At 42.0% G+C, this 144,179-nt stretch overlaps 6 protein-coding genes and 1 pseudogene across 10 annotated transcripts; 4 read left to right on the top strand and 3 right to left on the bottom strand.

Annotated features, from left to right (window-relative positions):
- Positions 1–2,476: 2,476 nt before the first annotated feature.
- Positions 2,477–8,431, top strand: LOC147333648 (cytosolic sulfotransferase 3-like). Of its 2 annotated transcripts, none has more exons than XM_086269224.1 (8): positions 2,477–2,564; positions 4,636–4,774; positions 4,878–5,006; positions 5,368–5,468; positions 5,543–5,669; positions 5,761–5,858; positions 7,564–7,738; positions 7,833–8,431. In XM_086269224.1, the coding sequence occupies exons 2-8, from the start codon at positions 4,636–4,638 to the stop codon at positions 7,943–7,945; spliced, it is 882 nt and encodes a 293-aa protein (XP_086125350.1). In that variant the 5' UTR covers positions 2,477–2,564; the 3' UTR covers positions 7,946–8,431. The 2 variants fall into 2 exon arrangements, with proteins under 2 accessions (XP_086125350.1, XP_086125340.1); XM_086269214.1 differs by lacking the exon at positions 2,477–2,564 and adding an exon at positions 2,606–2,750 and having other exon boundaries at positions 7,833–8,430.
- A 1,943-nt stretch (positions 8,432–10,374) lies between these two features.
- Positions 10,375–47,272, bottom strand: LOC147333647 (uncharacterized). Its single transcript, XM_086285818.1, has 12 exons — positions 47,107–47,272; positions 45,881–46,228; positions 40,940–41,272; positions 40,745–40,843; positions 39,736–40,056; positions 32,943–33,260; positions 32,278–32,601; positions 29,186–29,521; positions 21,830–22,174; positions 21,291–21,617; positions 10,511–10,825; positions 10,375–10,436 (listed from the first exon to the last, which is right to left on the bottom strand). The coding sequence occupies exons 1-12, from the start codon at positions 47,141–47,143 to the stop codon at positions 10,375–10,377; spliced, it is 3,165 nt and encodes a 1,054-aa protein (XP_086141944.1). The 5' UTR covers positions 47,144–47,272.
- A 3,074-nt stretch (positions 47,273–50,346) lies between these two features.
- LOC147333646 (uncharacterized) lies at positions 50,347–65,944 on the bottom strand. Its single transcript, XM_086268997.1, has 3 exons — positions 65,697–65,944; positions 63,321–63,426; positions 50,347–53,718 (listed from the first exon to the last, which is right to left on the bottom strand). Exons 2-3 carry the CDS (start codon positions 63,336–63,338, stop codon positions 52,261–52,263), a joined length of 1,476 nt encoding a protein of 491 aa, XP_086125123.1. The 5' UTR covers positions 63,339–63,426; positions 65,697–65,944; the 3' UTR covers positions 50,347–52,260.
- Positions 65,945–82,407: 16,463 nt separating this feature from the next.
- On the top strand, positions 82,408–89,939 carry LOC147333645 (butyrophilin subfamily 1 member A1-like). Its single transcript, XM_086269368.1, has 5 exons — positions 82,408–82,543; positions 83,392–83,729; positions 87,602–87,934; positions 88,031–88,327; positions 88,692–89,939. The coding sequence occupies exons 2-4, from the start codon at positions 83,483–83,485 to the stop codon at positions 88,102–88,104; spliced, it is 654 nt and encodes a 217-aa protein (XP_086125494.1). The 5' UTR covers positions 82,408–82,543; positions 83,392–83,482; the 3' UTR covers positions 88,105–88,327; positions 88,692–89,939.
- A 4,971-nt stretch (positions 89,940–94,910) lies between these two features.
- Positions 94,911–109,844, top strand: LOC147333644 (uncharacterized). Of its 3 annotated transcripts, XM_086269343.1 has the most exons (5): positions 94,927–95,242; positions 102,060–102,211; positions 102,926–103,273; positions 108,209–108,277; positions 108,366–109,844. In XM_086269343.1, the coding sequence occupies exons 2-5, from the start codon at positions 102,100–102,102 to the stop codon at positions 108,500–108,502; spliced, it is 666 nt and encodes a 221-aa protein (XP_086125469.1). In that variant the 5' UTR covers positions 94,927–95,242; positions 102,060–102,099; the 3' UTR covers positions 108,503–109,844. The 3 variants fall into 3 exon arrangements, with proteins under 3 accessions (XP_086125476.1, XP_086125469.1, XP_086125482.1); XM_086269350.1 differs by lacking the exon at positions 108,209–108,277 and having other exon boundaries at positions 94,911–95,242; XM_086269356.1 differs by lacking the exon at positions 102,060–102,211 and having other exon boundaries at positions 94,934–95,242.
- Positions 109,845–109,858: 14 nt separating this feature from the next.
- Positions 109,859–118,525, bottom strand: LOC147333643 (uncharacterized; annotated as a pseudogene). Its single transcript, XR_015125703.1, has 6 exons — positions 118,264–118,525; positions 116,233–116,565; positions 116,049–116,132; positions 114,851–115,204; positions 114,210–114,531; positions 109,859–110,399 (listed from the first exon to the last, which is right to left on the bottom strand). The product of XR_015125703.1 is annotated as an uncharacterized LOC147333643 (transcript).
- Positions 118,526–120,654: 2,129 nt separating this feature from the next.
- On the top strand, positions 120,655–135,037 carry LOC147333642 (uncharacterized). Its single transcript, XM_086286418.1, has 9 exons — positions 120,655–121,078; positions 123,144–123,255; positions 129,542–129,734; positions 130,500–130,596; positions 130,685–130,746; positions 131,012–131,126; positions 131,360–131,421; positions 134,165–134,230; positions 134,546–135,037. The coding sequence occupies exons 3-8, from the start codon at positions 129,615–129,617 to the stop codon at positions 134,189–134,191; spliced, it is 483 nt and encodes a 160-aa protein (XP_086142544.1). The 5' UTR covers positions 120,655–121,078; positions 123,144–123,255; positions 129,542–129,614; the 3' UTR covers positions 134,192–134,230; positions 134,546–135,037.
- Positions 135,038–144,179: the final 9,142 nt, after the last annotated feature.

The following is a 144,179-nucleotide window of genomic DNA, read 5'->3' as shown; positions in this document are numbered from 1 at the left end:
GATATTTTGGTTTTGGAACTAATTTTACCCCATTAAAGAGCACATTTATTCCACATTTTGTAAACTTCCAAGCACTTTGGGTTTTCATTAACTGATAATTATGAAAAATCCTTGTTGGCATAACCATTTAACCATACTGATTGTGACTGCTGGCCATTTCATATTTTATGTTTCTTTTTTTTTTTTTTTTGAATAATTGCAAAATTGTCGCAATTGTCATTTTCTCACCAAGCTTCTGGCTGATGGTCTTTTAGCCCATTGCAGTCTTTTTCAGATCTATGCCCTTAAAGTCCTCGACGTTTGGGAACCACTGGTGTAGAGGATGGACATCAGCCAGGATAAGCAGCAGAGCTCTCAGTAGAAATTACTGGGAGTCATGATTCGCTTAACCACCAACTGAATCCACATAAACCCCTGACTGTGCACATTTTCCTGTTTAGAGGCAAAGTCTCCCTCTACAATGTAGCAACAGAAAATATAGTCTTTTATGTTCCTTCTTTTTCTCTGCTCATGTTCTAATTAACTCAGTCAAGCTGAGCACACTTATTAGAATAATTAAAATAAAGTTTGCATTTCCATCTGTTAATATTATTTATTATCACATTAATGTGGGACAAGGCTCAGGTTGCTTTGCATAACTGCTTGTAGCAAGAAAGTAAAAGGAGCTACTTTTACTTTCTTACTGTCGGTGTTCCTGGGTCATTGACCGAGTGTTCTCCGTTTTGGACTTTGTCACTGTTTAGTTTTCACGTTTTTCTCTTTTAGTATGTAAATGTTAGATTAAATAGTTAAAGTTTAGACCCAACAGTAATCCTCAGTGTGTGTGCATTATTTTCTGTTCCACTTCCTGTGTGTGATGAGTCAGATTCAGTGCAGCTGTGTTCTTACCTGTTTTTAATCATAATCCATTATTCATTATTGTCCATTGAGTATTTAAGAACTCACTTTTCCTCAGTTGCTTGACTTGTCATCGTCAATCCCATGTGTGTGTTTTTAGTTCAGTCAATCAGTCCATCTCATGTTGTATCTGCCTTTATAATAAATATAAAAATATGGCTGTGGACGATGTTTATTAATAATAATAATAAACATCGTCCACATCCTTCACCAACCCGTGAGCCCTGACCTCTCTTCTCTCGCTCCACACAGCGACCGCCTGACACTTACTTTGAGTACATTTCAGAACCTCTATTTTTTTTTTACTTTTACTTGAGTAAAGAAGTTGAATCAGTACTTTTATTAGAGTATTTTTTAAAAGCTAGCATCTGTACTTCTACTTAAGTAAAGAATGTCTGTTTATGCCACCTCTTCTTGCTGGTGTCAAAGGGTATAATGGCAAGGTGAGTTTCTACCAGAGGCATTTTAAAACAGAAACTCAAAAATGAGACGTGTCGTAGCTGTGATTTTTCTGTAAAAAACCCTTAAAGGTTATCTCCATGTTATGAAGGGCTACACAGAAATGAAACTGAATACCAGTGTGCATGTTTCATTAATCCATCCATTTTCTGTTTCTGTTCCATCCAAACCCTGGTTCAGGTTGTGGGTCAGCCTCTGAGCAAAGAGCCCAGACTTCCCTATCCCCATCTCCTCCATCTTATCAGTGCAGCACACTTCACTAATGAGCTGGAATGCAGAAATGTTCCCAGGCTAGCTGAAAGACTTAATCCCTCCAGCATGCCCTGGGTCTTCCCTGGGCCTCAACACGGTGGGACACAAAAATCTCACAAAAGAGGTGTCCAGGAGGCCCTTTGTCAGATGCCCAAACTACCTCAAATGGCTTATTTCAATGCAGAGGAGTAGCAGCTCAATCTGAGCCCATCTTGGATGACTGAACTTCTCACGCTATCTGTAAGGAAGAGCCAGCCACCTTTCTGCTGCTTGTATCTGAGATCACATTCTTTCAGGCACCACCTAGAGTTTACAATGATAGGTGAGGGTAGTGATGTAGTGAACTTCTAAATTGACAGTTTTGCTTTTATATTTTTTATATTCTCTTTACCAGAACAGACAATTGCATCATCTGGATCATTGCAGCCACGGTCCAAATCCATCTGCCCATAATCCTCCAACCGTCACTTGTTAAAAAGACCCTTTGATACTTACAGTCCTCCACTTGGTGAATATCTCCACCAGTGGAAACATAAATGTTAAACTATTAAAACGATACTCTTAAAGTAAAGACAAAAAGGATTGGTGCCCTTTATTTATTCCAGTCACTTAATTAAGTCATTTAATCCATAAGAAGCAAAGAACACAAAGAACCAAACCGCTTATTTTGCCCGTTGGTCATTTTTGCTGGCAATTTTGAATAAAAGTCTTTAACCTGTATTCATGTTTGGCAGTCACAATCAGTATGACTGTAGGAGTGCAATGTAGTCTGTGCAGTCCAGCATATCACAATTACTAAATGGGGGAGGATCCTGTGGAGGACCCAGCAGCAGAGAAGCAGTTTAGAGTGAGAATTTGATCAAGGCGACAAGAGGCAGACCAACCGAGCGGTGGTGTATCAATCTCACAATTGGCAAACACGTGAGAAGACACACCTCCAGCCATTCAGCAGAAAGGTAAGCCATGCTCTCTATCTCTCTCTCACACACACAGGGAAAGGGAGGGAGGGACAGAGAGGCTGGGCACCAAAACTACAACACATATCAGGAAATGATGCAGTATTTTGCAGCGAACGTTAAGTGACAAAGAGACTTGTGGAAGATCCAGATCCAAGCCAAGTACAAGAAATACTACTCAGTACGGTGAGTGTGGAGTTCTTTAAACTATATTTATTAATGCAAATATGCTAAACTGTTAGATGTGGACGTTTAATAATGTGCTTCACTTTTCATTCGTCAACAGGAAGAATTATATTTTTCTGACTTCTGCTTTTAAGTTTAGTTTCACTGATAGACAACAAATGTTCAAGTCATTCAATTGAATAACAGTTCACTTCATATAGAAACATTTCAGAAAAAAGGAAGAGAGGCAGGACAAAAGCCAGAGTTTAGTAATTACTATTATTAAATGCAACAGTGTTGTATGAAATCAAGAATGACGTGTGAATGAAAAAGAAATGCTCGGTGCATCATGGGAAGCTCCTACCAGCCAGGGGAAGGTTTTAAATTAAGTTCTTTAAGATGTGATTTTAGATTTAACAGGGTGTGGCGACACGGCAGTGTGGTTTTTACCACTGGTGACTCACAACAAGAAGGTCATGAGTTTGACTCCACCATCTGGCCGTGTGTTGGGTGAACTGGTGATTCTAAATTGGCCGTAGTTGTAAATGTTTTTCTGCCTCTCTGTGTGAGCTCTGTGACAGACTAGCAGCCTGTCCAGGGCCTAACTGACCTCTTGCCCTATACTAGGATATGCTGCAGCCCAACTCTAACCCTGAATTGGATGAGTAGAGTAGCAGAGTGGATAGATGGGTGCACCAGTGTTGGGACTAACGCGTTATTAAGTAACGCATTACAGTAACTACGTTATTATTGTGGTAACGAGCACGGTAACTAGTTATTATGCCAAAATCAGGAACGCGTTAGTCGTTACTGGGATTTAGATAGGCTCGTTACTCGTTACTTCGTGTGGTGGCTATCGCGGAGCTTCCACAGATTCAGTAACATTAGCAAGTGGTGGAGGCCAGCAGGTGGATGAAGGAAAGGGAGGCAATAGGAGAGACCCGAAGCGGCCGCCGGTCCAAGTGTGAACTGAACTTCAGGTAAGAAGTTATGACCTGCAGTCTCACTGGGTCAGATATAAACCAAGTTTAGGTGGAGTTTATTTTCGTTATGCTGACTTTTTCCGTACTGCGTGCTAGGTAGCATGACGGAGTTTCTATACAGCTGGGTGGTGCTATGAAGTTAATGATGTTGAACTTTATTTTGTTCATAAGTTATTAGAGTTGCCAACCTTCCCGCACAAAGAAATACTTTTCTTTCTTATTCTCATTTAAAATGTCTCGCTTTTAAAAAATAATTATCTGAATCTTACAACAAACGATTGATAGATTGATGCATATATACCATCAGAACAGTGTACATCACTGTCACAACAGGGTTTGTTTTCATTCAAAGGCTTTATGATTTTTCCTATAATGGTGGGCCAGTCTCTAGTCAAAATGCCCGGGACAATTTTCTGTCCCAGTCCAGCCCTGTATGCAGCTCATCTGCAGTCTGGTGTTACCTACATCTTCCTATTCAGAAGGCAGAATTTCCGAGTTCTGAGTACAATCAAAGCACCACGACTGCAGTTTTTGTGTTGGATGTAAAAAGCACACATGACGCTGTGACGTAGGCTAGAATCATGGCAGCAGTCAATGACGGTCCAGGTGTGGGATTTCTCTCGTGGAAATATGCACATTATCTTTTCCTTTCTATTGGTAGGTGGCACAGTGCACTTGTGGCAAGTAAGCAAGCTAGAAGACTGGCAAAGTTATGGAAGAAACACATTAACAAGAGAATTCTGAGTAAAACCAAAGTTACTTTCCCTAGTAACTAGTTACTTTGAAAGTAACGAGTAACTTGAAGTAACTGAGTTACTTTTGAGAGAAGTAACTAGTAATGTAACTAAGTTACTATTTTAAAGTAACTTACCCAACACTGATGTGACTGATACTTGGATTTTACAAACAAGCAATTCTCACAGATGGCAGCACCACCTCGGCCAGAACTGTTCGACTTCCATGGAGTCCCCATGATCAACATTTTCACTGATGACTGGGACAACATTCAGAACTTCAAAGCGAGACCAGATGATATTCTTATTGCTACGTACCCTAAAGCAGGTAATGATGTGTAAGAGCTCTGCAGTATTTTTTCACGAAGAAAAATAGATCGACATATCTTGCTAACCAGTATCTATTGATATGTTTGTTTGTTTTATCTCAGGAACTACATGGGTCTCTTACATCTTAGCTCTTCTGTATTTTAGCGATATGGGTCCAGACCGTCAGACATCCATCCCTATTCATGAAAGAGTTCCCTTCCTGGAGTTCTGTGTACCTCCTATACCTTCAGGTTAAATCCTATTTTATGCTATCATATTACACCAAAACAAAAAGCTCAAAGTCAATTTCATTTTGGCTATATACTTAAACAAAAATATTAAAGGGCAGCCATTATACCAATTCCCAGAAACTGTTGTGAAACAGGTTCAACCTGTTTGATCTATTATTGGATGTTTCTGTTTCACATGCTTAAGAAGCAGCTGCTAAAATACCCCTTTATTCAGTGGCTTTCTAAGAGCCAGCAGTTTGTCAGTGTGTAAACATGTCAGGTTATTTAAAACATCTACATTTTTCAGGCCATTAGTATTATTGACATGTGATCTAAAAGAATCTTTTAATCAGTTGCAAACAAACCCTTTCTTATCATCCAGGCACAGACTTGGCAGAACAACTTCCCACCACTCCTCGTCTCATTAAAACCCACCTTCCTGTCCAGTTTGTACCAAAGTCTTTCTGGGAGCAGGACTGCAGGGTAAAAGTCATGAACTTATGCATATACATTAATGAAACCCACAGATTATAATTTAGTGTGGTGTCTTTCTGTAGATAATCTATGTGGCCCGTAATGCAAAGGACAATGCGGTGTCCTATTTTCACTTTGACCGGATGAACAGCCTTCAGCCAGAACCAGGAGACTGGAGCACCTTTCTACAGGGATTCATGGAGGGAAACAGTGAGTCCAGTGTAGTTTCAGGTTCCAGGAAAAACAATGTCATCTCATTTTGCATGTAAAAATTCCTCTGTGCATTGTTTTGTGGCTACAGGGGCTTTTGGATCGTGGTATGACCATGTGAATGGCTGGTGGGAAAAGAAGCAGACTTATTCAAATCTCCTCTACATGTTCTATGAAGATTTGATTGAGGTACTGTGGCTTGTGCTAATGTCTTTGCCATTGTCAGCTGAGCTCTTTAAAACTGTCTTGATTGTGACTGTAACAAACAAAGATCCACAGGAACATCTCATTTTTATCAGCCTATACATGGCTAAAGCTATAACGGTTAACTAAAAGATTTTCCTTCTTGGATGCAGGAAAAAAGAGAGCAGCTTTCCAGGGCCTGTCTCTGCAGATGATGAAGGAAATAGTGTCACACACAACATTTCTGTAAAGCCATGGCCAAAGGTTTTGCTGCTATTCAACAAAAAAAAACAACATTTGCCTTAAATTACAATTAATTCCGACTAGGTGCCCAGATATACCCAGTTTTAAATGGGTATTTTACTTTTCTTTTTTTTTAAAAAGCAGCGTGCTGTGCAAGTGATAAAGATGTCTTTGAGTATGCTTATACTATACTCTATAATCAGGTTGTTTGCATGGAACAAAAGAACAAGTATCAGTAAATGCCCGAAATATCAAAATTACAGCTTTTCTTTGAGTGGAGACTGAACATGTGCATGGAAACATGGTAAGCGTCAAACTGATAAAAGCTGAAGAAAAGAAAAATCTGTTTGACCGATCACTACATCAGTCTTTGTCATGTGTTGTTCTAAGTAGCTTTCTAGACCTAAATGCAGACTTGTGACACAATTACAGTGCGAAAAGCAAACCTTTATTATCAGGACCATGACCATATTTCTCAAGTAACTTTTTTGAAAAATGCAAGTAAGCTTATTTTCCCCAAGACACTAATGCTGTCGCTTAACTCAGAATACTAGTTTACACAGGGCAGATATCATATACATATACAGATGTCATATGCTGTAAATAGGAATGGGCAGTGGTAAGAGTTTAGTGATTTAATTCCATTATGGACACCACATATCGATTTGATTCGTTATCGACTCTCACTGGCTCCCCTTTAAGAGTCACCACCATTTCTAAGCAGCACAGCAAAGAGATCACATTCATGCAAATTAAATACATGCTGAGTGATCAAATGTTTGAACATGGTTGAGGTATCTCGCCTCTTTGTTGTGATCTTTGTGGTCATTGGTGCCCATATCACACAGAACTCTTTTCTTTAAATGAATGCAGCACCTTACTTATTTCCTCCCAGCACAAAGACATTTGTTATACTACACGTTACTCCTTTTACTTTGTAAAGGCTCCACACACCAACACACTCCCCTATACTAATGAGGACACATGGGATCTTTCTCTTAGTGTTTAGGTATGAACACAAATGAAAGGACAAAACAGGATAAAAAGACTTAAAAGTGCAATAAATGTGTTATAAAAATAAAAGCAATGGCCAAAGCCACGCTGTTGATTATGCCACTATTTTTCTCTTCAGTCAAACAAACTGAAATCAGCTGATTGTAGTGAGAGAACTGATTAACGGGATTAATAGCCAGGCAGACTAACAATTCCAAGTAACCGGACTCCTGAGAGCTCTACATTCCCATCTATAATTATAAATCAGTTACTGTACCAGATTTTATTTCATTTGTACTTTGAGCACCAATGAAATTTAATTCCATTGTAATTGGGAGAAGTTGGACATTTTTAAATATCTCCAAAAGGCCTAACAACACCAGATCAATCTAGACAGATAAGAGAGGATAAATTTGATTTTGGATTGAAATGTTCCTTTAAAGGTGATAATTATTTTCAATATTTATGTGAACAGGACTCGGGACGAGAAATAGAGCGACTGTGTTCCTTCCTTGGTTTGTCTCCTTCTGCTGAGGAGAAGGAAAGAGTCCGAGTCAGTGTGACCTTTGATAATATGAAACAGAACAACATGACCAACTACAGCACAATTCCTCTGTTGAACCAGACCGTGTCTCCGTTCATGAGAAAAGGTAAAGTCAATGCTCAGCATCACTTTTTTTCAGTACCAATATTTTCTCCATATATAATTAGGTTGATTGGTTACTCTGAACATTTTGTCTCCAGGGAAAGTTGGTGACTGGAAGAACCACTTCACTGTGTTGCAGAATGAACAGTTTGATGAGGACTACAAGCGCAAAATGAAGAATCCTGCTCTCAAGTTTCGTTTTGAAATTTAGATGCCCAGCGTGACTCGATGGAGCTGTGAAGTGATGAGAACGTTAACATAACATTTCAAGATTCATCTGCACCTCTTATGTAAAATTACAAAGAAACAAAACTTAGAGTAATGTACTGTCAAAATGATGCGTCTGCTAAGACTGACTTTGAATCTTTGACTTTACCATTTGTTTTTTGATTGATGTTGGTAATATGTCTTTAATGTTATGCCAGTCAATAACTCTATTTAATCTATTGTGCAACAAAATAATATAAACATAGACTATTCACCTTTTTTTCTCATCTTTAGCAGTGATGTTGAATGGATTGACTTAACCTGGCCGTCTCCCTAGTTTAGTTTTTGAATTGAGAGGTACAGTTTCGGGTGATTTTAAAAAGAGCTGTGCTTAAAGTTTTATAAACATGTTTGTTGTCTCATTCTGAGGGACTATTGGTTCTAAAAGAAAGTGTGGAGCATTATTAAAATCACTACACATGATTCCACCACCACCAACCTGAGTAGTCTTAGTGAAGACACTGGCTACCACCAGGAAACCGTACAGATGACATCAGGCCAGGGTTAAGATCACTAACATAATATCTAAACCAAAAACATGAAAAAGTAGTAACAGTTAAACAGTAGCAGATAATAATCAGCATATGACAAACACATGAATCCCCACAGTTCAGCTGCAGGTTAGGATTCCTGAGGAAGATCTCTAAAGAAAACATCCAGACCCCCAAGGTATCAGTTCAACTCAGCTGCAGTGACTCATCTAGGTGACAGTACAATTACTGCGTATCATCAGACATGGTAAAGGTCCGCCACACCTGGTGCACAGCCTTTTGTTACCTGAGCACCTCCCACTAATACACCCACTGTTCTCAGTACTACTGATACTCCTGGGGACATGGGAAGTCCCAGACACTACATATTAATAATAAAACATTTCGTATTTAATAATAATACCCACTGTTAGTCCCACGGTGGTGGTGATCATGATAGTCGATACACACTGACAACAGTGATGTGCGTTACGCTATCAATGCTTTACTACTCAAATGGCCGGGGTTGCACCACCTATCATTCACATATTGTATAAAGCATCACCTTTATTTTTCCCACAGGCATCCATGTCCCTGTCAGCACTCATCATGATAAAAACCAGCAGCTCCTCTGCAGCTATCTAACACGGGATGATGGGCTCTGACAGGATAGTTAATGAACATTTTGCTTTTTGCTTTGTGCACCATTTATTATTTTCATTTATTAAACAGTTCATATTTGCTCCCTTTCACATTTGTGCTTTGCCCAATAACATCATGGCAATCACTCCCCTCTGAGCTGCAAAGACTTAAAACAAATAACGGGAAATGAGATGTACAGAAGGTAAGGTTACAGGGAAATACTCAAAAACATTTGGTGTATTGTGTCTATATTGCTGGTAGGCCTACAGTGTATAGGTGATGCTGTTGCACTCTTTTATACACCAAACATATGTTGCTCGTTTATGAAAACTCATTCTTTAGTCTTAAAACTAACGTTTGCTCTATTTCTATTTTGTTTGCAAAACAACATTTGTGATGAAGAGGGGTGGATCTGACTGAAACTGCTCACTCATTGCATAGAGATGTGTGACTGCAAACTTCTTAGCCAATGAACGAGGGGAAAATATGACAGATAATCCTGCTCCTGAAACGTAGTGTAAGCTTCTACAGACTGGAAGGCTTTGCAGTCACAGCTATCGATATCTGTTGGCCTTACGTTACAATGCAAGTTCATGGCACTTCCATGTTGGCTTATTTTTTTCTAACCAGGAAGATATAAAAACTGAACAATTTATTTCCCACCTCGGCCTTAATTTCTGCACAGCCAGTACGCCCCATCTTCCACTCGCCTACACAATTCTACAAAGTTCTAGATCGGGAGTCAAGTAAAAGTAAAGGCAATTTACTATTAGAAAACGGGGAAAAGCTCTGTTTTAGTACTTTACCCATTTTTAAACACACAGACACACAAGACAATCGAAAGAAACAAAGACAAATCCAAACGATCCATCATCCTGAGTCAAAGTGATCACAGGTCTGCTTTGTTGGAGATGAGCCTTCAAAGTGGAACATGTGGACTGTTCCTTTATTACTACCACTGAAGGCCACGCCCCTTTGGTCATGTGATCATGTGGTTTGTAGGAACGCTCCTCTTCCTCAGAGGATCCACCTGTGCTTCCTCTCCTCTCTCCTCCACCTGTTACAGTGAGGGAACGTCCTCCATGATGGAGGAGCTGCTGGAAAGTGCTGAGAGTTTCCTCCAGAGTGAGACCTCTGTCACAGTTCAGAGGATCTACGGCAGCAGAGACCTTCATGGACACTAAAAGTCTCAAACACACAACAACAACATCACACTGACTCCACTCTGACATCACTGATCAATAATCAAAGAACACACAGATCAAACTGATTGAACAGCCATCAGAGGAGTCCTGATGTCCCCTGTTTGATCCTGGACCTGAACTGTAGAGAAGACACAAGACAGTCAGACACACACACGCGCACACATATACACACACAGAAATAATCAAACAAACCTTTGAGCTGTACTGTTTTATATCGTATCCGTCCGTTCTTTGAGACTTCACAGATGTATCTCCCACTGTCTCCATCTGTGGGCTGTTTCAGGGTCAGACTGAGGTCTCCAGTTTTCAGCAGGTCTTCATTCATCTTTGTTCGGCCTCTGTAATCCTTGTTCTGTTTTGTTGGACGGTCAGAGCCGTTCTGATACACGTGGACCTTATTGTTTGAACTGTCTCTCCACTCCACTTCAGCATCTTCAGGAAGGTTTTCTGTGGTGTTGAAGGGCAGCTGGACAGACTCCGCCCCCTCCTCCACCTCCACCTGACAGACTGAGAGGACAACAAACACAACATGAGCTGTACAGAGTGTGATTGGTGTTCAGAGCAGCATCATGTGACTCTTGTTCTGCACTAAATTCAACCGCTCTTCCCGTGACAAGTCGCTTAAAGGATACCAACAGTATGTTACATGCAGCACACATCAGGGGAAGACTCTGGATAAAAGCTATGGCTCTGTACCAGATGCACTTAAAGCCCTACCCCTCCCTCCTCTCTCTCAGCAGACCACCACACCATCCTGCTGGCCCCTGCTTACACCCCAGTCATCAAGAGGATTAAAAAGGTCATCAACATCTAGCAGTGGACAGAGGAAAGTATCCTCACCCTACAAGGATGTTTCAGAGCCACTGACTGGGACAGCCTTCTTTCTCCCTCTGATGACATCGACGAACAAGTCAACAGTGACATCATACATCTCCTTCTGTGTTGACAACATTATCTCCTCAAAAACAGTCTCCATCTACCCCAACAACAAATCCTGGATCACCAAGGAACTCAAGGAAATCCTTAATAAAAAAAAGAGGATTTTCTTTACCAGCTCTGCACTGGACAAAAAGGAGATCAACAGGGAGGGCAAGAGGGCCATAAAAACTGCTAAACTGGAGTATAAAAACACAGTTGAAAAAAATTCACCACAGGTGATCGCCACTCAGCCTGGCAGGGCCTCAAAACCATGGCCTCTGTGAATACTGTTCACCACCCCCAGAACCATCCAGGTGGAGGGCAGCAACCGCTCCTCCCTCCCTGACGACCTCAACACTTTCTACACCAGGTGTGAGACGGACAACATGGCCCAGCTTGAGGAGTCCAGATCCTCACTCGAACCTGGCAGCTCTGCACTCACCTTCAGGACTGAGGACGTGGTGAGAGCCCTCAGGAGGACCAGGGAGAGGAGCTCACCCGGCCCTGACAACATCAGCAGTCGAGTTCTGAGGCACTGTGCAGGGCAACTAGGAAGTGTGTTCCAGACTCCATTTCAACGCTCAGTTGACAGTCACACCGTCCCCAGCTGTGGAAACACTCCACAGTCACCCCCATCCCCAAAAGAAACAACCCAAAGTCTCTGAATGATCTTCGTCCTGTGGCCCTCAGCTCTCTGGTGATGAAGACCATGGAGAAGATCATAAAACAGCACATCGTAAGAGCAACTGACCCCTGATGGACCCACTCCAGTTAGCTTATCGTGCACGCAGAGGTGTCAATGATGCAAAAATCTTCCTCTTGAACTCCATCTACAAACATCTGGAACTCCCTGACTCCTCTGATTTCTCATCAGCGTTCAACACTCTGCAGCCTCAGATCCTGGCCACTAATCTTTCCTCCCGATTTCACCTGGATGATCAGCTAATCTTGTGGATATTGGACTATTTGACGAACAGGACTCAGAAAGTTCGGGTGAACCATTCTCTTTCCGGTCTCAGTTCCACTTCCACTGTCTCCCCCCAGGGCTGTGTGCTCCCCCCCTGCTCTTCATCCTCTACACCAGTGGTTCCCAAACTTTTTTTGCTAGGCCCCCCTTTGTTTAACAAGAAAAATCTTGCGCCCCCCACATGCGCACAAACACATCCTCCAACTATACACACTCATATTTTGTTTTCAAACTCCATCGCGGTTTATTTCACACCTCAAACATTCAGTAAACAATTAAGCAAATACAAGTAATCTGCAATAAATTACAGGTAGTAATAAAATAAACTACTAACTCTTTTACACTATGTCCACACCTACACGGTATTTTTGAAAACGCAGCTGTTTCTATGCGTTTGGACCTTTCGTCCACACGTAAATGGCGTATCGAATCACCGAAAACTGAAAAGATTTTTTAAAGCTTCTTTTTTGCGTTTACGTGTGGACGAGGAATACAGAGTTCGTCACGCAATGTCAAAGGTATGTGCCTTCTTCACGTCACGCTGTGCGCCACGTTATTGTTTACATGAGATGAATTGCAGAATGGCAGATAGAGGCGAAATACTGTTACTGTTGTATAGGAATTTCTTTTATTTATATATTAATCCCATTATTTTACCGTATAATGCCTTGGTGCCACTGGATTTTAACATGTCTCACACTCATACAGTAAGACAAATGGTGGGGGTCTAGTAAGGAAGTTGGGGGACAGCTCCACATGAAGAGTCTTTTGTCTCTTCGAGGACTCTGGGAGGTAGCAAGGGAGTGTGAAACAGCTGTGTACTACCTTTTGTTCCTGGAGAAGGTATTTAACTGAGAGCCATGCTAGGCTCAGAGAGACTCTGCTGACCGTCTGCAATGCGATCATGCAGGGGCTCCACAAGCTTGGTTTTTCTGTTCTTTGTGTTTTGATTAAAGAATGTTTGCTACCGCTCACCGCTCGTCTGCAGGCTTTATTTAAATGGAAAACTTCCACAACACTGTAAATCTGACTATCTTCAGGTTTTACAGGCTTACATATAGAGATTGACAGACCACGTGACTTTCGCGCATTGCATGCCGGGAACTCGTGGCAAAACAATCCAAGTACCGCATCAAATGCAAGCATTTGCAGCACTGCAAAACGTTCATTCTTCGGTTCCAATAAATTCTTGCTTATTCTTTGCCCCCCAAAAAGGTATGTACAAAACGAAGGAGAACAATGCCGGTCCGTACAAAGACAGACTTGATGAAAAGTCAAAGAAAAGATACGAGGAAAGGGTCAGACCCTTACGAGCACACAGAGTGGACAAAAGACATTAGCGTGCTGCCCAACTTTCACCACGCTCAGATTTATAATTATACGCTTCTTGGAGTGAGTGCATACACTCATGAAGTTTAGTAACTTCAGGTCACTGCAACAAGCCCAGGTACAGTTTACCGACGGATGGGTACAGGACCTTGAAATGCACCGTGTAGAAAGTAAAGACCATCGTACATATCATAAGTTTACCAGTCTCACAAATCGTGGTCATAAATACACATTCGTTAACCGTTTATTAATAGGACCTTTAAGCTCAACGGTAATTAATTAGTAGTGGAAATAATTTCTGGTAGCATTACAGAAATGTAGCAGTGACAATAATATTGTATGCTGTAATCGTACTGGGCAATTGAAGATACAAAAAAACTGTTTTACCCTGTGAATAAAAGTATATGTTTTTGTCAATGTACCATAATAACAGAAGCGAAACGCAATATTGTGTCAGGACAATTCACTATTTATGCACAATAAACAAAGGAGCATAGCGCGACAATTTCAGTGCCAGACTTGCTTGTAACCTATATCACCAATTATGTTAAGAAAAATGACGTATTTGTAATGATAGTTGCTATTGTTGAAGCTACCCTCAGGGGGCGCTCTGTAATCAATAAGATATACAGTATAGAAGAAGAAGTGATTGTTGAAGTAAGAACAATAAACAGCTAGCTGAAGCTAGCACCAGGAACAATTCTTGATGTTTTATTCATAGAGGAATAAGAACATTACATGGTACCAGGAGACGGGTTAAGAATAAGAAGCAACGCGACAAGATGGATGCAATAAAACCGCCAAGTCCGTTGAAACTGACTGGAAACGTGGATGCAAGTTGGAGGACTTTCAAACAGCAGTTCAAACTGTATATTGCAGCTGTCGGAGTGGATCGACGGGCAGATGAAAGGAAAATAGCCATGCTGCTCACCATCGCCAGCACAGAAGCAATAGAGGTCTTCAACACTTTTGTGTTTGCTCAGCCCGAGGACAAAGATAACTTTGATGAAGTCATGAAGAAATTTGACGAGCACTGTCTGTCAAAGAAAAATGAAACATACGAAAGATACGTCTTTCGCTCACGCTTACAGCATCAGGGTGAGTCATTTGATACTTTTCTCACAGACCTCAAGATCAAAGCTCAGTCCTGCAATTTTGGTGATCTCAGAGACTCTATGATACGAGATCAAATAGTGTTTGGAACTAATGAGAAGAAGCTCCGAGAGAAACTGTTGAGAGAAACAGAATTAACGCTGGAAAGTGCTATAAAGATAAGTCAAGCCAGTGAGCTAGCACGACAACATGTACTGACGTTTAGAGAGCCTGTTCAAGGAGCAGCGCAACAAGAAAATGAGGCAGTGAACGCAGTGTCGATTAAAAGAAAGCCATGGAGTAAATTCAAAAACAACGACAACAAAAACAAAACGTGTGACAATGAAATGTTCACTTGCAAGAGATGTGGAGAGAAACACAGACCAAAACAATGTCCCGCATATGGAAAAAAAAATGTGCAAAATGTAAAGGACAAAACCATTATGCAAAAATGTGTCTCTCCAAAAACAAGGGACAAAAAGTACACACTGTGCAGGAAGACACAGATGACAGTGATGATCTAAGTGAAACATTTTTCATTAAGATGGTGTCACATGAAGAAGATGTCAATGCACAGTCTTCAAGACATAACACTGGCCAAAGTGTTAGTTCAGTCACAGATGATAAATGGACTGCTCCACTGTTAGTCAATGGGACATTGGTAACATTTAAAATTGACACAGGGGCCAAAGCTAACTTGATCAACGAGAAGGATTTCAAGGCACTGACTGAGAAGCCTAGAAGATTTACAGAGAAAGTCACGCCGCTGAGGGCCTACAATAACCAGCCAATACAAACAAAAGGAGGATGCAGACTTAAAGTGACAGCAAAAGGCAAACAGCATAACATTTTGTTCACCATCGTGCCTGATGGACATGAGTCACTTTTAGGAGATAAAACATCTGAGGATTTGGGACTAGTAAAGAGGATCTATCAGATTAATACTGACACCATGAAAGAAGCCAAACAAGGCAAAAGACCAAAGGCACCAAGGGCATGAAGGAAGTTCAGACATTATCAGTAAATTTCCTTCAGTCTTCAAAGGACATGGAACATTGCCTTACACCTACAAAATCCAGCTCAAGGTTGATGCCGTGCCTGTGGTGCATGCCCCAAGGAGAGTGCCTGCTCCATTACGGACAAGTTTGAAAAAACAGCTTGAAAGAATGACTCAAATGGGTGTCATTGAACGAGTGGAAGAGCCCACAGACTGGGTGAACTCTATCACTTGTGTCAAGAAAAAGAATACAGGTGCCTTAAGAGTCTGCCTTAATCCCAAAGATCTAAATGAAAACATTAAAAGAGAGCATTATCAGATCCCTAAGAGAGAGGAAATAATGAGTGAAATGGCAGGAGCTAAGTTTTTTAGCAAACTGGATGCATCACATGGATTTTGGCAGCTGAGGCTAGACCCAGAAAGCAGCAGGTACACTACCTTTAACACGCCATTTGGGTGTTACTGTTTCTTGAGGCTCCCATTTGGAATTAAATCAGCACCAGAGATCTTCCACAGGGCAATGGAGTCCCTGATCGAAGGGCTGGAAGGCACCAGAGTCTACATAGATGACCTCGTAGTCTGGGGAAATATAAGGCAACAACATGATGAAAGGCTGGAGAAACTTTTGTGGAGAGTTAACAAGAATGGACTTAAACTGAATAGAGACAAGTGCCTCTTTGGTGTTTCAGAGATGACCTTCCTGGGAGATAAGGTTACAAGTGAAGGCGTGGAACCTGATCAGTCAAAGGTACAAGCCATATTGGATATGCCAGCACCCACTGACAAAAAAGGTGTCTTGCGAGCAATGGGGATGATCAACTTTCTGGGTAAGTTCATTCCTAATCTTACCTCCAAGACAGCATGCCTAAGGGAGCTGCTACAGCACAACACAGTGTTCGAGTGGACGGCCCGGCATGAGAAAGAATGGAAAAAATTGAAGGAAACTGTAACTACAGAGCCGGTCTTGACATTCTTTGATCCATCAAAGCCAACAAAAATTTCAACAGATGCCTCAAAAGATGGCTTGGGAGCAGTTCTGCTCCAAAGGAACAAAGACAAGTGGCAACCTGTAGCATATGCGTCCAGATCTATGACAGAAACTGAACAACGCTATGCTCAAATTGAAAAAGAGACTTTGGGCTTAGTGTTTGGGTGTGGAAAATTACACAGCTATGTATATGGATTACCGACCTTTACAGCAGAGACTGATCACAAACCTCTCATCTCGATCAGAAAAAAGAACCTCAACGACATGTCACCCAGAATTCAGCGCATGATGATGGTGTTGCAGCGCTATGATTTTGAGCTGATCTACACGCCTGGGAAATATATCGTACTCGCGGATGCTTTATCCCGAGCGCCAGCACCAAGTGGTGACAGGTTAGTCAGCACTACAGCCGAGGAGGCTGAAACACATGTAAACATGGTAATTGCCTCACTCCCAGCATCAGATGTCATGTTGCAGCAAATTGTGCAGGAGACGACAAAAGATCCAGTGCTGCAGAAAGTATCCCACCTCATACAGAATGGGTGGTCAAAAGGAGTCTGTCCAGGGTTCTACTCTGTGCGAGCTGATTCATGCATGGCTAATGGGCTGGTGCTGAGACAAAACCAGATTGTCATTCCTCAATCCATGCGGAAGGACATGCTTCAGCATATCCATGAAGGACATCTTGGAGTGGAGAAATGTAAAAGGAGAGCGAGAGAAGCAGTTTACTGGCCAGGCATCAACAGGGATATTGAGGAGATGATACAGAAATGTGAAACATGTCTCAAACATCACTACAAACAAACAAAAGAGCCAATGCTGGCAGCAGATCTACCCACTGCACCATGGCAAAAGGTAGGCACGGATTTATTTCATCTGGATGGCAAGGACTATGTTTTGGTGATTGACTACTATTCTAATTATCCAGAAGTGGCACAGCTTTCCAGTACATCAGCACAGTCAGTCATCACACACATGAAGGGTTTTTTTGCCAGACATGGAATTCCACAGTGTGTCATCAGCGACAATGGTCCACAATATGACTGTAGGGAATTTAGTGACTTTGCAAAACAATATGGATTTCAACATATCACCTCTAGTCCCTTATATCCCCAAGCGAATGGACAGGCAGAAAAAGGAGTCCAAATAGTAAAGAGATTGTTAAAAAAAGCAAGAGACAGTAAGACCGACCCTTACCTGGCTCTGCTAAGCTACAGAGCTTCATCACTGGAGTGTGGGGCATCACCTGCTGAGCTACTCATGCATCGCAAGCTCCGCACCACACTTCCACACATTTCCAAGGAAAATGACAATGCACATGACAACAAGCTGACCGACAAAAGAATGAAACTCAAGCACAGACAGAAAAGGAACTACGACAAAACTGCAAGGCGTCTGGAACCGCTTCAGGAAAGAGATGTTGTGAGGATTGCAGGTCCAGATTTCTGGGACAAAAAAGCAACAGTTCTCAGCGAAGTAGGGCCCAGATCGTTTGCTGTTCAGACAGAGAATGGACAAGTGTTAAGAAGAAACCGGAGAAGTCTGTTAAAGAGTTTTTCCTTCCCACTGTCGCCAAAGTGCTTGCTCATAGGGGGTCATATGATTGTTGGGTTTTTCTTCTGTATCTACTGTACAATATAAAGCGCCTTGAGGCGACTTTTGTTGTGATTTGGCGCTATATAAATAAAATTGAACTGAACTTTTATTCCGTGATTTAAACCGGAGGAACAAATCATGGCAGGATCAGCCTGATATTATTTGTATACCACTGTAACTTAACTGTATAAAGAGCAAACATCTTCAAAATGTCAGGAGTAGTTAGTCATTACAACAAGTGTTTGTGAACTAAAAATCAAGAATGTGGGATCCTGTTTGTCCGTTATTTGGAGAGCCCAGCGTGTGCTCCTGACGCAGGGAAAACCAATCCTGCAGGGAGACCTACCTCGGCACTTGTGCAGGTGAAGCCAAAGGGAAGATATGCTTCATCATATTTTCTAGTGTTTGGCTTGGAAGGAAGTTGGTTTGGAAACACATTCAGCGATGCTTCATCTCCTGCTTTGCGTTTGTGTGGGCACCCCGTCAAAAACCTGTTCATTCATACTGCCGTTTTGACGAGCCATCAGGCAGCCTTCACACCTCCAACGGCCCCAACAATAGAGGCACTTTGGACACTCATTCCCCCACCTCTCCCCCCTCCATAGAGCCATCACCACCTTCAAACACTTCACCTACAACACCCCCTCCTCACCCCACACAAAAGAGGATTCCACACCACCTCCTCCCACCACAACTCTTCATATTCATGAAGCAGATGTGAGGAAGCAGTTTAGGAGTCTGAATGCTCGGAAAGCTCCCGGCCCAGACGGCGTGTCTCCTGCCACCCTCAGACACTGTGCAAACGAGCTGGCCCCAGTGTTTTCTGGCATTTTCAACTCCTCACTGCAGGCATGTCATGTGCCTGCCTGCTTCAAGTCCTCTACCATAATCCCTGTCCCCAAGAAACCTAGGATCACTGGACTAAATGACTACAGACCCGTGGCTCTGACATCTGTGGTCATGAAGTCATTTGAGCGCCTAGTTCTCTCCCATCTCAAGACCCTCACGGCCCCCCTCCTGGACCCCCTGCAGTTTGCATATAGAGCCAACAGGTCTGTAGACGACGCCATCAACATGGCCCTACACTTCATCCTGCAGCATCTGGACTCCCCAGGAACCTACGCCAGGATCCTGTTTGTGGACTTCAGCTCTGCCTTCAACACCATCCTTCCAGACCATCTCCGAGGCAAGCTTTCCCAGATGAATGTGCCTGATCCCATCTGCCGGTGGATCACTGACTTCCTGACGGACAGGAAGCAGCATGTGAGGCTGGGAAAGAATGTCTCGGACTCCCGGACCATCAGCACCGGCTCCCCTCAGGGCTGTGTTCTTTCTCCTCTGCTCTTCTCCCTGTACACCAACTGCTGCACCTCCACCCACCAGTCTGTCAAGCTAATCAAGTTCGCAGATGACACCACCGTTATTGGACTCATCTCGGATGGGGATGAGTCTGCCTACAGGAGGGAGGTTGAACGTCTGGTGTCCTGGTGCAGCCACAACAACCTGGTGCTGAATGCCCAGAAGACAGTGGAGATTATTGTGGACTTCAGGAAGCACACAGCCCCACTCCCCCCCATCATCCTGACTGACACCCCCATCACCTCTGTGGACTCATTCCGCTTCCTGGGTACCACCATCACCCAGGACCTGAAGTGGGAGCCCACCATCACCTCCATCATCAAGAAAGCCCAGCAGAGGATGTACTTCCTGAGGCAGCTGAAGAAATTCAACCTGCCAACACGGACGATGATGCAATTCTACACTGCAATCATCGAGTCCATCCTCACCTCCTCCATCACCGTGTGGTACGCTGGAGCCACTATCAGGGACAAACAGAGACTGCAGCGTGTTGTGCGCTCCGCTGAGAAGGTGATTGGCTGCAGACTCCCATCTCTGCAGGACCTGTACACCTCCAGGACACTGGGGCGTGCAGCTCAGATCTCAGCTGACCCTTCTCACCCTGGACACAGTCTGTTTGACCTGCTCCCCTCAGGCAGGAGGCTCCGGTCCATTCGCACCAGAACCTCTCGCCATAAGAACAGTTTCTTCCCCTCTGCTGTCGGACACATGAACAATAACCACATGACTGTCCCCGCCACTAACACATGACCCTACGCTGTGTCACTGCATCATTCCATGTTTGGCACTGATCACCACCTGCACTCATGCACATATCTTTCTACGTAGCACTTTTAATTCTTATCCCTACTTTTATTTTTTATGTCTATTTAAGTGCTATTTATGACACTATGTTTGCACTGAAGCACCGCAGCAATTTCCTAATGTTGTAAACCTGCTCAACATTTGGCAATGAACACCTTTCTGATTCTGATTCTGATTATGCTAGCAGTGTCCAAGCGTTCTTTTTTTTCCTTTTCACACTGCATCCCCCCCGCAATGGCTCTTCGCCCCCCCTAGGGGGTGGGCCCCACACTTTAGGAAGCTCTGCTCTGCACTGATGACTGCAGATCCACACAGCCCAACTGTCACCTGGGCTAAGTCTTTTCTCCAGCGGCCTCAGCTTCTTCCTCTTTCCCCTGTCTTCTTCTGCAGACGCTCCTCTGTAGCTTCAAGTTGTTTCTCTTTACAAGGAGAGCTACAAACCTTTGCATCCAGCCACAAACACCCCATGGGCTCCTCTGGATCATCACACGCAGCATTTTCACAATAAAAGCCTGATATTTATGGCTGCTCAACCCTGACATGTGACAACATCCAAATGACTGGATCAAAGTGTTTGAATGATCTCAGCAGCTTTAAAACTATTGATATTTATACATTTACACTGATTTGGACTAAACTAACAAAACTATTGATTTGATCCAAACTCAAATCATGCCAGAGGATTTTATTTTGAAGTTAGGATCATTTCAACTACATTTGTAATGGTTTTCTTAGTCTGTTCATTTAAAAACACAGTTGCACCGCCTGGCATTTTTGGATTATTCATTAAAACATCAAAGAATTTATATCCTTTAAATACTTTAAATAAACTAGATTATAGAAAATAGATTCAAACTAAAAGCTTTTAGAGAATAAACTCCTACATGACCTCTGACATTTGACCCGTGTCTACACCACTGACCTCTGACTTTCAGCTTCACTTGTTTCTTCAGCAGGATGTTTCCCTCCCTGCTGTAGACGGTGCAGGTGTAGGTGTGGTTGTCACCATCTGTGGGGTGTTTCAGGGTCAGACTGAGGTCTCCAGTTTTCAGCAGGTCTTCATTCCTCTTTGTTCGGCTTCTGTAAAACGGGTTCTGTTTTGTTGGACGGTCAGAGCCGTATTCATATACGTGGACCTTCTTGTTTGAACTGTCTCTCCACTCCACTTCAGCATCTTCAGGCAGGTTTTTTGTGGTTTTGAAGGGCAGCTGGACAGACTCCGCCCCCTCCTCCACCTCCACCTGACACACTGAGAGGACAACAAACACAACATGAGCTGTACAAAGTGTGATTGGTGTTCAGAGCAGCATCATGTGACTCTTGTTCTGCACTAAATGAAGCGATGGAGTGGCGCCTCCTTCAGGCAGAGAAACAGCTCATGGAGAGAAATAATTATTAGAGCAAAAACAAGAGTGGAGCTGCAAATAACTCTAAACTTTGACCTGTATCTACAGCACTGACCTCCGACTTTCAGCTCCACTTGTCTCTTCCGCAGGATGTTTCCCTCCCTGCTGTAGACGGTGCAGGTGTAGGTCCTGTTGTCTCCATCTGTGGGGTGTTTCAGGGTCAGACTGAGGTCTCCAGTTTTCAGCAGGTCTTCATTCATCTTCGTTCGGTCTCTGTAAACCTGGTGCTGTTCTTCAGGCTGGTCAGAGCCGTTCTCATACACGTGGACCTTCCTGCAGTTGATCTCAACATCTGTGTAATTGTCCATCCACTCCACTTTGGCATCTTCGGGCAGGTGAAGTGTGGTGTGGCAGGGCAGCTGGACAAACTCCACCCCTGACTCCACCTCCACCTGGGGGACTGAGAGGACAACAAAGCACAACATGAGCTTGGATGGAGACATTTGTGTTGACTCTAACAGGCTGAATGCTGCTGCTTCACTGGGAGCTCACTGTTAGATAGAAAGTGGTCAGTGTGAAGAGGAGACGCAGCAGAAAGATGAAGACTGACAGGAAGAAAGCAGTGAACAGACTGTTCATCATCATCATCATCAACTTTATTTATAAAGCACTTTAAAACAACCACAGCTGACACAAAGTGCTGTACATTGGAACTGTAAAATAAAATTACATGAGATATAAATAAAAAACAAATAAAAGAAGAGTGAAATCATTAATTAAATAACTACTTCAATTAAAAGAGAAACTAAGTCTCACTGAGGTTAAAAGCCAAGGAATAAAAGTGGGTTTTAAGACAGAGTGGACAGTGAAGGGGCCTCTCTAACATGCATGGGCAAATTATTCCATAATTTTGGAGCCACAATAGAGAAGGCCCCGCCCCCTCTGAGCTTCCTCCTGGATCTCGGTACCTCCAGGAGCAGCTGGTCAGCTGACCTGAGAGACCGACAGGGTGTATGGGGATGAAGAAGCTCAGAGAGGTAAGGCGGGGCAAGACTGTGAAGGCATTTAAAAACAAACATAAGAATTTTAAAATTAACTCTAAAAGACACAGGCAGCCAGTGCAGAGGCCAGCACGGGGGTTATATGCTCTCTTTTTCGAGTTCCTGTTAGGAGTCGTGCAGCCGCATTTTGAACCAGCTGCAGATGTGAGAGCAACGACTGACTGACCCCCACATAAAGTGAGTTACAGTCCAGGCGGGAAGAAATAAAAGCATGGATCACTGTTTCAAGGTGCTGCCTCGAAAGAAAATATTTTACTCTTGCCAGTCGCCTTAAATGATAAAAACTGGACTTCACCACTGCTCTGATTTGGTTGTCCAATTTAAAATCACTGTCCAACTTAAAACCAAGGTCAGTAACAACCAGTGTTGGGACTAACGCGTTATTAAGTAACGCGTTACAGTAACTATGTTATTATTGTGGTAACGAGCACGGTAATTAGTTATTATGCCAAAATCAGGAACGCGTTAGTCGTTACTGGGATTTAGATAGGCTCGTTACTCGTTACTTCGTGTGGTGGCTATCGCGGAGCTTCCACAGATTCAGTAACATTAGCAAGTGGTGGAGGCCAGCAGGTGGATGAAGGAAAGGGGACGCAAAGGAAAAGAGACCCGAGGCGGCCGCCGGTCCAAGTGTGAACTGAACTTCAGGTAAGAAGTTATGACCTGCAGTCTCTCTGGGTCAGATATAAACCAAGTTTAGGTGGAGTTTATTTTTGTTATGCTGACTTTTTCCGTACTGCGTGCTAGCTAGCATGACGGAGTTTCTATACAGCTGGGTGGGTGCTATGTTACTGATGTTGAACTTTATTTTATTCATAAGTTATTAGAGTTGTCAACCGTCACGTCTGGTATTCAGAGAAAATATTACGCGTTTCTTATTGAGGTGAAAAGGAACAGTTTGTCCCGTAATTCAGCTACAATGAAAAAGGCACAAAGCTGGAGTTATTCTGTGTTTATGCTGCACAGCTGCCTCTTCTTCTTTCATTCTCCCCCTCCCTCTCCTGTTTCTACTTCAATCATGAAACTGATCAGTGATCAGCTGATCGTCTTTTCTCTCTTGTTTGTTTATCGCCCACTTTGCCAGAAAGAGGAAACCAGCGGATGTCGCGCTAAACAACAGCAGCACGTTTAAGCTTGATCAGCTGTTGTTAGAATGTGTTTAATATTAATTTCTAGTATCAGCTTATGTTTGCTGGAGCCACAGCTGTAAAGCTGCTGGTCATGATGTCGGTTTGGATATGTGGTGAGAGGGAAACATGAAGATGAAACCAGGAGATGTCCTTACTGAATCATCAGAGCTGAGCAGGTGATGGAGAAACAGGTTTACCTTTTAGGTGACATGAATGAGTTGAAGTTATGAACTGTTTCTGAGAGACAAATAACACCAGGATCCTTTTCTATGTAGCTGACAGCTGGTAACTGTGCAGGTGCGGATCTAGCAAAGTTTTGCCAGGGGGGCAGGTAGGGCATTAACAGGGAGAGGGGGGCACAAAGAAATACTTTTCTTTCTTATTCTCATTTCAAATGTCTCGCTTTTAAAAAATAATTATCTGAATCTTACAACAAACAATTGATAGATTCATACATATATACCATCAACACAGTGTACATCACTGTCACAACAGCGTTTGTTTTCATTCAAAGGCTTTATGATTCTTCCGGTCTCTAGTCAAAATGCCCGGGTCATTTTTTTCATTCTTTTTTTTTTTCATTTTTTTTCATTACATTCAGCTGAGACTGAAGAAGTCACCTGGATGAGTGACGAAACATTTCTCCAACTGAAAATGTCCAGATGAACAAAATCAACCTTTTGGGATTTACTTACCTGGATGATTAAGCACGCATCAAGACGTTATTTTATTAAAAATTTTGAAATGTTAGCAGGGCTGGTTGACCTCTGATGACCTCTAGAAATTTTTATTAATATCTTTAAAATGATAGTAGCACAAACGAAATTTTTTGCAGCACAAACGTAGCACAAACGTTTGATACCACTTTTGTTGGATTTGAAGAAGGTGGGGGGGCCAACTTCACTCACATAGAGGCAGCTCGTGCATTAGCTAATTATGCTACAATTGAGTCAGAGATGATAATGACACCTGGAAAGGCTCACATAGAGTTCAAGCTGAACACCTCCTGGTATGAAGGGGAGGAGGAGCAGCTGTGGATGAAGCCAGAGTCCTTGAAGTTGCATCAGGAGTTTAACCAGAGCAGAAAACCAATTTTGAGGAGGGCGCTGAGTGAACGCACCAGTTTGTAGCACAGCAGTGATGCTTCTATCAGAAACATGCTGCTTCTCCTTCATCCTCCTCTCATTGATCTGAATCAGCAGTTTTCACAGAGAAACGCTGCACAAATCCTTCACTCCACTATTTCTGTCAGCAGATAACTCGCTATATCATGGCTGCACTCATTTGTGCTTCAATCAAATCTGTTTTTCCATTATCACCAAGAACAGGCTGCTCATCAATCAGCACATAACCTGGAGATCACCTGCACACCTTTCCACTCCCATCCAGAAATCGTGGCTATCGTCACCTCCTGCATTAAGTAACGTGCAAGGAAACAGTCCACCTTAAGAGCTGCTGCTAGATGCTGCTGCTTTCACACGTTAATGAGTGAAAATAACAGGCAGCAGATCAAAGGTCATCACAATGAGGAAGACCTTTACTTCATTCACCTGAGCTGTGTTTTCGCTTCCACTCGCTGACCTTTAACCTCTGACCTCACCTGCTGAAGAGAACTTTTCTTCTTCTGTTTGATAGAAGAATCAAACAGTGGTGTCAAAATAATCCATCAGTCTGTTTTGGCCCTGATCTCTTAAATTTACTGCACTACACTCTTTATGGAAACACATCATTTCCTGTGTGCATTTCAAAATAAAAGCACTCTAACATGTCAGTGGACACAAACACTTGATTTCTAAGGGTCCGCGTGGTCACAGTGATGTAAATGTAATCAGACGGTGAGCGCGAGGGGTTGTGCAGACGCCAGTGTTTTCCTTTTTTGTTACCGGGCAAATTTCAAGCGGACTTCTTTGAAGTCCTCATGTGGATTACTCCAGCCATCCGCTTACCAAAGACCTTTTATCCTGCCTTGGTAGCTTTAGTTTTAAACAACACATAAACTTCCCTGTTCACACCAAGGGCCATACTTTGGACCTAGTCTGCTGCTCCGGCCTTACTCCTTCAAACTGCACAGCCGACGAGCTACCAATCTTTGATTATCTGCTTCTCTCCTTTAATGTCCAAATGACCTTCTCCATAATCAAGAACTCCTGCTCCATTTCTTTCTAGAATATCAAGAAAACAAATCTTGATATCCTTTCTTCTGCTTTTTCTAGTTGTCTATCTCTCAGCAACCTGTCTACTCTAGATGATCTTATAATAATCATAGCCTTAGTAGTATTTTGAACTCTCTCGCTCTACTAAAAACTAGACCTGTATCCTTTTCTAACTCAGCACCTTGGTACACTTCTGAATTCTGACTTTTGAAAGCTAAAGTCAGACGACTAGAGCACCTTCAAAAGGAAACTGGCCTTACTATTCATAAGGAAATGTTTAATAATCATGTTCTGTTTTATAAGGAGTGTATTAGCCAAACTAAATCTGCCTATTACTCCACCATTGTCTGTTCAAGCGAGGATTCTACTAAGACACTGTTCTCACTATTAAACTCTTTTCCCAGGCTACCTGACTTTCTACTCGATCGTCCCTACTCGTCTAACTTCCGTGATTCTCTAATGCTATTCTTCACTGAAAAAATTTAAAATAAAATACACCAAGACCTGGCTCCTGATGTTCCATGTAGCTCCTCCATCTCAACCCCACCCCCATTACGTTGCCTTTCTGCCTTCCAACTTCCCTCTGTCACTGCTATCTCTGATCTCTTCTGGAATTTAAAGTCCTATACCTGTCACCTTGACTCCCTTCCTACAGTCCTGGTCAAGGCCTGTCTACCCTCTCTCCTTCCCCTAATATCTGCCATTATCCATTCTTCACTCACCTCTGGAACTGTTCCTGCCTCTTTCAAAGTTGCTGCAATCACATCAATACTGAAAAAAACAGATGTAGATCCCAACACCTTTAATAACTTTCGTCCCGTCTCCAAGCTACCATTTCTCTCAAAAATTATTGAAAAAATGGTTGCTTCACAAGTTCATCTACACCAACAATAACCTTTACGGACAGTTCCAGTCTGGTTTTCGTCCTTCTCATAGCACCAAAACTGCTCTTATAAAAATAACGAATTACCTTCTTATGACAGCTGTCTCATCTCCATCCTTATTCTCCTCGATTTGAGTGCAGCCTTTGACACCGTCTCTAACTTCCTTCTCAGCTTCTACAGCCTCTATTGGGGTGCTTCAGGGATCTGTCCTTGGGCCCCTCCTTTTCATTATTTACCTCCTCCCACTTGGACACATTTTCAGTAAATATAATATTCAGTTCCAATGTTATGCCGACGACACTCAGCTTTACCTGTCCACCAAACCCAACTCTACTCTCCCTCCACCCTCCCTCACCCTCTGCTTAGCCAAACTTTCTTAAACTTGGACTTCTTCTTCATTCCAATGAGATTTACATTTCAGGGAGTTCCCCTGGAAAAAGAGCCATTTTGAAAGCTGTTTGCTGACTTCATCAATAATCTGCTTCAGTCATCCAGATGAGAATCCTGAGAATGGAGCAGCCCTGATAGCAGCTCATAGGATCACAGTGTTTTTCATTCAGCTGATTGATAATACCTAACCTAACACCTAATAGTAGGTATTATTTAGGTATTGTATATATGTATATGTATACGCCTTTAGGACTTTTGGGTGACCAAACTGTAATGGAATGTCACCTATAGCATCTACATCTATATTGTCAGCATCTATATTAACAGCCTAATGTGTGCAGCTTTTTAGATTCACCTAGGAGAGCCTGGAGGTGTCATGGCTCGGCTGTGTGGCAGGCAGGATGAGGACCCAATCGCAAAACTCACAGACTCAGGGGATGAACTCAAAAAACAGCTTTATTGCTGAAGAGGCAGAACGTAGGAAAATACAAAACTAAACCGGGAAAAGTAAACTAACACTCGGAGAGAGACACAGGGAAATCCACGCAGCATGAGGGAGAACGCGACACAGAACTGAGGGAGACGCAGACATAAATACACCGAGGGTTAACGAGCGGAGTGGGAGCACATGGGGAACACAGGTGACACTGATAATAATCACGAGACATGGCAGGAGTGAACACAACACTGATGGGAGACGGGCAAAGTAAAACAGGAAGTACAGAGGTTCAGACAGGAGGAGAGAGAGAGCACGGGCATAGTAGGCTGGGGAAACATGGAATGAAACACGAGGGGAGACGAGGGCTCACAGATACATAGAGGGGCACACAGGGGATAAAAGTCACAAGGGGAAAACACATAAGGAACAACGTAACAGATCAACCCAGGAAGCATGGCTTAAATAAGGAACAAAATACAAAAATACATGAAAACTAAGAATACTGGGCCAACATGGCCCAGGACCATGACAGGCGGTCAGCGGAGGCTGAGTTGGGGAAATGCAAAAATATCTTCCACATGTGAAGGATTAAGGTACAGACAGAAGGATCGGAGCTAGTAATGATACCCTATAATATTGTTTTTAGGATTTTTTTTAAGTAATTTTGTGCAGGTAGAGTAGAGAGGTCTGTACTTTTTTATATTTATATGTTTTCTAAAGTTTTATTAATAAAAGGATTAGCCAAGACTATACGGTTAATAAAGGTACTGACCGGTAAAACAGATCTTCCATCACATCACAATGTAGCTTGCCATCGCCAGTGTGTGAATGTGTGTGTGAATGGGTGAATGACTGAATGTAGTGTGAAGCTCTTTGGGGTCCTTAGGGACTAGAAAAGCGCTATACAAATGCAGGCCATTTACCATTTTACCATTAGTTTGACTATGAGTTTGATATTTGCTGTGAATACTAACAGCTGCATGAGCTCTAAAAATCACTAATAAACACAAACAAAACAGAAAACACTAAAAAAACTAAAGTTCTGGAGGTGAAATCCTGTCCTTGGAGGTGCTGGAAAGTCTGATTACCTGATAATGGTAGGCAATCTTGTAAGTTAATTTTAATTTTATTTAAATTTAATTTTTATTGATTGTAGGAGTGCTTGGACTGCCCACCTTGTTGTTTGCATTTTATATTAAAAAAACAAGCAAACAAACAAAAACAGGACTCTATGGATAAATTATTATGTGGATAAGACGATCAATACAAACCCAGCATGACCACACAAGGAAACTTCCTAATACCTAATCATAACCTAATTGTAACCCAGACACTAAAACCATAATTTAAGTCTGAAAAATGCCTTCAAACCCCCCCACCACACACACACACACACACACACACACACACAAACCTTTGACTTTGAGCAGCACAATTTTGTGTCTCCAAATTCTGTGTGTGCGGTTGTCATCCCTGTTGCTGACTTCACAGCTGTATTCTCCATTGTCATCATCTGTGGGGTGTTTCAGGGTCAGACTGAGGTCTCCAGTTTTCAGCAGGTCTTCATTCATCTTAGTTCGGTCTCTGTAAACCTCGTCCTGTTCTTCAAGCTTGTCAGAGCCGTTCTCATACACGTGGACCATCATTTCATCAGATTGCCACGCAACTACAACATCTTTGGGCAGGTTTTTTGTAGTTTTAAATGGCAGACAAACAGACTCCATCCCCTCCTCCACCTCCACCTGACAGACTGAAAGGACAAGAAACAGAACGTGAGCTGTACAGACAGCAGCAGGTTTTCATGGTTGTAGAAAAAAGCTGAAAGAAAGATCAGAGGAGAAAGGAACAGGGGACTGAAATCTTTCAATTCAATGCTCAGTCACTCAATCAATGTGATTATTTTAAGTTAATTTGGCCACAGAAACTGGATCAATGTAGTTTTATATCAATTCTATTTAACTTTACTTATAATGCATTATATCACAACAACATTGGCCTCAAGGTGCGTCATACTGCAAGGTAAAGACCCAACAATAATACAAAGAAAGCAGAGAAAACCCAACATCTATATTTTACATTTTTTCAGTCTAACAGGACAATTAAAGTGAAATTTGCCCTCATTTTACTGTTTAACTGTTTGTCTCTAATACAGAACTGTGAGCACTGTTTTCTGCCGTCACCCTGTGACCTCTCTCAGAGCTTCTCTCACTGACCTTTAACTATGTGATTGTCTTCCTTTCAATATGCATGTATGACCTGATACTACTTTGGCCCCATCACACCAGATCAACAAACCACAGCTAGATACTCTTCTCAGCCCCTTTCTACTACACCTAACCTAACTAGAAAATGCTATATGTCTAATACTCAAACACAGAACAGGAGGCTTAATGCAGTAAACCAAAGGAATACAGAAAGTTTAAATGTTTGCAAAGCAGGGAAACCAAAATATAAAAATGTGATGATCAACAGGAAAAGCTGATGTAGAGCACAGAGGACGGAGATGACAAAGGCCAAGAAAAGAGGTGAGGTTATAAACACACACAAGTAATTAGACAGATAGGAAACACCAGGGAACACATCTGGAACTAGTCAGGGAACAAGACTGGAAAAGTACAACTGAACAATAAACACAGCCAAAGGTTACCAAAATAAAACAGAAAACAGTATAACGGAAATACTTAACACAGAAGATGAAGTAGAAGGACGCATGAAGAAGGCAGAAAACTAAACTAAGAGTACAAACAACAACCCCAGCAACACAATGCACACACTCATTTCTCCACAGTGTTCTGTTACTATTCAAAACAAAGAGACACAATTAGCAAAAATAATCTTCACTGTTGGCAACACTATTACAGATCCAGATGGTAAATTTATATTCATGTATTCAAAATTTGGATCTGAGTATTGCTAGTATACATGGACCAAATGCTGATGACCATCCTTTTTTCATACATTCTGTTCTTTGCAGTAACACCACACTTGTAATAAGAGAAGACTTAAATCTGCTATTTAATCCAGAAAATGACAGTATAGCAGTGAGTGAAAGGATCTGGCAGTGTAAAGATGTTTGTTTAACAGTACATGAATGATTTCCGTCTTTGTGATGCTTGCCATTCACAGCACCCCACTCTCAGGGTTTACAACATCTTTACACCTTCTTTAAAGCCCCAGGTCCAGATGGTTTTCCAGCAGTTTTATGAAGAATTTTGACCTACACAAATATCTACTCAGATCCAGCTACTGCCCGATTCCACTCACAAAAAATAGGCCTTAAAATACTCTGCTAAACCCTTGCCAGAAGATTGGTTAAAAAAAAAAAATTCATCCTGACCAAAGATGTATTAGAGTTTAGACCAGGGGTGGGCAATCCCAGTCCACGAGGGCCGGTGTCCTGCAGGTTTTAGATCTCACCTTGGGTCAACACACCTGAATCACATGATTAGTTCGTTACCAGGCCTCTGGAGAACTTCATGACATATTGAGGAGCTAATTTATCCGTTTAAATCAGCTGTGTTGGTTCGAGGACACATCTAAAACCATTCTACAAAAACCGAAACACAATAATGATCTACAACTACCAAATTCTTTTACTACTACTGCTTATCCAATAGATTGTGTTGTGTGTTTCAGACTGTACTGAACTTATCAGACAGCCCATAGGTGGATCTAGAACTTCAGAAAAGTAAAAATCTGTAATTTGCCTTTCAAAAGCTGAAGTAGTAATTATCATAACTGCTTTCAAAGCCTGAACATAAAAACCTCTCAGATGTAAACTGAAACCCATTTGGAACAATCCAATAAATTATCAGAAAGACAAAGTGAGGCAATTGTACTCAACCCTAAAACTGTTAGGAATATGGTATCTAACCAGATACTTAGCCTGAATGACATTACCTTGGCCTCCAGTAACAGTTTGAGGAATTTCAGAGTCATTTACTTACTTCTAGATCATGTTTGTTTAAGAAGAACATCCGCCTTCGCATAATAACAACTGGATGACTTTGCTTCTCTCTGGTCATTAACCGGATCAGCTGACCACCATCAGTGAACTAGATGGTCACTGATGGTGGTCAGCTGCTGTCTTGTCTCCTTGTTTGACTTGCAGGTAGCTGTGGGGGAGTTTCTATGACTGTGGACGTTTGGTGGACGTTTCCTGAGGGCTGGGAACTACATTTGCCATTTTGGGCTACCTATGTGTCTGCCTCAGTTGGCGGTGATAGATGTGTTTTGTTTTGGGGTTTTTTGGGGGGAATAATGACCCCAACTCGCAACAAAGAGGAGATGTACCTCCAAAATACACAAACATAACTGAGTCTATCCCAGCTGTTGTAGGGCTAAAGGCAGCACACAAACTGTATAAGATAGTAGACTACTGTAGGCCACACACACACACACACACACACACACACACACACACACACACACACACACACACACACACACACACACACACACACAGAACACAGTGTGTGAACAAACAGAGTCATTTAAATCTCTGACCATTGACTTTCAGATTAACTGCTTTCTTGAACATGATTTTTCCCTCCTTGCTGTAGACGGTGCAGGTGTAGACTTGTGTGTCCCTCTCTGTGGGGTATTGCAGGGTCAAACTGAGGTCTCCAGTTGTCAGCAGGTCTTCATTCACCTCTGTCCGGCCTCTGTAATCCTGATCTTGTTTTTCTGGTTTATTAGAGCCATCCTCATACACATGGGCCTTTTTGTAAGTGTCTCTCCACTCCACTTTAGCATCATGAGGCAACTCAAGTGTGGTTTCACAGGGCAGTTGGACAGACATCTCCCCTGAATCCACGGCCACCTGGTGGACTGAGAGAAAAAAGAAGCATTTATAAATGGTACAGACAGGAACAGCAGCAGTGATGGTAACAGGACCTCCCCTCCTCTTTTCATGACTCAGATTTGTGATATTTCCATGTGTGTTCACTTTGATGGTTCTGGTAAAAAGCATGGATGACGTTATTCTGACTGGGATGTGAGTGCTAACAACATAGATATATTTGAACTGACTTAGCCTTCACAGTATGCTAGCTAAATGCTAAATAAACATTATGAAAACCTCATGAAAGTCTCATGGATGATGTGGACTCTCACAGTTCATCTTCTGTGAGCTTTTACAGTGACCTTTGACCTGTATCTACAGCACTGACCTCTGACATTGAGCACCACTTGTTTCCTCAGCAGGATGTGTTCCTCCCTGTTATAGAGGGTGCAGGTGTAGATGTTTGTGATTGTGGGGTATCTCAGGGTCAGACTGAGGTCTCCAGTCCTCAGCGCATCTTTATTCATCTCTGTTCGGCCTCTGTACACCTGATCCTGTTTCTCTGGCTTAGTCGAGCCATCCTGATACACATGGACCTTCCTGTAAGCGTCTCTCCACTCCACTTTAGCACCTTCACGTAACTTAAGTGTGGTTCTACAGTCCAACAAGACAGACTCCACCCCTGAATCCACCACCACCTGGGGGACTGAGAAGACAACACAGCATGTGTAAGTGGAACAGACAGCAACAGCAGCATGTTAGGGTTTAAAAATTATTACATTGTTTATAAAACTATTAAATAAAGCTGTTTTTATTATTTTAATATATACACAATGCAAATGTGCTCATAAACATTTTGGCCCTCCGTGTTTGAGGGTTGAGAGCTTCATCCAGCACTACTGTCTGGATTTGAAATATTGAAAGAAGAAGCAGAGTGCTCACATACACATGATAAAGGTTAGAATAGTCTCTGGGTCAGAATGTCCAAACAAGTTGTCATGAACTAGATTTTAGGATCTAGGATAATATTAAATGCCGTATTTTCCGAACCATAAGGTGCATTAAGTGAAACCAAACAGTTAGATATCAAACTTTACTCAACTCATTCTTCTTGCTTCTGCTACTTCTGTACCATTGATTCATTACATTGATTGTATGTTTGTGTGGTGATTACATTATTGATCTTTGTAAAGAGGCAAATGATAAGGCTGCGTCAGATTTTTTTGAGTTATTATTTGGTAAAGGATTTTATCCTTTAATTATAAAGCCGAGTAGAATAACGGATAAATCAGAAACACTAATTGATCATATTTTCATTAATAGTTTGGAGAGTAATATTATGAGTGGCCTCATCATAAATGATATAAGCGATCATCTACCAGTCTTTTTTACTTTTGATTTAAATATGAAAAGAAAGGCTGCGACAGACTGGCAACCTGTCCAGGGTGTACCCCGCCTCTCGCCCTATGACAGCTGGGATAGGCTCCAGCGCCCCCCGCGACCCTGAAAAAGGATAAGCGGAAGCGAATGGATGGATGGATGGATGAAAAGAAAGGAAGAGGTTGGTTTCGTGAGTTATAGAAGGTTAAGAAATAACGAGGCAATTAAAGAGTTTAGACAAGATCTCATGGAAGTGGACTGGAAGGAGGTTTATGTTAATGAGATCAACGTTGCATACGGAGCTTTTTTAAATACTTACTTGGCCTGTATGATAAACATTGTCCATTGGTATCATTTAAGTATAAGAAAAAGAATAAGAATATGAAACCTTGGATAACTAAGGGTCTTGCAAATGCGTGTAAAAAGAAAAATAATTTATATAGAGATTATATAACACAGAGAACTAAGAATGCGGAAATGAAATATAAAGTTTATAAAAATAAGTTGGTATTAATATTGAGGAAAGCCAAGAAAGACTACTATAATAAACTTTTTCAGGAAAACAAGAATAATATTAAGGGAATTTGGAATATTTTTAAGGAGGTATTGGGTAACAAGAACACACCCTTAGATCGCCCTAATTATTTTATTAAGAATAATCAAGTTGTCGAAGACAAGACTGAAGTAGTAAACGAATTCAATTCCTTTTTTGTAAATGTTGGACCCACTTTAGCAAATTTAATTAGGAAAAATGACGATCCAGAAAATGAGGAAGCCTGGACAGGAGATAATAGAATGGTTAATTCCACATTCTTGGCTGATATTACCATAAAAGAAATAGTAGCAATTGTAGAAAACTTTAAAAATAAAAAATATACTGACTGTGATGGTATAGACATGGTTGTAATTAAAAAGACTTTAGATTGTATAAGTATTCCTCTTTGCTATATTTTTAATCTTTCGCTACAATCAGGAGTATTTCCTGATCGAATGAAAGTGGCAAAAGTGATACCCTTATATAAATCAGGAGATAAGCATAGTTTTAACAATTATAGGCCAGTGTCTCTTTTGTCACAGTTTTCAAAAGTGCTCGAAAAACTTTTTGCGCAAAGACTTGATAGTTTTATTGAAAAATATCAACTAATAAATGAAAATCAATTTGGATTTCGTAAAAATAGATCAACGGCATTAGCATTGTTGACTTTCATTGACGATATTTCATCTGCAACCAATAATAATAAATATACAGTTGGGGTATTTGTTGATTTAAAAATAGCTTTTGATACGTTACAACATTCTATTTTGATTTCTGAAGTGTATAATTATGGTGTGAGAGGCGTGGCATTGAATTGGTTAAGGAGTTATTTAGAAAATAGGTTGCAATATGTACATTATCTCGGCAATACCTCTGAAAGATTGAAGATTGTATGTGGCGTTCCTCAAGGTTCTATTTTGGGACCTAAACTTTTTAATTTATATATTAATGATATCTGTGACGTATCAAAAAGGTTAAATTCTATTTTATTTGCAGATGACACAAATTTGTATTGCTCTGGAGAGAATTTGAAAGATTTGGTTGAAATTATGACTTCTGAGATGTTAAGATTGAAAAAATGGTTTGATGTAAATAAATTATCTTTGAATCTGACAAAAACGAAATTCATGATATTTGGCAATCATGCAAAGGAGGATGAAGTCAACGTGTTTACGGAAGCGGTTGTGGGATTCATCGGGAAACTAGCGGATGATACCGTGGAGACAAAGACTATCACAACGTTTCCCAACATGAAGCCGTGGGTGGATAAAACCATCCGCGACGCTCTGAGATCCCGCACCGCTGCCTACAACACGGGACTCACGACGGGGGACATGGACCCGTACAAAGCCGCGTCATATAACGTGCGGAGGGCGGTGAAAGAGGCGAAGCAGCGCTACGGGAGGAAACTAGAGTCACAACTCCAACAGAGTGACTCTAGGAGCCTGTGGCGGGGACTAAGGACAATAACGGACTATAAAGCACCAACAACCGGTATGACGAACGCGGCCGTGACTCTGGCAGACGAGCTGAACACTTTCTATGCTCGCTTCGAGGCTGCAGCTAAGGACTCCAACGATGCTAGTGCTAGCGGCGCTAACGGCTGCAGACAGGAAGATACTGCCAGCACCGGAAACGTGCTCGTCATCTCCGAGCATGAAGTAAGGAGAGCCTTCAAAAGAGTGAACACCAGGAAAGCAGCAGGACCAGACGGCATCCCAGGTCGTATCCTAAGAGACTGCGCATACCAGCTAGCTCCTGTGTTCACTGAGATATTCAACATCTCTTTATCTCAGTCGGTGATCCCCACATGCTTCAAAGAGTCCATCATTGTTCCTGTCCCGAAGAAACCCCACCCTGCTTCTCTCAATGACTATCGCCCTGTAGCCCTCACCTCAGTAGTGATGAAATGCTTTGAACGCCTGGTCAGAGACTTCATCATTTCTTCACTACCAGACACACTGGACCCACTACAGTTCGCTTACCGTCCAAATCGTTCCACAGACGATGCCATCTCTCATCTCCTACACACATCACTCACTCACTTGGACACTAGAAGGGGGAATTATGTTAAAATGCTCTTCATAGACTACAGCTCTGCATTTAACACCATAATTCCCTCCACACTCACCACCAAGCTGGAGCATCTGGGACTCAGCTCATCTATGTGTCAGTGGATCTCCAACTTCCTAACTGGCAGACCACAGGCAGTAAGGATGGGCGGACATGTCTCAGCCTCCACCACTCTCAGCACTGGAGTCCCCCAGGGGTGTGTTCTGAGCCCCCTGCTGTACTCTTTGTACACATATGACTGTGTGGCCACTACCAGCTCCACCACCATCATCAAGTTTGCTGACAACACCGTCGTGGTGGGCCTGATCTCTGATAACAACGAGACGGCCTACCTGAAGGAGATTAGGAATCTGGAGAACTGGTGCCAGAGGAACAACCTCCTTCTAAACGTCAGTAAGACAAAGGAGCTGATAGTGGACTTCAGCACTAAGCAGGAGAGGAACTACCAGACCCCTGTCATCAACGAGTGCCCAGTGGAGAGAGTGGACAGCTTCAAATACCTCGGAGTTCACATCACGCAGGACCTGTCATGGTCCTGTCACATCAACACCGTGGTGAAAAAGGCCCGACAGCGTCTCTACCACCTCAGACGCTTGAGAGACTTCCAACTGCCCTCCAAGGTGCTCAGGAACTTTTACTCGTGCACCATAGAGAGCATCCTGACGGGAAACATCTTAACCTGGTTCGGGAACAGCACCATGCAGGACAGACGAGCTCTACAGAGGGTTGTGCGATCAGCTGAGCGCACCATCCGCTCCGAGCTCCCTGACCTGCACTCAATCTACAGCAGGCGGTGCTGGACCAAGGCCAGGAAGATCGTGAAGGACCTCAGCCATCCCAACAACAGACTGTTCTCTCTGTTGAGGTCAGGAAAGCGATTCCGCTCCCTGAAGACCAACACAGAGAGACTGAGGAGGAGCTTCTTCCCGCAGGCGATACGGTCTCTCAATCACAATCACACCACCACACAGTACTGACCCACACATACAGTTCTTACACACACTGGACATTCTGGACATTGTTTTCACTTCATCACTTAAATCACGCTGCTGTTATTGTGTATATGCTGCTGTTATTGTGTATATATTTATTTATATTTCTTCATACATTCTTATATAGTTCTATATTGTGTATTTTGTTGTACAGTTATTTTATTTTCAACCTTAATTTATATTTTATTCCTTCCTAGTTAAATTTACCCTTTTTAATTTTTCATATTTATTTCCTATCTTATTCATAGCCTTTTCCTTTTTTGTTTTCTTTAGGTCACGAGCAGTTGTCCAAGCATTTCACTACATATCGTACTGTGTATGACTGTGTACGTGACAAATAAAATTTGAATTTGAATTTGAAGTCATTATGTCCATTGATGGAGAATTGATTGAAAGAGTTACTGAATTTCGTTTTTTGGGTGTAATAGTAGATGGAAATTTGGAAATCTCATATTGAGTATATTAGAAAGAAGATGGTTAAAAGCATTTATATTTTGGGAAATGTAAGAGATTTATTAGATTATAAAACAATGCGCATTTTATATTTTTCATTGTTTTTCTCATATTTTAGTTACTGTGTTGAAGTTTGGGGGAATACATATGAGAATACTATAAAACCTCTAAACTTATTACAGAAGAAAGTGATACAAATGATTCATAATGTTAAATATAGAGAACATACAAATAAATTATTTATAAAATCAAAATTATTAAAATTTGGAGATTTAGTGAAATTACGGACACTATTAATTATGTTTAAGGCTAAAAATAATATTTTGCCCTTTAAGTTACAGAGTATTTTTATTGTGTTCAGGGGGAGAAGATAGCAGAAGGAAATTTTATTTTAAGCATCAGTTAGCTAGGACTACACAAAGATTAATGAGTCCAACAGTTAGGGGTATACGACTGGAACTCAATTCATTATAATTTAAAGAATTGTATAAGTTTACATTGTTTTAAAAAGTGTTACATGCTTAAAACGATAACTCAATATGAAGAATGCGAATGAAATTGGAGTTCATTGAAAATGGATCCATTATAATTTTTTGTTTTATTTATTTTATTTTTATTTTCTCCTTGTTATTATGTGGAGTGGTATATTCTGATTGTAAATTTGTTGTTTGGTTTGGGTTAGGACCGGAGATAAATGTTAATGTTAGTTTGTTCCCTGATTTTTGGTGCCCACTTGTAATATAAGTTTGAATGTAGATAGGGGGCAGGGTTTAATAAGAATATTTTCTTCTTCCTGCTCCTTTTCACACATGGTTGTAGTGCTTTATTGATAGAAAGTGTGGTTGGTTTGTTTGATCTGTTGTACCAAGTGTGAAATAAATAAATAAATGAATGAATGAATGTTGAATTCTCTCACAGCTGTTCTATTCCTATGTTGTTGCAGTAAATTAATGACTAACCTCGTATTGTGGATGGATTATTTCAGTTGTTCTCCTGACTGGAGTTTGGTCCGTTTACAGCATCCTGCCATGCGATTGCATTTGTTTCCGAATTCAGAACCCTCACGGTAACTTTTATTATAATGTGTATATATTATAATATTATTACGAGGCGCACTGTGGATTTTTGAGAAAATTAAAGGAGATGTTTTTCTTTTCTGTCTCAAAGGAGCAGACACCAGGCAAGGTCGGACTGAATGAGGAGGATCCACAGCAGACTGCCACATTTGGTGCTCGGAGAAGATAGCCCTAATAATCCTTTGTTATTGTAATTGTTTGTTATTGTAGAGCCCGTTTCAAGGTTATCCTTTCTGTGAAGCAGACCAATGGTTCACACAAAGGTACAGCGCTGTAAACTTGTAATTTCAACTGCTGAAGCAAATTAAATGTTTTTAAATGACAGATATTTTTCCTAAAGTCTTGAAAAATTTTGAACATGACAAGCAGTGATGGTAACAGGTCCTCCCCTCCTTGTTTCATGACCCAGATTTGTGATATTTCCATGTGTGTTTATGAGGAAAGTTGAACGGTTCTGGAAAAAGCATGCATGTAGTTATTTTCACTGAGATGTGAGTGCTAACAAAATAGATATATTTGAACTGACTTTAGCAGTGTGCTAGCTAAATGCTAAACCAACATTATGAGAAACTCATGAAAGTCTCATGGATGATGTGATGATGTGAACCCAGTTCATATTCTCTGAGCTTTTACAGTGACCTCTGACCTCTGACCTGTACCTACAGCACTGACCTATAACAGTGAGCACCACTTGTTTCTTCAGCAGGATCTTTCCCTCCCTGCTGTAGATGGTGCAGGTGTAGCTGTTTGTGTTCGTGGGGTATTTCAGGGTCAGACTGAAGTCTCCAGTTTTCAACAGGCCTTCATTCATCTTCGTTCGATCTGTGTAAAACTCGTCCTGTTGTTCAGGTTCATCAGGGCCATTCACATACACGTGGACCTTCCTGTCATTGTTGTCCATCCACTCCACTTTAGCATCTTTGGGGAGGTGAAGTGTGCCTTTGCAGGGCAGCTGGACAGACTCCACCCCTGAATCCACCACCACCTGGTAAACTGAGAGGACGACAAAGCACAACATGATGACATCAGCAGCAGTTGTGGTGGTCACATGACCTCCCTGTCCCCTCCTTGTCTTCTAGTCTCAGTCAGATTGTGTCTCAGTTTGTTCCTGATGTGTTCCTGACTCGTTCTTTGGTAACTAGTCTGCAGCGTCCTGTAAAGTGCTGCAGACATGTTGGATGAAGAAGAACAGACAGACTGAGCCTCCACAGTCGGCCATGTCTCACACACATCAGCACAGAAACCATGAAGATCTCATGTGTCTGAACATCTGAAGCTCTCCACCACATGACTGAGCACAACTCAAGGAGGAACATTTACTGAAGCTGCTGCAACATTTACTGTCAGCACATGTTTCCATGTCAGCTGCTGTTTACCACCACAGAAGAAGAACAGCTTGTCCACATGCAGCCTCTGTGTCAGATCAATGCAGTGAAGCACACACACTGTTTAGTAAAGTCATGTTGTGGAGCTGTTTCACTGATCAATGACTGAGTCTGAAGGAGGTTTTCTGACTTCTGGAACAAACCTGGAAGTTTCTCTTCAGCTCTCTGTATCAGCTGTTTGTAACTCTCAACTCTTTCAGCTTCTGGAACAAGTTTGTGTGAGCCGCAGTCAAGGAGCCACCAGAGGACACCTGCTGACCATCGGCATTATGGGTAGTGTAGTAGGAGACACTCACCTGACATGAAATAGTGCCGGAAATGAAATAAAAGACCTCCAGAAACCCCAAGAACAACCAGGATAATTGGGAGAGCTATGGCCCAAGATGGGAATGGCTCTGTGTAGAAAACAATAATAGACCATAATATTAAAACATCATCATAATATTATGACAACATCTACAGCACCACTGACCTTTATCTACATCTCTGACCTTTGACCTGCAGCTCTACTTTCTGTCTCAGGATGTCTTTGTCCCTGTAGATGGTGCAGATGTATCCTCCACTGTCTCTCTTTGTGGGGTTTTTCAGGATCAGACTGAGGTCTCCAGTTCTCAGCAGGTCTTCATTCACTGTTGTTCGGTCTCTGTAAAGGCCGTCCTGGTCATTAAGTTGGTCGCCTTCGTTTGCATACATATGGACCATCATGAGTTCTGGGTCAGAGCGAGTCCACTCCACTGTGCTGTCCTCAGGCAGGTAAGGTTTTGTTTTGCAGGGCAGGATGACGGACTCTAAGCCTTCAGTCACCTTCATCTCCACCTGCTGGTCTGAGAGGACAATAAATCACAATATGAAATAGTCATCTGGGATATGAGCATTAGTGTTGCTAATCTATGTCTCTGTGGTAATACATCATCATCTGGCCTCTTTTTTTCCCATTGAAAGCTAAACTGGATCTTTAACGTTAACAATTTAATCATCGTTTGATCATTTCCAGCATTAAAAAAGCCTTGATGCCATGGAAACATTGTTTAATGCACACAAAACCTTTATATTAGACACTTATAAAAGTTTTTATAATTTAAATGTAATGTATTTTAAACTATGTTTTCTTTTTTTGCTGTTTGTTTATTTTTTGACTGATCAGAAATCTCATTTTGAATTTGATGACAGCAGGATATCGCAAAAAAACGTTGGAATAAGGGAACAAAAGCCTGTAAAAGAAAGTTGTACTGAAAAGAAAAAGTCCACAGAGCAAGGCAGATGTACATACAAAGCACTAAATTGATCTAGCCCATGTAGTGGTCTATATGTAAGTACAGTGGAACCTCGACTAAATTCGTTCCAGAGCGTCTTTCGTAAGTCAAAATTTTCGTTAAGTCGGAGCACCTTTTTCCATCGCCTTTTGAGTGAGGCGATGCTGGCTGAAGACAAAGTTCTTGGTGGAGGCAGACCTTGCTCATATTTGTCAATAATTTCTCTCTTTGTTTCCATCGAGAGCACCTTACGCTTCTTCTTTTCACTCGAATCACTTGCAGAAAGTTTTTTCGGCCCCATTATGAATGAACGGTAGGCTAATTGCATATGAGAAGCACACGAAATAGCGCACTGCAACAACGATACGTCTTTCATATGGAACAGCAAAACGCAAGTACAAAAGCCAAGGGGTTATCACATGATTCGGAAGGCATTGTGGGAATTCTGGTCTCTGCCAGCGGATTTCGTTATGCGGGCATTTTGCCGTACCATGGGCAGAAATACTGCCATTAAGAGCCTTCTTAACTTGAATTCTTCGTTAAATGGGGTCTTCGTAAGGCGGGGCTCCACTGGATGAGAATTTTATATCTAATTATAAAATCAACTGTAAAGCAGATAAATAAAAAGCGCTTCACTGTTGCTTGCTACAATGCATTAGGAGCCTGGCTGCAGCATTTTGTATCACTTAGAGATATAAATAAAGCTTTTTTTCTAAGCTTGTAAACTAGACATTACAGTAATCCACCACAATGACACAAATGCATTAATACATTTATGCATTTACGTACAGGAGACTATTAGAATTTAGAAATGTTCTGGACTGGACTCATAACTCAGACGCCCTCTACAGGAAAGGGCAGAGCAGGCTGTACCTGCTGCAGAGACTCAGGTCGTTTGGGGTGGAGGGCCCACTCCTGAAGACCTTCTATGACTCTGTGGTGGCTTCTGCTATCTTTTATGGTGTGGTCTGCTGGGGCGGCAGCATCTCTGCTGGGGACAGGAAGAGACTGAACAGGGTGATCCGAAGGGCCAGCTCTGTTCTAGGATGCCCTCTGGACCCAGTGGAGGTGGTGAGTGACAGGAGAATGGCGGCTAAGCTGTCATCCCTGTTGGACAACGTCTCCCACCCCATGCAGCAGACTGTGACAGCACTGAGCAGCTCCTTCAGTGGGAGACTGCGGCACCCACGGTGTGGGACGGAGAGATTTCGCAGGTCTTTCCTCCCCACTGCTGTCAGACTCCACAACAAAGACTTTAACTGAACAAACACACACATCCACACATGTGCAATAACACTAAGTGCAATAATCTTTTCTGGCATCGTTGTATTTTTACTCAGTTGTATATAGCATTCGTATTCTATTTTTATCTTATTGTATATTTTTATTCTATTTTATTCTACTGTATATAGTATTTTATTTTATTCTATTCTGTACAGCTGTGTACTGTATTTATTCTTATTGTATTCTAATTTTTGCGTCATAACTTTTGCACTGTCCACTTCCTGCTGTGACAAAACAAATTTCCCACGTGTGGGACTAATAAAGGTTATCTTATCTTATCTTATCTTATCTTAAAGGAACGTCAAAGAGATTTTACATATAAGTCAAGAATCAAATACAGAAAGATTACAAACACTGGACAGAAATCCTTTGACTGATTCTTAAAGGCATTTATGGAGAAGCTGTAGTCATAGTCTGAGTCTTGTGTGAATATAAAAAAAAAGTTTATTAGTAGAGAGCAGTTATCAGGGACACAGAGTGGACTGTGGAGGATAGTCTATCCAGCTGTCGAGGCTTAAAAGACAGACACAGTTGGGTGTCATCAGCATAGAATTGATATCATTTAATGACATCAGCTAAATAAAGGATATCAAATTAAAATAATGGACCCAGAATTGAGCCTTGCACTACCCCACAGATTAGAGCAGCAGTGTCAGAGGAGGGTTTGCTTACCCTGAGACAAAAAGTCTTTCTAGACGAGTAGGAGGAACCTTCCTCCTACTGTGCTGAACCAGAGATACCAGCCAGCATCTTAAGCATTAAATAAAATATTATAGTCAACGGAATCAAAGGGACTTCCACCCACCAAGGAAGCTAACATTGCTGATGACAGCAGGACATCCTCAAGCAGACCCAGTGTAACCGTAACCTGCTCTTTGGAAGCATCCCACATTTCAGACAAGTTTTAACAAAAGCTGGTTAAATACAGTGTACCAAAGAACTCAGCACTTGTTAGCTTGTCTTTACTAAATGAATTCTTGAGTTTCACTGGGAGCCAGTATTTACTAGAAAAGGCTTCAGCAAGTGGTGAAAAACCTCAACATTTCTGAAGAGTGTTACACAGTTTTGACAACTAAATACGGTCATCAGAAAATATAAAATATTATGTATTTATGTATCCTCGGGGGGGTGGCTGTGGCTCAGGTGGTAGAGCAGATCAGCTACTGATCGGAAGGTTGGTGGTTTGATCCTTGGCTTCCCCAGTCTGCATCCCAAACATCCTTGGGCAAGATACTAACCCAGAGTTGCCCTCCGATGCATTCATCGGAGTATGAATGTGTGTGAATGTAGTTTAGTTTGCACTTGAGTTTAGAAGTGCTTGTATGAGTGGGTGAATGAGGCATGTTGTATAGAGCGCTTTGAGTACTCCGGGAGAGTAGAAAAGCGTTATATAAAAATCAGTCCATTCTGCTATTGTGGCTAGGGATGGGTGTCGATTTCTATAATCGTTTAGATTCTGATTCATAAGGTCTCGATCAGTTCAATTTTGACTTAGACAGTGAGAAATATTATAATTCTGATCATTTATCAGTACATTTCCATATTTTTATATCTATATATAAAAACAAAGCTGACACTTGTGAGACTTCAGAGGTGTGCGCATCACAGCGGATGCCTTTGTGTCAAAGTGAAAATAAAACACAGAAAAACCTTTTTCTAGCCTAGCTTTTTATATTACCTTAGAATATTTTGCAGTAGATCAAAAATGAAAGAAAACCATGAATCAACATATTAAGTGACTGACAGAGAGCCATCCAGGAAGTGTGATTCTATTGTGGTGGAAGTAAAACGGCAAAAGTAAGAGGGAATTAAAGACGATGTTTATCAAATGTCAAGCTTAGTTTTGATCTACTTTTGCTGCTGGTTCAGTAAATTTTGGTCAGAGAGTGACAAAACCTGCAGCTTCAGAATCAGTGAGATCTCGCCTTTTAGTCCTGATGGCGTGTCTGTGTATGTGCCGTCGAGTGAATGGTCTGTGCTTTGTGTTTAGGTGTTTGTGTGGAATCAATGTACCTGCTGTCATTTGGTGTTTTAGCTGTTTGGTGGTTGTTAAAATAGTTTTGTGAGGTTTAACCTGAGATTCAGGTGTTCCTGGCAAAATACATTTATATTTAAAAATCAATTCAGGATTTAATGAATCAATATCGCTTTATTCAAGCTAAAATCGTACCTTAGTTGTGGCTTCCATGGAGCTTAGATCTAAAATGTTGGTCTTCGTTTATAACAGAATTGCCAAAACACTCTTTGTTAGGCCTGCGCTCACAGGCCTCACTGATTCAGAGACTTATCCCCATGAACGAAGCAAGACAACCAGAGATTGATGGGTTTTAACTTGCAAGGGAAGCCGGTCGGATCAGTTGTCTGGGATCTCACCTGATCCCACACAACGCCAAAGAACCAGCGTCCCCTTGCAGCCTTTATTCAGTCAACACACAACCCCATTGTAAAACCCATATGGTGTGTCATAAAGGTTAAAGGGACTGTGTGTGTGTGTGTGCATGCTCATCCGAGCATCCGAGTCATCTCACCCCTCCTGTATACGGTTTAACCCCTTTAACGGTCTCTCATATACCAGTGCAGGTGAGCCTATAAATGGCAGGAAGTAAACATTCCTTATCAAATAAGGAAACCACAATCTTATATGGAATGTGCCTGCAGTTAAACACTAATAGCTAAACCTCCTCCACCATCGTACATGTATGGTAGAAACAGAAAAATATCTAAACATGCAGTTTAATTAGTCTTAAACTGCATGTCATTGTTGTGTTTAAGACAAATTTAAACACAACAATGGCAACTTTTAACCAAATCAATCTAACCTGTTTAACGTCTGATCTGTCCACAGTACTGACTCCTGAGCTGTATAAAGAGCAGGTGTTGGTGTTTCTTGCTGACCTTTGACCTGTAGCTGTATAACTGTCAGTGTCAGCTCTTCTCTTCCAAAACTGATGGAGCAGGTGTAGCTGCCGCTGTCGGTCAGTTGTGGTTTTCTCAGAGTGAGGCTGAAGTCTAAAGTGTGCAGAGCATCACGCCTCATCGATGTGCGCCTGCTGTAACGCTGGTTTTGCCCTCTAAGGTCATCTCTTCCTTCTCGCTGTAGGTGGACAGAGTTGGGATGAAGATCATTGCGCATCCACATCATTGTGGGGTCCTCGGGTGTAATACCTGAGTATTGACAGGGCAGCAGGACAGATCTTTCCCCCTCATTCACCTCCACCACCACAGCCAGGGCATGCTGGGAAACTGAAGACACATGAACAGACATAGAAATTAACCGCATGCTGTGGGTTTGTCTCAGATACCTCAGGTGACAAATTAATTTAAGAAACTCAAGACATGTGTTTGAATATTGAAACGTTGACTCTTGACAACACAATAGTAAGCTGGTTTGACACAGATGTTGTAGATACATTTATTGTACATACAAGTGTTTCCTTCACCACTTAATGTGCCTGTGAATATGTTGGAGCGCCATCTTGTGACAAGTTTAATAACTGCTGTTCCAGTAAAGCAACATTACAAAAATTATTCTGATGCAGGTCCTTAATGTGACAGCAGTGGAACAGCTGTCAGTTCAGCCTTTATCTTCATCTTTTATACTGTGATGTTTTCCTGTTCCTGTTACACACAACACTGTACCTTCTTGTACATCACAGTCAATATGAATAAACTGCAGGCTGCTCAGCCACTCCGCCTGAGGATAACCACCGTAGTAGAATCAGTTTAAACAAGTCTACACCATGTATACACACACACACACACACACACACACACACACACACACACACACACACAGTGAGTAGTTGGCACTCCTGCAGAGGTATGTCAGAAATGTTCATCCTTGGCTCTCAGTGCCTACAGACTTGTACGGTGACTGCGATGAACGCCTGTTTGTAAGACGAGGACTGAACCACCGTACAGACAAAGGGATTTAGTGTAAAACTATTTTAGGATGTTGTTCAGCGTTTCAATGATGGAAAAGCACAACCTTTGACTACAGTCTTTCATATTTTTACAAACAAAGCTTCTTTCCTCACTATTCGAGTTACTTGTTTGTAATACAGCTCCATAAGTTTTACACACAATCGGCATTTAAACAGTATTTAAAGTGTGTATCTTACTGTTGATGAGGAGCAGCAACACCAGCAGCATCTTCATCCCCCTGTAAACAAAAATCCAACTGGCAGAATTAACCGACACGGATGGATCAGAATCAGTGAGACATTTATCTCCAAATGTTGACACATAAATAAAAGTTTGCTTTTGGTTCCTTCAAGACTCTGTTCCAGAAAACAGGTTCAACAGCATCTGAGTCCAAGTTTTACCTTGAAGTCGGTTATAAAAAAAATGTGCACAGCAATGAGGAAATAAAAATAAAAAGCAGCCTCTCTGAACACAATAACATGCAAATATGAATGTGTGTAGCACTGCATCATTATATGGATATATCTATCTATCTATATCTCTCTCTCTCTCTCTCTCTCTCTCTCCCTCTCTCTCTCTCTCTCTCTCTCTATATATATATATATATATATATATATATATATATATTAGGGGTGCAACGATACACAAAATTCACGGTTCGGTTCGGTTCGATACTTTGGTGTCACGGTTCGATATTTTTTCGATACAAAAAAAATGTTCATGCCTTTTTAATTTGTCATTTATTAAAATTATAAATATATATTTTAACTCAAAAGTACAGTTTTTAAATTTAACCCTAACCCTTGTGCGTGTTTTTTATTTTGACAGCGAATGCGCACCACTTATGTGCACCCCTGGTTATATAGCTCATCATATCGCAGCCACAGAAATTCTTTTGTCCAAAGCTGCACTTTCTTTTGCCTTATAGTCTGATTTGTCATAACTTCTCCGTTTTGTGGTAAGCTTTTCTTTGGCTGTCACTTCTTCACCCTGACCAGTCTTATTTGGCTCAGCAGAACTGAAATATAAATCCTGCTGCTTTTACACACACACTCACATAAGTTCAGCGATTCTCTGCGCGATCAACCTCTCACATGTTTAAGCTGCGGGAGATTTCACTTGTCATGTTTGCATAGTAAGCTAACGATTGATAAGACGATGTCAGAGGAATTGGTGCGCAAATTATCATCACTCACCAATCAGTGCTGTCGCTCTCTATACGCAGTTCGCGTGATTGCAAAGTGAAAGCAAAAAAACAAGCGCAAATTCAAACACGATGTCAATATGTCACATATTGACAGTGGCTCACCGATGACAATGACATAATTACCCAGCTACATTTCTGAAAGAATGCAAAAGCATTGACATATATTTTTCCTTCCTACAATAGCCCGACGGGCAGGGCAGAGATAGATTTTGGTAGCCCGACTGAAAAAATCGCTAGCCCTGGGACGTCGGGCTAGCAATATTGCGAGCCCTGTATCTGATTGAGGAATCGCTCATCTTTGTCCTTGCACTAGGATAATGTCGGCGTAAATGTGCAGTCATATTAGTTGTGTTCCCACTAGTGCTTTCAGGTTAATCTCGTTGAAATGACCTTAACGCCACAACACGGCAAATCTCCGTTAACGAGCTACCGCCGATCACCCCGTGCATGGGGCTAGACGGCCAACACATTAACGAGCTAACTGAGCTAACACACTAGCTCCCACCCATGTAATTGAGCATTGCATGGCACATCCAACATACTGTTTTACTTTAGTCCATGACTCGCTTACCTTCAGGGTCATACAGTGGGGCAAAAAAGTATTTAGTCAGCCGCCGATTGTGCAAGTTCCCCCACTTAAAATGATGACAGAGGTCAGTAATTTGCACCAGAGGTACACTTCAACTGTGAGAGACAGAATGTGAAAAAAAAATCCATGAATCCACATGGTAGGATTTGTAAAGAATTTATTCGTAAATTAGGGTGGAAAATAAGTATTTGGTCACCTCAAACATGGAAAATCTCTGGCTCTCACAGACCTGTGACGTCTTCTGTAAGACGCTTTTCTGTCCCCCACTCGTTACCTGTATGAATGGCACCTGTTTGAACTCATCATCTGTATAAAAGACACCTGTCCACAGCCTCAAACAGTCAGACTCCAAACTCCGCCATGGCCAAGACCAAAGAGCTTTCGAAGGACACCAGGAAAAGTATTGTAGACCTGCACCAGACTGGGAAGAGTGAATCTACAATAGGCAAGCAGCTTGGTGTGAAAAAATCAACTGTGGGAGCAATCATCAGAAAATGGAAGACATACAAGACCACTGATAATCTCCCTCGATCTGGGGCTCCACGCAAGATCTCATCCCGTGGGGTCAAAATGATCATGAGAACGGTGAGCAAAGATCCCAGAACCACACGGGGGGACCTGGTGAATGACCTGCAGAGAGCTGGGACCAAAGTAACAAAGGTCACCATCAGTAACACACTACAATGGCAGGGAATCAAATCCCGCAGTGCCAGACGTGTTCCGCTGCTGAAGCCAGTGCACGTCCAGGCCCGTCTGAAGTTTGCCAGAGAGCACATGGATGATACAGCAGAGGATTGGGAGAATGTCATGTGGTCAGATGAAACCAAAGTAGAACTTTTTGGTATAAACTCAACTCGTCGTGTTTGGAGGAAGAAGAATACTGAGTTGCATCCCAAGAACACCATACCTACTGTGAAGCATGGGGGTGGAAACATCATGCTATGGGGCTGTTTTTCTGCCAAGGGGACAGGACGACTGATCTGTGTTAAGGACAGAATGAATGGGGCCATGTATCGTGAGATTTTGAGCCAAAACCTCCTTCCATCAGTGAGAACTTTGAAGATGAAACGAGGCTGGGTCTTCCAACATGACAATGATCCAAAACACACCGCCCGGGCAACAAAGGAGTGGCTCCGTAAGAAGCATTTGAAAGTCCTGGAGTGGCCTAGCCAGTCTCCAGACCTCAACCCCATAGAAAATCTGTGGCGGGAGTTGGAAGTCCGTGTTGCTCGGCGACAGCCCCAAAACATCACTGCTCTCGAGAAGATCTGCATGGAGGAATGGGCCAAAATACCAGCTACTGTGTGTGCAAACCTGGTAAAGACCTATAGTAAACGTTTGACCTCTGTTATTGCCAACAAAGGTTATGTTACAAAGTATTGAGTTGTATTTTTGTTATTGACCAAATACTTATTTTCCACCCTGATTTACGAATAAATTCTTTACAAATCCTACCATGTGGATTCATGGGTTTTTTTTTTCACATTCTGTCTCTCACAGTTGAAGTGTACCTCTGGTGCAAGTTACTGACCTCTGTCATCATTTTAGGTGGGGGAACTTGCACAATCGGTGGCTGACTAAATACTTTTTTGCCCCACTGTAAACAACAATTATAACTAAACAATTTGAGATAATGTTAGTTTCCATTAACATTAAATTAGGTTACTGAATTGGCAAACACCTTCCTATTAACATTACCCATTTTACCCCAATAACTAAAGAAATTAGCACTTGCAGGTCAAAACCTTTATTCAAGAGATGCAAAAATAACATTGATACAGTGACTGTCAAAAATTACAGCACTGATCATACTGTGACATGTTGGTTCAAAACAGCACACTTAGAAATATTCAACGTTCTTTACTTCAACTGAATGAAACTGAAAACACCATTTCACACGACCCATATGGGATATTTAGACTGTATAACTGTTCACGCTACATCTCTTCACTAGTAAAAGAAAGAAAAAATACAAAGAGAAATTTAAAAATGCTGCCAAAATGCTGCACAGGGCAAAAGGAAAAACAAACAACAACAACAAAAATGGCCCTGTCCTCATGGCTGATGACGTGCAACCCCATGACCCAATCTGGGGCAGTGATGTACCAGCGGAGTTCAAGTTGTGGACCACCGGACAGAAGGTCCTGCACTCACTGTTCCCATGGGTCGGAACTGGAAAAAACACGTTAAGAATTGAGACTCTTGACTACCGATTTGGACTTTTCCTGAACAGCTCAACAAAGATAAATAAGGCTCAGAATGAGGAAATCGACGCGATCAGAATAGTGGTCATGCAACACAGGGTCGCCCTGGACATGATTCTCGCTGAGAGAGGGGGCCTCTGTGTCTTATTCAACACCACTTGTTGCACCTATATCCCGGACAACGTGCACTCCTTGACCATGACCACCGCCCTAGACAAGTTGCGACAACTGAGTAATGCGCAGCAACAAGACTATGTCACGAACAATGAGGACTGGCTGACCTGGCTGCTGAGTGGCAGCTGGAAGACCCTCGTGATAAAAGGACTCGTACTGATAGGAGTTCTGCTTCTATTATTGTGCTTGTTTTCTATATGTATCCTACCATGCATAAGATCCATGATTGACAAAATGGTACAGGCCACAGTAATTACCTATGTTGGACTGCCACTAGAAGATGAACCGGATGTAGAAGATTTAGTATAGAAACACACACACACATACTGAATGATGCTACAATTGAAAATGTTATAAGCAAGTGATTGTTGGCTGATAATAAAGTATGATTAAGTGAAAAATATTAACATCAGGAGGGGATGTTAAAGAAGAAACGCTTTTATGAGATTTATGTTGCATTAAAGTATATGTTCATATTTTACTCTTAATAGGAAAAGAACCAAATGTACTACTCGCTCTGTTTATAGAAAGAGGAAGTTCACCCCATGACATTTATATGAACTTAGACACACACACATATATGCAAAATTAGAGGAAACTGCTATGCTTGTTTCACCCTGCTATAAATAATAAACGACTACTGCAGCTCGGTGTGAGTCCTCTCTGAGCCCTCACCCGTGCAGCACGTTAACCGTCTCCAAGTGTCTCAGTGTTGTTTATTCACCTGTTTGATAACTGTAAATCTCTGACAACAGTTTATTTGTACCATCTTCACGTGAACACATTCAAGAACATAACAGATGAAGAAACATTAAAAACTTCCACACTACATAAAGCAAGAAAAATAGTTTTTCTTTCAGGTGGTTTCAGAAAAACAGAAACATCAAACATATCCAAGACTCTCTTTGAAAGAACTAAAAACCTTTGTTCTCATGGTCCAATCATGAGTGAACTCCCCGATGAAGCCTTGTGTGCTAAAACATGTCAGAGTTTTAAAGGTTAAACATGAGTTTCCAAAATGTTTTGCTGGAGAACAATGAACTATTTGACTGAGTTTCAATCATTTGCAGACGAGCAAAACCAGGACAGAGAAAAAAGGACAAAACTGACTCAGTAAAACAGAAAAGAAGATCCCATGTAGATCTGTATTATGTAGAAGTTCAGCCCAGCAACCAGTTCAGTTCAACACAAGTTTAAATGATTCTATCTGAACTCTGTGGAGCCTGATCTCAAGCTTTTTGAGTCTGACACAGAAACCAGAGGATCTTTCTGTGTCTTCAGATTCACTGTGATCCAGTGATGGGAGTGATTTCAGCCCTGAGTGATCACGCTGATGTTTGCACAGAGCAGACAATGAGGTGAATGTTTGGGCACACTGGTCACAGCTGTAGTTTCCTTCCATGTGTGCACGTTCATGAATGTTACGATGACCTGACTGTGAGAAGCTTCTCTCACAGTAGCTGCACCTGTAGAGTCTCTTTCTGGTGTGGATCTGTTGGTGTCGTCTCAGGTGACGTGGAGATTTAAAAGTCTTCTCACACAGGTCACATTGATAAGGTCTCTCCTCAGTGTGGGTAAACATGTGTCGTTGTAACTGTGTGTCTGTTGTAAAGTATTTGCCACACTGTTCACAGCAGTACACATCATGTCTGGTGTGAATGCGTAGGTGTGTATTTCGGCTCTCTCTCTGGCTGAAAGTTTTTCCACAGATGTCACAGCTGTATGCCTTAATTCCAGAGTGGGTAACTAGATGCCTCTGTAAGCTGCTACTTTGAGTAAAAGCTCTGCCACACTGATCACAGCTGTACGCTTTAACTCCACTGTGGATGAGTTGGTGTGTTTTTAGGGAATGCTCCCAGGAAAAAGACTTTCCACACAAGTCACAGCTGAACGGTCTCTCTCCAGTGTGGATGACCTGATGCTGTTTTAGTTTATCCCTCACAGTAAAACCCTTCCCACACTCGTCACAGCTGTATGCCTTAATTCCAGAGTGGGTAACTAGATGCTTCTGTAAGTGGCTACTGCGAGTAAAAGCTCTGCCACACTGATCACAGCTGTACGCTTTAACTCCACTGTGGATGAGTTGGTGTGTTTTTAGGGAATGCTTCAAGGAAAAAGACTTTCCACACAAGTCACAGCTGAACGGTCTCTCTCCAGTGTGGATGACCTGATGCTGTTTTAGTGAAGCCCTCACAGTAAAACCCTTCCCACACAAGTCACAGCTGAACGGTCTCTCTCCAGTGTGGATGACCTGATGCTGTTTTAGTTGAGCCCTCACAGTAAAACCCTTCCCACACTCGTCACAGCTGTATGGCTTAATTCCAGAGTGGGTAACTAGATGCTTCTGTAAGTGGCTACTGTGAGTAAAAGCTCTGCCACACTGATCACAGCTGTACGCTTTAACTCCACTGTGGATGAGTTGGTGTGTTTTTAGGTAACCCTTCAAGGAAAAAGACTTTCCACACAAGTCACAGCTGAACGGTCTCTCTCCAGTGTGGATGACCTGATGCCGTTTTAGTTTAGCCTTCACAGTAAAACCCTTCCCACACTCGTCACAGGTGTGTTTTTTCTCTCCCTTTCTTCTGTGAGGTTTGTCGGCCTCCTGAGAGCGCTGACTTCTGCCTCCATGTTGGTCCTGCAGTGACAGAGATACAAACAGAGGCAGTGAGTGAAATGCAGTCATGGAACAAACTCAACCTTCAAACTCCATTAACACTAGTTTTAAACCTGAAGGTGGAGCGTGGCACCAAACACCTTAAAGGTCTCTTATCCCCACCTGCTGGTAGTTCTAACACATTACATCCAACCTGCTGTTAAAGATAATTCATGACTGTTCAAACACTAAAATCATGCACACACACACACACACACACACACACACACACACACACACACACACACACACACACAATTTTATAATTTAGATTATTTTGTTGTTTCCTATTACATATTTCTATAATTTGTAGATTTATACAGAATTATTCAGTGATAATAAATCCTATGTTTGTTTATTCTAAAGGAACCCCGTTAGCTTCCACAACAGATGTTGCTCGTCTTCCGTCAAGTACTCACATAAAATATTACACAATAAAGTGGATTCAAGATATCCACATAATTTCACTCTTACATCCACAGTGAGGTTTCACAATTGTTCAAATATAAGCAATCAATAATAATAATAATAATAATAATATCAATAACATTGAGGCACATTACACAAATTTCAAAAACAAATCGTGTCTTACAATATTTACAACAACTAAAAGCTCTGTAAATCGGCTTTTAAGTGTTCATTGAAGTTTTGAATAATTCTCTAATTTTTTAAGGCAACTTATTCCACTTAAAAGTTGCTCTAAATGCAACAGTTTTACAAAACGTTACTTTTAACTCGAGCATTTACTAAATTGCAGTTTGTTGAAAACTGTGTAATATGATGATGTATTTCATCTGGATACTGCAGCTGAGCAGAATAAATGTGGTGTGTTTAACAGAATTGCTTTCTTTAGAACTACAAGTAAGCCATAGAATATTTTAGCCTGTACAGGAAGCCAAGAAAGGTTATTATGCATTTTATCAATATTAGTATAGTATGAACATCTTCACACTAATCTGGACGCCTTATTCTGGACTAACTGAAGTCTGTTAAGATCTGTCTTATTAGCTGCTGACCAAATGATTGAACAATACTCCAGATGAGACATTACTAGTGCATTAATGACATCTTTCATAATGAAGAAGTGATACACAAAGAGCATTTCATAGCCATAGCTATGCCTTGTCGGCAGAGTTATGTGACATTAGTGATGTTTGTGCTTTCAGCGTTAACTTGGTTTTAAAGCCTTTAAAATATACGCCGTTCAATAGTCGACCTTAATCTGACAGAGAATGTGATGATTTTGTGGATAATTAAAGTCAGTCATATATCCACAAACACAACAAGCTGAAAGTCAGTGATGCTGCTCGGTTTGCAGTCCTGAATATCACAGCACAAGCAGGATTCACTGCACTGTTAATGTGAGCTATGTTATATTGCTGCCTCTGTTCGGTGGTGTCGAGCCAAACGGACTTTAACGTGTGTTTGAACGAGCTGACGGTTCACTCGTTAAGCTGAAAGAAAGATGCTTTAATCACAGCAGTCACACATGTGTCCACTGCACCATCTGGAACTCTTCTTGTTTACACTCGTAATAACACAAACACTAAATCCTCCTGTTTGTAGCAGTGTGTACACCTGAGACTGTCACCTGTCTGTCTGTCCTGCACTCTCTCTCTGTTTCTTTCTCTCTGATTGTGGAATAAAAGTATGAACATGTGTTTATAAGTTACACTTGTGTTTGAATCCTGCAGCTTATCACACATTTGATTTCTATGTGTGACAACTGCAAGTGTCCAGAGTGAGGACAGACTGAGGGACCCACTGCTGCACATCATCTGTGAGGCTTTGCATCCCTGATGATCCACCAGGACAAACTCAGCAGTGTGTGAGGAAGAGGAGGAGGAAGAGCCAGCAGCAGCTGACAGATGGAGAGAATAGACAGACTGTTCCCTGTTTGTGAAGCACTGCTAGAATAGGACTGCTAGTTGCAGTTCTATGAAGCTTTGAGTATTTTGGATCAGTAGCTGCTGTGTTTGTTGCATCATATTGCTGTAACTGTTTATATGCTTTATATATTCTGAGCTAAGTTGATCTATAGTGTTACATCATATTCTAGGATGTTATGTGTTTGTAGACTTTCTGCCCAGTTTGACCCATTTAGCAGAAGTCAGCCTGTTTAAGGCTCTGATATCTATTCTGTGTGACTTAAAGCAGTTATGACATGGTCTGATTTTCTCACCCAATAAAGGAATATTTCATATATCAGTCTACTCTTCATTCTATCAGACACAGTTATCACAGCTCCTACATTTGCTTTTTACACATATATGTAAGCATTGAGCCAAATTTAGTACCAACATACTGAAGGAACAATATTTGTCTCTTATATATGATACATCTGTATACACACTGTCACAGATGCTTGTCTGTGAGTGAAGTGATTAATATAATAACTATAATATTGGCCATATTATATTTACATTACCACAGTGAGATGACTTTAGTCTCATGAACAACATCAGCTAATTGTTATTTACTAGCTAATCTTAAACGACTGTTCAGCACAGAAATGAAGCCCAACAATCATGTTTCACAGTCCTGTGGTCTCAGCCTCAGATACTCATCAAATCACACAGAGCTCATGTAGAAACAAATGAACTAAATATGTTCTCCTTCATTTCTGTCAAACAAAGCTGTATGAAACGTTTCCAGCTGTTAGTATCATGGTTGCTAGGCAACCTGGGCAGCGCGACGGAGGCTAGACGTCCCATTTCACGAGCCTACGAGCCTCGCACTTCGGCCTTAGCGGTCTTTGAGTACGCGGCCCTTGAGGACTTTAAAGCTGCAGAACCTGAATCGGGATACAGCCATGATGATCTCCAGCCTCGTGCTCGCCAACATTCTCACCTGAGTTAAGAAGACGATCACTGAAATGGTCTCAGCAGGTCCTTTGATGACAGCAATGAAATGCAGTGGTAAGGCTTTTTGGGGATTAAGTTCGTTTTCATGGCAAAGAAGGACGATGCAGTTCATCTGATCACTCCTCATAACATTCTGGAGTGCAGGCAAAATGCTATTATAAAAACTTAACAGCAACTTCTCCAGGTTCCAATATTTATGCAATTCTCAAACCTTTTGGCCACGACTGTATAACCTCTTCTGAAGTTTAGTGGATATTATACATGGTTATGCTCAGGATGTGTCGGCCAGTTTCCACTGGAAACGCCTTTTGGTTAAACTGTCAGCGAGGAATTTGCATTTGCACGGTTACATTTTTATATAACTTTAATGCACATAAACAACAGCTGCTTGTCTCGTGTCAATTATATCGTCAGCTACATCGTTATGGCAAATGTTCAAATGTATACAGGGAGTGCAGAATTATTAGGCAAATGAGTATTTTGTCCACATCATCCTCTTCATGCATGTTGTCTTACTCCAAGCTGTATAGGCTCGAAAGCCTACTACCAATTAAGCATATTAGGTGATGTGCATCTCTGTAATGAGAAGGGGTGTGGTCTAATGACATCAACACCCTATATCAGGTGTGCAGAATTATTAGGCAACGGGTCAAAAGAAGGACTTGACAGGCTCAGAAAAGTCAAAAATAGTGAGATATCTTGCAGAGGGATGCAGCAGTCTCAAAATTGCAAAGCTTCTGAAGCGTGATCATCGAACAATCAAGCGTTTCATTCAAAATAGTCAACAGGGTCGCAAGAAGCGTGTGGAAAAACCAAGGCGCAAAATAACTACCCATGAACTGAGAAAAGTCAAGCGTGCAGCTGCCAAGATGCCACTTGCCACCAGTTTGGCCATATTTCAGAGCTGCAACATCACTGGAGTGCCCAAAAGCACAAGGTGTGCAATACTCAGAGACATGGCCAAGGTAAGAAAGGCTGAAAGACGACCACCACTGAACAAGACACACAAGATGACGGTGCGTGAACAACACGAGGCTCAGTGTCTCTCCAGAATCTGCTATTTAGCGGTTTTTTTATCTACTTTTAACCAGATTATTCATCCAGAATTGCTGTGCGTTGCTGACCTACAGCAGACAGGAGCTTCTGGACATCTGGACTCACAACTCCAACAGTTTTATCGCCGATCTCCGACTCATCCCAGAGATCTCCAGAACACCGGAGGCTGCCCACTCTCCCCGGCCGGGCAGAAGTGCACGCAGACGGCGCCGAGATCGTAAACAAAGGCGAGGTAGGCGCGGAGGGCTACGGGCTAAGCTAAAGCTAACACCACACCAGCTGCCTTTACCCATTATTTTCCTCGCCAATGTCCGTTCTCTGGCAAACAAAATGGATGAGATACGGCTCTCCATCACTAACAACAGACGGATTATGGACTCAAATGTCATGTTTTTCACCGAAACATGGTTGAACAACAGCTGCCCGGACAATGCTATCGAGTTAGCAGGACGCCACACACACCGAGCCGACAGGCTAGCAGATGACTCCGGCAAGACCAGAGGTGGAGGTTTGTGCATTTATATTAACAATGCTTGGTGCATGAACTCCACTACTACTGAGAGTCACTGCTCACCTAATGCGGAGTTTTTAATGGTCAAATGCAGACCTTATTATCTCCCCAGAGAATTCACTTCGATCATACTCACTGCCGTGTATATACCCCCCGACGCTAATGCTAGGTTGGCCATGAAAGAACTTTCTGCAGCCATTAACAAACACCAGAATAAACACCCCGAGGCTGCTTTTATTGTTGCTGGCGACTTCAACCACACCAACTTAAAGACAGTCCTCCCCAGATTCCACCAACATGTCTCCTGCCACACCAGAGGAGACAAGACTTTAGACCATGTGTATTCCAACCTGGCTGGAGCCTACAAAGCCACACCCCTCCCCCACATTGGACAATCGGACCATCTCTCCCTGTTCCTCACACCTCGGTATTCACCGCTCATCCAACGTGTGAAACCTGCTGTGAGGACAATTAAAGTGTGGCCAGAGGGGACAGACGCAGTGCTCCAGGACAGATTTAAAAACACAGACTGGAATATGTTCACCCACACAGACCTGGACCAGTACGCCTCATCTGTACTGGATTACATCTCCGAAACCACAGACAGTGTCACCACCCAGAAACAGATCACCATGTACCCCAACCAGAAGCCTTGGATGAACCGGGATGTTCGTCTCCTCCTGAAGGCCCGCAACACCGCCTTTAGGTCAGGAGATGCACACGCCCACAGCACAGCCAGGGCTAATCTAAAGAAGGGCATCAAAAAAGCCAAACACCATTACAAAAAGAAGGTAGAAGAACACTTCTCCAACTCCAACCCCCGACGCATGTGGCAAGGACTCCAGACCATTACAGACTACAGGACCACCAAACCCTCCCCCGCATCGGACGCGGACGCCAGACCACCAACCTCTGACTCTCTCCCCCACCGATGTAGGAGCGGTGCTGAACAGGATCAATGTCCACAAGGCTGCGGGTCCTGATGGCATCCCCGGGTGTGTTCTCAGAGCGCAGGGCTCTAGACTAACTTTTTGCCATGGGCATACCGTATGGCACAAAAGTTAGGCGCACACAAATTTTATAATAATTGATATAATCTAATGTGTTTTTCTGGATACACTGTGCTTTTTCAGCATTCAAAGATTGATGACACCGTGTCAGAGCACTGGCTATGAATTTCAGAAGGATCAGGCCTTAACAGAAAAGTTAGCAATAGTTCTTTTCCTATTACAGCTACATCCACGTCTGTCGTGCCGAGGCTGCTCATAGGGCTGGGTATCATCACTGATTTCTATAATCCATTTGATTCCGGTTTTCAAAGTCCCGATTTGATTCAACTTAGCCTCAGACAGTCAGAAATATTATAATTCTGATCATTTATCAGTACTGACTTCATCAGAATTGTGAACATCACAGCAGATGCCTTTGTGTGAAAGTAACTGAGAATAAAACACAGAAAAACATGAAGGAGATTTTCCTGGTCTGGCTTTTTATAGCAGAAAACCTTAAAAATATTCTACAATGTTCTGCATATAAAGTTTAAATTTCTTCAGTTTTGAACAACAGAAAAAACAGGCTTTCTTGTCCGAGGTCATTTAAGTGAAGAAAAGAAAAAGAAAAGAAAAAGACAGCAGCCACAGCGCTGTAAACAACGGTAGACTGGTGGGTAATAAGCGAATGAATAATACAGAAAACAGAGATTGGAGACGGAAACTGTTCTTGAAGTACAGAGAGAGAGAGAGAGAGCTAGCTGTGCATGAAGTGTGATTTTAATAGTCGTGGAAGCAAAACAGCAAAATTCAGCTCGGTGAATTTTGGTTGGAGAGACAAAACCTGCAGCTCAGAATCAGCGCAAAAAGACGTAATCACAGCGCGGACCGGACGCATCAGGATCGCTAAGCTCCGACAGCGTGTCCGTCTGCAGGCCGTCGGGTGAGAAAGCCGAGAAAGACAAAGCTGATTCTGATGCGTCGGCTCTGTGTTTACGTCTTTGTGTGGAGTCCGTGTACCTGCTCTCATCTGCTGTTTGGTGGTTGTTGAAATGGTTTTGTGAGCTTTAATCTGAGAATCTGGCGTTTCTGGCAAAACACAGTTATATTTAAAAGTCGATTCAGGATTTAATGAATTGATATCGCTTTATTCAAGCTACTCACCTCCCACTTCCACCTGCACTTTCAACTGGACCACGGCCAATCAGAGAGGTCCCGCCCCTTACTATCTCTGATTGGTTTAGTCCACGATAGGGGCAAAATGTGTGTCTGTTGTTGACCACAGGGAAGGTTGCAGATTTTTTTTTTCTTGCTACCCGAACAGTTGGTCGCACAGGTGCAACCAAATATTTTTTTTTTTTAGTCGCACCACTGAAAAATTTGGTCGCATTTGCGACCAAATTGGTCGCACTCTAGAGCCCTGGAGCGTGTTCTGGGGAGCTTGCAGGAGTGCTCACAGACATATTCAACCTGTCCTTGGCCCACGCTGTGGTACCGGCCTGCTTCAAATCCACCTCCATCGTCCCGATACCCAAAAACTCCAACCCATCTTGCCTCAATGACTACCGCCCAGTAGCACTCACCCCCATCATCACTAAGTGCTTAGAGCAGCTGGTCCTAGCACACTTCAAATCCTGTCTCCCCCCCCACCCTGGACCCCCACCAATTCGCATACCGCCAGAACAGGAGCACAGAGGATGCAGTCTCCATCGCACTGCACTCTGTCCTCTCACACCTGGACAACAACAACACCTACGCCAGAATGCTGTTTATAGACTTCAGTTCAGCATTCAATACAATCCACCCCTCACAACTCATCAGGAAACTGACAGACCTGGGCATCAGCTCCCTCATCTGCAAATGGTTACTGGACTTCCTGACCAACCGCCCCCAAGCTGCAAAAGAAAGGGAGCATGCATGGCAAAACATAGCCGACAGAGTCAATGCGTGAGTGTTAATTTAAACATTGATCTAGGGATTTCCACCCATTTAACACGTTATTTATTATATTTTATTTTTTATTTTATACATTTTATTTCGTGACGTGATGTGAGCGCAGGTGCAACCCAACAGGCCCCAAACGTTCCTGGCAGCAAGTAAAAATGAAATATAAAAATATAGTCCAAACAGGTGAGGTGTAATTGTATTATGAGCCATAATGCTTGGTCTGTTTGTCCGATGTAAATCAATTGCAGTTAGAGGCTACATTAATTTTCTTTCTGTAAGCACTTATTGAAATTATCTGAGCACATTACAAGTACATATTTGCTTACTCTGTATGCTCAAATGTGGCCCGTTATAGCCAACAGAAAAAAAGCGGAGGGAACTATGTACCTGTACATTAATGCTGTGGAAAGACTTCCTGTTCACATAGTCTCCTTCATTTACTGAAGGAGCAATGATTGGAATGTGAGTGCCATCTGTACAGCCAATCACGCCTGGGAACCGTGAGAATAAATGTAAAATTTAAGTAGTAGTTCAAGTATCACCACATCATACATTAAGTTTCGTTCATCCTGATACCTGCAATTTTGTGGCATCCCTCTTTGATAAATCTTGTGGGTCTATGACCGGGGAACACCACAGACGAGTACAGGAGACGTTTCAGTGCAACTGTAACATTCCTGACTGCCCGACAGACGGTAGCCTTGGAAACGTGCTCAGCATCACCAATATTATACAGAAAGCTCCCGTTTGCAAAAAACCGAAGTGCAATACAAATAATATGTACAGAACTGAGAGAATGTCCGCGATGTGTCACATGAGGATGTTATTCAAATAACTTATAGATTGTGCTGAGACACGGTGACGTTCACACAGGAAATCATCAGGAAATGATAAAATGTCCAAACGCGCTCTGATCACTCTCTCCCGGCGGAGAGCTCTGCGGAGAATTTGGGCTTCAACATCTGCTGGCTCTTCAAGGAAGGGGCACGCCATGTCTGACACTTCCTACTGTCAGGTTTCCGAGAAAGAGGCGGAGACAGTCAGGGTTAGTTGTAGTAAACCTGCTAGGGGGCAGGTTAGCTTCACGGAGTGTGTCGTCATAGTAACTCACTCAGGATGAATCTAAACGCGCTTTGTGAAACCGAAAACCCAGAGTTTTCGTTAACTCAGGGTATACTTACTCAGAGTTTGCACTAAACCGGCTTCCTGAAATAGGGCCCTGGACCCTCAAACACACAAGGTTTTATGGACTGATGAAATGAGAGTGAGTCTTGATGGGCCAGATGGATGGGCCCGTGGCTGGATTGGTAAAGGGCAGAGAGCTCCAGTCCCACTCAGACGCCAGCAAGGTGGAGGTGGAGTACTGGTTTGGGCTGGTATCATCAAAGATGAGCTTGTGGGGCCTTTTCGGGTTGAGGATGGAGTCAAGCTCAACTCCCAGTCCTACTGCCAGTTTCTGGAAGACACCTTCTTCAAGCAGTGGTACAGGAAGAAGTCTGCATCCTTCAAGAAAAACATGATTTTCATGCAGGACAATGCTCCATCACACACGTCCAAGTACTCCACAGCGTGGCTGGCAAGAAAGGGTATAAAAGAAGAAAAACTAATGACATGGCCTCCTTGTTCACCTGATCTGAACCCCATTGAGAACCTGTGGTCCATCATCAAATGTGAGATTTACAAGGAGGGAAAACAGTACACCTCTCTGAACAGTGTCTGGGAGGCTGTGGTTGCTGCTGCACGCAATGTTGATGGTGAAGAGATCAAAACACTGACAGAATCCATGGATGGCAGGCTTTTGAGTGTCCTTGCAAAGAAAGGTGGCTATATTGGTCGCTGATTTGTTTTTGTTTTGTTTTTGAATGTCAGAAATGTATATTTGTGAATGTGGAGATGTTATATTGGTTTCACTGGTAAAAATAAATAATTGAAATGGGTATATATTTGTTTTTTGTTAAGTTGCCTAATAATTCTGCACAGTAATAGTCACCTGCACACACAGATATCCCCCTAAAATAGCTAAAACTAAAAACAAACTAAAAGCTACTTCCAAAAACATTCAGCTTTGATATTAATGAGTTTTTTGGGTTCATTGAGAACATGGTTGTTGTTCAATAATAAAATTATTCCTCAAAAATACAACTTGCCTAATAATTCTGCACTCCCTGTATATGGTGATAAATATCTTTGGTCATATGGTCCTGCTCTGTCTGTCACCTTCTGTGTTGAGCTCATTGTTTCCTCTGTAGTGGCTGAGCTGAGTCCAAGTAGCTGAAAATGTTCCTCTGCTGCTCCGTCAGACTCTCCTCCTCCTGCTGATCAGCTGGGACACAAAACAGATCTTTGTTAGGCTCCACACTGCACTGAAGAGTCAAAGTGTCTCATATGTTCATCTGACAAGTAAAAGAACACATTTTTGTTTCCCGAGGTGGGCAACTTGTTGGAAACAAACACAAAAGGTTTGAGCACTGATACCTGCCATTGCTGGCATTGAAAGATGCAACGCCAGCAATGTGGATTGTCAAGACTCAAACCAATCATCAAGCAAAGACAACAGGGATCATTTGTTTCTGTTTATTTAGCATTCACAGCATTTGTAGTTGCCTTCTGTGCAGGGGAAGTCCACGCACACTGTGTGGTACTGCCATCCGCAGAAGGTGCATTCAACCTCTGTAAGAGAAACGAGGTTGTCTGAGACTGAAATGATATTCACTAAAGAAGTGGTGATTTGTAAACCTTCACATTTTGATCCGGGACGTACTCTGCATGAAAACAAGCGCTCACTCTTCCTGCTCAACAAATGACAAGGGCGGAGCCTTATACCACGTGATACAGAAGCTGTGCCGTGTGATGCTAAAATTAGCAGGGAAAAAACAACGGAGAGCACGTCAGGGATGAGGAGAAAGTGACAGGAGAAAATCCGTCCCGGTCAACCACCCAAACATCAATAACGGGAACCTTATACAGCGCTTCCCTATACCCGTCGAACTCCCGCAGGCACAAAGACATTACGGAGGCTATCACTTATCACCTGACCAAAGATATGGCTCCATCAACACTGTGCAAAACGAGGGATTTAGGAAAACGATCAACACCCTAGACAAACGCTACACAGTGCCGTCCCGCAACTATTTTTCTATTGTTGCACTACCTGCTCTGTACACGCAGCGTCGAGCAACAGTGGAGACGGAATTTCAAGCAGGACAACATTTTGCTGCAACAACAAAACGTGAGACATTTGTTGTTTTATGTTTATTTATTGTTATGAGAGAATCGTGATCTCAATTCTAAGCCAAAAAATCGTGATTCTCATTTTATGCAAAATGGTGCAGCCCTAACATTAACACAAAACTGTTGTTTCACCAGAGAAACACACATGAAGAGAGAGAGAGAGACAATAACAGCTACCAAACAGTCGTCATAATTCGTCACACAATGAGAAAAGGACAAATCAACAAGTAACAATGACTAATTAATATTAAAATCTGTAACATAATGTATTGTTTGGGGTTTAGTCTGATTGGTTCAGGATGAGCTGCCATTATCCAATCACACATCTGCTTACCTGCATCTTTTCTCTTTTTTCTAACCTGAGCACCTGATGGCTTTGAACTTTTGTTGTCCATCTTCCATTGGTTTGAATTTTGCGCTCCAGTACAAACACAAATCCCCCAACCCGAGGATCAGCACAATTAACCTAACAGACCTACACCTTAGTTCACAGATTCACTTTGTCTAAGGTTGATTTCTGGGATTTCACACAACCCAGGATTCAGATGGTGAATCCATGATGGGCTTGGATTTACATCATTATAAATGAAATGTGCTCTACTTGGAAGCAGCCGGCCCCGCCCCTTTTGACGGGTTGTGTGAGACTTTAAATCATCAAACTGTAAATTATAAATTAAATTGTTATTGATCCTTTACCCCGAGTCCTAAAGTGTAGATTTATTTTCTTACTCTTCTTATATTTATTGTTTGTTTACTTGCACCGCTGTAACTGCAGCCTCGTCGTCTCGTCTCTCTATATGCTGGACTGTCTGTAGCGGAGATGACAATAAAGTTTACTTTGACTTCAGCAGCGCGCAGGCGCACCGAGGGCTCTCGCGCTCACTTTATAGAGTTTAGAAAAAACATGGGTGCAGATTATAAGTCTGTATCATAATATCTGTTTGTTGTTTTTATTTTGTTTTGCGAGTTGGTTATTAGATGCCGCTCCAGCCAGCCAGAGACTCCCCGCCGCCCCGCCCTCTCCTCCCTGTGCCGCCAGCAGCAGGCGCACCTCGCAAACGGAGGGCGCCCTTACTCCCAGCAAATGGCTGATAGAAAACCGATCGGTGCCTACGAATTTCCCAATATGCGCTGGCATGACGTCGGGGAAGCATGGGTACGACCGATTATTTTATTTTTTTCTTGCCCGTGATGCCCCCCCCACCACGATGCATTCTATTGGTTTGCACACTTACACACACCCAGCTGTGGTTTCCTGTTTTGCTGGACTCTGGAGAGCCCCGCCTTTAACGCTCTTCTCTCACAGAGAGCAACAGAAAACTTGGAAAAACTCCAGATTGACTGAACTCAGTTCAAAGTTACCTTGACACCTTTAGATGTGAGACGTAGTGATGGTCCGCTTGAAGCTGACGCTCCGGTGCGTGTGTCAGAAAGATCAACGCGCTGCTTCAGAAGCACCGTGTCGAGGCTTGATTCGTTTGGCCAGAGTCACGTGATCAGTGACGTCTGAAGCTTCGTTTAGAACGTACCTTTTTTAAATCGAACTTTATTGAAACACAATGAGTATACAACATACAAACAGATGAAGTTTACAAAAGAACAGAACATGAACATACAGAACCAGGAGTAAAAAATGATGATATGAGTAGGCGAAAAAAATCTACATATAAATATTGTTCTGAGAGGCTTTTTGTTGGTTGAGTCTGAAATTGATTGTATGTACAATTCATATCCTTATAAAAAGGCAGAAATATGGTGTTTTATTAATAAACTTACATTTATGGATATAAAATAGCTAAAAGTATTAACAAATTTTTTATAAAAAAACATTTATCATTCTTCCTGGGGAACTTAAAGAAACAGAATAAAACATTTTCCATCGTAAAGAAAACTCCCTTAAAATATAGACAATAACAAAACTGCTAAATTCTTCCAGAATCTCTGTGTAGAGGAACCAAAAGAGATGTGCCACAGTTTCTGGATGATCCCCACAGAAAGTTCAATTAGTATTTATGTCTCTTTTAAATGTTACCATATAGTGACTGGCTGGGTCACATTTATGAAGAATTTTATATGAGATTTCCTTCACCTTGTTCACAATTAGATATTTATGGGATCATCCAGACTGTCTTCCAGGTGATATCTGGAACATGTCGGTTCCAGTAAGATATTCTATATATGGGAGAGACATGATATCTTCTTGGAATAAACTACGTATTCTCTTATTGCTGTTACCAAGTTCCTGTGAAAAGCAGATTTTTCCCACTGCTGACTCAGCTGGATCAGGGAGAGTGACTGAGGCAGATATTGAGCTGTCAGTGTTTTTATATAACATTAAAGTCCCTGAGGGTATGGCACCAAGCACCATTGAGAATTCCCCAACACTGACGGGAAAATTATATAGTGTAAGGAATTCATTGTAAGTAAGTAGTGCTCCCTCGTTAAATTTTAAAACTTAGTAGCGGCCGCCATTGTTGGCAGCTGAAATTTGGCTGGGCCGCGCTATGAATTCTGGGATATGGTGGGCCACGAAGGACACACCCGACCCATCCTTCAAACTCGGGGAAATGAAGGACGCATTTGAAGGGGTCGAGGAATCGGGACAGCCTTCGTCGCCTGGCTGTGACGTCATCGGCCTTCAAATGCGGCCTCCGGAGGATGCAGCCGACGTTTTGGGACACAGCTTGTGTGTCTTTGTTGGTCATGTGACCTCCCAGGGACTACACATGGAAACGAGCAGTTTAGCTCAAATCTGGCAGGTTTCCATCGTCTGTTTTTGTCCTGATGTCCATGAACATGAACACTGTCCCTGTCAAACACGTCCAGATAATCTGATCCAGTGTTGTTCTTCTTCTGTGGTGTTTGTGATGGAGCAGCAGCTGCTGATCCTGATGTCCTCCACCAAGGGGGCAGCAAATTCAGCTGACTGTCATCATTTATTAAAAAGATGTAACAATGTGACATAATGCAATATAATAGTGTCAGTTACACATTGTGGGTTGCACTGTGGCCAGAATGGACATTACCTCCTGCCTAATGGAAGCTGTCAGCCATCCTGCAACCATGAATTAGATAAGCAGAAGTGAAGGGATTGTTAACAACAATTTAATAATAAAATGTAATGTGATAGTTGCACTTTATTAGCTCCCCACAATCGTATGAATAATAACCATGAATGCACTGCATGCTCATAGCAAGTTCTTTAGGTTTAAAGTGAGATCCTGCTTTAAAGGGCGCTTCATCTGCTGGGAATGACATGTTTCTTCTAGTATGTAAGGCTCAGCCCATCTTACTGGGACTTACTTTTGTAGATCCACATGCTCTAAACCTGCTGCTCCATGATTGGTGCAGAAGCTTTAAGCTCCTATTAACAAATAATGACCATGGACTTAGTTGTTACTACAATAACTTATCATTGAGCAACTTTTAATTTTACTTGTAAAACTATGCAAGTAGAATTGAATGGGGCACAGTGAGCTGAGCACAGGCCCACTCTGTGACACTCAGAGGTTTGTGGATATCATACTGAGAGTATTGGACACAGTGCAGCCAGCTTGCAGCCACTTTCCCACCACTTTAGCACAATGTTTACATGAGACTCAGCCACACTAATGTTCCTGGGCAGACATGTGGTGCAGCATGGCTGATGGCACTGTACCTGCAGCTGTCATGGACAAGAACCACTCAATACCTCACCCAAGCCAAGCCTGTGCTGATGTTGTGATCTGAGACCGAGACACTAACCCAGGATCATGATATGATGTTGTGAGAGTTTCACTAAGAATTAGCTCTGATTACAAGATTTCAATCTATCGTAACTTTAATTTGTATTTACTTCAGTTTGTTCATCTTGGAGCTGTGTGCAGCTGAGGACAGTCTTATTATTACCAGGTGAGGATATGTAACAGCCACAGTCTGTAGAGATGATGTCACCATGGAGTGGTGATGTCACTGGAGCTGCCAATATGTGCTCCAGCCAAAGCTACACCAGAGGGTTGTGCTGTGTAACAGGTTGGTGCAGGTGGTGTTATCTACATTTGAACATTAGGCAACAGTCTCATGAAGACACTTTCTATTGTTCACTAAAGACCAACAATAACAGAGACAAAGGGAGAGCAGCAGAACTAGTGCTAACAATTAGCACTGCTAGCCTGCCCACCAACACCAGCTAATGTTCTAAAAACGATGATCAATGATTTTGCTGTAACGGCTCCAGCTGTCTGTGTCAGGGACACGTTGGAGATGAAGTGAGTGATCCAGTGACAAAGGTTTGGAAAGCTGCAGTCAGCTGAGACTAAAGGAGTCACCTGACCGAGAGACCAAATGTTTCACTGAGAACGTCCAGATGAACAGAATCAACCTTTGGGATAATCTGTTCCACACATCCATGTTTCACTTACTGCATTATATTTCCTCATTGCTGTGCACACAGGCCTGTGGCTTATAACCAACTCCAAGTTCAGACTCAGAGGCTGCTGAAGCTGTTTTCTGGAACAGAGACGTGTTGGATATAAAACCAACTCTTCTTTATGTGTCAGCACTGAGGAAAGGAGCAGCTTCGTTTCTAAGTGTATGAAGGACTGTAGCAGTGTGTGTGTGAGCTTTATTTCACAGACAGAACCATGTCAAAAACACAACTTCAGGTAAAAACAATACAAAATCAAAGAGTCTGATCAGAAGGATTAAACAGAGGAGTGTGGGACTGTTTTTAACAGACAGCAGGTTAAGCCAGGCTGGAGGAGTAAACTGAGCCTCGGTGTGAGCAGCAGTGTGTTTGACAGGAAGCTGAGATAAACAGTCTGGAGCCCATTTAGTGCTTCATATGAAAGTGTGAGGATTTGAAAGCAAATCTAAAATCAAGCAGGAGTCAGTGTGAGAATGATTTGTGCTTTTCCTCAGTCAGATGCTGGGAGTTTCAGTTCATCCATGTTCAGCGTGCTGTGCTTTGTGTAACAGGAGAATATGACAGTATAAATCAAGTCTTCATGTCACTGAAAGCCTCCACAGTCTGCTATGGAGGTGCATCAGTTTGGATTTACAAGAAGAACATTTCTTAAACCTGCCACAAGATGGCGCTCCAACAGAAGGGATGTCCACAGTGTAACACAGACACACACATACTGTGTGAATGTGTGAGTGAATGGGCTTTCAACACAAGGCTTCTGCTGCTACCTTTAATGACATAATTAGCTAACAAGAACAAACTGTTAATTACCACCAAAGAACGGCTCCAGATTTTAGCTGCTGACCATTTTGTGAAACGTTGATTACATCAGCTTATTGTTGATTTTTCAACCTTAATATCAGCTGCTTTAAAGGAGCCTCGTTCTCTCGCAGTAACACTTTTCTTCACTAGATGCAGTGCAGGCACAGTCTGTGTTTCTAAACTACACACTAATGTTCATTGTTGTGCAGCTAAATCCTCCCTCTGGATGGGAAGAATCCCTGTCAGGCTTCAAACACCTGGCTTGGTGTTCTGGAGCTAATGTGTCACCTGTGAGGACTCTGAGATGAACACACAGCAGACACTTCAGTTCTCCGTCTGTGTGTCCTCAGTTTCCCAGCATGCCTTGGCTGTGGTGGTGGAGGTGAATGAGGGGGAACATGCTGCTCTGTCAGCACTCAGGTTTCATACCTGGTGATCTCAGAGGACAAAGCGGCGTTACAGCAGCGCACGTTGATGAGACCTGATGCTCTGAACAGTTCAGACTTCAGCCTCACTCTGAGAAAACAAACAACTGACTGTCAGCAGCGAGTTAGTACTGCAGAGGTCAGAGGTCAGTTTGCTGACAAACCAAACAGTTTAGAGCTAAAATCACAACAGCAGAGGAAAAAAGAGACACTGCAGAGATGATGCAAAATATTGTATTTTTTCTGATGATATTTGAAGTTTTCAGGTATCAAAAACTGTAACACACGTATTCCAGCACAGCCTGCATGTACTTTTAGTTCTCCATACTGCCCATTATACATCCTGTTTGTTAGTTTTTTTATTTCAGTCTCCAAAGCAAACTTCTGTCCCACAGGGGTGGCTGTAGATGACCTGCAGATGCTGCTGCAGGTCATCTACTGATCGCAAGGTTGGTGGTTCGATTCCTGGCTTCCCGTAGTCTACATGTCAAATATCCTTGGGCAAGATACTAACCCCAAATTGCTCTCCGATGCATCCATCAGAGTATGAATGTGTGTGAATGTTAGCTATGAAGCACTTGGAAAGATGTTCATGGGTAAATGCACAAGTTGTGTAAAGCGCTTTGAGTGCTCTGATCAGTAGAAAAGCGCTATAAAAGAACCAGTCCATTTACTACTTGCTTTTCACCAGGTGCTGAACTCAGATGATTTCACCTTGTTTGGAGCCCAACTTTTTACAGGCTCAAAAGAAACCCAAACCTCACTAAACAAGGGTAACAAGCAATGCAAAAACTCATTGTTCAGGTTAATTGATCAAAGATAAGCTCACATGTCACCTTCATGACACAGACACTGACTATAAATATCTATAAAGCCACTTCTATCTGCCATACCTGTCCTTCTGTCATGGTTGCTCTCCTCTCACTCTGTCATTTATCCACAGTCTGCCTCCCTCTGCTCCGTCAGCTGACGTCCTCTGTACACCTACGTGCTGTGTTTTCATCCTGCAAAGCTCAAAACTCAGTACAAACACATTTAAGAAACATTGCACTGAGTAGAAGATGACAGCAATGAGCTAAATGGCTCTCCATCATATTAAAATAAAGCTTCTGTCTTTATTTATGTGAGGACGTCCGTCTTGCACTAACTCTGAGTGAAGAATTAAGATAAAACATTTCCTTCCAGTTTTGTGCTCGTGCTGTTAGTCTGAGATCTACTCATAGATCAAAGCGACCTGCTTGTTTGAAATCAGCCTCAGGATCATAAAGAGTTTAACTTCAAATCGATTTGATGCCTGAGTAACTTACATACTTAAAAAAATCTAACTGTCTTTAGTATATTTTTCCTTTAATGGGAGACCCTGACAGAAAAGAAAACAGCAGCTGGGCAGTAACTGGTATAAAATACATTTAAAGGAGGTGGTGCTGAGTGCTTTGACTGGGGTCCCACCACTGACATCACAGGTGGAGGACATGTTGGAAAACTGCCAGCTGCCTCCTCCTCACCTCACCTCTCCTCACCTAGTTTTGGTACCTCTCATCATAGCCCCGTAGTTATCATAGAAACCTTAGTTTCATAGTCTCGTCACTGACTTTTCAGTTGTTTAGTTTTGCCCAGTTTATGTTTAGCTTACTTTCACCCCACATGCATCTTGCCTTGTATTTTTCCCCTCATGTTTCAGCCCAATAAAGGCTCCCTTTTTGTTCACGTTCAAGCCCTGTTCTCCTGTGTCTGCATTTGGATCCTCCACTCAGGCTCCAAAAGGTCTGCCCGCAGAAATAAAGAGAAGGTTGGTTAAAGCAAAGAGAGGCACTGGCAGCATTTAAGACACTAAACAAGAGACACAGGTCAGAGAACATCAGACTGAATAGGTGGAATAAAGTGAAACAGGAAGTTAGCTGTGTGTATTTCTACAGGACTTCATGCTCTTCTGCTTTAATGCTTCTTTTCATTAACGATATAATGAGTGTTATAAGTTCATTGATTTCTTCTTTATCACAAACGTTTGTTACACTGTGATAACTACTGAGCTGCTGTTATTACATTTGGTGTGGTATATCATTATCATCATGTTTGTTATTTTGATTCTGTGCTCAGGATAAAAACATGTTTATAAGTCAACGAAAAGACATTTTTAGTTTTACAAAGAAGAAGTTGATGATTGGATTGAAGATGAAGTAAAAGTCTTGAACTTGAACGTTACTTCTGTGTTCTGATGTTTATTGACGCTGTCAGCTGTCTGTCAAAGTGGACAAAGGGACGCACAATAAGGACAGAACAGTAAAAAAAGCTCCTTCATGACGAGCAGAGACATTCAAGGAGAGAAATCTTGACTTTAGGGCTTCTCAACATCTCTGCTGCTGCTGACGTTTGGCTCACAGCAGCATCGAGAGATGGGCGACACAGAAATAACACAGCTGTCCGCTCTAGAGACCAGGTGAATGAACTCAACAGCATGTAGCGGATCATCGTGTTTAAGTAGAGGCAGCTCGTGCATTAGCTAATTATGCTACAATCGAGTCAGAGATGATAATGACGCCTGGAAAGGCTCACATAGAGTTCAAACTGAACACCTCCTGGTATGAAGGGGAGGAGGAGCAGCTGTGGATGAAGCCAGAGTCCTTGAAGTTGCATCAGGAGTTTAACCAGAACAGAAAACCAATTTTGAGGAGGGCGCTGAGTGGACGCACCAGTTTGTAGCACAGCAGTGATGCTTCTATCAGAAACATGCTGCTTCTCCTTCATCCTCCTCTCATTGATCTGAATCAGCAGTTTTCACAGAGAAACGCTGCACAAATCCTTCACTCCACTATTTCTGTCAGCAGATAACTCGCTCTATCATGGCTGCACTCATTTGTGCTTCAATCAAATCTGTTTTTCCATTATCACCAAGAACAGGCTGCTCATCAATCAGCACATAACCTGGAGATCACCTGCACACCTTTCCACTCCCATCCAGAAATTGTGGCTATCGTCACCTCCTGCATTAAGTAACGTGCAAGAATTGTCACGGTTCTGGGTCCGTTGGACCAAGTATTTTGAGTTTATTATGTTTTGGTTTAATTTTGCATCCTGGGGCCCGTTCTTCGTACGTCGCTCACTACATCCAAGATCAAATGACACATCCAAGACCAAACCATCGCGCTAACCGTGAGCTCGCTAATCCGGTTCCCCGAACACACCTGCCGTTGACGATTAGTACAGCTGGACGCAGGAATGTGACATCACTGGGTGTCGTAAAAGGGGCTACGCATCGATAGTAGAAACATTGATCGGCAACCCGCTGATTGGTCGGCGAAAATGTCGAAGGAGCGCGCTCGGTATTTTCCGGCAGCAGAGCAAGAACCCTTGAGTGAGGGATTACAGGAGTTTCAGAGTTTAATTAAAACGCAAGGGAACACTGCAAAGGCTGCAGAAGCAAGGAGAGAGGGCTGGCAGGAAGTTGCTGACAAATTAAACTCGTAGGTAATTTAATAATAATAATAATAATAATAATAATAATAATAATAATAATAATAATGGATTGGGTTTATATAGCGCTTTCTAAGGCACCCAAAGCGTTTTACGATACCACTATTCATTCACTCCCACATTCACACACTGGTGGAGGCAGCTACGGTTGTAGCCAGGCTGCCATATCGCGCCATCGGCCCCTCTGGCCAACACCAGTAGGTGGTAGGGTAGATCTATCATATGACACTATATTGTCCAATATTATATGGCATTATATTATATTATAATATGTTATATTATATCCCCTTTCACATTAGAGCCACGACAGGACCCACTAGAACATGGGAACAAGTAAAAGTGAAATATAAGAATATTCTACAGAATGGTAATATTTATCACTTATATTGCTTTTCGTCTCTTGGAAAGAGACCCTGAAATAATCTGTTAGTTTGTTCATAACAGCAACCAAGAAAAGGGCAGAGGAAAAAAAGACAGGTGGTGGTCCTGCACCCCCTCGTCAACAAGTTGGTTAAGTGAATAATACCCTCACGGGAATATCGATATCTCTCTATGAGCACACTGTCGCGCTGAGCTAAAGGATCCTGTCTGTCCCGCAATATACGCTGAATTCTGAGGACTCTCCTTATCAATCTTGCACCTTCCGCAATGGGTGGCTCGCGTATACGGACAGGACATGGCTGCGACAGGCTTCCCAAATCCACCTTCGCTTTTATAGCCGTGGTCTCTCATCTTGATTACATGAGGTAATTTACTATTACTACTCTAAAATATGAATTACATCTGTAATAATCACATACATGTAATAGAATGTTAATAGTACATTTCCCTTTTTTAGGAAATGACCTGTATGTATCTGTGTGACATCAATAAAAGGATCAAGTGCTGCATTATCTTTAGTTACATTGATGTTATTTATTTATGGTGAAACAGTGGTGGAATATCGCTGTTGCTTTCGTATAAATGAAGCGGACATACCTGCGTGGCCGCGATCTAATCCTGTTTACATAAAGTAAACCTGCTCCCGAGCAGGTTTACGCTTACGGATCTGTTGCTATGACAGCAAGTCCCGGATGAGCTTCGGGGAACCGAACGATCCAAGATCACGCGAAATCGTCAACAATCAAATCCAGCTAACTTACTTAGCGAGGTACGAAGAACGGGCCCCTGGATTGTTTTCTTGTTCTCTTGTTGTGGTTGTGATGATTATTATTAGAGTTTCATGTTTCTGTTATCCATGTTTTAGGAATTGTGGTTTCATGTATAGTTCAGTTCCATGTGTCATTTTCTGTCTCTCTGTGTTGAGTCCGTGTCTCTGAGTTGTGATTCATGTTTCCTGTTTTATTGTGAAAGTCTTTGTCTTATGTTAGTGTGTGCAGCTTTGTTCCCCCCTTGCAGACTTTATTACAGTCCATAGCCCAGTCAGTAGCGTAGTTAGTGGAGGAATCATTAGCTTTGTCATCTGCTAAGTCAGCCACTCATCTTCACCCTCAGTCAGGGGTCCCTATTGCCTCTGGCCCTGCATCTGCTCCAGCTGGAGGGCCTGAGGAGCCCGTTCAGCCTCCTGTCACGTCTGCTTGAGAAACTCATGAAAGTCTCATGGATGATGTGATGATGTGAACCCAGTTCATATTCTCTGAGCTTTTACAGTGACCTCTGACCTCTGACCTGTATCTACAGCACTGACCTATAACAGTGAGCACCACTTGTTTCTTCAGCAGGATCTTTTCCTCCCTGCTGTAGATGGTGCAGGTGTAGCTGTTTGTGTTCGTGGGGTATTTCAGGGTCAGGCTGAAGTCTCCAGTTTTCAACAGGCCTTCATTCATCTTCGTTCGATCTGTGTAAAATTCGTCCTGTTGTTCAGGTTCATCAGGGCCATTCACATACACGTGGACCTTCCTGTCATTGTTGTCCATCCACTCCACTTTAGCATCTTTGGGGAGGTGAAGTGTGCCTTTGCAGGGCAGCTGGACAGACTCCACCCCTGAATCCACCACCACCTGGTAAACTGAGAGGACAACAAAGGACAACATGATGACTCAGCAGCAGCTGTGGTGGTCACATGACCTCCCTGTCCCCTCCTTGTCTTCTAGTCTCAGTCAGATTGTGTCTCAGTTTGTTCCTGATGTGTTCCTGACTCGTTCTTTGGTAACTCGTCTGCAGCGTCCTGTAAAGTGCTGCAGACATGTTGGATGAAGAAGAACAGACAGACTGAGCCTCCACAGTCGGCCATGTCTCACACACATCAGCACAAAAACCATGAAGATCTCATGTGTCTGAACATCTGAAGCTCTCCACCACATGACTGAGCACAACTCAAGGAGGAGCATTTACTGAAGCTGCTGCAACATTTACTATCAGCACATGTTTCCATGTCAGCTGCTGTTTACCACCACAGAAGAAGAACAGCTTGTCCACATGCAGCCTCTGTGTCAGATCAATGCAGTGAAGCACACACACTGTTTAGTAAAGTCATGTTGTGGAGCTGTTTCACTGATCAATGACTGAGTCTGAAGGAGGTTTTCTGACTTCTGGAACAAACCTGGAAGTTTCTCTTCAGCTCTCTGTATCAGCTGTTTGTAACTCTCAACTCTTTCAGCTTCTGACCCTGAACTACAAAAACAGTTCAACATGCCCAGAATATCTTTCTGTTACCTGGATACTTCGACATGGCAATAGAGACAGAAGGTCACATGAATCATCAGAGTTTCCCCTGCAAGGGTGCCGCCGGTGCGTCGAGCCACCTGGGGGGCTCTTCAACTGGTGGGGGAGATTGTCACATCTTCCAGGAGCTTTCCTCTCTTCAGGAACTCTCTCTGCAGGAGGGGGAGATACAGGAGAGGTGGAGGAATAGCCTGGGCGTCTATTGTCTTATGTAGTCTGGAAGATGAGTGGATGGTGGGGTGGGTGCAGTTTTCTCTGTGGTGGGGTTGGGTGGACTGTCCCGGGCTGTGTGGGGCCGGGCGGCGCTGCTGCACTGGGCCCCGGTCTGGATGGGCCTGGGCCCCCTTTCCCTGGCGGGTCGCGGAGTATGGGGGTGCCTACTGGGGTCAGCGGGGGAGCTGGCCCCAGAGAGGGGTCACTTGCCCCTCCCTTCCTTCCCTCCCCATCTCCAGCTGCCTCCCTCTTCCCGCTCCACCACAACCACCCACACATGCAGGGCCTTGGAGTAGGGGTATGTCACCAGGGTGCAGAGGAGGCTACCCCGTCCCCCCCCCCCCCCCCCCCCCCCGTCCCCTTCTGGCTGCCTCTGCCTCAATTTTATCCCACAACTTAGACATTCACATTACTCACACTCTCATTACACATACATTTAGGATCTTGGGGGTGGGCACGATACACGGAATCCAAATTACCATCAGGGTGTACACCTCACCCCTGGCGTCGTTGCCCGTAGACATGGAGGGCTAGCAGGAGGGACTATGCACTTACCTGCTGCTCTCTGGCAGGTAGCTCCATGCCCTCCTGGGTTTTAATTGCACCTTAGAACACACATGCATCAACACTACAATGAGCGGGTGGAGGGAGGTTTGGAGTCTTCTCTCACCCCCGTTCTCTGCGGCCTGCTGGAGCGGGGGGGCTAGGAGGAGGAGTTGGCCGTCCGACTGCGGTCTGGAGTGTGGGGCCTCCCGGCTGCTGCGGAGTCGGGGCGGTCTGCCTCTCCCCACCGCAGGGAAAAGGGTAACACCACCTGGGTCTGGGTGCAGTTCCCCCCTCCAGGGGCAAGGGTACCTAGACCCGGTTTGTAGAGTACGCTTGGGGAGTGTGATTGTGTGTACAGCGTCTCTTTATGTCTGTCTCCACGTCGGTTGAGTGTGGAGTAAGTGCATATGAGAGCATGAGGGTGGGAATGGATGTTTGTATCTGTGTGTGCCTGTATGTCTGTGTCTATATGTCAGGTTGGGTATCAGACGCCACCTCTCTGGGGACATCTCAGGCCCTCCAAGGTTTGGAGGCCTATCTCCCCCCACCACTTCCCCTGCCGGTGGCGGACTCCCTCAGACATCGGTGCGTTGGTGGTTCTTTGTGTCTGGGGGTGGGCGTCCAGGTACACACCGGCTCACTCCTTGGCGGCCGCTTGTCGGGGCCTGGAGCCTGGGGCTCGCTCGGGCCACTTCGGAGGTGGGGTGCCCCCGGCCTCTCGGCCTGGGGCTCGGTCACTCAGGCGCAGCTGGCTGCCGGCGAAGCTCACGGGCGCGTCACTGCAACTCCCCCTGGCTTCTGCTCCGCGGCTGCTGAGTGAGCCCTCATCTGGGACTCTCCTCAGCTCTTTCTGGGACAGTGGCGCGGCTGCCCCTCTGTTGGTCTTCCTTGGTCTCTTGTGTTCTGAGGGCCTCTGGATGTCTGGAGTTTTGATCTCCTCCATACCTGCTTCATGCCCTGGAGGACGGGGCTGTGGCCCCCCCACACCCTCTAGCAGATCATTACATGAAGGAACCTTTTAAAAAAATAAGCGCGTCCATGCTCACAGGTGTACACACGGGTGATCACACCCACAAACTACACCCTTTTTCAGCACATCTTATGTGCTGCACAATAATGTTTAATATTTAGTATTTACTGTCATATTCCCATATATCATTGTGATGTTGTTTATTCTATTACTCTTGTTTTCTTCTGCTTGTTTTCCTTTTTCTTTCTCAACAGGTGATCCAGGTGATCGATATATGCATTTTCTTTTTCTTTTTTTTTTTTCCTGCCCGTTCTGTTGGTTTTTGTTTTTTGCCCTTCTCCCCCGTCCCTCTTCTCAGCTCTTTCTCTTTCCCTCTTTCTTTCTCCCCTTCTTTCCCCCAGTCAAGTCTGTCCCGTATTCAGCAAGTGAAAATAAAATAAACAATAAAAGGTGAATCAAATGGACCATTATGGCAAGGCTGGGATGGTCAATTTGGTAAAGTAAATCCGTTGGGCATCTTTCTTTGCCTTTAGACAACAATTCTGATGCAAAAGAGCCAAACGGGACAGGCCAAAAAAAAAAAAGTTTCCTCTGCAAGTTCACATGAAAAGGGCGGGGTTTATACATGTTTATACAAGTCCTCAACTTGTTGCACTGACATTCCTGTAACAATGCAACGCACAGTTTGCATGTCATTTAGGGGGTTTTAGTCAAATGTATTTCCCCAGCAGAGAAGTCACTTGGATGAGTGACGAAACGTTTCTCCCACAAAACACAACGTCCAGATGAACAGAATCAACTTTTGGAGATTCACAGCATATGTTACCATGGCGATTTTCCCTGTTAAAAAATGAACCACCTTCATAGCACAGAAAACCCAGGATTAACCCTGAAGCTACCTACATAACCAAAATCTGGAAGGATACCTGCTAAGCGTCAGTGTTATGGGTAATGTAGGAGGGACTCACCTGACATGAAATAAAATAACAGACCTCCAGAAACAACGAGAACCAGAATAATTGGGAGCGCTATGCCCCAGGATGGAAACCGCTCTATGTAGAAAACAATAAAAGAGCCTAATGTTAAAACATAATAATAATGATATCACAAGTATGGCTTACATATACAGAACCTTTGATACTGTCACATCATGAAGGAGACGTGGAAATCACTTTGTTACACAAATCAAAGTCAAATCAGTTCTTTTGATGGAATATTGTGTGATCAATAGACTGATCAGTTTCTGTGGTGGGGGCAGCGTCATGGGCATCAGCAAAAGGTTGCTCATACTCATGCTGCCCCGACATGATTGGGAATGTCATAGGCACCGATCGGTTTTCTATCGCCTATTTCCTGGGAGTAAGGGCGCCCTCTGTTTGCGAGGCGCGCCTGCTGCTTGCGGCACGGGGAGGAGAAGAGGGCGGGGCAGTGGCTGGCTGGAGCGGCATCTAATAACCAACTCGCAAAATAAAAACAAACCAACAAACACGAAAACACCAGACATCATGATACAGACTTATAATTTGCACTGATGTTTTCGAAATTCTATACGCGAAAGGTGAGCGCGAGAGCCCTCGGTGCGCCTGCTCGCTGCTGAAGTCAAAGTAAACTTTATTGTCATCTCCGCTACAAACAGTCCAGCATATAGAGAGACGAGACGACGAGGCTCCAGTTACAGCAGTGCAAGTAAACAAACAATATATATAAGAAGAGTAAGAAAATAAATCTACACTTTAGGACTCAGGGTAAAGGGATCAATAACAATTTATAATTTACAGTTTGATGATTTAAAGTCTCACAAACAACCCGTCGAAAGGGGAGGAGAGTCCTGCTGCTTCCAAACAGAGCACATTTCATTCATAATGTTGTAAATCCAAGACCATCATGTATTCATGATTTGAATCCTGGGTTGTGTGAAATCAGAGAAATTAGACAAAGTGAATCTGTGAACAAAGGTGTAGGTCTGTTAGGTTTATGTTGTGGTGATCCTTGAGTTGGGGGATTTGTGTTCATACTGGAGTGCAAAATGAAAACCAAGCTGGACAAGAAAAGTTCAAAGCCATCAGGTGCTCAGTTTAGAAAAAATAGAAAAGAAGAGGAGGAGAAACGAGCAAAAGATGCAGGTAAGCAGATGTGTCATTGGATCATGGCAGCTCATCCTGAACCAATCAGAATCAGAATACTTTATTAATCCCTAAGGAAATTATGTGAGTTACAGTTGCTCCAAGAAGAAATGGTAAAAATACTAACAGTAACAGACTAAACTCCAAACAATACATTATGTTACAGATTTTACACATTTAAGAAATATCATTAATATATACAGATCACTCAATTATAAATATCAAGGATTAACAGAGTAGAAAAGAGCGTGTGTAAAAAGGGTGTAACTATTGCAGTGTTTACAGTGTGTTAGATGGATGAGTTGTACAGGGAGATGACCACAGGCAGAAAAGATTTCCTGTGTCGTTCTGTGCTGCTTTTTGGTCTCTCACTGAACGTGCTCCTGTGAATAGCTAGTACATCATGGAGTGGGTGGGAGGTGTTATCCATGATTGTCCTCATCTTGGAAAACATCTGCCTCTCAGACACCACCCTAACGGAGTCCAGCTCCATCCCCACAACATTACTGGCCTTGTGATCAGTTTAGGTCTGTTGCTATATGTGGCCTTCAACCTGCTGCTCCTGCATGCAACAGCATAGAGGATAGCACTGTCCTGGCCATCGGCTGGGTGTCCTGCCATCATGGAAGGCCTCCTGAACCGCATGGCCACTGCAGTTTTCCACATGGCATCTCTCCTCACAGCATCTCTCCTCACCTGTTAGCCTCCTGACAGCTCTGTCTTGGACTATGGGGCTGTTGAGCTCCAGGTCAGCCCCCTGAGTTACTGTTGTGCTGTCAACCATTGAGTCAGCCCTGAATTGCTTGCTTTCCCCTAAACTATGTGTGAACTGCTTCTGGGCTTCAGGGCCTTTGTAGACGCTCTGTGTGGACTCTTGTTCCCTGATTTTGGCTCCTTGGTTTTTGTTTGTTTCTGCGTATTGGGCCCTCCAATCCCTCCTGCCACTCACAGTGCATGACACATAACCTGAGTAAAAAACCCCACAAATATTCAGAACTATTTATCACCCAAATGATTAAAAAAAACAAACAGACAATTTTAACTAAAAAACAAACACATTTTCCCTGATGAGATACTTTGTTTAGCAGTCCTCTGAGAAGGGGTTAAGTGTGGGAAAGCGTTCAAGAGGTACTTTACAACAGGAAAGTGTGTTTTCTCATTAGCAGAAACGCCCCCCAAAAAACAAAAAACAGATGTCCAACATCTGTACAACGGTCAACCATCCACCCAGGTCCTTGATGGTGTGCCAGCTTATACTATAACTCAGATTATGGATGCCAGGTGCTGGGGTAGGGGTTACTAATATTTGGTGGACTTAGAAGGGTAAAGTCCAGAAAAACGTTCTTGGAGGGAGAATTTTGCCATGGATACCCTGAAAATTTGGTAGTTTGCGGAAGGTGTTTACACTGTGAACAGCAAAAAGAGTGAAACGGAGTGAAATTCACTGTTTTTGTCGTGGTCCTGGGTCATGCGACCCAGTGGTTCTGAGTTTCATGTTATTTTGTTATTTCATCTGTATTGCAGTTTCTTTTCAGTTATCTAGTTATTCGGTCATGCCTAGTTTGCAGTTTAGTTCATGGTTTATCAGGTTCCCCTTGTGTCATGTCTACGTCGCCATGTTTCCTGTTTTATTTTGAAAGAGTACAGTATGTTCTTTGTTCATTGTATTTTACTTCCCCTGTCCTGTCATTAGGTTCATGTGTGTCAGCTGTGCTCCCATGTGTGACCCCTTCTCTTATTTGCATTTAGTCAGTGTGTTTCTGTTCAGTGAGTGTTGGGTCGTCTGTTGTCACCTCCCATGTTATGTTAGTGTGTTTAATGATGGTGTGCAGGACATGTTCAAGTTTTGGGTTTATCCCTTCAGTTTCCCTCATGCTCCTGCTCACCATCATGTCCAGATCGGTATCTATGTCATCACAGTTTTGTTAGAGTCCCAGTAAACATAGTTTAGTTTCGCCCAGTTTAGGTTTAGTGTTAGTTCTTGTCATGTGTTGCTTTGTGTTATTGTGTGTCCCAGTGTTGTATCGGCCACAATAAAATGCTCGGTTTTAGTTCTTTAAAGTTCTGGCATCCTCTGTGTCCTGCTTCTGGGTCCAGTTACAAAACAAATCGGCCCAGCCCTGCCGTGACAGTTTTCTCTTGGAAGAGTTCTGCATTTGGGTCTGATTCCTACCTACACCATGACATTAACACCGGTTTCCATGTCCAGATAGATTTCACATACCGTTAAACTTCACATATTTCCTTGAGATATATATATATATATACACATATAATGATGCAGTGCCACACACATTCATATTTGAGTGTTATTGTTTTCAGAGAGACTGCTTCTTATTTCCTCATTGCTGTGCACTAAGGCCTGTTGTTTTATAACAGATTTGAAGGTAAAACTTGGAGTCAGATGCTGTTGAACCTGTTTTCTGGAACAGAGTCTTGAAGAAACCAAAAGCAAACTCGCATTTATGTGCCAGTATTTGGAGATAAATGTCTCACTGATTCTGATCCATCCATGTCAGTTAATTCTGCCAGTTGGATTTTTGTTTACAGGGGGATGAAGATGCTGCTGGTGTTGCTGCTCCTCATCAACAGTAAGATACACACTTTAAATACTGTTTAAATGCCGATTGTGTGTAAAACTTATGGAGCTGTATTACAAACAAGTAACTCGAATAGTAAGGAAAGAAGCTTTGTTTGTAAAAATATGAAAGACTGTAGTCAAAGGTTGTGCTTTTCCATCATTGAAACGCTGAACAACATCCTAAAATAGTTTTACACTAAATCCCTTTGTTTGTACGGTGGTTCAGTCCTCGTCTTACAAACAGGCGTTCATCGCAGTCACCGTACAAGTCTGTAGGCACTGAGAGCCAAGGATGAACATTTCTGACATACCTCTGCAGGAGTGCCAACTACTCACTGTGTGTGTGTGTGTGTGTATACATGGTGTAGACTTGTTTAAACTGATTCTACTACGGTGGTTATCCTCAGGCGGAGTGGCTGAGCAGCCTGCAGTTTATTCATATTGACTGTGATGTACAAGAAGGTACAGTGTTGTGTGTAACAGGAACAGGAAAACATCACAGTATAAAAGATGAAGATAAAGGCTGAACTGACAGCTGTTCCACTGCTGTCACATTAAGGACCTGCATCAGAATAATTTTTGTAATGTTGCTTTACTGGAACAGCAGTTATTAAACTTGTCACAAGATGGCGCTCCAACATATTCACAGGCACATTAAGTGGTGAAGGAAACACTTGTATGTACAATAAATGTATCTACAACATCTGTGTCAAACCAGCTTACTATTGTGTTGTCAAGAGTCAACGTTTCAATATTCAAACACATGTCTTGGGTTTCTTAAATTAATTTCTCACCTGAGGTATCTGAGACAAACCCACAGCATGCGGTTAATTTCTATGTCTGTTTATGTGTCTTCAGTTTCCCAGCATGCCCTGGCTGTGGTGGTGGAGGTGAATGATCTGTCCTGCTGCCCTGTCAGTACTCAGGTATTACACCCGAGGACCCCACAATGATGTGGACTCGCAATGATCTTGATCCCAACTCTGTCCACCTACAGCGAGAAGGAAGAGATGACCTTAGAGGACAAAACCAGCGTTACAGCGGGCGCACATCGATGAGGCGTGATGCTCTGCACACTTTAGACTTCAGCCTCACTCTGAGAAAACCACAACTGACCGACAGCGGCAGCTACACCTGCTCCATCAGTTTTGGAAGAGAAGAGCTGACACTGACAGTTATACAGCTACAGGTCAAAGGTCAGCAAGAAATGCCAACACCTGCTCTTTATACAGCTCAGGAGTCAGTACTGTGGACAGATCAGACGTTAAACAGGTTAGATTGATTTGGTTAAAAGTTGCCATTGTTGTGTTTAAATTTGTCTTAAACACAACAATGACATGCAGTTTTCTTAAACTGCATGTTTAGATATTTTTCTGTTACTACCGTACATGCAAGATGGTGGAGGAGGTTTAGCTATTAGTGTTTAACTGCAGGCACATTCCATATAAGATTCTGGTTTCCTTATTTGATAAGGAATGTTTACTTCCTGCCATTTATAGGCTCACCTGCACTGGTATATGAGAGACCGTTAAAGGGGTTAAACCGTATACAGGAGGGGTGAGATGACTCGGACACACAGTCCCTTTAACCTTTATGACACACCATATGGGTTTTACAATGGGGTTGTGTGTTGACTGAATAAAGGCTGCAAGGGGACGCTGGTTCTTTGGCGTTGTGTGGGATCAGGTGAGATCCCAGACAACTGATCCGACCGGCTTCCCTTGCAAGTTAAAACCCATCAATCTCTGGTTGTCTTGCTTCGTTCATGGGGATAAGTCTCTGAATCAGTGAGGCCTGTGAGCGCAGGCCTAACAAAGAGTGTTTTGGCAATTCTGTTATAAACGAAGACCGACATTTTAGATCTAAGCTCCATGGAAGCCACAACTAAGGTATGATTTTAGCTTGAATAAAGCGATATTGATTCATTAAATCCTGAATTGATTTTTAAATATAAATGTATTTTGCCAGGAACACCTGAATCTCAGCTCACAAAACTATTTTAACAACCACCAAACACAAAACACCAAATGAGAGCAGGTACATTGATTCCACACAAACACCTAAACACAAAGCACAGACCATTTCACTCGACGGCACATACACAGACACGCCATCAGGACTAAAAGGCGAGATCTCACTGATTCTGAAGCTGCAGGTTTTGTCACTCTCTGACCAAAATTTACTGAACCAGCAGCAAAAGTAGATCAAAACTAAGCTTGACATTTGATAAACATTGTCTTTAATTCCCTCTTACTTTTGCCGTTTTACTTCCACCACAATAGAATCACACTTCCTGGATGGCTCTCTGTCAGTCACTTAATATGTTGATTCATGGTTTTCTTTCATTTTTGTTCTACTGCAAAATATTATAAGGTAATATAAAAAGCTAGGCTAGAAAAAGGTTTTTCTGTGTTTTATTTTCACTTACTTTGACAAAAAGGCATCTGCTGTGATGCTCACACCTCTGATGAAGTCTCACAAGTGTCAGCTTTTTTTATATCTATATATCTATATATATAGATATATATAGATATAGATATAAAAATATGGAAATGTACTGATAAATGATCAGAATTATAAGATTTCTCACTGTCTAAGTCAAAATTGAACTGATCGAGACCTTATGAATCAGAATCTAAACGATTATAGAAATCGACATCCCTAGCCACAACAGCAGAATGGACTGATTTTTATATAACGCTTTTCTACTCTCCCGGAGTACTCAAAGCGCTCTATACAACATGCCTCATTCACCCATTCAAACCCACTCATACAAGCACTTCTAAACTCAAGTGCAAACTAAACTACATTCACACACATTCATATTCCGATGAATGCATCGGAGGGCAACTCTGGGTTAGTATCTTGCCCAAGGATGTTTGGGATGCAGACTGGGGAAGCCAAGGATCAAACCACCATCCTTCCGATCAGTAGCTGATCTGCTCTACCACCTGAGCCACAGCCACCCCCCCGAGGATACATAAATACATAATATTTTATATTTTCTGATGACCGTATTTAGTTGTCAAAACTGTGTAACACTCTTCAGAAATGTTGAGGTTTTTACCACTTGCTGAAGCCTTTTCTAGTAAATACTGGCTCCCAGTGAAACTCAAGAATTCATTTAGTAAAGACAAGCTAACAAGCAAAGTAAAGTGCTGAGTTCTTCGGTACACTGTATTTAACCAGCTTTTGTTAAAACTTGTCTGGAATGTGGGATGCTTCCAAACAGCAGGTTACGGTTACACTGGGTCTGCTTGAGGATGTCCTGCTGTCATCAGCAATGTTAGCTTCCTTGGTGGGTGGAAGTCCCTTTGATTCCGTTGACTATAATATTTTATTTGATGCTTAAGATGCTGGCTGGTATCTCTGGTTCAGCACAGTAGGAGGAAGGTTCCTCCTACTCGTCTAGAAAGACTTTTTGTCTCAGGGTAAGCAAACCCTCCTCTGACACTGCTGCTCTAATCTGTGGGGTAGTGCAAGGCTCAATTCTGGGTCCATTATTTTAATTTGATATCCTTTATTTAGCTGATGTCATTAAATGATATCAATTCTATGCTGATGACACCCAACTGTGTCTGTCTTTTAAGCCTCGACAGCTGGATAGACTATCCTCCACAGTCCACTCTGTGTCCCTGATAACTGCTCTCTACTAATAAACTTTTTTTTTATATTCACACAAGACTCAGACTATGACTACAGCTTCTCCATAAATGCTTTTAAGAATCAGTCAAAGGATTTCTGTCCAGTGTTTGTAATCTTTCTGTATTTGATTCTTGACTTATATGTAAAATCTCTTTGACGTTCCTTTAAAAGAACATTTCTAAATTGTTATAGTCTCCTGTACGTAAATGCATAAAAGTATTCATGCATTTGTGTCATTGTGGTGGATTACTGTAATGTCTAGTTTACAAGCTTAGAAAAAAAGCTTTATTTATATGTCTAAGTGATACAAAATGCTGCAGCCAGGCTCCCAATGCATTGTAGTAAGCAACCTTGAAGCGCTTTTTATTTATCTGCTTTACAGTTGATTTTATAATTAGATATAAAATTCTCATCCAGTGGAGCCCCGCCTTACGAAGACCCCATTTAACGAAGAATTCAAGTTACGAAGGCTCTTAATGGCAGTATTTCTGCCCATGGTACGGCAAAATGCCCGCATAACGAAATCCGCTGGCAGAGACCAGAATTCCCACAATGCCTTCCGAATCATGTGATAACCCCTTGGCTTTTGTACTTGCGTTTTGCTGTTCCATATGAAAGACGTATCGTTGTTGCAGTGCGCTATTTCGTGTGCTTCTCATATGCAATTAGCCTACCGTTCATTCATAATGGGGCCGAAAAAACTTTCTGCAAGTGATTCGAGTGAAAAGAAGAAGCGTAAGGTGCTCTCGATGGAAACAAAGAGAGAAATTATTGACAAATATGAGCAAGGTCCTCCTCCACCAAGAACTTTGTCTTCAGCCAGCATCGCCTCACTCAAAAGGCGATGGAAAAAGGTGCTCCGACTTAACGAAAATTTTGACTTACGAAAGACGCTCTGGAACGAATTTATTTCGTAAGTCGAGGTTCCACTGTACTTACATATAGACCACTACATGGGCTAGATCAATTTAGTGCTTTGTATGTACATCCCCTTTGCTCTGTGGACTTTTTCTTTTCAGTAACAATTTCTTTTACAGGCTTTTGTTCCCTTATTCCAACGTTTTTTTGCGATATCCTGCTGTCATCAAATTCAAAATGAGATTTCTGATCAGTCAAAAAATAAACAAACAGCAAAAAAAGAAAACATAGTTTAAAATACATTACATTTAAATTATAAAAACTTTTATAAGTGTCTAATATAAAGATTTTGTGTGCATTAAACAATGTTTCCATGGCATCAAGGCTTTTTTAATGCTGGAAATGATCAAACGATGATTAAATTGTTAACGTTAAAGATCCAGTTTAGCTTTCAATGGGAAAAAAGAGGCCAGATGATGATGTATTACCACAGAGACATAGATTAGCAACACTAATGCTCATATCCCAGATGACTATTTCATATTGTGATTTATTGTCCTCTCAGACCAGCAGGTGGAGATGAAGGTGACTGAAGGCTTAGAGTCCGTCATCCTGCCCTGCAAAACAAAATCTTACCTACCTGAGGACAGCACAGTGGAGTGGACTCGCTCTGACCCAGAACTCATGATGGTTCATGTGTATGCAAACGAAGGCGACCAACTTAATGACCAGGACGGCCTTTACAGAGACCGAACAACAGTGAATGAAGACCTGCTGAGAACTGGAGACCTCAGTCTGACCCTGAAAAAACCCACAAAGAGAGACAGTGGAGGATACATCTGCACCATCTACAGGGACAAAGACATCCTGAGACAGAAAGTAGAGCTGCAGGTCAAAGGTCAGAGATGTAGATAAAGGTCAGTGGTGCTGTAGATGTTGTCATAATATTATTATGATGTTTTAATATTATGGTCTATTATTGTTTTCTACACAGAGCCATTCCCATCTTGGGCCATAGCTCTCCCAATTATCCTGGTTGTTCTTGGGGTTTCTGGAGATCTTTTATGAAATAAAAGACCCCCAGAGTTACAAACAGCTGATACAGAGAGCTGAAGAGAAACTTCCAGGTTTGTTCCAGAAGTCAGAAAACCTCCTTCAGACTCAGTCATTGATCAGTGAAACAGCTCCACAACATGACTTTACTAAACAGTGTGTGTGTACACCTGCACCGTCCACAGCAGGGAGGGAAAGATCCTGATGAAGAAACAAGTGCTGCTCTTTGTCAGTGGAGGTGAGTGCTGTAGATACAGGGCAGAGGTCAGAGGTCACTGTAAAAGCTCAGAGATGAACTGTGAGTGTCCACATCATCCATGAGGCTTTCATGAGTTTCTCATAATGTTTGTTTAGCATGTGGCTAGCATACTGCTAAAGCTCAGTCAGTCCCACATATATGTGTACGCTGTTAGCGCTCACGTCTCAGTCACAATCACTACATGCATGTTTTTTTATGAAAACTTTCTGATATTCCACATAAACACACGTGGAAATATCACAAGTCTGAGTCGATGAAACAAGGAGTGGAATTGGAGGTAATGTTACCATCAGTGTTGATGTTGCTGTCTGTATCACTTACACGTGCTTCACTGTCTTCTCAGTCCCCCAGAAGGAGGTGGATGCAGGAAAGGACTTTGTACAGCTGTCCTGTAAAACCACACTTGATTTACCTCATGATGCTGAAGTGGAGAGACGCTAACAGGAAGGTCCACGTGTATCAGGATGGCTGTGATCAGCCAGATAGACAGGATCAGGATTACAGAGGCCGAACAGAGATGAATAAAGACCTGCTGAAATCTGGAGACCTCAGTCTGACCCTGAAACACCCCACAGAGAGAGACACACAAGTCTACACCTGCACCGTCTACAGCCAAGAGGGAAACATCGTGTTTAAGAAAGCAGTGGGCAATCTGAGAGTCAAAGGTCAGAGAGGATTTTATTGGTTCACACACTGTGTTCTCTCTGTGTTAGACCTACACTATCTTATACAGGCTGCATGCTTTAGCCTAACGACAGCTGGGATAGACTCAACTATGACCCTGCACTGAAGAAGAAAAATACTGGGGCACCACTATCAGTGATGGAAAATAGAAACGGAAAGTGTTATCTCACAGGATGAACCATTAATTGATTTATAATCAAATCATCCATAATGAGAAATCACGCTCCTGTTAGTGATCCTCCATCTGGATGGATGAGAACAACCTTCTGAACAATCTAGCAGGAGATGGCCCATATCTATGGGACTGATTTGTGCTAATAACGCCCATTGTATGGACTGATAACAGCCGAAGCGGGTGAATAAAGTCACCCAGTAGCTAGCTGTGCCATTACCCAGCATACATCACTCCCTCCATAAATGCAATAAACGATACAAAGGTAATAGCCTATAATTAATTTATCTGCTGTATCTGCTGTTTCTCAGGTAGTTGCTTACATTGTATAATTTATTGTGTTCTGTATACGTCACTACAATGTGATTTTGGAAATATATAAATATACGGACAACAGGCTCTTCCGCGGCAATCTCTTGTCGTCAATAAACAACGTTTAGGGAGCTCTATAGTATTCAATGAGAGGACCCTGCACGTCAATTCTCGACGCGAGGGGGGTACCCTGCGTGTCTATAAATGAAGCAGAGGGAGTCTGACCATGCGTCACACGTTTGACGAGTTGGGAGTGAGAACGTGTTGGGTAAGAAAACAGACAAGGAATACTAACAGGCAAAACAAAACAAGTTAAACTGGCAAAGAAAAAGAACAACAACTAATTTGACTCATACAATCTGGAAGTTGTGTTCTCCCTATATTAAAGCTGCTGTACAGAATCTGCAAAACAAACTGGGCTGTCATATGGGCTCAAAATGTGGTCATAAATATTTTGTACTTGTAAAAAAGATTTGTATGTGTAAAAAAGATTTGTGTGTGGACTTAGCCCAAAAAAACCCCTGCAAGATGTATGAATTTTGACCCTATTTTTCTTCCTTTAAGCTGATTGGTCAATGTCATGTCAATCACAAATTAAACAATCCAATCAGAGAACAGATGGGTTTGGCTGTCGGAGGGGCACTTTTTTGAACTGCAGGTCCTTGAAGGGTAATCTCTATATAAATATCCGATAGCAGTTAGGTCCCCTTACTTTCAGCAGCTGTTGAAAGCAGGGGCGGAGCGTGGGGGTGGCTTACTGGGCTTAAGCCCGGGTTGTTTTGTCAGAAGCCCGGGGTCTTTTGGAGTGTAATTTTTCATAGTTAGATGTCTGGCTGACAACTGTATAAAACAAAAAGTACACACAATATTCGAAGCACATAGTGCACACTGTGGGAATTTACGACTGTGCGTGAATCCCCCCTGATATTGGTATGATCCGAGTTCAGGCACTAAGCGACTGAGCGAGGGGGCGGGGCAGCTGCTGCCAGCAGTGAGTGCGCTGTTGGAGAAACGGAGCCAGCCATACTAAGGAGAGCTTAAGTTTGACCAGGTACCAAAGAAAATCATTCATACCGTACAAATAATGTAAATATGACGGTGCATCATGAAAGATTGATATCAAACTGATCACTTGACCAATATTACGTTACTTGCTCTTCAAGTGAATCAACAAATGGCGAACTGAAAAGCCGAACAAATGCTATTTTATTTTAGAGTCTTAGCTTACGTGTGTTTATTTCATATTTTCAGTTCTTACCCTCCCCGACTAAATCGGTTTCAGTTATGTACTGAAATATAAGAATGGACATTAGAGGCTTCTTTCAAAGAAAAAACTCAGGTAAATGTTATTTTATATATCCCACATGCATACTACCCTTTAGGGCCAAGCCCCGGGTGTTTCAAATGTCTGGCTCCGCCTCTGGTTGAAAGGATAAAGTTGTGGTATGTCAGTGGTTAGAAATACCATTATTACTTTAGGATTAGTTTAACACAAAGTCAGGGCTGACCCGGGACCATTGCTGTGAGTCACAGTGCGCAGCATAAAAGTCCTTTCACATCGGACGCAGGATGTGCTGCTAATGCTAACTGCTAACTAAAAGCAAAGCAAAGGATCCAGAATCTGTTGCTGGCTGCTGGGCTCTGTGGGTTTTTGCAGCAGCTCTACCTGTACTAGATGCACCTGCTCCTTGTCTTTTCTATCTCTGACTTTATGTCCTCTACAAGAGTTTGTTTTTTTTTGCTAGTTCTTCAAATGTTCAATAAAAACATGTATGCTAATTCATAACGAAGAAAGCTTTGTAATGAAGACTGTCATTTCGAAAACACTGCCCCCCCCCCTGCGTCCGCAGCGCTGTTGAAAAGGCTGTGGAAGTCCCTGTATTAAACACGTAGACCTGTGACACAAAAATCACCAAACTCGGACGACCACAGACTGTTTTCCTTCGTGGTGATGAAGGAAAACGCTGGGTTGGCATGTAAAAGGGCATTTATTCCCTTCAAAGACCTGCAGTTCAAAAAAAGCACCCCTCCGACAGCCAAACCATCTGTTCTCTGATTGGATTGTTACATTTGTGATTGACATGACATTCACCAATCAGATGAAAGGAAGAAAAATAGGGTCAAAATTCGTAGTTGTAACTTGCAGGGGTTGTTTGGCTAAGTCCACACACAAATCTTTTTTACACACACACAAATTTTTTTTACACATACAAATCTTTTTTACAAGTACCAAAACCGATTTACAAGTACAAAATATTTATGACCACATTTTGAGCCCATACTGTCAGCCCTGGCACTGCATTACCATATTGAGCTTCAGTCAGAGGAAGTCACGGTTGCCAAAAATGTTTTGAAGCTCAAGAGTGAGGCTGGTGTCATCCCAGATATGTTAACATTGTACAATCTTCTGGATAATCAGATCTTCTCCACACTGAAAACTGCTATTCAGGTTGCCCTAATAAACCCAGTTAGCAGCTGTAGCTGTGAGAGGTCTTTTAGTGTCTTGAGTCAGCTCCATACCTGGCTGAGAAGGACCATGGGTCAAAGCAGACTCCAGCACCTGGCTGTGATGTCAGTTGAGAAAGAGATGCTTGAGAGAGTTGACCACCCAAAAGTGATTGACAGATTTACCAACCTCAAGGTGCGGCGACATAGGATAAAAGAAAAGAAAAAATCTGCAGGGCCATAGAAGTATCTGCAGTAAACATCTTTTCATACATTGTATACATTGTACCAGAGGCCAAGGTGTCTCAGTTTTTCTAATTTTTTAATAATATTTTGTACATTTCAAGAACTCTTCTATTTTTGGAGTGTATTTTTATGTATCTGTATTGTATTATACAGATACTTTAAAAGCGAATCTCTGTCCAAAAAATGCACTCAGTTTACTTTTTACTCACTATGAGCATCATTCATTATTCTCCTCCAGTAATTAAGGTTAGGATATGTATTGTTTTATTCCAATCCATTCTTCTTTAGCAGCATTTAAATAACCTTTATCAGATTTGATGGTTTTGTTACAGACTTTAAAAAAAGTGTTTTGCTTTTCTTTCACAAATGTGGGGATTCAATTGTGTTAAAATGTACAAAACATGGATGTCATGTTTTGTGACGAGGACCCAGGCACAGAGAGACTTGATGAATTTAAGAATCTTATGATTTAATAAAGAAATTTGCAGACTTGCACAGAGATGGTAAAATTATTATGACTGAAAATGGAGATGAAGACAACAGACAACGAGGAACAGAGGGAACTCGGGACAACTGGAGACATTTAAGGATGCAGGGATTGACAGAGACAGGGAAGAAGTCTCATTGTGGCGAGTAAAGTTTATCTTGCCTGGATGGGCAGCTCTCTGGGTGCTCAGCACCCCCAAAGCTCTGATCCTAGAATCGCCCCTGGCGTCCAGTGCTACATAGACTGCCGGGATTATTACAGTACTTAGCTCTGTAGGCAACACTAGTGCTGTTGTTACACCAACCTTTGTGCACGTAGATGTAGAGCAGGGGCGGAGCGTGGGGGTGGCTTACTGGGCTTAAGCCCGGGTTGTTTTGTCAGAAGCCCGGGGTCTTTTGGAGTGTAATTTTTTCATAGTTAGATGCCTGGCTGACAACTGTATAAAACAAAAAGTACACACAATATTCGAAGCACATAATGCACACTGTGGGAATTTACGACTGTGCGTGAATCCCCCCCTGATATTGGTATGATCCGAGCTCAGGCACTAAGCAACTGAGCGAGGGGGCGGGGCTGCAGCCAGGTGCTCTTGTGCCTGTGAGTGCGCTGTTGGAGTAACGGAGCCAGCCATACTAAGGAGAGCTTAAGTTTGACCAGGTACCAAAGCAAACCATTCATACCGTACAAATGACGGTGAATCACGAAAGATTGATATCAAACTGATCACTTGACCAATATTACGTTACTTGCTCTTCAAGTGAATCAACAAATGGCGAAATGAAAAGCCGAACAAATGCTTTTTTTTTTTTTTTAATAGAGTCTTATCTTACGTGTGTTTATTTCATATTTTCAGTTCTTACCCTCCCCGACTAAATCGGTTTCAGTTATGCACTGAAATATAAGAATGGACATTAGAGGGTTCTTTCAAAGAAAAAACTCAGGTAAATGTTATTTTATATATTATGCTTTGTATGTTGTTCAGTATATTTCTATGCAAAACAAGAGGGATTTCAGTACACAGCAGGATATTCACATTTGTAACCAGATATTTACACTTTAGGGAGAAAACATAAAACATTTTTTCTGTACAACATCAATTTAGAGTAAACTTTTGTTTTAGATAAATATTGAAATATATTTTGAATTAGTTAAATGTCAGAATAAAGAGAGACAGAGCTTCTATTTTTTATCACTTTCATCAAATTTAAGAGTACATATACACTAAGTTTGTTAATTAATAAGAAAACCAGATGATTCCATTCTGAGCTGAAGAAGCTTCTGATAGGTTAGTAGAGTCCATGTGAGTAAACTGGTGGCACAGCTGTGGATGCATATAAGGCAAAACACAGAGCCTGTTTCTTTGAAATGGGAAAATTAAGAGATATCAACCAAAACACCAGGAACAGAACTGTGGAGCTCCATAAGTGTGGCTCAGTTTGAATACAATTTGGTGCCATTTGCAATTAAGAAATACAGATAGTTTCTCTCTTTACTCTTAAAGTTAACAAATATGTTTTTTATATTTATCAATCTAAAAAAATAAACATTTAGTCTGATTTGATGTTACAATTAAAAAAGTGTTTGTGTTTTTATCTGAAGAGTTTGTAAATATCTGGTTTCAACTGTATATTTGATGATTGTCAGCACAAAGAGGGAGAGAGAGGAGCAGAGATTGAGATGGAGAATGAGGACAGAACAGAGATGAACAAGAGCAGGTGAGACACACATGTTAGTCAAATGGTTGTTTACCAAAAGTATCACCGTATCATAGGTACTCATGTATCTCGTACCTAGTGTTTCTTTTTAGGTTTGCTATTTTTCAAATTCTATATTTATTAAGTTCTGCAGGCTTGTTCGCACAACAAGGCTAAATAATTATATAAACTTTTGTGAATCTACATAGTGTACTTTGGTAGAATTAAAAAATAAATGTACTGCAGGTCTATGATGATTTTTAGTGCTACTATCATCTAGTTCTGATTCTGGTTATGTCTTGGTTAAATCCTAAGTAGTCCTGATTTTGAACTCTTGTAGTCCTGTTTTAATTCCGGATCAGTTCTGGGTCTGGTTGAATTGGGGTTTAGTCCTCGTGTCTTGATGCAGCCCTGACCTTGTTCTGCCTTGCTGCTTAATTAAAAAACTAGTTTAAGGTGTCCTGCATATGTGATATCTTTTTTTCCCTATATGAAGTCATTCTTTTTTGAACAAAACTCAAAACAGAGCCAATTAATCTTTCAGTCATTTCTACACCCCCTCCCCCAAAAAAAGAAAAAAGAAAAAAAAATCCACATGCATACTACCCTTCAGGGCTAAGCCCCGGGTGTTTCAAATGTCTGGCTCCGCCTCTGATGTAGAGTCCCCCTCCTCTGTTCGGTTTCACTTCCCGTAAACAGAAAGTAAACTTTGTGCGTGGGCGTGTTTGGAGCTGCAGGTGTGTCCAGGTGTGGGTTCGTTGGATCAGCAGAGGATTTAACGGGACTTTGTGTCGGTTTGAGTTGTTTTTAAAGGAGGATGAAGACGCTGGTGGTGTTCCTGCTCCTCGTGAACGGTAAGAAAGTCTCTGTTTAACCTGCAGCAGCTCCACAGACAGTCCTCTGTGCTGCACTCAGGTGAAGCTCGCGCCTCTGCCGTGAGTGTTGGAAATACAGATTTAATGATGAGGCTTTAATAGTAAAAGTATGAGGGAAGGTTAGAAACAGACCAGACTAACAGACTGTGGACTTTGTAGCCACAGATTCCCGTATGGCAGAGCTAGTTAGCCATGCTAAAGTAGCCTCGTGTCTGCGCTGCTTCCAGTGTTCTGGAAAAACGTCCTACTTTGTCAAAACATTTTTTTTTTTTTTTGCTATATTGCTCAACCGAGGATGTAACATAATCAGATTAATGACGGTGCCTTGTGTGTTATACTGTTGTTTGTAAATAAAGTTTAAAAAAAAAATATATATATATATATATATATATAAAAAATATATATTAAAAAAAAACTTTGTCAAAACATCCTGCCGTAGCGTAAATCTATCGTCACGTCTATCAATTGACGGAAGATTGGACTCCCCCCCCCGATCTCTTGGTTCTGACCTGGAACGAGAAATCACTCCAAGACGAACGCTTATTCAATTAGACAATTTTATTCACCATGTACATGGGAGATGTGTATAGCATAAAAGCCTCCTGCAGATCCGGCGGGCAGTCCCTGGATCCGTTACACTTATACTTTTTCAGAGTTCGTCACAACCCCCCCCCCCCCCCCCCGATCATTACTGATGAGGGGGGGTTAACATATGGGGGTTATGTCTGTGAAGGTTCTCAGTCATCCAGGTCATCGTAGTCAAAGGAGCTTGCAACGAAAAGCGTCTGGACTTCTTTAAGTTGCTTGAAGACGTTTCACCTCTCATCCGAGAAGCTTCTTCAGTTCTAAGGTCAAATGGTGGAGAGTCCCAGATATAAACCTAGTGGGAGTTTCCCCCCACAGAGGGACAAAAGGACCCCCTGATGATCCTCTAATCGCCTGAGCCAAGGTGTGAAATTGGGTGTGGGTCCCAATCAGCCAGAGTTTCGGGTGAGCTCATTGTGAAACCTGGCCCCACCTTATCATGCGAATTCCTGAGATCAGATGGCCCAGGATGTGAGTGGGCGTTAAGGCGTCTGGGAAGGGAACTCAAAACTGGATTATAGATGGCAGAGAGTAATCCAGTTTTGAGATCCCTTCCCAGACGCCTTGGGCCATCTGGTCTCAGGAATTTGCATGATAAGGTGGGACCAGGTTTCACAATGATATATATATATATATATATATATATATATATATATATATATATATGATGTCATGACAAAAATGATTGACCAACAAAACATTTTTCTCCTTCATTTCTGTCAAACAATGCTGTAACGTGTCTCGCGGTTAGTATCATGGTTGCTAGGCAACCTGAACAGCACAACAAAGCGTATACCGTCCCATTTTACAAGCCTCTCACTTCTGCACTTCTCGTACTTATAGTACGCACCGTACGTAGTACGCGTAGTGCGCGTACTTCAAGCGTGCAGACTCTGAATTGGGACACAGCCACATCCACCCACTGGTGATGGCAGCTACATTGTAGCCACAGCCACCCTGGGGCGCACTGACAGAGGCGAGGCTGCCGGACACTGGCGCCACCGGGCCCTCTGACCACCACCAGTAGGCAACAGGTTAAGTGTCTTGCCCAAGGACACAACGACCGAGACTGTCCAAGCCGGGGCTCAAACTGGCAACCTTCCAATTACAAGGCGAACTCCCAACTCTTGAGCCACGATGGAAGGAAATGATCAGACATGCCCACTCTCTGTAAACCAGACAGCTAAACTGACCAACAGGTCAAGTGAAGACAACACAATAACAGCAAACAAAGTCATGCAACAGTGAATCAAGTTGGAACGCCAAACTGGCAACAAATGACCAACTGGTCAAAAAGAGATGTTCACTATGCCATCTTCATTTTCTATGCTTTGTTTCGGTGAGGGAAGTTCAAGCTTTTCTGGTCCTGGTGCTGAATTTAACTCTTGGTGGGAGGCACAACTTTTGTCAGCCATTTTTGGTGCATAATGAATAATAGAGGGTCAGATATCTTTGCTGGCACTGAGGGTTAACAGTATGACATGGGGGCATCTTCAGGTTTGTGCTGCTGTTCACTGGCTGACTGTGAGTTGGGCATTTGTCACTGTCACTGACATTTACAGGGTTGCTTCTTCTGTACGGCTTAATATGGTCAATGCTGTACTGATTTTTTAAAGTAGCTCCCTCGATGTTTTTTAATCTAACACATTTGCCAGAGATTTTATGAATAGTGTAGGGACCTGAAAAATCTGGATCTAGTCTTTCTATCTTCCTTCCACGTTTCCCCATGTTTGGGAGAAGAAGTTCATCTCCAACATTGTACAGAAGGGTTTTGTACGTCTTCCTTTTGTAATTTTTGTGACTTTGCTATATTTTCCTCTACAGTTTTTTTTTTTTTTTAAACTTTGTCTTGTGCGTCTCTTGTGGAAGATACACTGTAACTTGACTCCTCTGGGAGAATGATGGAGGACAGCTAAAATTTTCAAATTTTAATTAACAATTACAATCACAAAGGCAAATAAAGCATGTGAAACATGAACTGAAAAAACTATCAATAATAACTAATTTTTAAAACAAATTATACTACTATAAAGCTTTGAACTCATGTTGCCACAAAGATAGACTCCTATCATATTTTTTATTATTAACACTTGTTATTATAGTCACTTTTTACTCTTGATACACTTGCACAGGTGAACACATTATACTGAAAGGTGTGCTCGCCATTGATAACTTTGCATAAAGATACAAATATAAAGAAATAATAATTAGTCACTTACCTTATCTGTAAAATGTGTCTTGCATTTAGAAACTAAGCAGAAAAGATGCTGCAGCCAGTATCGATATGCACACTTTCTAATTAAGATTATATTTAATTCATGCACAATCAAGGATATGTTGCTTCTCTCCCATACATTAAACGGAATGGTGTGTATTTGGTTGTGGTGTGGACCTTAGACCTCAAAGAAAACAGTGTAGCATCCAGATAGACATTCCGTTGACTAATTTTTTGAGGGCTCTACATGTAGACAATAAAGCCCCCCCCCCCCCAAAAATATTGACAGTGTTTTAAAAGCTATTGAAATGTTACATGGCATCTTCGAAAACGTTAGAGCACTTTCGCAAATATGTGATGTCTTGCTAATCGAGCAGATATTTAAAGTTTACACAGCACCACTCTCGCATGAAAATATCTTAAAAGTTTATTTTGTGACCCAGAAAGAGTAATATTTCAAACTCCGCCCCTCTGTGTTCCTCCGCCACTGCCTCGTTTGAGTTTTGGACGAAATGCATTCTGGGATATTGCATTTTGTCATTTCGAGCTGATTGGAGACCAAAACCGCCAATCAGATTTTTTTTTTTTGCATCCAAGTCTGTGATTGGTTGGTTTTGTGGCACAAATATAACGGTGTACAGAAAGAGTTGAACGCACACAGGCAGAAATGTTGAGCGTGCAAGCAACACATTGCGTGCGAGCGCAAATGCACAAACTGAGCGAGAGGGGCTGCTATTGTGTGTGTGTGTGTGGATAATAGCAAACACTGAAATACGTTTTTTGTACGTAGCAATGAATTTTGTTCACTCAAATTTAGCTTTTCTTCGCTCAAAATAAATTTCTCCTTAAAATGCAACACTTTGCAACACAAATTTTTTTTTATATGCGCTCAATTTTTTTCTACGTGTGCTCAGAATAGAGGCACAAAAATAACGCATTAGTCCCATGGCTTCTTCTTTTGTTTTTATCACTTTTGTGGGGATCCAGAAATTCTTTTATTGCTGCCATATAACCTGCATTATTATAATTGCATTAATAACATTCTTTACAGTATTATTCCATTTATAATATTTTTACAGTATTAAGAAGAACTACTAAAAAACATAGAATTATAAAATCAGAAAGGCACCTAATGTAGCAGGGTTGAGACGACAAAATAGTTAATTAACACACTTTATTAACAACCGATGATTAAAATGACCAGACTCCCTACCACGATGCTACCCTAAAACAATCATAGCTTGATAAAAAAACAAACCAAAAAAACCCTAAACAAAATAGTGGAGACCGGCCACTTGAGGCGGCAACCTACAGGGAGGAGTACCCAAGGGTGCCACCAATTACTCACCCATGTAATTTACACTAAACTCTAAACTCTAATGCATCAGGGAGGGGACTCCACCTCACATACCCAGCCCCTCAACAAGCGGCCGCACCTCCGTTAAAGCAATAAAACAAAGCATAAAACGTTAAACAAATTAGTAAAAGAGATCTACATAAAACAAATACACCCCAAGTTACTGTTCTCTAGAAAAGCATCACATAACAAATAAAACAGCATAAGACAAGACAGCAGCAGTATAGCACAATCCTGCAACAAAAGAGGGAAACAGTCGTCAAGGTCCACCCTACTACATGCCACATTATGATAAACGCAAGAGTCCCACTTACCACTCTCTAAAGGGCAATACTTATACTGAGTAGCTTCCCTGGAGAGATCTACAGCGCTTAGCTGCCTAATGCTCTCGGCCACCTTGGATGGACAAGACTGTCAAATGCCGCCATCTGGTAGTGAATCGCAGCTTTCTTATAAGCCCAGTAATTGTTAACTGGGAAGGTGTGGATGTTAGTGGTGCGTTCGTGGACATCACGTAAGATCCTACCCCAGAATCTACTTGGACAAACTGCCCGAAATGCATTGAGAGAAACATTTCAGGGATTTTGAGTCATTCTGCACTCCAGATGGGTTAATTGGGTTACAAATTTTAATCAGATTAATCATGATGATGGATTAATCCGTGTTGACGCGTTAATTTAGACAGCACTAATAAAAATAGATCTCTATTTCCTCACTCTAAAAAATGTTTTGTTGGCTCAACTCTTTAAGTTACAAACGTTGCATATTATTAAGTAAATCCAGCAAGTAAATTTTAGGTTTGGCTAACACAACTGCTTTAACAAACCAGCATGATTTACTTTGACCTCCAAACACATAATTAAGTTTAAGCAACCTAACATTAATTTAGATTTTCCTAAAATATCAAGTTGAAAAATTACATTAGTAATTAGTAAAAAATGACATTACTCTAACTCATTTTTTACATATATTTTACTCTATCCTATCCTGCAAATGGTGTCAGGTTTCTAAAGTAACTTTTCTAAAATCACACATAGCTATTTCATTTATTCCAACTGATTAAATAGTTTATTGCAAAAATTTTTCCAAGTAATGCAATTCCGTGTCATACAACATAAATCAAAGAGCAGCCCTTTAACTGTACTTCAGTAGAATCCCTCCACAAACGACCTCAGTAAGAAAGAAAATGTAGAATGTTTATTACCTGGACAAGGTCTGTTTAGTGAATCAGAAGCCAAAACATACCAATTCACTCCATTTTCTTTACTCCACAATGGTGTCTTCAAATTCCGATTGACTGAACACACCAGGCAATCAACATTGTGTAGAGTCTTGATAGCTGGGAAACAAGCAGAGCAATGGGGCCTGATGATCAACTTTGAGAACCACTATAAAGATTTGTAAATGTATATTAAATAAAACAGTCAATAAACTATGAAGTCTTCCAAATCACAATAATTTTAAATCATGCCCTTCTAAAATACCTCAGAAAACAAACATTACAACGTAAGGCAATTGGTTTTGCAAATCTGCTTATTATTAAGCATTAACTTTAACCTATCAACTTGGTAAATATCGCAGAATAAAAAAAAAAAAAAAAGACAAAACGTTTTAATGTTCAACAATGCAACAAAGGTAACGTATATAAGCCCCATCATTAAGGAACACGCTTTGGGCACACCAAGGTCTTCCAGGACAGTTGTTCCTTCAATCACAATTTTAGGGTGGAAGAAATGCTGCTGTATGTCTGGTGACTACATTCTTTACCACTTCTTCTGGGAACTGTTCCTCACTATCCTGCCAAGTAGGTTAAAAGGGCACATGTCGGGTTTTTTTTTTTTTTTTTTGTACCATTTAAAAATAAAACAAAAAAGTGAGACTTACCTACCAGCTGAAGAGATCCTCCTCTTTTTTTTTTTTTTCAGATACACCATCAGGCAACGGATTGCGACCTCTCTCTTTGTTTCCATCGAACTCTGTAGAGTAAAAAAGAAAACAGTTTACTAGGCGAAAAGTCTAAAATTGTAAACTTATGGGACTTGCAGTGTGTCCACTGTGCAGTGTGTGCAGTCTGGTCCAGTTTTTAAGAAGGTTGTTTCCAAGTTAACAGTGGTGATCCTTTAGAATTCATTATTCAGCTGTGAAAAAAGAAGAAGAAGGACACAATTAAATAGTAAAAAATGTTAATATAATACACAATGTCACCTGAGCAATGGCGGTACATTAGCTAATATCCAATACACTGCTGTAATTTTTCGCTTTTTTTTTCTTGAGGTGCCAAGCGGATTACACACTTCAAACTCATCCACATACAAAATGAGGGAAATGGCTGGACTCTCTCCTGATAACAATTTATTGTACCCTGACAAGTGACAAATTTTAATTATAAGTGGAAAAACTGACAATGTACTCTCTTATTTGTGAAGCACGTTTGCTAGCTAAAAGTAATGGCTAGCTAACCTTTTTTTTAAAAACAAAAACAACAACAAAAAACAACAACAACTCTACTCTGCTAAATTATGATTAAAACTATCAAATTTTAGGTCTTTAAAGATGACCTTACCTGAAGCCAAGTGTACAAATATAACTTGTAATTCATCTATTTAGAATTCAGTGCTTTGTTATCTTACCCAACACAGTTTCGGGAAAACACACCTCAACTCCCACAAAGTGAGAAGAATGCTTCTTGTGCCCGTGATGATACAAACATATGCTACGGGGTTGCCCTGTGCTGCATGCATGGTCTCATACAAACCTATGGCTAACCAAAGTAAACACCAGAGTGACAGATGTAAGTAATTACAGAAAAAAATACATTGCCTTTTACTTTTGTAGAGTAACAACTCAAATAACAGGCTAAGTTTCAATGTGCATCATGTAGCTGCCATTGTCAGACTAAGCTTACACAGTAAACTTATATACTGTAGATGCTGACGTACTGCAACTTACAACACGTGCAGTTGTTCAGGTGTTGTGGCAAAAACAAAACCAAAAGAAACCCTTTAACCACTTTTAACCCCTGACTTTGACACGTCTTTTTATGTGATATCTCCTGGTGATTAATAAATTAACAGGATTTACTTTGATGAGTTTCTGTTCAGGCTCAAATCGGTTAAAGGGTCTCAGTGATGAAATACTAATAATAACTCCCCAAAAGTATCGAGTCTGTTTTGAAAATGTAAGGAGTAGAAAGTTCAGATATCTGTTTAAAATTGTAGGGAGTAAAAGTAAAAAGGAGTCACAAAAAAGTACTGAAATCCAGATACCAGAAAATTGTACTTAATTATTTACTGCCCGACTCTGGAGATGAGGAGAGGTTTTTATTAGTCGTTGATGTTAAAGTGTTAGAATTGTCATCAGTTACTATGAATCTATGTAATCAATATACACTAATAATGTAACATTACACAGTATTAACCTGAATGAATTTTGCCTCCTGAGGGTTACAGCTGTGAATGATGTCATCAATGGGCATTTTTTTGTGTTTTTATTTGTGTGTCCTCAGTTTCCCAGCATGCCCTGGGTGTGGTGGTGGAGGTGGATGAGGGGGAAAGATCTGTCCTGCTGCCCTGTCAGTACTTTGGGTTTATACCTGAGAATCCCACAGTGATGTGGACTCGCAGTGATCTCCATCCCAAATCTGTCCATGTGAGACAAGACGAAACAGACGATCTCAGAGGACAAAACCAGCGTTACAGCGGGCGCACATCAATGAGACCTGATGCTCTGGACACTGGAGACTTCAGCCTCACTCTGACAAAACCAACAAAGACTGACCGCAGCATCTACACCTGCTCCATCAGTGATGGGAGAGAAGAACGGAGACTGAGAGATATCCAGCTGCAGGTCAAAGGTCAGTCACAAACACCTTGTGTACAGGTCAAAGATCCTTCACAGATATTGAGCTTTAATCCTAGAAACTGAAGCAAAAATTGATCATTGAGATTTTTCATCCAGTTAGTCCTGATGTAAATATTACGCTCATGTTAGGAACCACTCGAATATGTGTGCGTATCAGTGTGATGTGTAAATCAGAGTGTAGCTAGTAACTGTAGTATCCTTAAGGGTAGGTTTTTTAAATTTAAGATTTAACACATTACATTTATCAAAGATTGTCTACGACAGCTGGTTGCTGACATGAATACCTCAAATATGTTATCCTACACCAGATCAGATGTTAGAAGTTATACACACTACAGAAGAGGACAAATTATTAGCCCGCCTATGAAAGTCAAAGGAGCTTGCAAAGAAAAGTGTCTGGACTTCTTTAAGTTGCTTGAAGACGTTTCACCTCTCATCCGAGAAGCTTCTTCAGTTCTAAGGTCAAATGGTGGAGAGTCCCAGATATAAACCTAGTGGGAGTGACCCCCCCACAGAGGGACAAAAGGACCCCCTGATGATCCTCTAATCGCCTGAGCCAAGGTGTGAAACTGGGCGTGGGCTCCAATCAGCCAGAGTTTCGGGTGTGTTCATTGTGAAACCTGGCCCCACCTTATCATGCGAATTCCTGAGGTCAGATGGCCCAGGATGTGAGTGGGCGAAAGAGTGACCTTTGACCTTTAGATGCAGATGGACTGCTGAGCAGCTCAGCAGTCCATCTGCATCTTAAGGATAAAGGTCACTCTTTCGAGGATGCCAATGTTCACATTTTGGACAGAGAGGACAGATGGTTTGAAAGAGGAGTGAAAGAAGCCATCTATGTCCACTGTGAGCGACCATCTTTGAACAGAGGCGGGGTTTACGACACCAGCTGTCTGCCATCTATAATCCAGTTTTGAGATCCCTTCCCAGACGCCTTAACGCCCACTCACATCCTGGGCCATCTGACCTCAGGAATTCGCATGATAAGGTGGGGCCAGGTTTCACAATTAACACACCCGAAACTCTGGCTGATTGGGACCCACCCCCAGTTTCACACCTTGGCTCAGGCTATTAGAGGATCATCAGGGGTCCTTTTGTCCCTCTGTGGGGGGTTACTCCCACTAGGTTTATATCTGGGACTCTCCACCATTTGACCTTAGAACTGAAGAAGCTTCTCAGATGAGAGGTGAAACATCTTCAAGCAACTTAAAGAAGTCCAGACGCTTTTCTTTGCAAGCTCCTTTGACTACGATGACCTGGATGACTGAGAACCTTCACAGACACCCGCCTATGAAAGTTCATTTTATAAAAACGTATTTACCAGGTGTCGTTAAAGACAGGAAGGCATTTTTAACAAAGCTGTTTCAAACCCTCTAGTTTTGTTTTTCATCATTATATGAGTTTACTTTGCACACAAAAAGTTATTAACCAAAAAATAAAAATTACCACATGAACAGATTTTTTCTCAAGTCCAGACTGATTTATTTTGTCTTTGGCCCGGTGTTTTCTGAGTGAAAACTCAAACCCTTGAGTATCAATACCTGGAGTTTTGATACTTGCCATCTTGATTTTCTCAAGATAGCGCCTGTGTGGATTTATTTGGATTCTGCTTGTAAATTTGTCCTCAATGTTGTTGCTCCTTTAAGTTTCAGACAGTGCATGCCCAAGGCTAGTCTTTGACTAACTGATTCTACCCGAGCCATTAGAAAAGAATGTAGAAGATGTGAAAGAGGGTGGAAAAAGGAGACGCTGTATGTTTGTCTGGAAAGTTTATCAGAGAGCAGTAAAGGCCGCCAAGCACTCTTATTTTTCTCAACTTATTGCTGCTAGCTTGCATAACATGCATCATGTTTTGTATAACACTATAAATTCTGTACTTAATATTGAAGCCCATGTTCTTTTGCAGTCTTCTGATGTTACGTGCAATCACTTTATTAATTTTTCTGTGGACAAGGTTTCTAGCTTGAGACCTCCGACTCTATCTATTGCTCACCTGGCCATGCATGTTTCTTGCTCAAGTCTGTTTTCTGCTTTTCTACCAATTGCTCTACTTGATTTAGAGACAGTTGTGTTAAATGCGGTGGCACAATTTTTAATTGGTAGAAGGAAATTTGAGCACATCAGTCTTGGCCTCTCTACATTGGCTTCCCATCAAATTTAGGATCCGTTTTAAATCTGTTTTCTTTTATTGGGTTTTAAATCTTTAAATGGTCTGGCTCCTGTTTATTTGTCTGATCTGCTGTCCCCACTCGTTCGCTTTTGTCAACTTCGGTTGCTTTCAGTCCCTAAGTTGCGGCTGAAACTTAACCCTGATGGGGTTTAAGCTCTTGGGGGTGTCTGTGGTTCCCGAGCGCTGGGGCTACGAGAAAAGAAGGCCGGGGAAATGCAATAGGAGTACCCCCATCGCAGGGGGAAGCGTAATACCCCCAAGCGACAGGCTCATCGTAGTGGCGGCATTGTCGGAGGGAGAGGGACAAGGAACGCGAGAGGGGTAGTGGAGTACCCCAAACTGATAAGAGTGGAGATTGGCGGTACTAAGGCTGCGGCTTTTTTTGAGGGATTCTGCGGGCACTAGGCGTGTGACTTTCCCTACATGCGGTTATTTGCTAGCACGTAACAGAAAAGGGAGGCTATGTCATGCACTGGACCGTGGCAGTGGAAGTATAAGATCGAGGTAGGAGGTGCAGCGGCGACACCGAGGACACGGCCGCCACGACGGGCCACGTTTCACTATCAAGGATTGGAGAGCAGCAATGTCACTCAAGACCTTCCAGGTCTACTCGAGCACCTTGCGTTTCAACAACCGAGAGGCCAGATAAGCCAGGCGGTGTCGCGACCCCGAGGAGCGCGGCTACCACAAACTGGCCCCTATCAGAGCCATTTGGGACGAGTGGTGCGCGAGACTGCCTTGCATGTACCGGCCAAGCCCCGAGGTCACCGTAGACGTGCTGCTCCTCACCCCTTGCTCTTGGTACTTTTCTGGGTACCGGGATGACCAAAATGATTACGACGACGAGCTCAAAAGGTGAAGGCTCTTCCTTGAGCGGTTAGGCAAAGCCCTTGCGCTCCCCGCGATTGAGGCCAGGGCGATCGCCCCAGTGCTCGCCCAGCCCGCCGCCGCTGCAACCAGGTGCCCCGAGGGGTCACGTGACACCCCACCGACAAAGCGTGGCATGTGTATCGCAGGAGCAAGGACATCAAGGCCAAGACCCGGTGCCACCTGCACATGTGCTCCAGATACGCGATCACCAACTGCCCCAGCTGCGCTTTGCTTGGGGGTCCCCTCGGGCCGCGACGCCCGCACGCCATCAGCGCCACAGAAACCCCACGGAAGCACAAGGGTTAACATAAGTCCAATAAGTAGCCGAGATGCTGTTCGATCGGTGGCATTGTCTCAGACGTATCATGCTTGACACGCTTGTCGTGTATTACAGATGGCAGGTATGCAGTCGCTTGATTCGTCAGGGTCGTGTGGTTTGGCAATACAGAGAGTGGCTATAGTGAGTCTGCCGGTCAGTGGTGTTGTTTTCTTATGCAAAGTACCAAATGTTCCTTACGGCAATACGTCGAATCCCAGCTTGCGATGTTCAGACGTAAGCTCAGCGAACCAACTGGTAATCTGTTCCAGCAAGCTGGACGGATTTTTGCGTCCCGCGAAACACAGTTCGCCTATGTATATATGATATTCTTTTCCACCGATTTGTAGAATGTTTCTCGTCAGGATACTTGGCACTAATATGTCACATGGTCCGCGTGAACACATCTTTCCAAGACCCTCCTAGTGTTATCTACATCCATACTTTTTCGCGTATAGAGGCTGACACACACATAGACAGGATTCTTGGTCTGGACCTTGCGTCTCGGACCTCGCATCTGAGTTACACAGCACACTTCTTCATGACATGGAACATTATGTGTAGTGTAGCAATACACTAAGACACATAATAAGACACAAATAAAGAAGCGCATGAAGAATAACATGGAATGATCTGTACCTTTTATGCAACTTAATAAAATTACACATTTTGTGCTTTTTAACTAAGTTGCTCTGTGAACACAAAGCTAGGCCTAACACACAATGTTGCGGGGCTGTGTATGTTTAATTAGAAAATTACATTTGGTCGGGGGTCCGGTGGGTTTTTTGGTCGGGAACTGTGCGCTCAGTCGGGGGGAATTCGTGAGATTATATAAAGACGTGATCTGACAGTTGCTCGTAGAAGCCGGATGTTGTATTGACAATGTACTCCTTGAATGCAGCTGTGCGAGCGCTAACCTTTGCGCTGTGTTTCTTGTGCCGGTCCTCTAGTCAAAGCGCAATTAAACAAAACAGCAGTTACAGAGAGCGCTGTGATCGGGTGAATGGCAGATGCTATCACATTACCAGGCATTTTAGACAGTCCGACATCTGTGTTTTACAAAGACAGACTGCGTATCTCACCCACCAACCATTTGTACAGTGTAACACCCGTGAGATCAGGGTACCAAGTTACTATCCGCTTCCTCAGCTGCAGTGACGAAGGGCAATACATGTTAGGGGGGGAGCTTTTCACAGTTTTCGCCAAACCTGAACACTTGAACACTGGGGTGTATATTATACCATAGTAACCCGTCTACGTGGCGTGTAATGGAGATATGGAATCACACGATGAGTCAAACAGAAATCCCGGCGGGTTGTTGTTCAAAAGTCCAAGCCGCCACAATGCCTGAAGGTCATGGAGCTGACAAATGTAGAATGTGTATATACAAACGAAGAGGGGCAGATGATCAGACATGCTCGCAAACGACGAGGTCTGTTCAATCGAACAGAAGCGAAACTTCTACCACCGAGTGTATGTACAGTAGTTCGTGAACATAGCTCAAGAGTCCGCGGATGTTTGTCGCTATTGTAAAAAAATGATAATGATATGTCATGTGCTCTACTCTATAGCCTTGCCTACTTTACAGTTCTTGGAACCCATCAACACCAGTGTTCACTTGATAGACATATCACCACACAGTAAGGGCACAACAATGTTAGCAGTTTTTTTTTTTTCCAAAGTGTGTTACATATGTCCTAACACTTTTGTTTTTCTTTTAATTTGCAGTTGACAGGCTGAAAAATGCGATGGAAGAGTACAAGAGTACGATAAAAGAGCTCAGTGGCTGTTCAAAAGCTACTGTCGCCGTTGGAGGGCTTATTGCGACGTTGATTGTGATCGTTCTAGGGTTTATGTATATATGATCGCCACTTGGCTTGTATGTGTTTATGTCAAGTGTGGAAATAAAAGAAAATATATCATTGCTTACATGGCTTTTATTAGTGCCACTTTATTAAAACTTTTATTAAATGTGGAGTTGTAATTATTTTTATACATAAATTTAAAATGCGCTCATAAAGAGTTGGCGCTCAGTCCTCTTAAGGTCCTAAGCTTCGTCTGGCGTGAATGTCCAGACGATATATTGTGTAAGGTGACTTAGAGCGCAAGAAGGCCAATGCAAGCACGCTTACAGACACAAATAAGTTCTAGGTCAGAAGTGAGAGATACATTTAGCTTGTAACTGCATTTGTGCTTGCATAGCAACTGTTGATGCAGGACGTGTTAAAGATAAGCATGAAAAGAACAAGTCAACGAGAAACATCTGGAGGGTGAGACGGTTGAAACAAACAGCCATGTATGGTAAAAAGGTTGCAGATAATGGAAACTTGTCTAACTGTCATTAACTGTAACTGATGCATATTATCTGCTTTGCTGACGCAAGAAGGGGCTAAACCCTGACATATCAAAACCATTTTGAAGCTTTTTAGCGGAGATCTACGCTGATGATGCTCCCCATGCGTGTGTTCAATAAAATCATTGTTTGACTGAACTCATCTGGACCAGTGTCAATGGAAAATTGTACTTCGTAGTCAGTATAATCTTTTAATGATATAAGTTTGCATATGGTAGAATACTGCATGTAATCATTTGTGTTTAGAAGTATATAGCTGGTGGCATATTGAAAGAATGTCTCATCCTAGGAGGTCTGTAACATTCCAGGGTGTTCTGGCATTCACCCCCACATCCTACGAGCATGGGAGAGGTCGTACCTTGTCTTATTGTTTTACGGTAGGATTAACGTAGCTATGTCAGTTTTAGTCTAAGTGCCTTTTTACATATAGATGAACTGTTGGACTTTCCAGACCAGCAGGTTAAGGGAAGTCATTTATGGGGTCACACTCTGACACACACACACACACACACACACACACCAATGTAAGGAACAAACGCTCACTGGAGTTTATAAATAAAGACCAGGGCAGTCCTCAGTGCGAGTCTCAGTTCTGGAGGCTGCCCTTGCTAGCAAGAAATTCTGTGTTTCTCTTCTCTGATTCTCTACTGAAGAAGTATTTTAGAATATATCTCTTAACAACCAGTTTTTGTTTGTTTTCATCCTCAATATAAAAGAATCAGGACACAAGGCACACCTTACCGTTTTTTGTTGTGTGTGTCTTGCATTGTCTGTACGTATTACTATTTACTCCTGTGCATGTCCCTACCTGTATAACATATAAGCTGTGTCAATAAAAGAAGTCAACCACATGAGATAGAGTGATGAATCTGTTTTATTTGTCAACAACCCAAACCCATAATATATATGGGGGCATGATGAACATTAAAGGTACAAATGATTAGAATGTGAAAAAGGATCACACAGCATTTCACTTAGTGGATTTGATGCCAGCGTAATGTTTCACACGATCGATGGTATCTGGAGTCACATGGGAAATCCATATCCACTGGTTGTCATTCAATAACATGCGGGCAGTGAGTCTATCCTCGGGCTGCAGCTTCAGCAGTTTGAACACAATTCGGCTGACGTGTTCACACCACATCACATTGGGCATTACAGTTATAAGATTACGGTTGCAGTCATGATCATCAACTTCATCTGGATCTAGAACCCGTTTGATGAGTTCAACCGTAGCAATGTCCGGATCGAAAAAGCTTAGCGTCTGACATCAACATAACTCTGACATCACTGATCAATAATCAAAGAACACACAGATCAAACTGATTGATCAGCCATCAGAGGAGTCGGATCAATGGAGCTGCTTCTGTTCCTGATGTCCCCTGTTTGATCCTGGACCTGAACTCTCCCTGCAGAGACAAGACAGTCAGACAAGGACAAACAACAACAATAGACCAAAAACAAGAGTGGAGCTGCAAATAAGGCCGAGAGGAACGCTGCAGAAAACTGTTCATGTGTGAATTCATCACTTCATAGATTTCTTTGAGCACTAAAATCAGAGCTGCTTCTATTTCTAATATGACAGCTGTACATTAGAGCTGCAACACTTTAAATGTGAGCCATAAAAACATGATACTCTACAAGTGCATTCAGCTCTGACACTGTCACATCATGAAGGAGACGTGGAAATCACTTTGTTACACAAATCAAAGTCAAATCAATTCCATGTACTAATGAGAAGTGAAAGGATTGAAGGGTGGAGCAGGAAAAGCTTGTAGAACTGGGGGATCATATATAGATAGGACCGTGGGGTGTGTTTGGAGGTGTGGGGCCGCTCCTGAAATTCAGATACTTTATCTCCAATAATACTGAGAGCCAGGAGAAAGGACAAGAAACGATTCATTCATCTGAGTCTTAATTGTCACATCTGAGAAGTGACAATTATTTCTGCATGTATGACCTGACACTAATTTGACCCCCTCACACCAGGTCAACGAACCACAGCTGTATACTCTTCTCTACTACATCTAACTAGAAGCAGCTATCTGTCTAATGTACAGCATGATACAGACAAACAAGAACATCTCATGTATTGCACTCATACGCAGAACACGGGAGACTTAATGCAGTAAGTCAAAGAATATAGTTTAAATGTTTGCAAAGCAGGGAAACACAATTATATACATCACCAGTACATCAGTCACACGCTCACTTACACCACTGGAGCCGGAGATTAAATACATCATTACTTAAAGAACAAGACTTCATTAATTATTTCAAAAAAGGAATGGGCAACATATTTAGATAACAATGGCCCACCAGGAATATCACCGTGTGTTCTATGGGAAGCTGGAAAGGCTAACATAATATCTTATTGTTCACATAAGACAAAGGAGGGAAAAAGGCTTGTATTAGAACTGAACAAGAAATTCGATCATTAGACTCTGCCTGTGATGCCTCACCAACAACAAGCTAAACCAACAAACTAAAACTAGAATGAAATAATTCACAAGCGAACAGTTTCTGATGCAAAAGCTACGTTTGGAGAACCTTGAACATGGTAATAAATCTGGAAAATTTCCCCCCAAAACCACTTAAATCTAAATAAGGAAAAAACGCTTCCACTGGGAAGATTCCTCATGATCAACAATAAATACATAAAGATGTTAAAGATTGTTATGAAGCTTTATACTCATCACAGATTAATCCAACTAATGTACCATTTTCTGGATTCACCTCATTCAGTGTCTGAATTCTGAAACAGCCCCAGGTCCACATGGTTTTCCAGCCATTTTACATTTTGGCCTACACTGGCACCTTCTTTTTTCAAGATGGTAATTCAGATTTACAATAATCACACACTATCTCCAAACATGATCTCTGCCATCATTAGTCTGCTTCTTAAACCAGCCCAAGATCCTACGCTTTCATCCAGCTACTGCCCAACCTCACTCACAAATGTAAGCCTTAAAATACTTTGCACTTGCCCAAAGATTATAAAAAAATCTCTCCATTCATAATCCATCCTGACCGAAGATGTAGAGTTCCTCTGAGATAGACACCTGAGAATAACTTTAAAAACTCTACAAAAACCAAAACACAGTGGTGATCTACAACTACCACATTCTTTACACTACTTCTTATCCAACAAAGTGCTGTGTTTCAGAATGGATTAAACCTATTAGACTGGTCATGGCTGGACCAAGAACAAGCACTCTGTGGAAAAGTACAAATCTGTAATCTGCTTGTTAGGCATCATAACTGCTTTAAAAGCCTCAATATAAACACCCGGAGAGAATGATTAAAAGTAACAGTCTTAACGTATCCCATTTAAATTTTGAATAATCCAGTAATGTCAGAAAAATGAGCCTTACACACTCAAACACATGCACGTACTCCACAGACAACTCTGCTGATAACTATATACATGCTATTCAGATAAAACTGAGGTAATTGTACTCGGTCCTAAAACTCTTGGTTTGTAACCAGATACTTAGTCTGGAGGCGTCATGTTGGCCTCCAGTAACTCTGTGAGGAATTTCAGACTCATTTACTTACTTCTAGATTACGTCAGTTTGAGGAGAATGTCTGCATAAAAACAACTGGATGAATTTGTTTCACTGATCACTGACCAGATCAACCGACCACCATCAATGAACTACATGGTCACTGATGGTGGTCGGCTGGAGGCTTGTCTCCCTGTATGCCCTGCAGCTGGCTGTGGGGTTTTCTGTGACTGTGGTCGTTTGGCGGCTTCCTGGGGGCTGGAGATCTGCAGGTGTCATTTTGGGGAATCTGTGTGAAGACCTTTGTTGTGATTTGGCGCTATATAGATAAAATTGAATTGAATTGAATTGAATTGTGTCTGCCTCGGTTGGTGGTGGGAGTGGTGGTGTTTTTTTAAGTAACGACCCCAATCCTGATGGCAACAAAGAAGGGAAATAGCTCCAACACGCACAAACATTTGATCACACAGCATGTACTTAACTAGATAAATAATTTATTGCTGCTTAGTGATGGTGGTCACGCTCACAGAGAGCCGATGAAAATCGACCAGAAACCAAATCAATATCTGATTGATAATGGAATCGGAATCACTAAATTCTTATCAATTCCAAATCCCTACTTTAAACTTAGTACACTCATGTGCCCTGCCTGGGACGGGGTCCGCTGGTCGCTTGCAGGCTCTTTCATATTGTTGTCTTCCAGATGCTCTGTGCTTTTATTTTCTACTTTTTCTGTTGCAGCTGTAGCAGTCGGAGATTCATTGCGTTTCTATTTGTTGTCTGTCTTTATTATGTGATGAAAGATTTTTGAGTTTTGTGTTATGTTTATTTGTAGCTTCATTTAAAGGAAGAAGAGCTTGTGAATTGGAACCACCACAGAGAAAGGGAGTGAAAACATATGTGCAGAGGAATGCTGTGACATACGATACTTCCTCCTGTGTTAACAGACAAGTTAACGGTCTCTCTCCTTATAAGGAATGTTTTGTTTTCTATACATACCAAGCTATCTCCTTTTTCAACAGACAAGCTAAAGGTATCTCCTTTTAAGGAGATATTATCAGTTCCATACATGCCACTCCTACTGCTGTGGAAACTTACTTGAAGTATAAATAAAGAATGTGCTAAGAGCCCTGGGCGGTTTTCCTCTGTGTAACATCTGTTCTGCACACGTAGGCAGTAGCTGAATGGTGCAGAGCCGATCGGACCAGGGACGGGGGATCGTCCATGTATATGTACATGAAAAAGATATCTTGAGTCTGAGTTTCTTTGTCTTCTAACAATTTTCTCCTCACATTATGTTTTCTCCCTCCTGCCTGTGTCAGCTGGGACATTATTGCACATGTACTGTAACAACAGAACAACCAGGAGACAAACTGAATGCAGAGCTTGAGAGTCCACAAAACACAAAACTGGGTCAATGATCCAGGAACCATGACACTACTGTCTTTATATGATCTAATCCAAAGCTTGCTTAGATTTCTCATTATGGATGATTTGATTATAAATCAATTAATGGTTCATCCTGTGAGATAACACTTTCCGTTTCTATTTTCCATCACTGATAGTGGTGCCCCAGTATTTTTCTTCTTCAGTGCAGGGTCATAGTTGAGTCTATCCCAGCTGTCGTTAGGCTAAAGCAAGCAGCCTGTATAAGATAGTGTAGGTCTAACACAGAGAGAACACAGTGTGTGAACCAATAAAATCCTCTCTGACCTTTGACTCTCAGATTGCTCACTGCTTTCTTAAACACGATGTTTCCCTCTTGGCTGTAGACGGTGCAGGTGTAGACTTGTGTGTCTCTCTCTGTGGGGTGTTTCAGGGTCAGACTGAGGTCTCCAGATTTCAGCAGGTCTTTATTCATCTCTGTTCGGCCTCTGTAATCCTGATCCTGTCTATCTGGCTGATCACAGCCATCCTGATACACGTGGACCTTCCTGTTAGCGTCTCTCCACTTCAGCATCATGAGGTAAATCAAGTGTGGTTTTACAGGACAGCTGTACAAAGTCCTTCCCTGCATCCACCTCCTTCTGGGGGACTGAGAAGACAGTGAAGCACGTGTAAGTGATACAGACAGCAACATCAACACTGATGGTAACATTACCTCCAATTCCACTCCTTGTTTCATCGACTCAGACTTGTGATATTTCCACGTGTGTTTATGTGGAATATCAGAAAGTTTTCATAAAAAAACATGCATGTAGTGATTGTGACTGAGACGTGAGCGCTAACAGCATGCACATATATGTGGGACTGACTGAGCTTTAGCAGTATGCTAGCCACATGCTAAACAAACATTATGAGAAACTCATGAAAGTCTCATGGATGATGTGGACACTCACAGTTCATCTCTGAGCTTTTACAGTGACCTCTGACCTCTGCCCTGTATCTACAGCACTCACCTCCACTGACAAAGAGCAGCAGGATCTTTCCCTCCCTGCTGTGGACGGTGCAGGTGTACGTGTGTGTGATTGTGGGGTATTTCAGGGTCAGACTGAGGTCTCCAGGTTCCAGCAGGTTTCTCTTCATCTTTGTTCGGCCTTTATAATCCTTGTGCTGTTCTTCAGGCTGGTCAGAGCCGTTCTGATACACATGGACCGTCCTGTAATCGTTGTCCTTCCACTCCACTTTAGCGTCTTCAGGCAGGTTAACTGTGGTTTTGCAGGGCAACTGGACAGACTCCACCCCCGATTTCACCTCCACCTGGTAAACTGAGAGAATAACAAAGGACAACATGATTAGGGCTGGGTATCGTCGCTGATTTTCAGAATTGATTTGATCGACAATTCGATTCATTTTGAATCAGGCAGTCAGAAATATTGTAATTCTGATCACGTATCAGTACATTTCCATTTTGTTTATATCTATAGAAAGCTGACTCTTGCGAGACTTTATGAAAGGTGTAAGCTGTTTAGTAAAGTCATGTTGTGGAGCTGTTTCACTGATCAATGACTGAGTCTGAAGGAGGTTTTCTGACTTCTGGAACAAACCTGGAAGTTTCTCTTCAGCTCTCTGTATCAGCTGTTTGTAACTCTCAACTCTTTCAGCTTCTGACACTAAACTACAAAAACAGTTCAACATGCCCAGAATATCTTTCTGTTACCTGGATTCACTTAGTCCATCATTGCGATTCTGATAGAAGGTCACATGAATCATTTAAGTTAACCCAGAGTTTATCCTGCAAGTTCACATGAAAGGGGCGGGGTTTATACATGTTTATACAAGTCCTCAACTTGTTGCACTGACATTCCTGTAACAATGCAACGCACAGTTTGCATGTCATTTAGGGGGTTTTAGTCAAATGTATTTCCCCAGCAGAGAAGTCACTTGGATGAGTGACGAAACGTTTCTCCCACAAAACACAACGTCCAGATGAACAGAATCAACTTTTGGAGATTCACAGCATATGTTACCATGGCGATTTTCCCTGTTAAAAAATGAACCACCTTCATAGCACAGAAAACCCAGGATTAACCCTGAAGCTACCTACATAACCAAAATCTGGAAGGATACCTGCTAAGCGTCAGTGTTATGGGTAATGTAGGAGGGACTCACCTGACATGAAATAAAATAACAGACCTCCAGAAACAACGAGAACCAGAATAATTGGGAGCGCTATGCCCCAGGATGGAAACCGCTCTATGTAGAAAACAATAAAAGAGCCTAATGTTAAAACATAATAATAATGATATCACAAGTATGGCTTACATATACAGAACCTTTGATATATATCTCTGACCTTTGACCTGCAGCACTACTTTCTGTCTCAGGATGTTTTTGTCCCTGTAGATGGTGCAGATGTATCCTCCACTGTCTCTCTCTGTGGGGTGTTTCAGGGTCAGACTGAGGTCTCCAGTTCTCAGCAGGTCTTCATTCATCTTTGTTCGGTCTCTGTAAAGGCCGTCCTGTTTCTTAAGGTGGTCACTTCTGTTTAAATACACATGGACTATCCAGAGTTCTGGGTCAGAGCGAGTCCACTCCACTGTGGTGTCATCAGGCAGGTCAGGTTTTGTTTTGCAGGGCAGGATGACAGAGTCTGAGCCTTCCTCCACCTTCACCTCCACCTGCTGGTCTGAGAGGACAATAAATCACAAAATCGACTAGACATCTGGGAGCTGAGCATTAATGTTGCTGACCTCTAACTCTGTTGTAATACATTTAGCGTTTCTTTTTGTCCAATGAAACTAAACTGGATCTTTAATGCTAATATTCCATTTAATCATAATTTGGTCATTTCCAACATTAAAAACCCTTGATGCCATGGAAACATTGCTTAATGCACACAAAGACCTTTTCTAAAAGACGCTTATGAAGGTTTTCAGCATGCAAATGTAGTGTAATTTAAACATAACTAAGCGGTACTGAAAAGAAACAGCTGGCTGAACATGTGTATGTAATTAGACTAACAGGTCAGTGACATGATTGGTATAAAGGCTAAGTAAGAAAATGAAAGTTAGTTGTAGAGTGCTCAAGCAATACAAAAACACACCTGACAGAAACGTTTTCAACTGCCTTTTGAAGGAGTCCACAGAACAAGGCTGGAGTGCTACACTGTTGTATGTAGGTAAGAGAATTTTATAACTAATTCTAAAATCAACTGGGAGTCGATGTAAAGCAAATAAATGAAGTGTGCTTCGAGCTTGTATGGCACCTACAAGTGTATGGTCAACATTGTAATTTGGTTTAAACATTTATTCATGTAAAAGGCCTTATTTCATTGTGCTTTTGCTCTTTTCAGTTGAAGCTATGATGATGTAATTGCGCAGCATCGCCACAAGGGAGAAGTAGCTGTGAGTGTGATAGGCCGTTGCAACTCTCCTGTACCTCAGATGAGGAAGAGCCTGCAGAACAAACGCAGCTCGTGTCTCTTGTCTGTACTTTTCTATATAAAACAGACCCCATAGAGATTTTGCATCTGAGTCAAAGCTCAGAGAAGAATCAAATACAACAAGATTACCATTACTGGGCAGCCTATCCAGATGGCAAGGCTTAAAAGACAGACAGCTGGATGCCATCAGCATAGAATTGATAACATTTAATGACCTCAGCTAAATAAAGGATGTAAAATAAAAAATAATGGACTCAGAATTGAGCCTTGCAGAACCCCACAGATCAGATCAAAAGTGTCCGAGCAGAATTTGCTTGCCCTGAGTTAAACTAAGTTAAAAGCTGAAAACAAAAGTAACTGTGGATATAAATGGCCAAATATAGGTCATGCTACTACTTTCAGTGAATGTGTAAATATCAGAGACATGGCAGGGCTACACAAAGGTCAGCTAAGGAACTGGACTCCTACCTGTCAGTGATGCTAACATTGCTGATGATAGCAGGACACCCTAAAGCAGGCCCTAGGTAACCTGCCCTTGGACAGTATCCCACATCCACATGATCCTTTGGGAGTCAGCAGACAAGTTTAACAACAGCTGGTTGAACTCAGCATTTTACTTTGCTTGTTAGCTTTTTTAAATGAGGTCTTGGGTTTCACTGGGAGCCAGCAAGTGGTGAAAAACCTCAGCATCCCTGAAGAGTGTTACACAGTTTTTACAACTAAAAACTTTCATCAGAAAAAAGAAAATATCATGAATGATCTCTGCAGTTTTTATACAAAGTGTTCTCCTCATTTTTCGTCTGCTTTGTGACGACCATGGAGCTTAGATCTAAAACGCTGTTGTTTGTTTTAAAGGATTGGCAGAAGACTTTGAGTTTAAGCTCTGATCCGTCTACAGTACTGACTCCTGACCTGCATGATAAGCAGGTGTTTGTTGCTGACCTTTGACCTGCAGCTGTATATCTGTCAGTGTCTGTTCCTCTCTCCCAGCACTGATGGAGCAGGTGTAGCTGCTACTGTCGATCAGTTGTGGTTTTTTCAGAGTGAGGCTGAAGTCTAAAGTGTGCAGAGCATCACGCCTCACCGATGTGCGTCTGCTGTAACGCCGGTTTTGTCCTCTGAGATCATCTCCTCCTTCTCGTCGTAGGTGGACGGATTTGGGATGAAGATCACTGCGATTCCACATCATTGTGGGGTCCACAGGTATGAAACCTGAGTACATACAGGGCAGCAGGACAGATCTTTCCCCCTCATTCACCTCCACCACCACAGCCAGGGCATGCTGGGAAACTGAGGAAACACAAACAGATGTAGAAATGAACTGCAAGCTGTGTGTTTGTCCCAGAGTCCTCACAGGTGACAAATTAGCTTCAGAAACCCAAGACAGGTGTTTGAACACTGAAACATGGACTCTTGACTGCACAATAGTAAGCTGTTATAGTAAGTGTTTCCTTCACCACTTAATGTGAACATTGTGTTGTGTGTCTGTGAGAGTTTTGTACCCTTGTAAACCAAAATTTTTGAAAATTTTATTTTTGTGCATCTACAGATGAGAATTTTGTTTGTAAAGATTTTTTACACAAGTTACAAGTTGATTTTGTTAAGGTCTGTTTACAGATACAAAGCAAACAACTATGTTTAAATCTCTGCACTCAGGTTCCCTGGCTGTGTGTGACTCTCAACCTACGAGTACGAATTTTGACCTGATTTTTCTTCCTTTCAGCTGATTGGTCAATGTCATGTCAATCACAAATGTAACAATCCAATCAGAGAGCAGATGGGTTCAGCTGTTGGGGGGTGCTTTATGTAGCTTCAGGTCCTTGAAGGGAATAAATGCCCTTTTAAATGCCAGCCGAGCGTTTTCCTTCATGACCACGAAGGAAAACAGTCTGTGGTGGTAGTAGCTGCTATCGGATATTTACATAGAGATCCTCTATGTAAATATCCTCTACTGTATTACCCTTCAAGGACCTGCAGTTCAAAAAAGCGACCCTCCGACAGCCAATCCCATCTATTCTTAAATTAGATCTGCCTCGCCCAGGATCTAACACTGAACCTTGGTGAGTCCTACCTCCAAAACAAGTCGTAGGGATGTGTACGGTTGTTTATATTCACTCTCATGTCATTTACTTCCTTAGAAACATAACTCTCATTGCATCTGTTCGTTTTATTATCAAGTATAAAAGTAACAGCCCTCTCACACTGCTTTTATCCTGTTTACGATTTCACTTTTTTCCTAATCCCAACTGACCTTTGACCTGCAGCATACTTTCTGTCTCAGGAAGTCTTTGTCCCTGTAGATGGTGCAGATGTATCCGTGTGTGTGTGTGTGTGTGTGTGTGTGTGTGTGTGTGTGTGTGTGTGTGTGTGTGTGTGTGTGTGTGTGTGTGTGTGTGTGTGTGTGTGTGTGTGTGGAGTTTCAGGGTCAGACTGAGGTCTCAAGTTCTCAGCAGGTCTTTGTTTATATTCGTGCAACCACAGTAGAGGTTGTCCTGCTTGTTTACTGTCATTTGGATGCACATGGACCATCATGAGTCCAAAGTCAGAGTGAGTCCACTCCACTGTGGTGTCCTCAGCTCAGACTTTGTTCTGCAGGCTAGGGTGACAAACTATGACCCCTCCTCCACCTTCACCTCCGCCTGTTGGTCTGAGAGGACAATAAACAGTAATATGAAGAACAGAAGCAGCACTAGTAATACTTATAGTATTTGAAGCAGTCACATAAGACTCATTTAGAATTCAAACAAAAAAATCCTTCAATTTGTTTTGAAATTCAATGCAGAAACAGCTCTGGACTGCTTTCTAAATATCTTCTTCAGGACTGTGTTAAATAAAAGGAAGGTTATAAATATAATGATATTATCACAGCTCACTGCATAAAGTAAGAGCTTCTAGAAGTAGTTCTTTAATTGGAGGTGTGAAACAGCCTGTCAATAAAAATACATTTTAAATTGGATTTAAAATTTAAACATTAATTAATAATGAGATTTCTTTGAGCATCAGGGTCTCACAGGCATGTTGTTTTTTTTAAGAAAGTAATGACTGAACAGGAGAAAGTGAATCTAAATAAATAAATCTGCAGATGTTAAAGGTCCTGTACCTAATGATTTGTCTGATTCGTTGCTTTTTTCTCAGAGCAGCCTTTATGTCCATGATCTGCATGGAAACACATCTATGGAGAGGAAATCCAGCTGCTGAGGGTCACATCTGCATCATTGTAGCTTCAGTGGATGTTTCAGTGTCAGGACTGAAGGCGGAGCTTTGTGCGTGTCACTGTAAACAGACAGATTGTTTTACAGCTCTAGTCGATTCTGCACACTCTGCACAGCAAGCCCCAATCACCCAGTCATACGAGCACTTTTTCTACACATCACAGAGGAAGTGGGGGCTCAGGATCGTTTGGCATGCAGAGTGATTGAACTGCCAACCATCCACTTCGTAGATGACCTGCTCCACCTGCTGCAGCCACCCCGATTGTGTTTGGAGAACTCGGGCGTGAAACTATGAGGAAAGCCGACGTCCTCCTCTTTCCTCAGAAGTGATCTGTGGCCGGCCGGACTTCATTCCACAGATGTGCTTTAACAAAGTGTGAAGCTGAACTCTGAGCTGTGACAGTGAAGCAGTGTGAGAGTGTCAGTAGATGATCAGCAGAGGAAAGTGAAGCTGCTGTGAGCTGATGTCCTGAAGGGCTTTTAAAGAGTCTCTGAGTTTGACAGGAACATGAAGATGTTTGTGGTGTTTGTGATCCTCCTGCACGGTAAGTACACCTTCCTCTCTCTGCTCTCATCATCAGCTTTTCTTTCATCTCTCTCTCTTTAATGTGTTGAAGTGCAGCAGGAGGAGATTTCCATCAAACACTGGATTCTGATCAAACTAACAATCCAAAGCAGCAACTTTCAAATCTCTGGATTCTTCTTGGTGCCTTTCAGATGAGCTCGTGTTACAATCAGCTGCTGTGTGTTGTTGTGTAGCTGAAGCTCGGACTCACATTTCATATGTGACCAAAGGAAACTTGGTGCTGTGTGACACACTTTAGATTCTCTGCTGCTGCTTTGAACTCTTCAAACTAAAGAGCCAAACGGATGATTGACTGTGCAGCTCTGACATGGCACCAAATGTCCCTGTTATCAGCTGCTGGATGGACGTTATCAGAGCTTTTTAGTGCCACACGGATCACCAGGAGCTCCTCCTCTGTCTGCAAACAGGCTCAGCAGCTCTGATCATTCATTGGAGTCAGCACGGAGTGTGGAGACATCTTGTGGTGGTGGAGAGAAGTGCGATCAAAGCTCTGCTGGTGAATGTAGTTACTGTAAGGCAGAGGTGTCGAACTCCAGGCCCCGAGGGCCGGTGTCCTGCAGGTTTTAGATATCACCCTGGGTCAACACACCTGATTAAAATGATTTGTTCATTACCAGGCTTCTGGAGAACTTTGAGACATGTTGAGGAGGTATTTTAGACATTTAAATCAGCTGTGTTGGATCAAGGACACATCCACAACCTGCAGGACGCCGGCCCTCGAGGCCTGGAGTTCGACACCTGTGCTGTAAGGTCTCTGATGGAGCTCTGTGATTGGTGGATTGTCCAAACTAAATTAAGTGATAATGATCCAAATTTGACACTGAGCTTTGTTTTTAGCTACAAAGTTTATATCTTCATTCTTTTCCCTCTGCTTGAGGCCTGAAGCCATTCAAAGGTAGGAGATCACTCCACTGCACTGCAGACAGATTTCAGACCTTCATGAATTCTTTCTAAGGCCTGATGTGGCTTTGCTTCCATCTACATGACACATTTATTCACACCTTATGAACCAATCAGGAGCCTCCTGCCTGTCCCCACAGACGCCTCATTAATAAAAGGAAATCAGTGTTTCTATGAGCCGACGAGCTGAACTCAGACTTTAACTTAGAGCTGGATCTTCGACGTGAACGACGCGAGCCGTGGGTTGTTTTTTTCTTTCTCTCACCCTCTCTCAATCAAGCTGCCCATCATCGAGTGCTTTCATGCTGAAACTTCTACATCTGGTTCTAGTGCACAAACATGAACCTGAACTGAAATGTAACACCTCAAACTGTCCAGCAGCTTTGTGTCTCCACATCTCTGCTGGATGGACTCACCCACTGAAGCCAGGACTAAGTGTGGAGCTGTTTGTGGAAAACGTCCTGTATTACCATCACATGACACAGAGGGGTCCACAGTGGGTGGCACCGGTGACACGGGTAAGCTCACAGTCACTGGGAGGCTGAGTGTGGAGTCAGTGTTGCTGTGGTTTGTGTGTGTGGAGATGAAACACACCTGTGTGTGCTGTTACCCATCACATCTGTTTGACCGCTGTCACAATGAGCTGACCTCTGCTCCTCCTGCTGTCTCTCACTGGACTAACTTTGTTAGCTGGAAAACAATCGTGTCCACAAAATGTTTCCTTACAAGGTGAAGAAAGTTTCATTTAAACCAAATCATGGATTTTATTGTGAAAAATCTTCAAACATGTCAGAGTGGTATAGACGTGTTGCTTTGTGAATTTTCCCACAGACGTTGCTCCTGTGCTTCCACAGCTGTCACGCAGACACATTACCGACTTCATGTCCAACAAAGGCTGCCAGATTTGTACTTTTCCACGTCCACATCCATAAATGTGACTTTTCAAATTAAAAGCAGCACTTCCTGTTTCCATGTAGAAAATGTAAAACCACGTGGAAGCTTTAAACATTGTTTGTGATGCTGTTGACGTCTCATTTTCAGTCTGACATGTTTTATACTCATGTATGTCTTGTTTGTGATGAAGCTTCATCCTGTTTTCTGTGTTTGATCTGATTGTTTATCAGCTGACTACAGCTCACGTGACCATCCACCATGTTTCCTCCAACCTGTGATCAGACTGGTGCTCCACCTGGTGCTGCAATAATGCCAAATAATTAGCAACTCTATAAATAGAAGGTAGTTCTGCAAAATCACTCATTAGGATGTTTGTTCTAATTTGCTATGAGCTCAGAGCGCATAGAAAATAAAACTAATAGGCTATAAAGAGTGATATGAACATAGTTAGAACTTACCGGAATGAAAATGTCTGGAGCACCAACAGATATTTGGAGATGGAAGAGAACTGCACGTCAGCTCGTCTCACAGCTGCTATCCAGGCTAGCCGCCTCATGTTGCTTCCAGGTTGGGAAAGAATGAAAAGATAAACCATTTCCAACCTTATTCTCTTGCCGGTCGTGTGATCGAACATTGCAGCCGACCACACAGCAAATACAAACCGTGGCTGTTGTGTGTGACTTCGCTCCCTTTTCACTTGCGCTAGACCCCAAAAATGGCGGATCGGGCCAAAATCCTTTCCACGCCCACCCCCGTGACATCACGCTCCAAAGCCCTAAATTCAGGATGGTATCGACGATACTGATCCGATACGATACTTTGTACATAAACTTATTTTATTTATTGTATCTCAAATTATAGCATCATAATGATTACAGGGCATCAGATTACTTGTTCTTATCACTTAATAATCCAGAGTTCATCATATAGAAATAAAAAAACTGAAGTTGTGCTATTTGAACACGTTGCCTGCCTGCAGCACTAAAGGACTCTGTGAGAGACGTCTGTCTCGCCCTAGCAGCACCTGTCCCTCTCCTCCTCTTCAGTTCGCCTCAACATACGCTCGTCATATTCTGTGATATGATTTACTCTGAGGTGTTTGACACGGTTAGTGATGTTGCCACAACCATACATGCCAACCCTCCCGATTTTTCCGGGAGAATCCCGAATTTCAGTGCCCCTCCCGAAAACCTCCCGGAGCCACCATTCTCCTGAATTTCTCCCGATATTCCACCCGGACAACAAAATTGAAAAACCATATCGCAGAATTCATAGCGTGGCCAGCCAATTCCAGTTTCCACCAATGGCGGCAGCGACTTAGTTTTAATATCACTCTTGTTTCTCTTTCTTGTTTGCAAAAAACTTTTAACACGTTTTCAGGTGAGAATGTAGCTGTGTGAACTTCAAATATCTGAGCCGACCGACACATCGTCTTCAAAGCCCCGCGGTCTTTCACTACTCGGGTTAAACATGATATATAAATCACTTTGATAACTTAAAAATGTTATTGTTTGGCTTTTTCAGTGTTTTATTTGTTCGTGAGTAAATCGGTTTGGCTGAGATTAAAGTTATTAGATTAGATTCAATTAAATTTAACTTTTTTAATCCATCAGGTCTGACGTCACTAGCCATGTCTGGGCCTAAACTCCGCTGCAGGTCCATATATCAATCTGTCTGTATATCAGTGATGTTGGAGACACAAAGCTGAGTGCAGAGTTTAAAAAGCTGTTCTCCATTGTAGAGACAAAAGGTCTCTAACTTGTCCTTTAACCTCATGTGTTCTCCCTGGTAGAAGCAAATACATAAAAATAAGGCTTTTATGAAAACACTGCATAAAAATAGCCTCTGTTAAAAGTACTAAAGTTAGAGTTCAGAGTTGAATATTAGATTAAATAAATTTTATTCAAAGTTTGATTAGCAGAAATGTCAGCATGTAGCACAGAGCTACAGTTAAGAGTCTGAGTGAGTCGCACAGGTCTGAATGTACCTTAAAAGCTCTTTATAATTGTAGGAGCCATTCTTGGGTTAATACCTTATGTGGTCACTAGAGGTCACCTTTTTCTGTTTTGATTATGTAATGTAAAGGTATTTAAGGTAGACGCACGTAATCGGCGTCAGGTGTGTCATTGAGAAGGCAAACAGTTTGTGACCGTTGTGCTGTTATGCTATGTCGATACGGAATAAAGACCAAAAAGGACAAGATACATACTGCTGGATTTATTGGACTGTGAACTTAATTCATGCATACCAGTGACATCGCGTCATCCCCGTTAACGACCACCTCAGTGGCTTCAAGCGTAGGCTTAGCCTCTACAATAATAATTAGACATTACATTGGGGACGGCTGTAACTCAGAGCGGGTCATCTACTGATCGGAAGGTTGGTGGTTCAATCCCTGGCTCCCCCTACTCTGCATGCCAAATATTCTTGGGCAAGATATTAACACCAAGTTTTCTCTGGTGCATCCATCGCAGTATGAATGTGTGTGAATGGTAGTTAGTAAGCACTTAAAGCATAGAAACAGTGCTTGTGTGAATGTGGCACGTGTTGAGAGTAGCAAGGTGATACATAAGAATCAGCCCGATTATAATTGATTATTTTAACTTGTTTGATCTGCTGCTCACAACAATCAAGCACAAGCAGACATTTTGAATTTTCATAGTTTTACAGCTTTTCTTGCAGATACAAACCTTACTTATTCATAGTACACAAAGTAATTTAGCAATAAACTTTTAAAGGCAGAAAACCTTCTTTTTTCACTTTATGCTATAGAAACTTCAGGTTTTTAAGACTAAAGATGAGCTATGAGCTATTTTTCTGTCATTTGATTTCTGACAGTTTAAAGAGTCGTGCTGACAGATTTCTGTCATTGTGACTTTTTCTTCATCATGTAGAAAAACAGTTAAATATGTGACTCCTTCACAGTGACAGGAAGTTCCACTGGTCCGGCCCATTAAGGTCAAAGGGGGCTGTCTGTCGCCCCCCATGTAAAGTCAGTGTGACGCCCCTGGTGTGAATCATGGATAACAGGAACTGTTAACGCTCTAGCATAGCATCAATATATAGGAGAGCAAGCATGCCCGGTCACTGACGACACATGCTAGCTGTGCCTTCATTAGCAGTTAGCATTAGCCATGCTAGCTTCCTGTTACTGTGTTCATGTGCTACGTGCTGATTGTCGCTGCAGTGATATTTGATGCTCCACAAGCTGACAGGCTAACAGTCCTCTTTACTCGTTAGTGTAGTAAAGTGTAATGTAGTAATTGGCTATTTTGCACACACACATGGGGCCTTGGAGGCCAGCTGCATCAATCAGAGCCTGGTGGGTTGGGCTGCTGCATTTATTCACCCCATCGCTGCTGCCTTCCTAAAGCCCCCCCCCACACACATACACACAATTTTTACAACACTCCAGTTTGAGTGTCATTATATTTTAGCAGTTTCTGAGTTGAGGAGAATAACAAGACATTTAACATTCGATGTAGCCTCATTGTTGAGTATTAAGCACAGATGAAATAAAGACGTTTAAACTGAAGAATATCTGAGCGGATGGTGCAAACAGCAAACAGCTGCTGCTGAAGACGCTGCAGTCCACAGACAGTGACACACAGACAGGTCGGCTGCAGTAACACTTTAATACAGGACAGCATCAACAGTAAGTCCATCACATGGTCACAGAGTTATCACAGTACAGTCACAGGAACACGGTTACAACATGACAGCAGCTGCTGAGCCAGGCTCCCTGCATCATCCAGAGAAATAAAAGCAAACTATAAAGTGAGGCTGGAGCCGACAGCACTGATGCTTTTCTCTGTCACATGTCAGTCTCTTTGGATTTCACACTGCTGAGTTTAAAGACGTATGAAATGAGCCTCCACCCTCTGCTGCTCCCTGAGCTCAGCTCACGTCTGTCATTAGGCCAGTGCAGCAGCTGACTGCATGTTTGAGGCTGAAGGTGTTTTTCCTGTCAGTGATATTCAGTCACATTCCTGCTCTGTGTGTGCGTCTCTGTAACAGTGACATTCGTGTCCCTGCAGTGCTGATAAATCAGGATGTTTAAGGAGCTGAAGTCAGCAGAAACAGACTGAGCAGCTCAGTCTCACTGTTACATTCACTTTGTCACAATATTCAACTTTAAGGACACTTTCAGCAGACCTGAGGGAAATCCCAGAGATAACACTGTGTCAGGCTGCACACGAGCCGAAGGCAGCTTTTAAAAAGGCTTTTCTACATTAAAGAACAGACAATGACTTACACAGAGGGACATCATCATTAGGCCTGCTCAGTCTGAAAGTTTGCTCACAAACAAGTCAACGCTGTGAAACTTTCACCTGTTTTTTTCCTCGAGTTTTCTTTCTCTCTCCATTAAAACCAAACTGCCGTAAAATTAGAGACAGTTTATTTGCTAAAACATGATAGTGATTATGTCCTGGTGTGTTATTTTCAGACTTGGGGAAAATTCTGAGAATTAGAGAAAAATAATAACAAAACGAGGCTAAGAGCATCCATTCATGCAGGGATTACCATGGCAACAGAGTCCTCTTCTTCAGACACTCACGTGTTAAGTATCAGCAGCTAGACGGACTGAAAGCATAAACACTTCAGTTTGAAAATAGATTTCTTTGGTTTGGTGTGTGTGTGTGTGTGTGTGTGTGTGTGTGTGTGTGTGTGTGTGTGTGTGTGTTTTAGAGAGTACATTTTAAAAGACTTACTGAAAACAAACACTGTGTTTCTTGAAAGTAGCGAAGCTGCACAGCAGAGAATAGAGGGGAGCTTATTGATGCAACTGAAGCTGAACACAGACGTAACCTGTACCCCAGCGCATGTTCAGGCTTCATGTTTGAATTCATATGGAAGCAGAAGACATTGTGGTAAATTCAAAATGACTGAATGTTTACATTTCTATTGCAAGGTCAGGATTTCTGAAGCAAACATCTCGTATTGCTCTTTAACGAGTCCTTACCTCTAGTACCCGGCCCCGTCAGTCCCCAGAATCTATAGAAGGGGGAGTGACGGACCCGTGGAATAGCGGGATCTCATTCTTACTAAGGCTCCGTCATTTCCCGGTGACCCTGTGGTCCCCGGGAACTCTCGGTACTGGGGACTGACGGGACTCCCACATATGCTGAGGGCCCGTTAGTCCCCGTATTAAGCCTGTGTGTGCCTTCTCTAATACACACTCACGGGCGTAATGTACGGGGTTAGAGGGGTAATAATATAAGCCTACATTTTACAGCTAAGACAGTGTTCTCACGCTGCTGTGAAGATTTAAAATATAATATAGAGATAGAGAAAATAATAAGAGAAAATTCAAATGGCCAGGGCTGAATGAGCGCCCCTGTGTCTGTGCGCATTTGGCACATGTGGACACGGAGACCCGTGCACTGTTCTACTGTGTCCAAAACTACTGTATAATATGTACAATGCCAAAATAGTACATGTCAAGTGTTCTGCCTGTGAGGTAGGTAGATGGATGGCTTGATGGATAGGTGAAAAACCTTTCAACACAAAAAATAAAGAACATTTCATTAATCATTCAGATAAATTAAATGCATTATACAGAAGACAAATGAAATAACAAAAATATACACTTCAGTAAAGCCACTTTTGTCTAAACTATCATTTATCCTAGTTTTAGTTTCACATTCATTAGTTTTTGAATCAGAGGTGAGTAATTTCAAACAACGAAGATGAAATAAACTGGTCTACCTTGCATTTTTTACACTTTCTGTAACAATTACATTTTTAAAGTATACATTTTAGAGTTTACAAATATTTTAATAAAGACTTTAACCAAGGATTTTCTTTTACAAAGAATTATTTTCCTTAAATTAAACCAAACATATTTACACTAGTTTTAAGATTTAACCAAGGATTTGGGGTAATTACTTTTAGTATTAATTAACATAAATGTGTGGGAAACACTATCTACATAAACAATCTATTCAAACTTAAACATTTATTTTAATATCAATATAATTTTTTAAACTTAAATGCAGTAACTATTTCCCAAAGCATAAATACATTTCCACAATTGAGCTTCCATATTTCCCAAACATATAAGCAGCAAATATGAGTCCGAGCTTATCGATAGCCCGTCTAACTCAAAGTCTTCCTCACAGTGGAAAGTGGATTGTGCTTGGTTTGCTGTCCTCTCAGTATGTCGCACTCGGGTCAAATGACTGCTGCATGCATTTTAAGGTCTACTAGGCACGCCCGCCCTTGATTGCTCTAATTCAACTCACCTGGCAGAGCAGTGCACACCAGGCTGCGCTTAGCTGTAGATTGCACAAGGTCTAATCAGTGGCCACGCGCAAGCAGCAGCACAGAGCAGGTAGTGGGCAAGAGGAGGAAGAGAAGAGAAGAGTAACAGCCACACCTACTAGGTCAGCGCAACAGTAAAACAAAACCACGTTTAAGCTCTAAGCACAAGTAGAAGCGCAAACACTTATCTCAGTCAGAAAGCAATGCGTCCTTGACTGATGGACCCTCTTTAACTTATCAACTATGCATTTAACAACTAAACTTGTATTGGATGTTGTGTTTGTGTTGGTGCTTAAAAATTATAGTATAGTTCATAGGCATGTCACTATAAATGTTTGTTTAATGTATGTTTCCAAATTTGCAGTATTGATGGAGCACTTGAAGATGGGTCATTTGGGCGACTAGTAAACGATGAACACAGGACACCAAATTGCAGAATGAAGTTGATTGAAGCAGAAGGGAAGCCACATCTCTGCCTTTTTGCACTGAAGGAAATTGCGGCAGGAAGTGAAATTACTTATGACTATGGTGGGAAAGAATGGCCCTGGCGGAAAAAGGTGGGTCATTTAAAAAAAAATTTCCCCCTATGAATTGTTGTTTAAAACCTACATATCTAGATGTCACAATTAGGGCTGCAACTAACGATTATTTCAATAATCGATTAGTTGTCGATTAATCGATTAGTTGTTTCAGCCCTAGTCACAATATTTAAATGTCCTCTTGGTGGTATTCAATCTGGTTTAACTAAATCTTGAATTTGTATGACTTTCCCAAGTGATGATTGCAAGCTTATCTGTTTTGTGTCCCCTCCACAAGTGTGTTTTACTGAGTGGCCACACACTGGAGGTGAAACAGTGAAAGCATCAGTTTGAGCTCGGATGTCATTATGAGGCTGATGGACAGTGTCCTTGAAAACCTTGGGTTTTTCTGTGTCAGGCATATACATGCACCTTTTACTCACAGTCACTTTAGCTTCTTAGTATTGTCTTACTTTGGCTTCACTTAACTAGGTAAGGGTTAATCACTCTGTTTCCTTGCAGTTAGGGTGAAAGTTAGAACTGTATTTAACTGAAGGTGAAACAGAAAATGCTTAACTATGTGTGTGTGTCTGACACAGACAAACTCAAGGTATGTGAGAACACTGTCCTGACATCTGAGCTCAAACTGAGTCTTTCACTGTTTCATCTCCAGTGTTTGGCATACTCAGAAAAACACACGGGTTGAGGGGACACTGGTTAGAAAAGACCACTCGTATTGGATTAAATACATTTCCACTGTAGCTGCCAGATGTTTACAATATTTGTTCTACTTTTCATACCCAGCTAAAGATCGCAAGCATCCCTTCTGGTCAACAGTGTGTTGCAGAGCCTATTGCCCATGACGTGGAGCACCATGTGATCTCTACAGACTCATTCACAGGTGAGTCCCTGCTTGAGTAAGCACTACCTGTTAAACCCTGGGGTCTTGCAAAGCACTATGCCTCCATGTCTTGTGTTCTCTTCTACAGACAGAGAATTAAAAGCAGAGTGTCAGTCATCTAGACCTACAGCAGACAACTCTGAGCATGAGGTTAGCATGGATTCATCTGTTTACTAAAGATTGTATCAATGTGTAGTTTGGTAAATAGTGTGGTTTGTAAAGATCATGTTTATCAATTGATTACAATTATACTGCATGTACAGTCTTTAAATCATTGTAAGTACAGGTAGTCATCATTTAACATTGCATTTCCCTCTTAACATCATTTGGGTGTTTTAAGGTTTGACTGAGAGTGTCCCTCTTGATCAGATGGACACTGTACCATTGATGCTTGTTCATCTTTGCATCTTTTTAGGTGCATTCTGTTGGAGGTCAGCGTGGCACTTCTTCTCTGAAAGAGTTAATTGGTGAAGTTGGTGTCCAGTATCAGGAGTTGTCACCCCAAGCATTCTCAGAAGAACTTACCAGTGGTCAGTTTTGAGTAAATGTTGTTAACTTCTGGCAATGCATGACATGCCTGAAGGTTTGCTGCATGAAAAATGTGCCAGTATTGGGACATTTCTGATGATTCTATAGTGTCTTGATGGATATTTTGAGTAGAATTGTAACAGTCAGGGATGTGAATTGATTGCGTTATGCGTAGATGTGTTTTTTTGACTTAACGAAAGTCAAGCACTGAATCTCCTTGTGTTCCCTTGTACAGAGAGCAAATCGAAAGAGGTGCCACAATCATCCAGAGCTGTGCCTAACGACTCTGCTTGTGAGGTGAGTTGAAATTGACCTTTGTTTTAAAATTGACCAATGGTTAGAAGTGTTATGGTGTTTACACGAAACTCCATTCTGAGTATTTTAGCAAACATCTGGCAGCGGTGGTGGAAATGTCCTCTATTTAGAACAGGAGGTCTTTTCTAACCACAGTGTCCCCTTAACAAGTGTGTTTTACTGAGTGGCCACACACTGGAGGTGAAACAGTGAAAGCATCAGTTTGAGCTCAGATGTCATTATGAGGCTGATGGACAGTGTCCTTGAAAACCTTGGGTTTTTCTGTGTCAGGCATATACATGCACCTTTTACTCACAGTCACTTTAGCTTCTTAGTATTGTCTTACTTTGGCTTCACTTAACTAGGTAAGGGTTAATCACTCTGTTTCCTTGCAGTTAGGGTGAAAGTTAGAACTGTATTTAACTGAAGGTGAAACAGAAAATGCTTAACTATGTGTGTGTGTCTGACACAGACAAACTCAAGGTATGTGAGAACACTGTCCTGACATCTGAGCTCAAACTGAGTCTTTCACTGTTTCATCTCTAGTGTTTGGCATACTCAGAAAAACACATGGGTTGAGGGGACACTGGTTAGAAAAGACCACTCGTAGTGGATTAAATACATTTCCACTGTAGCTGCCAGATGTTTGCAATATTTGTTCTACTTTTCATACCCAGCTAAAGATCGCAAGCATCCCTTCTGGTTGTTATTGCAGTTCTGTTTGTACTTTGCTGTGTAGTTAATACCATTTACAGTGAGGAAAGTAAGTATTTGCTATTTTGCAAGTTCTCCCACTTAGAAATCATGGAGGGATCTGAAATTTTCAGCGTTGGTACATGTCCACTGTGAGAGACAGAATCTAAAAGAAAATTCCGGAAATGATAATGTATGATTTTATTAAAATATTTTTGTATATTACTGCTTAAAATAAGTATTTGAACACTTGCTTATCATGCAGATTTCTGACCCTCAAATACCTGTTATTCTGCTTTTAAACAGTCCAACTACACTCTGCTCATGATTCTAATTTAGCAGCACCTGTTTGATGCCGTTAGCTTTTATAAAGACACATGTGCACCCCACAATCTGTCAAAAGTGTTGCAGCAACATGAGTAAAACCAAAGAGCTGTCCAACGACACAAGAGACAAAACTTTAGACCTTCACAAAGCTGGAAAGGGCTCCAGAGCCACTGCCAAGCAGCTCGGTGCGCGACAGTGCGCGTGCACGCATGTGCGTGTGCGCGATGGAGCGCGTGCAGGTGACTGTGCGTACCCTCTGCAAGACTCCTGCAGGCGCCCCTGAATGGAAGAGGCTAATGTCTTCCTCGGACTGGAGCCCCACGTAAGATCTCAGCTCGTGGGGTGTCAGTGATGCTAAGAAAGGTGAAGAATCAGCCCAGAACTACACGGGACGAGCTGGTCAATGACCTGAAGAGAGCTGGGACCACCGTTGGCAAGGCTACTATCAGTAATACACTGAGACGTCATGGTTTAAAATCATTCATCACACTGAAGGTTCCCCTTATTAAGCCAACCCATGTCCAGGCCCGTCTGAAGTTTGCCAGGGACCATCTGGATGATCCAGAGTCATGGGAGAAAGTCCTGTGGTCAGATGAGACCAAAATAAAACTATTTGGTCTAAACTCCATTGTTGGGGTTTGGAGGAAGAAGAAGGATGAGTCTCATCCCAATAATACCATCCTACAGTGAAGCATGAGGGTGGAAACATCATGCTCTGGGCTGTTTTTCTGCACAGGGGACAGGACGACTGCACTGTATTAAGGAAAAGATAAACGGGGACATGGATTGTGAGATTTTGGGCCAAAACGTCCTTCCCTCAGTCAGAGCATTGAAGATGGGTTCTGGCTGGGTCTTTCAACAAGACAAAGACCTGAAGCACTCAGCCAGGAAAACCAAAGAGTGGCTCCGTCCAATAGAAAATCTGTGGATGGAGTTAAAAGTCTGTGTTGGCCCAAAACATGATCTCTCTCTCTCTCTCTCTCTCTCTCTCTCTCTCTCTCTCTCTCTCTCTCTCTCTCTCTCTCTCTCTCTCTCTCTCTCTCTCTCTCTCTCTCTCTCTCTCTCTCTCTCTCTCTCTCTCTCTCTCTCTCTCTCTCTTCTGATTTGCCTCACTTCTCCGAGACTGCAGCTCAAGGTACATTTTCAATGCTGTACTCAAAGTTTGCCCAACATATCTTATGTAATGAGCTGGGATCTGTGAGTTAGTCTTGTTCAGAGACAAATCCAGTGAAATATGCAGTAACGTATTTTAACAGCGCACATCACGTATGATAACGATGCTCTCTTGTTTCATTAATGCCACTTGCATCTCTGTTTTTCATTGCATTAAAAATGAAATCAGACTTTACTATTAACACTACTATGCTGATTACGATAACCTGGGATTGTGTATAGAACAATATTACTAACCATCAGTACATTTTTACATGGTCGATTGTTAGTTGTTCCATTCCTAATTGTGACACTAATGCTTTATGACTAGTATTTTGATGCTTCATCAGTTTTGGCCAAGCAAGATTTGGCCTGTGCAAAATCTACATCATTTCCCAGTAAACTTATTACCCAAGGTATTGTTGACTTCATCCAGTTCAGCAGCATTGCCATGTGTATAGTTAGTATAATAGAACTGGCTGTCACTGTCCCCTCTGTGCCCATGGTGTTTGATTGGTAGGCAGAAAGCCTCTTTAAGCCCATACATTTATACTGTGCAATTTTTTTTTTTTAGATGACCAGGGGAATGATGCCTGTGTGACTTCTGGTTCACCTCCTGTCCCTGACTCAGTTACTAAAGGTATGATATAAATCAGATGCCATGTCCATCACTAGGCACTATGTGCAGTTAACACCAACATCATGTGGTTAGACATTATATAACATATAAAGAAGCTGAATGTATTTTGTGTTTACCAAGCAGTGTGATGAACTATCATGTTAATGAAAACAATCAAACTTTAAATTTTATCAGGTCTACAGTCTATTTATTATCACACACAATTTGTTTAGACAAGTACCAGCTTGTTTTCACAGTTTTGAACACCATCTCTACCTACAAGTGCATCTCACATGATCTTTTTAAACTTCAAATTTGTTTTGTTTTATTGAACAGGTTTACGTGTTTCATCAAGGCGGTGTGTGAAGAGACCATGGTCTGAGGAGGAGATAGGAGCGGTGATGAAACATATGAAGCCTTTTATTGAAAACGGTATCACTGTCACCAACCAGCAGTGTCTGAAGTGCAAAGAAAAGGAACAACCTATCTTGGAGACGAGATCTATTCAAAACATTCGAGATTTTGTGCGCAACAGAGGACTGGCCTTTAAAAAAAAAAAAATAAATGTTAAACACTAAATGCACTTTTTGACAGTCTGAGCCTTTACCTTTCTGGGCCTGATTTCAAGGTTAGTGTTCTCCATTCAAAAAGTATGTAGTTGACTTCACTGTGCTCACAGGCAGTGTTTTGTTTTGATGTGTGGTTAGCCTGAGTCTTTTAATGCCAGGATTCACTTTTATTTTCCTTCAATAATTGTTACAATGCTGTCCTTTTAAGGAATTGATTATTGAGTTGGTTATATTAAATATAGTTCAGTAATTCAACAAATGTGTTGTGTGTTGATATAAGTCATGGTGTCAGCCCGACTCACCCCTGGTGTGCAAAGGTGCTGTTTTATTGGTCAGCCACTCAGTGCCAGTTTCTTCAGGACAATGAAAAACTCTATAATACATAGTTTGTTCTAGTTGATGCAAGCACTGTTGTGTTATGCTTCTAGTTGTTTTAATGACACTTTGACCACCTGTTAGTAGATCACAACAGATATGATCTGTGGTGTTTTATGTAAGCTTGTATGTCAGATTGTAATGCTCATCAGAGAAAACCAAAATATAGTCTTTTTATTATTTTTTAATTTATTCATCCATCCATCCATCTTCAACTGCTTATCCGAGGCCGGGTCGCAGGGGCAGCAGCCTAAGCAAATTTATTCAATTTTACTATAATGATGTATCAGTCACAGTCTTATAATACACCTTCTTTTCTAAGAAGGTTATACTTAGTGCATGTGTGAGTATATGTACAGTGAACTGGCTTTACACACCATGTGTCCTTTTAAACCAGATTTAATCAGTGTGTGTGTGTACAGTAGACTGGCTTTACACACCATGTGTCCCTTCAGAACAGACTATACTTTGTGTATATGTATGATGACATCACTGACCTTGTACACCAGACTGTCCTTATAGACCGAGCTACAGAAAAGTCTCTACAAACCACCAGAATGTCTGAAAAAATAGCCTTTTTTATATCTCAGTCGAGCAAAGAAAATGTTTAAATTTTAAGTTGTGTATAGGTTTGCTGATTTTTTTTCATGATTTTTGATATGCATATTGTAGCTCTAGCACCTCTGGAACCCGGTGTCCCCATAGCCCTATGTCCAGTCTGATTTGCCAAAAATTTCAGAAATTGTCCCTCTAACCCAAGAAACGTGTGTGTGTGTGTGTGTGTGTGTGTGTGTGTGTGTGTGTAATTTTAAATGACAGACCCATCACAAAGCTTTCTGATGATCCAAAAGACCTAGAGCCACTTACACCAAATCACATCCTCCTGATGAAAGGAAAACCATCTTTACCACCCGGACTATTTGACCCTCAGGATCTGTATCTGAAGAGAAGATGGAAACAGGCTCAGTACATCTCAGATCTTTTTTGGAAACGATGGATACGTGAATACCTGCCTTTGTTACAGGAGAGACAAAAATGGAACCAAAAGAAGAAGAATCTAAAACCTGGAGATATAGTAATTATAATGGATTCTTCTGCACCGCGTGGTTCCTGGCCACTTGGAAGAGTTCTGGAAGCCATTCGTGACAAAAAAAAGGACTTGTGCGATCTGCACGTTTAAAAACAAAGACTAATATTCTGGAAAGACCTGTAACTAAACTTTGCTTGTTACATGAGACTGTAATCTAAAAGTGTGTTATTTATGTTTATTTATGTGAATGTATAGGTCTAAAGTAGACTGTATTAGTGGCTCCTTATTTTCTTTGTGATTAGAATTGCCATGTCTGATAGCCATTTCAATTAGGGGCCGGGGTGTAGGAGCCATTCTTGGGTTAATACCTTATGTGGTCACTAGAGGTCACCTTTTTCTGTTTTGATTATGTAATGTAAAGGTATTTAAGGTAGACGCACGTAATCGGCGTCAGGTGTGTCATTGAGAAGGCAAACAGTTTGTGACCGTTGTGCTGTTATGCTATGTCGATACGGAATAAAGACCAAAAAGGACAAGATACATACTGCTGGATTTATTGGACTGTGAACTTAATTCATGCATACCAGTGACATCGCGTCATCCCCGTTAACGACCACCTCAGTGGCTTCAAGCGTAGGCTTAGCCTCTACAATAATAATTAGACATTACATTGGGGACGGCTGTAGCTCAGAGCGGGTCATCTACTGATCGGAAGGTTGGTGGTTCAATCCCTGGCTCCCCCTACTCTGCATGCCAAATATTCTTGGGCAAGATATTAACACCAAGTTTTCTCTGGTGCATCCATCGCAGTATGAATGTGTGTGAATGGTAGTTAGTAAGCACTTAAAGCATAGAAACAGTGCTTGTGTGAATGTGGCACGTGTTGAGAGTAGCAAGGTGATACATAAGAATCAGCCCGATTATAATTGATTATTTTAACTTGTTTGATCTGCTGCTCACAACAATCAAGCACAAGCAGACATTTTGAATTTTCATAGTTTTACAGCTTTTCTTGCAGATACAAACCTTACTTATTCATAGTACACAAAGTAATTTAGCAATAAACTTTTAAAGGCAGAAAACCTTCTTTTTTCACTTTATGCTATAGAAACTTCAGGTTTTTAAGACTAAAGATGAGCTATGAGCTATTTTTCTGTCATTTGATTTCTGACAGTTTAAAGAGTCGTGCTGACAGATTTCTGTCATTGTGACTTTTTCTTCATCATGTAGAAAAACAGTTAAATATGTGACTCCTTCACAGTGACAGGAAGTTCCACTGGTCCGGCCCATTAAGGTCAAAGGGGGCTGTCTGTCGCCCCCCATGTAAAGTCAGTGTGACGCCCCTGGTGTGAATCATGGATAACAGGAACTGTTAACGCTCTAGCATAGCATCAATATATAGGAGAGCAAGCATGCCCGGTCACTGACGACACATGCTAGCTGTGCCTTCATTAGCAGTTAGCATTAGCCATGCTAGCTTCCTGTTACTGTGTTCATGTGCTACGTGCTGATTGTCGCTGCAGTGATTGGCTTTTTTGGACACACACATGGGGCCTTGGAGGCCAGCTGCGTTACTCAGAGCTTGGTGGGTTGGGCTGCTGCATTCATTCACCCCGTCGCTGCTGCCTGCCTAAAGCCCCCCCCCCCCCCCCCCACACACACACACACACACACAATTTTTACAACACTCCAGTTTGAGTCTCATTATATTTTAGTAGTTTCTGAGTTGAGGAGAATAACAAGACATTTAACATTCGATGTAGCCTCATTGTTGAGTATTAAGCACAGATGAAATAAAGACGTTTAAACTGAAGAATATCTGAGCGGATGGTGCAAACAGCAAACAGCTGCTGCTGAAGACGCTGCAGTCCACAGACAGTGACACACAGACAGGTCGGCTGCAGTAACACTTTAATACAGGACAGCATCAACAGTAAGTCCATCACATGGTCACAGAGTTATCACAGTACAGTCACAGGAACACGGTTACAACATGACAGCAGCTGCTGAGCCAGGCTCCCTGCATCATCCAGAGAAATAAAAGCAAACTATAAAGTGAGGCTGGAGCCGACAGCACTGATGCTTTTCTCTGTCACATGTCAGTCTCTTTGGATTTCACACTGCTGAGTTTAAAGACGTATGAAATGAGCCTCCACCCTCTGCTGCTCCCTGAGCTCAGCTCACGTCTGTCATTAGGCCAGTGCAGCAGCTGACTGCATGTTTGAGGCTGAAGGTGTTTTTCCTGTTAGTGATATTCAGTCACATTCCTGCTCTGTGTGTGCGTCTCTATAACATTCGTGTCCCTGCAGTGCTGATAAATCAGGATGTTTAAGGAGCTGAAGTCAGCAGAAACAGACGGAGCAGCTCAGTCTCACTGTTACATTCACTTTGTCACAATATTCAACTTTAAGGACACTTTCAGCAGACCTGAGGGAAATCCCAGAGATAACACTGTGTCAGGCTGCACACAAGCCGAAGGCAGCTTTTACAGTTTTTTACAGACGCTAGGACACATGTCTCAATACTTAGGTCACTTTTGCAAAACTCTTCACACAATTCTCCTAACTGACCCTCAGCTTGGCAAAGCAGTTCATTTCACATTCAAAATGCACTACAACTACCAAAACACTTCATTCAGGTCTCAAATAAACACATTCCTCCAGAACACTAGCAAAGGTTGACAGCCGACAAACACACTTTGTCACCCACAAAACAATGACCTAAAAAACACTAACAACATGTAGCATTACACAGTGTTTTCCTGTGTAAAACAAGGACACATCTCTGTTCATAATTTCAATATATGTTACTGGAATGAATCAGACATCATGCAGACTTCGGTAATATTTGTTTATGTATTTTTATTTTCTTGCACTACGAAATCCCAAAATACAAGTATTTATATACACACCATCCACTGATACACATATCAGTGGATGGTGACACACTGGTCCATGTTTACGTCACAAAACCTATTCAGCAGTTGTCTCCTTTTGTAATGAAATTGAAGGAGTAACACCTGTGTAGATGTTCATCTACAATGAGAATCAGCTGTGGCTGGTCAAACTGCATTTTTAGATTTAAAATATGTTTCAATAAAATATTGCTGTTGAATTTTGCTGTCTTATTCAGTTTTGCATTATGTTATTGTTTTGACCATAAGGTTAACAGTTTTGAAAACAGTATGTAAGCACATGCAAAATGTCCTGTCCGTACAAAGGTTTTTGGCAGTTGTTGTGTCTGAGTGAGAAGATAATTCATGAAATTTGAGAGATGTAGTCATTGAATGCATTTTGTGCCAAAACAATGATAACTGGTCCTCAGTTTAGCCCACATAGACTTCTGTTGTGCTCACTGTGTGAGGAGTTTTGCAAACGTGACCTAAGTATTGAGAAATGTGTCCTAGCGTCTGTAAAAAACTGTAAAAAAGCTTTTCTACATTGAAGAACAGACAATGACTTACACAGAGGGACATCATCATTAGACCTGCTCAGTCTGTGGGTTTGCTCACAAACAAGTCAACGCTTTGAAACTTTCACCTGTTTTTTTCCGCAAGTTTTCTTTCTCTCGCCATTAAAACCAAACTGCCGTAAGATTAGAGACAGTTTATTTGCTAAAACATGAAAGTGATTATGTCCTGGTGTGTTATTTTCAGACTTGGGGAAAATTCTGAGAATTAGAGAAAAATAATAACAAAACGAGGCTAAGAGCATCCATTCATGCAGGGATTACCATGGCAACAGTCCTCTTCTTCAGACAACACTCACGTGTTAAGTATCAGCAGCTACAAGGACTGAAAGCATAAACACTTCAGTCTGAAAATAGATTTCTTTGGTTTGTTTTGCGTGCGCGCGCATGTGTGCGTGTGTGCATGCGTGCGTGTGTGTGCGTGTGTGTGCGTGCGTGTGTGTGCGTGTGCATGCGTGTGTGTGCGTGTGCGTGTGTGTGCGTGCGTGTGTGCGTGCATGCGTGCGTGTGTGTGTGTGTGTGTGCGCGTGTGTGTGTGTGTGTGTGCGTGTGTGTTTTAGAGAGTACATTTTAAAAGATTTACTGAGAACAAACACAGTGTTTCTTGAAAGTAGCGAAGCTGCACAGAAGAGAACGATTTGTAAAGTTAAACACAGACGGCTAAGTGTTTGAGTCTGTTTCGTACGGCGCTTGCTGTTTCACGGTGCATCACAGGATAGTTGTCATACAGTCACGACGCTACAGATAGAAAGCAAAGGAAACTAGAAAAATTTGCATTTCCTGCGAAAATGCAGTGTGGATGCTTTAAAGCTGAAGCTGTATGCAAAAAGTAGCTGAAAAAGCTGAAAAGTTGCAGAAATTGTAAAAACTTTGCAGAAGCAAAGGAACTTTGCTAAAATGGAATAACTTAGCAGAACTGCAATATCTTAGAGGAAACATAATACTTGGCAGAAATACAATAGCTTAGCAGAAATATTGTAACTTACCAGAAACATAACTTCTCAAAAATACAAGAATTTAGGAGAAATAGTATAAGATAACAGAAAGAATATATTTAGACAAAAATACTTAAGCATTACAGAAACACTATGATTTAGAAAAATAGTACAACATAGCAGAAATACTGTGATTTACCAGAGACACTGTGATGAACTATGAATATTGTAATTTTAAATTAAGACTATGTTTTAGCACAAATATTATAATTTGGCAGAAATACTATGATACAGCACAAATACTCTGGTTTAGCACAAATATTATAACATAGCAGAAATACAATTATATAGCAGAAATGCTATATTTAGAAAGAAAAATATAATATAGTAGAAATAGTATGATTGAGCAGAAATACTACAATATAGCATAATAACAATGATTTATCAGAAATACTATGATTGAGCAGAAGTACTAAGATGTAGTAAAAGTACTTTGATTTAACAGAAATACAATTATGGAGGAGTAATACTTTAAAATGGGAGAAATATTGATACACACACACACATACACAGAGCCTAAAGGGAAGAGTATTTGTGCCATGGAGTGTTAAGAATGTGAGGTCCATATTAGAAAAGCTGGTAAAATCATAAAAGTTTGCAGAATTGTAATAAATGATGAATATGAATTACTGGTCTGTGACAGTGTATTAATTTGTAGGGAAAAAAACATGTTGACCAAGGTGGAATCGAACCCACGATCTTTGGCTTGCAGACCCGTGTCATTACCAACTGCGCCACTGGGAAAGAGAGGAGCCGTTTTGAAAAACAGGGTGATGAGCAGTCAGAATTAGATCCCGGTGAGAGGCGAAAAACGCCGTTTTTTGGAGTTACAAAACGTTGTGTAACTCAAAAACTAGGTGGACTAGAGGCATAATTCTTGTACTGGGTGAATCAGCGGACTTTGGTGTACTTTGACTGCGATTTTCATTGCTCTTTGTACAACCGTCGCTGAGATATGACGAGAGAGGAAACGGAAGACCTCAGACATGATTGGCTGGCTGGGAAGCCGTGCAGGCCCTGATATGTGATATGTGTCTGAGTCCGCACAGAGGATTGGCTGCCTGGCAGAAATATATAGAAATAGTATGATTAAGCATAAATACTACATTTAGCAGAAATACTATATTAAGCACAAATCCTATAAAAAGCAGAAATAGTATATTAAGCACAAATCCTATTAAAAGCAGAAATAGTATATTAATAAGCACAAATCTTATAAAATAGCAGAAACAGTATGATTTAGCACAATAGTAATAAGTTAAACAGAAAAATTGGAAAAGCAAAATGGACAGCTGAAGAAATGCTGAACATGCTGAGGGTCCCTCAAATATACTTGTTAAATGAAAAAAATCAGCAAAAAAAATATATAACAGCCACACAATCAGAAATATGTATACATAAGGAAACACACATGCACAGAGAGACACACACACAAGATCCAATTCAGTCAACCAGTCTAAATATATTGAATTTGAATCTTAGAATGAGATCATCCCATTAAAAGGCCTTCTCCCTCTCTCTCTCTCTCTCTCTGTCACACACACACACACACACACACACACACACACACACACACACACAGGGAGAGAGAAGTAAGTTTCTAGCTCAGTCAGCCTGGGAGCTGCTGAATTTGAATCCACCAATCAGAGAGCCTGTGCACTTTTTCCCGCCAAAACAGGTGCATCTATTTACACACGCAGCACAGAGAGACACAGGATTATCCGGTTGTTCAGTCTGACGTCACTAGCCATGTCTGGGTCTAAACTCCGCTGCAGGTCCATATATCAAACGATCAGTATGGCATTACTGTGAGTTGAAAAACTGTCTAAAGTCTTTCATCTTTAATAAAATGATCAGCGTTCTGCTCTACCAGGTGTAACAATTGAGTTTAACATCCAGGCATCCATGAAAACAGAATTTATGACATTTAACGGAGTTAGAAGTTAGCAGGGAGTTAGCTCGCTAGCTTCTATCTAAATACAATATAGCATGTCCTGACTGCGGGGTTTTGGAAACAAATTAAAACGTACAGCTCTGTTATCACTTCCAACATAAATGAAGACAGAAAGCTAAACAGCAGTGACGTTTGTAGGGTTACTGAAGTTTGGCTAGCTGGTATATAATGATGTGCTACGTGACCGCTAGCGACACAGCTATGTTAGCATAATATAAACAAGCTAACTTTTTTTCCACTTGATAAAAGTTACCGTGAGTGTTCTCGGTGGTCAGGAACAAATGTAATTGCATGGCAGGATGCTGTAAACGGACCAAACTTCAGCCAGGAGAACAACTGAGATAATCCATCCACAATACGAGGTTAGTCATTCATATACTGCTGCATGGGCTGGGCTGTAGTTACATCCTAAGGTTTTAAAAACTGAGCTTAAATAAATGATTAGCGGTAATAAAAGCCGAGGGAGGTCAACAGTGATCGCTGACTGTTTTAGGAGCTTTTTGAGCTCAAATAGAAGAAAATACATAACATTAAACATGTTAAGATAAGATAAGATAAGATAAGATAACCTTTATTAGTCCCACACGTGGGAAATTTGTTTTGTCACAGCAGGAAATGGACAGTGCAAAAGTTATGAGGCAAAAATTAGAATACAATAAGAATAAATACAGTACACAACTGTACAGAATAGAATAAAATAAAATACTATATACAGTAGAATAAAATAAAATAAATATACAATAAGATAAAAATAGAATACAAATACAAATACTATATACAACTGAGTAAAAATACAACGATGACAGAAAGGATTATTGCACTTAGTATTATTGCATATGTATGGATGTGTGTGCTTGATCAGTTAAAGTCTTTATTATGGAGTCTGACAGCAGTGGGGAGGAAAGACCTGCGAAATCTCTCCGTCCCACACCGTGGGTCTCCCACTGAAGGAGCTGCTCAGTGCTGTCACAGTCTGCTGCATGGGGTGGGAGATGTTGTCCATCAGGGATGACAGCTTAGCCGCCGTTCTCCTGTCACTCACCACCTCCACTGGGTCCAGAGGGCATCCTAGAACAGAGCTGGCCCTTCGGATCACCCTGTTCAGTCTCTTCCTGTCCCCAGCAGAGATGCTGCCGCCCCAGCAGACCACGCCATAAAAGATAGCAGAAGCCACAACAGAGTCATAGAATTTCTTCAGGAGTGGGCCCTCCACTCCAAACGACCTGAGTCTCCGCAGCAGGTACAGCCTGCTCTGCCCTTTCCTGTAGAGGGCGTCTGAGTTATGAGTCCAGTCCAGTCTATTGTTCAGATGAACACCAAGGTACCTGTAGCTGTCCACAGCCTCAATGTCCATACCTTGGATGTTCAGTGGTTGCAGTGGAGAATGCTTGTGCCTGCGGAAGTCTACCACCAGTTCCTTGGTTTTACTGGCGTTGATCTGGAGGTAGTTCAGCTGGCACCAGTCCACAAAGTCTTGGGTCAGACCTCTGTACTCCTTGTCGTCCCCATCAGTGATGAGGCCGACTATTGCAGAGTCATCAGAGAACTTCTGCAGGAAGCACTGGGTGGAATTGTGGGA

The sequence above is a fragment of the Aulonocara sp. 'chitande type north' Nkhata Bay genome, linkage group LG3 (genome assembly GCF_057382095.1).
Source record: "Aulonocara sp. 'chitande type north' Nkhata Bay isolate Kocher_YH1m ecotype deep benthic linkage group LG3, A_spYH_male_GT1.1, whole genome shotgun sequence".
NCBI lineage: Eukaryota > Metazoa > Chordata > Actinopteri > Cichliformes > Cichlidae > Aulonocara > Aulonocara sp. 'chitande type north' Nkhata Bay.
The sequence above is the reverse complement of the archived record's forward strand: the minus strand, read 5'-3'. Positions and strand labels throughout refer to the sequence as shown.

Bases quoted from the DNA above. Each gene is read 5' to 3' on its own strand.
- LOC147333648 (XM_086269224.1), top strand. From the start codon at position 4,636: ATGGCAGCACCACCTCGGCCAGAACTGTTCGACTTCCATGGAGTCCCC. The intron at 5,469-5,542 runs GTAAAAGTCATG...GTCTTTCTGTAG, and splicing joins TCTGGGAGCAGGACTGCAGG to ATAATCTATGTGGCCCGTAA. The intron at 7,739-7,832 runs GTAAAGTCAATG...TTTTGTCTCCAG, and splicing joins GTCTCCGTTCATGAGAAAAG to GGAAAGTTGGTGACTGGAAG.
- LOC147333647 (XM_086285818.1), bottom strand. From the start codon at position 47,143: ATGAAGATGCTGCTGGTGTTGCTGCTCCTCATCAACA. The intron at 32,602-32,942 runs GTCAGTGCTGTA...TTTTTCTCTCAG, and splicing joins AGTGGTGCTCAATGTCAGAG to TCCACCAGGTGGCCGTGGAT. The intron at 22,175-29,185 runs GTTTGTGTGTGT...TTGTCCTCTCAG, and splicing joins TGTGCTGCTCAAAGTCAAAG to TCCCCCAGGTGGAGGTGGAG.
- LOC147333645 (XM_086269368.1), top strand. From the start codon at position 83,483: ATGATGTGGACTCGCAATGATCTTGATCCCAACTCTGTCCACCTACAG. The intron at 83,730-87,601 runs GTCAGCAAGAAA...TTGTCCTCTCAG, and splicing joins TATACAGCTACAGGTCAAAG to ACCAGCAGGTGGAGATGAAG. The intron at 87,935-88,030 runs GTCAGAGATGTA...TTTTCTACACAG, and splicing joins AGTAGAGCTGCAGGTCAAAG to AGCCATTCCCATCTTGGGCC.
- LOC147333644 (XM_086269343.1), top strand. From the start codon at position 102,100: ATGCTTCTTGTGCCCGTGATGATACAAACATATGCTACGGGGTTGCCC. The intron at 103,274-108,208 runs GTCAGTCACAAA...TCTACTCTATAG, and splicing joins TATCCAGCTGCAGGTCAAAG to CCTTGCCTACTTTACAGTTC. The intron at 108,278-108,365 runs GTAAGGGCACAA...TTTAATTTGCAG, and splicing joins GATAGACATATCACCACACA to TTGACAGGCTGAAAAATGCG.
- LOC147333642 (XM_086286418.1), top strand. From the start codon at position 129,615: ATGAAGTTGATTGAAGCAGAAGGGAAGCCACATCTCTGCCTTTTTGCA. The intron at 130,597-130,684 runs GTGAGTCCCTGC...TCTCTTCTACAG, and splicing joins CTCTACAGACTCATTCACAG to ACAGAGAATTAAAAGCAGAG. The intron at 131,127-131,359 runs GTCAGTTTTGAG...TCCCTTGTACAG, and splicing joins CTCAGAAGAACTTACCAGTG to AGAGCAAATCGAAAGAGGTG.